The 126174-nt window shown below is 37.4% G+C and overlaps 2 protein-coding genes and 1 long non-coding RNA gene across 4 annotated transcripts; 2 read left to right on the top strand and 1 right to left on the bottom strand.

Moving 5' to 3' along the window:
- Nucleotides 1–23686: 23686 nt before the first annotated feature.
- On the top strand, nucleotides 23687–39594 carry LOC129268951 (folliculin-like). 2 transcript variants are annotated; one of them, XR_010294737.1, is made up of 11 exons: nucleotides 23708–23793; nucleotides 27765–28010; nucleotides 30196–30342; nucleotides 31672–31893; nucleotides 33255–33513; nucleotides 33702–33850; nucleotides 34314–34427; nucleotides 34984–35242; nucleotides 35607–35709; nucleotides 36392–37334; nucleotides 37649–39594. XR_010294737.1 is itself a non-coding variant. In XM_064105125.1 (10 exons), the coding sequence occupies exons 2-10, from the start codon at nucleotides 27768–27770 to the stop codon at nucleotides 36570–36572; spliced, it is 1677 nt and encodes a 558-aa protein (XP_063961195.1). In that variant the 5' UTR covers nucleotides 23687–23793; nucleotides 27765–27767; the 3' UTR covers nucleotides 36573–39594. The 2 variants fall into 2 exon arrangements, 1 of the variants encoding a protein (XP_063961195.1); XM_064105125.1 differs by having other exon boundaries at nucleotides 23687–23793; nucleotides 36392–39594.
- An 8541-nt stretch (nucleotides 39595–48135) lies between these two features.
- On the bottom strand, nucleotides 48136–107492 carry LOC129269596 (metallophosphoesterase 1 homolog). The gene is made up of 6 exons (XM_064105774.1): nucleotides 107079–107492; nucleotides 95658–95795; nucleotides 82963–83124; nucleotides 56577–56627; nucleotides 54771–54945; nucleotides 48136–50582 (listed from the first exon to the last, which is right to left on the bottom strand). The coding sequence occupies exons 1-6, from the start codon at nucleotides 107490–107492 to the stop codon at nucleotides 50404–50406; spliced, it is 1119 nt and encodes a 372-aa protein (XP_063961844.1). The 3' UTR covers nucleotides 48136–50403.
- On the top strand, nucleotides 57439–65874 carry LOC129268855 (uncharacterized). Its single transcript, XR_010294736.1, has 6 exons — nucleotides 57439–57544; nucleotides 60048–60215; nucleotides 61007–61174; nucleotides 63087–63241; nucleotides 64559–64680; nucleotides 65529–65874. It is a non-coding gene; the product is annotated as an uncharacterized LOC129268855 (long non-coding RNA).
- Nucleotides 107493–126174: the final 18682 nt, after the last annotated feature.

The raw sequence follows: 126174 nt of genomic DNA, 5'->3' as shown, positions 1-126174 counted from the left end.
GTAAGTGCATAATTTCAGTTTTCACAATTCATTTGGAGAAATATTTAGACCATAAATCACGCTAGTCCCGCCGGTAGTCCCGTGAGTATGGTCAAATACACGGTAAGCTCCTGGGCTCCGGCCCGCTGCGCGGGCGGGAGTTCCCTGGGTTAGCGTACATTATGAATAATGTACTTATAAAAGGGGGCCTTCACCCTACAAGCTCTGCTTTTTAGTTGGTCTCGTTCTCTTTCGATTTCATAGTATTACTGTATTATATAAATGATTTAAATGTTATATTTTGTAAATATGTATATTGAGCTATCATTGTAAATGTAAAAAGATTGAAAAAGAGAAAATAAATGAATTGAATTGAATTGAATTGAATAAATTAAAATCAAAGATATGATGACGTTATGGTCATGACGTCATGAACATGTTGTCATACCGATGACGTAGTGGCCCCAGATGACGTCATAGGATTTCGACAATATTGCGAAAGGCGGGGTCGACAAGTCATGGGAGAAGATGCGAAAGGTATGGAGTAAAAAAAAAGGAAAGGTGTAAAACGAGGGGGAAAATGAACAAGGCAACGTATCGTACCAAGCGAGGGACTGCAGCAATCGAGGGAGAAGCGGAACCATGGCAGGGTATTATACCAGCATCTAATCTACGACACATCTATACCGTCACCCCCGGAAAGGAAAGGAGGGGGAGGAGCAGAAGATACGGAAGCCACGAGTCGGATGTTGTATATAGTGAGAATCCACTGCATGTAGCCGATGAACTACCGTACGTGGATATGCAGCCTAACAAAAATCAGAAAGAATAGATGGAGTTAAAGATGAAACCATCCAACCATCGTCAATTTGGTAGAGACGGGGTAGAAACCTGTAAGTGGAGTGGGGAAACTGAAAGAAGCGACGGTGACGAAGGTTCGGAAAAAAATGTCCAATCAGCTGGAAGGAGGACAGACCCAAATACCTCGTCGCAAAGACATTTCGTAAGCAGGTGTACGTGGATGTCAGAGAATACTTTGAAAAAGGCAAAGAACACTTTACCTACCAGAAAAGGCGTTCAGAGTAGTGTGCACAGAAAGCCCAAACATCAAGATTTCTCAATCGATTTATAAAAAAAATGATCCAAGTGGCATCCATTCTTAGTTTCTGCACAAAAGAATAATTGTCAACGTGAGCGGGGAGGAGGGGGAAAACAACGTTAAGAGATCAAATACATTGTCAATTAAGGATAGGAGAGAGGAAAACAACCTTTAGAGATCAAATAGCCTGATCCAAGTGGCATCCATTCTTAGTTTCTGTAGAAAAGAATAACTATTAACGTGATGGGTGAGGAGGGAGATGAAAAAAGTATAAAATGTTTCAGAATCGATCCGTCTAGTCACTCATTCTCCAGCTTGCGAGCTGGTTGGAACTGGGGTGACTGAAACCATTGAAACCTGTAGCTGTAGTTTACAATCATGGTCACACCATCTTCGCAACGCAGCAGCAAACTTCGAGAAAATCTCGAAAATTTACTCACGAATCTTTTCAACTTTTTTCTTTTCCAAATCCAACCTGTAGTCGACGGGACAGTTGATAGGGTTCGAGAAATTGTCCAAGGCTTACCACAACATCCATCTCAAGATGAAACACCGGCGCCAACAACGACGGTAAGTGAACGTAGCGTAACGAATTCTAATAGGGTAGTAAGAGATGTTGAAAGTAGGGCCAACCCCGTTCGTTCCGAAGCTCATGCTCCCTTTTCTACCTTTTCTGATGATGATTTTGTAATTTCGAATCATAAGCCAGGCAAGGTCGAAAGCGACAATGCACCGCTGCGTGCGTTTCAAAATCTAAAAGTTCAAATTCAGCTGCCAAAAGTAAATGTAATTCCAATCATACTAAGCGTAGGCGTCATGTTGTCGATTCACCAAAGATCGCTAAGAAACTAAAAATTCAAATGTTCAGAATATGGAGATTTACGAGCAGGGTACCACCATGCACGTTTGGAATATACCAGCCCCTTCTCATCATGGGGGTCCTGGAAGTACTAACGTATCGGGAGATTCACCTCCATCCCGTGTCAATTACTATTTTTCATCTGACGATGAAGGATGGGATGAAATGGAAACGGTTGCTATAAATATGTAACAGGCTAGGAAGGAAATTAATTACAATTCAAATAATGTTTTAGAGGATGGTAGAGGAAAGTCAAAATCGAAGACTGGAAGAAAAACTAAATTAAATCGTCTAAGTAGAACTAAACTAGGCAATATGCCGCCAACTCTTCAAAGATCGTAGAAAATCAACCGGAAAAGTCTAACCTTGTAAATGTGGATGTAAAAGAACAGGGTACCCCCAACGATGGTTGGGATACCCCGCCCCTTCCAATCATGAAGGCCCCGGTAGTAGTATCGGGAGATTCACCTCCACCCCATGTCAAATTCTATTTTCCGTCGCCCGTCGGACGACGAAGTATGGGATGATATTCAAAGGGTTGATAAAAATATCCAAATGGGTGGGATGCGTGTAAATTGAAAAAGAAAAAAAATCAAAGGGAAATCTCGACAATGCAACGTCCATGTATGTGGAAGATAACAATGGCTGTGAAAATAATGTCTCGTGCAATCAAACAAATGGGGATCGTCCCATCCCTTCCTGTCCAGATAAGATTCAGACGAGTTAAGGTGGAAATTCGTCCATTCTAGGATTTCCAAAAGGTTTGGGATTTGGGAAAGATGGTACGACTTTGTAGGGATCTACAAAATTGTTCCTTGGTTCAGGATCTTCTCCGATATGTTGAAGCCTCTCTCAATCAGCGAAAAACTTTCTCTTAAGAGGTACTTCGGAGAGGGACTTTGTCCGTCGAGTTCTAGTTTCTAAATATCTTAATATTCCCATAGGTTTTCCGTATGCGATGGTGAGACATTTTTGACATCAGCACGATTCTTGATTCCTTTAGAGCGCGTGCTAAACAGCAATCAATAATTTATACCGAAACCTGGTTTTACAATCAGGTTTTACATGTAGTTAACTCCGAAGGTGGTTACCTCCGAAAAAATGGACAGGCTGTCTGATGCCAAGGCATCGATTCGGAAAGGCTGAATCATCACAGTACCCTGACCCAAAGAAGGAAATACATGCTTTGCCAATGCGATAGTGATAGCCAGACATTTTGTAAACGGCAATGATAACTGTTGTTTATGGTCGGGGACAGATCGAAAACCCACAGAGGGTTTACGAAAAAAAGCCCCGAAACTTCATGAGCTAGCGGGTGTTGAAGTAAGAGAAGATGATTCGTCCCAGTATGCCAAATTTCAGGAAGTACTCCACCCTGTTTATAGACTTGTGATTTACAGAGGTAGAAAAAAAAACATTGTTAGATATACGCAGGATCCTCTGGCACTATTATATAATGTAATAAAAAACCAAACATGTCTGCATTTTTATGTGCCAAGAATTATTGTAACAAATATTTAGAAATATTCAATGATCCTCGTCATCATGCCTGCTGCGCAAAGTGCCCGATTGTTATTCGGACAAGTGTGACAGTAACGATCAAACAAAGCGCTCCTCTTCTCGCGTATGTTCCAAATGCAATAGGACTTTGCTGACTGAGCTCTGTTTTCAGCTGCATAGCATTACCGTTTTCAGAGACTCTATAGCCTATAATACAAGAAAAATATAACAAAATGCGAGCGTGTTTTTTTTATGAAGATAGTTGTCACGGTCGTTTGGAAAGACACGATTGCTCACAAATATATTGTCGAACGTGTAAAGCCTATGTAGATGGTCTAACTCACGATTGTTACATAAAAGTTTCTAAAGAGAGCCCATATTATGTCCCAACAGAAGAACAACAACGAATGGAGAAGCAAAAGAAAGAGGAAAAAGATAAGAAAAAGAAAAATTAATCGAAAGAACGGAAGAAAGATTTACCCGATAGTAAATTCTATATCTTTTTTTATTTTGAATGTACCCAAACACTGGTTCCAACGTTCCCAATTTAGTCCATGCAACTTGGGACTGCACCAGCTGCATGGACGGGCTAACCTTCCCTGAACCCAGGTTGGGAACTAGTGTCTGGATGGTAGGACCGGTATTACCTTTGAAGGAAAAGACACTCTTCGTGACTTTCAGAATGGCTATTTTCCCCAGCTCACGATGGGGATATAGCCATTGCCCTTTCGTATGAATTTGTTAGTTACCATTCTTTTGGTAATTGTTATCGTAAGTTTTTTTTATGTCTTTTAGTGCTGCTTCGGGAGCGGCCTGGTGGCCCAAATGCAATACAATGGCCGTATGTAACTTGGACTAGTCTTGAAGAGAGTTTTATTAGTTCGTCTTCCATTGACTGAACGTGACCGTAGTTTAACGTTCTGCTATTGTCATGTAAAAAGTTTTATTAAGTCGCATTGTATTGTAATATACAGTTATGAAACAAGCATGTACTCACATCTCTTATTACCTGAAATTAAGTTACGCTGCATTCACTTACGACTGTATCGGTGTTGAGGTTTTTTATGTTTTAACATTATTTGTAATTGTTTACTTGATTATCATAGAATGGATGCATGGACCTATCCACGGAGGATTATTATATTGTCACAGCACCCCAGTAACAATAGATAATCCTCCGTGGATAGGTCCATGAATGGATGCTCGATTGAGACATCCTTTCCCCATGTGTGTGATTGGTCCGACCTTTTCGGGTAAAACTCTATTCATAAAGAGGTTGTTGAAACATATACCAATTAATGTTTGATAAAACACCGGAGAAAATAATATGATTTTATGGTGAATCTCAAAAAAAAATATTCCGTTATGATGAATACTAACCCAAACATCGAATTTCACGAAAATTTACCCACGGACTTTTACGAATTTACCAAAACCGGAAAACCGGCACTCTTTATCATTGATGATCTGATGGCTGCTGCGGGGGATAGTAAAAAAGTTGCTGCGTTGTTTACGAAGGGGTGTCATCATAGAAACGTCAGTGTAATTTATATTAGTCAGAATTTATTCCATGAAGGAAAGGAATCTAGGACAATTTCCCTTAATACCCATTATTGTTGTTTGTTCAATAATTGTCGGGACAAAATGCAAATCAGCTGTTTAGCCAAATAAATGTATCCAGGTGGGTGCTTCATAAAGCTGTTCGTAAGATAAGAGCGACTTTAAGAACGACTGGTGATCCTTTCTTAAGCGCTAAACCGTCGCCAATGAATATACCATTTACCACAAGGGAGGCGCGATAGCTCAGTCGGTAGAGCGGGGGTTTCGGATTCCGGTGACCCGGGTTCGATTCCCAAGTGGTGCGCTAGTGCCCTTTGGTAAGGCATTTATCCTCATTACCAGGTCCCTCGGAGAGGACCTTAAGCCGTAGGTCCCCTGGTCTCTTACTCACAGGCATTCGTTCTTTCTTAGCAGTCAGGTAAAAAACCTCGGTATAACAAGAAAGGATCACCAGTCGTTCTTAAAGTCGCTCTTAACTTACGAACAGCTTTATAAAACACCCATCAGGGCGAACGAGATTTTTCCAGAGGCATACGCAGATGCTACCAAAGATAAATACGGCTACCTTTTCTTCGACCTAAAACCTGACACTCCAGATGAATTCCGCTTGAGGACAAATATATTTCCGGGGGGAAACTCAATATAGTTACCTCCCAAAGGAATAAAGGAGCACTTCTCAACCGACCGACATTATTTCAAAAAATGTCCCGCCGCGGATCAACACACGTTGTTATTCTAAAGACCTTGCTTCACTGCAGCCCCAAGCAGAGAAAGGCATTGCTACAAACAGCCGACAAAGGATTCGCCGATGCTATACTAGTATGTGAATGTATCGTTATTTTGTGAATAGAAACATCAGACTTTCTCTCCCTCTCACAAACGTTCACTCATAAAAGACAAACAGACACTGAGAAAGCTATCAGATCGCCGGACCTCGCTCAAGGAGAGAAAAAGCTCCTCAAACAACTCGGTGGATTTCTCCAACCCCTACTGATAATCGTCGTCCCCGATGTGAGTGCAATTACTAACGCCTTTTCCCGTAAGAAGTGCTCGTCATTAAGAAACATGCTCGTAAAATGGTTCTTATATACCCCCTAGCATATACTACAGTCCTTTCATCCGAACCCGTCTTCACCTAACCAACACAGGCTAGATGAACTCGACGAGAAGATGCGTAGTATTCTGGAAAGAAAGGACTTAAACGTTCAAGACAAGGCAAAACTATTCACAATATTTGCAAACATTCCTAAAGGCAACGGAGAATGCAAAGAAACTCGTTCCCATCGAAATCATGAAGTCAATCCCATCAGGCTCACGGTAGCGGACACAAAAAGTCCATTCCACCAGTGAAGGAAATTGAGGTGTCGGATATCCTGTGGAACAACACATCAAAAAAAAAAATCGCAAAAAATAATCGTGCTCATCAACTTATTGAGAAATTAAAGATGAATCAAAGTTTTGGATGGACTTCGACAGGACAAGTCGTTATCGACGGCAGACCTATCCGCGGGAGCAATCTCTGTGATTTAATGTATGACATTTTTCGTGAACGGAAAGGCTGTGTGCCCCGGGGGTAACGAGCATTGTATGTGTCTTCCCGCTTAAATGAATATTCCCGAAACTTTTTGTACGAATCAAAAAAGAAGAATTGAAAAGAATTGAAAAGAAGTGATCTACAACGCTGGAAACGACGAGATGGGATAGAGAACAAAGAACAGCAACAAGAGTTTTTAGATTTAACAGAAAAGGTAACCAAACGGGTTGATTTATTTGCAAATATTTCTAAACCTGAAAGTGGAAAAAGGAGAAGAAAAATCGATCCTATATCGAAAAAATAATGCATTCTTAAGGGAATGTAATGGTTTCAGTCACCCTGAAATTTGTATAAGAATGTATAACTCTGTATATATTTGACTTATTTGAGATTTCTATGAGTTGTTTTCATCACTCTTTATTATCGTTTGTATAATTTAGTATATAAATGAAAAACTTTATATGATCAAAGTGGTACCTTTTTTTAATCTTGAGGTATATGGTCACTAATTATTTCTCTCATTTCATTCTACCAATTACTAAATGTTATTTTTCGAAATTCGGACAATGCAAGATTTCCTGATATTATTTTTGAAGTGGAAGCACCGATCAGTTTAAATCTTAATAACGTGTATATATTATAATTCTCGATTTGTCTTTTGAACATTTAATATAGAAATAGATTGTATAGTGGTACGAACAAATTGTACAAGGAAGGAAATATCCACCCATGATGATGTAAATTTATACATGCCGTTATGAATAAACTTGGACGGTATTGATTCGCTAAATAATTGACGATATAAACTTAATCTGGTTCTATATTATTTAGTGACATTGTACACGAGATTTATAGTAATTAAACAAATGGTATAGACTGACTGTGAGAAAAAAGAAATTAAGACAATTGATATCGATTGAATGTAAAATTTCATTTTCATTGATCATTAAAGTATACAATTACATTACAATTTATCAGATGTCATTGTTCCTTATAATTCTACGCGAGTCACGTTAAAGTAAAAATTGTATAATATATTAATGATTCCAAATGAGATATATACAGTATATATATATATATATATATATATATATATATATATATATATATATATCAATATATATATATATATATATATATATATTGTTCTCTTCATCCATTTCTTTCACACAATATTTAAATATAAAAGAGTTGCCAAAGCTGTAGTACATGTATAACTTCACACATTTATATATATATATATATATATATATATATATATATATATATATATATATATATATATATATATATATATTGTGACGGAATCGCTGGGCGGGGTTGTTGGGTGGTCCGCCGGCAGCTCGCTCTTGTCAGGATGCCTGCCGCCGGTGGGTGTCTTTGCCACGTCGATTTCCAAACTTTTAGTCGCGGATCCGTTTGGCAGAGATATACTGCCGCAGTTGACACTTGCACACGCCTCGATCCTGTCAGTACCACCACCAGGCAACCTCCAGACGGCTACACTCTTTGTTGTCAGCTCCAACAGCTCACCCGACCATATGCATCTAGCTTGTGTAGTTAAGCTCTCTCGACCATATGCATCTGATTCCTGTAGTTAAGCTCTTAAGCAGCGACCACGTCTGCTCCGTACTGCAACCACGTCTGATTCCGTATTGCAACCACGTCTGTTCAGTACCGTAAACCACGTCTGATACCGTACTGCAACACCGTCTGTTCAGCACTGCAACCACGTCTGTTCAGTACCGGAAACTACGTCTGGTTCTTCGACCATATGTATGGGTCCTTCTGCAGTCAGGCTCTCTCTCACGACCACACCCATTGGCTCTGCTATACTTGTAGTTTTCCTGTTGTCTGCTCCAGACCTCCGACCGTCTGATTCAGACCAGCAACCATCCGCTTCAGAGACTAGACCAACCCGTCTGCTCCGGACCACCAGCCGTCTACTCCAGACTCCGAACCGTCCGCCTCCAGACCAACCAGACTACCAAAAGAGCAAGCCCTGGTATAGTCTCTTGCTGGCGTGCAAAAGACCCAACACACAAGGAAATCTAACCACAGTCGTCGCCTAGGACTAGAAAATCCATCCTCGGTTTCCCCGTGGAAAGACATGCGAACGATCATATAAATCATTTCGATCGCATCCACCAACTTTATTTATTGGATAGCGAATCCAAATCAATCTGCATACTTCACGTGCAATGCACCCCGTGGGCGCCGTATTTTAACAGATTATCGGCAAAACCTCACGAGTTTACAAACTTAACGTACTTTTGCATTAACTATACAATATCTGTTACAGTTAACCTCTGTTACAATCTTAGAACAGCTATTACTTTGCTCTCCGAAATCGGATATGCATGAATGACATATCAAATTAAAGCATTTATTTAGATCAAGCTAGTGATAACCAAATGAACCAGTGAAACATCTTCAGGAAATTGTTATTCCACAAAAACCGTTCAAAACATGCATAACTTTCATGTTGTTATCTACGTCATTATTAGTGTAGAAACATGCATATAATATCGCCAGCTACGACAATTATTAATCAACCAAAAATAATTTTCTACACACGAAATAAAACCCATTTCGTGACACAAATCCCTTATTTTTCAAAGCTCGGCCCCCGAGCGTCATTTAACAACATCAAAAACTGTAGCACGTTAACAAAACGTATCCATGTGTATCAAACTATCCATAGAGTCCTAAAAAACAATGTTCAGGTTCAACAAAACACAATAGCTTTAGTCCAAAGATAACTCCTAAGCAATGCGGCATGAAAAATAATGTCCAAGGTACATGGTGACATGCCTTCTTATAGTGTCATTGTATTAACAACATAACTCTAAAGAACACGAGAGATACTGTTCAAGACGACTCTTTCTTCTTGAGTTCCTCCGTCACTACTTCTAACAGTTCTCCTTCCTTAGTGATGTAACGCTCCGTGGTACGAACAAAGCTAGGTGACATCTGGTGGAATCTGGAATGTGTCGGTTGACTTGTTCAGGGTCACCTTCTCTTCTGATCCGCCGGTTCTTATTTCTTGTAAGATTGCCTGAATTCTCTGGCGGGGGTTGTCAGTCTGCGTCTCAGCATCCCTACCAGTGCATTCTATCCAGTCACTGGTAGACGGCATCTCCGACACCACTTTCCCAGAAGTGTATCTCAAATCAAGGGGTGAAGGCGACCTCTGATCATAGTCCAGCTCCTCCTCTGGTTCAGGGGTAGAATTCCGACCATGTCGTGGAGATACTTCTGATCGGTCAGGTTCAGGAGACTTTGGACAGTCTGGAACAGATGATTTAGGCATGTCCTTTTGTGTTGTCCTGGACCTCCGTCTTGGTGATCGGGAACGGGAATGACGAGCCGAACTAGCACGTTCTGACCGACGCACAGTGGGCCAGGAGAGAGCAAAAGTGCGCCAAAACTGGTTTTTGGTCATGAAACAAATTTTGTTTTTTTCATGTTCTAAGCAAAGATAAGAACCTGTAGAATGCCTCCATACAATATTTCTCCATTAAATTGATTATTAGTTGCTCATTTTTATTCAATATTACCGGAAAATGACTCTTTACGGCTACCGCATGTGTAAATGACACGTTTTAGATATTTCACTGCTTTAACAAAACGGATTGCTTAATTTATTTCTTATTCACGGTGCTCATTGATGAATGATTGCTTTAAGTGATCAGAGATTTTCAAGATAAAATAATGATCCCATCAGAGGCAATTTTGGACGAAACCATTTGACAATGGGGGGTTTTAGCATTTTTTTTTTTCATGAGCATTTCTTTTACAAATTGCTGCCGATTGCTGCGCTGTAAATACCATGACGGTCTTTGTTATAGTTCATGCTTTACACTGATACCAAATTTAGCTGCATATACGTGCATTTTCTGGAGATATAACCAATTTTCCAACCACATGTTCGCCGTATTTATCACAAAAATCGTTCCAAGTTAGTGTCCCATTATGCGCGTGCCGAACGTTGCGGGTGACATTAAACAAACTCCCCGTCGCGTGCTGGGAGAGAGAGAGAGAGAGAGAGGGGGGGTGTCTGGCTCAAGTGTCTGGCTCTTGTGACTGGTGTCTGCCTTTAAAATATTTTCGTTAAACATACGTAAAGGCAAGCTTTCATTTCCAATTCCACTAACTATATAATAATACATGTAACACAACTTCATTTTGATGCCAAACTGTTCCATCCCGTTGTTCCATATATCTGACATCCTGAGAAGATTAATTCTTAAGGTAAGATTCCCGGGTAAGATTATATTAGTTTTGTTCATAAACCAAGTTAGGGACTACTGTATATCAATATAACACACATGACTAGGGATGTGATAGGTCTCACGCAGTTTTCTGACAAAATATGAAAATGTGTATAGGACAGAGATGGGATATACGTGGGCTCTATTACATGTATAGGTTGCATTATCATTAATACTAAATAGGTTCATTATTGCGGAATGAAATAATCGCTAGAGGGTATTCATTTGTCTCGCAATCATTATTATTATTAGTATTTATCCCCCCAAAAGGGTTTGTAACTTCACATACACGTATGAATTCGTTTATCTATTGGCTCATTCTAAATTTGCTATAATTGTTACTATCGATCAAGAAGGAAGTGTATATTATCATTTCAAGGATTGTTTGGTTTATGACTCTCATTGACTTTATATGTATTCCACAGACTAATGGTAACAGGTGACATTGTGATTAGAAGCAAGTTTTTAAGAGTACAACAATCACAGCCTCTTCCCCCTGATGTTCAAAGTATGCTAATAGATCCTCTCACCAAAGACATAATAGTTGGTGAGATAGAAGAGAGAGAGACTCTGATTCGGAATAACTTTGTATACGCCGTTCTTGGTGAAATAGATAGGCCTTGTAGGGCCTTGTACTGATTAACCTGCAGAGGACCCGGCCTATATTATTTATCACTGGAATCATTATTTTAAAGATTTCACTGTCCACTTCTGGTATCAATCCATTTTAATTCATGTAGGTGTGGTTAATCATTGTACCCAGGGAATGAAAATACTTTTTTTACAATTTCACTCTGAATTTTACAATTCCGGATTCATGGTAGGGCGCCCTCTTTAAGCGATACTCAAGTCACCAATTGAATTATTGTACCCCGAGCACAGACCCATCTTGTTTGTTTGCCTGTTTGTGTGTTTGCTGTTTGCTAATATGCTTAATTATTGCTGAAATTTCTCTAAAACTAGTTTCTGAAAATTTGAAACTTATTGTACAATTAGAAACATGTAATTTCTTCTCAAATGTTAACAGCCAATCAGAAAACAGTATTTTAACGACGTCATCAATATTTGAAAATACTTTTATTGAATTCTACGGGTGAAATTACCCCTATCTACCAAATTTAATCGTACAAATGTGTGAATAATGGGTTTTGGCGCACTTTGGGTTCATTCTGGCCCACTGTGCGACGTGGTGAGCGAGAGTCAGAGCGACGTGGTGACCTCATAAGAGATCGACTCATTCGCGGTTCCCTATATTCCCGGTCTGGCAGCACAGGGTATATTCGAACAAGACGTCTAGAAGCCATGGAACACGTGCATGCTTCATCTTGATTAGTTCTGTTGGATTTGCAGGTGGTTCTACTAATCCATCACCTAGTGACACTTTTCTGCCTGTAACTCTACCTGCTAATACCACCTCGTGTCCTGGGGGAATCGAATAATCTTCTCCCGCTACTATCCTCCTGCAGAATGATTCTCCGTTACTATCTAGGCATGGAATTATGCCATAGTTGGTCCTCAATTCCATCTTTTGGCAGTCTAATACAGCATTGATTTTGACTAGGAAATCTAGCCCTAAAATGCCCTCATTCTTTAGACTAGCCACTGTAGCCATTGTAGTGACGACTATGTCTCCAATCTGCACTTCCAGCATTGACTTTCTTCTGATTCTCAATTGAGATCCATCTGCTTGTAGTACAACACTTGTCACTGGTAGTAATTCTGGTCTTCTGATTTCCTCTATTTGGTCAAACACTTTCTCTCCAATAAGAGTGTTGGTAGCTCCAGTGTCGACCAATAATTTTAATTCTTGTCCATTTACTCTGCCTTGAAGGTAAAGCCCTTTTCTCTTGATATCTAGAGTCGCTCCGACTCTGGTTTGTTCCTCTTTTTCTTGTTCTTTTATTCCTCTTTTCTCTTGTTCATCTAGAGTCACTCCGACTGTTGTTTGTTCCTCTGTTCCTCTTTTCTCTTGTCCATCTAGAGTCGTTCCGACTCTGATTTGTTCCTCTTTCTCTTTTATTTCGCTCATCATTTCCCTTTCGGATACTTGAAAAGCTGCTGTTCCTCCTTTCATTTTCTTTGGATATGGGCAGTTTTTCCTCCAATGCCCCAATCCATTGCAGTTGAAACATCTTTGTTCCTCTTGTTCATCAATCTTTGATTTATTTGGTTCCTCTCTTTTTCTTTGTGGCTCTACGCCATCTTTTCTTGATTCCTGATACTTGGTCCTGATTTGTGTTTCCTTTGTCCTGTCTCTTTCATCCAAGGCGTCTATGACAGCCTTTACTATCTTGTCGATAGTTGGATTCCTTGGTTGATGTTCCCGCACTGCTACAACCTCACACTCTTGCTCTTCCAGAGCTCGGCTGTACCTTGTAGCCCGCTTTACTTCGTTCCTCTGACCCTCCATTCTCAGAAAGGCCTCTGTGTTTAAAGCAGCTTCCACAGCATCATCCAATGTGCGAGGTTGAGCACGGAATAATCCTTCTCTTATTTCTGGTGTTACTACGGCATCTAGGAAATGCCCTCGGGCAAGCCGATCCTGCCCCTTTTCGTCGAATTCGGGATACGCCAATCCACACAGCTCCCGTATTCTTTGTCCTAACTCCTGGAGACTTTCCTTTGGTCGGCGACGACGTTGCCTCAACTCCGCCAGGTATACCTCAGCTTTGCCTCCTAGGCCAAACCTGTTTCTGAGCCTGTATACCAACTCGTCGTATGTCAACACCACTCCAGGTTGTTGGGTCAACAACTTCACAGCAGGGCCCCTCAGACTTGCAGCAAGGAACTGAACTGCTTCCCTTCTTGTCCATCCGTTTACTCCAGCACAGGCCTCAAAGTGATGCAGATAATCTTCGACAGGTGTGCGTCCATCAAATCTGTCCGGTACCAGATGTGGTCGTCTGGCTCTTCCGATTCCATTTCGAGAAGGTCTTGAATGAGTCTTTTCATTCTTACTTTCCAGTAGGGTTTTCCAGTACGGAATGAATTCCGTCGCAATCTCGGGTTACAGCAGGGCTGTACCTGGCTAACTGGAATTTCCACCTTTCATCCTCCATCCTTGAGAACGCCTCCGCATTCAGAGCAGCTTCTATTGCCTCCTCCAGTGATCTTGGTCGCGAGCGGAAAAGCCCTTCTCGGATTTTGAAATCTACAATCGCATCTAGAAAGTGCCCCCTCGCCAACCGGCCTTGTCGGTCTTCATCAAATTCAGGATAGGCGAGAGCCGTCATATCTCTTATGCTCTGTCCTAATTCGTGAAGAATCTCCCCTTGTCCTCTCCGTCGCTGTCGTAACTCGGCAAGGTAGACCTCTGCCTTACCACCTGGACCATATCGTTTCCTCATTCTGTCCACTAGTTCATAGTAAGTGAGTCGCCTTCCTCTTTTCTGCGTTAGCAGTTTAACTGCAGAACATCTCAGACTGGCTGCCAGATATTCCATTGCCTAAGGTTCTCCCAGCGATTGATCTCAACGCACAACTGAAATGGTTCAGATAGTCTTGAACCGGAGTGCTGCCGTTGAATCGGTCTGGTACAATATGGTTCGTTTCGGCTGCAATATACAACCAGTTGGTGTAAAGTCCGTCTTTTCACATCTGACTCTTTGCTCCTTCTCAGTAACTTAGATTATATCACGTGGATTTCGACATCTCCGTTATTCCGTATCTCCATTATCTCAGTCATTCCAGTATTCAGTATCTCCGTAATCTCGGTATTTCAGTATCTCATTAATGTCAGTACTTTCAGTATCCTCACTCATCTCGGTATTTTCACTAATCTCAGTATCTCGGTAAATTCAGTATTTTCCGTATCTCACTAAAGTCAGTATTCTCACTCCTTCTCTAGTCAGTACTTCTGCTTTTCCGACCATGTATACTTGTAGCTCCATACAACAGAATAAGGAAAAGCAGGAAGCAATGCAGTCAGTTCTTAAAACTGTACTGAAGAAATCATGCTCAGCCTGTCGTCGCAGCAGGATCCAATAGAGATTTAACATAGTTTCGTTCAGAAACCTCTTGCTGCCAAACATATTGCATGGCTCATAATCGAGCATGGAGCTTGATCAAGCTCATCGGTGGAGGAGGGAAATTGTCAGGCCGTAAAATTTAATCTTCTTTTAAAAACAGTTAGGGCCATGAAATAAATCTTTCCAACAACATCAATGGTAACTGTAACTACTATTTATACCCGAACAGTGAAGAACAATTAAAGATAAATAGCTAACACAATCATACAGTTAAACATCGTTATTTCTCAACAAATAGTGCTTTCATACATTTTCAAGAAAATCCCTACATAATCGATTACAAACGATTACTGAATTTCCCTATGCAACTATAACATGGATTAAGAATTATTCTACGCTCCTCTCTATTACGAAACCATGCTGAACATTACATAAACAATTCATTTCGTTAAAATATATATAGAGAGAGACATGATAGAGAGAGAGAGAGAAAGAGAAAAATTGAAAGAAATCGATAAAAGTATATTAAATGGAATGAGGAGAGATATTAGGAAAGAGGGAGATATTATAAAAGTACTATTTGAGAATAAATAACGTACAAAATGTAAATAGTATTCCTGATGAAAGTAATTAAGGATCAACTTCTTTATTTTCAAAACTCCTAGCGATCTGTGAAAGAGTGAATCGGATGTTGTGAGTTATAGTTCCCATTAAACCATCTGTTTACTTCGTTATGATTTCCATTCAAATCAGTCCCAAAGACATTCAGAATATATCTTTCCTTGTGATCTTTTAATCAGATAGTAGATACAGTACTGCCCACCCCCAGTGTTTGATTGAATCATGCAGAAATTCTTCTATGTCGAAACGAGGGTTGATTTCCAAAAGAGAAAAAAAAAACTCTACCTTCCATCGTAGTAAAATGCGAGCCTATGGGAGCCTGGTTTATCACTCGTATCGCTATCAAAAACGTAACAGTATTTGTCTCCAGTAGAACACGCGGTATCCAATGAAAAGACACTTTTAAAGTGATCCTTGGTAGTGGGATGGGTCTTGAACACGTGATCAATCTGGAGGGTAGTCGACCGGGTAGGGTAACGGATATTCCTCCTTTTCAACCCTTAAAGTGGAATATGACTTTCGTACGTCTATCAATCTGGACGAGTCCTTGTGATTCAGAGTATACAATAAAATTCAGGGTATTGGGTAGAGCAACGTCAAATCCCGCTTCAAAGCGTACACTTCCTTCCTTGACCAGATTCAAATGACACCCATCGCTTAGATCCCCTTAGATCGGGAGTGAGATCGAAGGCATGAAGTGTGTATCCTTGTGCATACTCCTACCTATTCATAGCTATCCCGCGGTCTGAAAACAGACGGCTGGTCCCCAAGAATAGCGTATTAGGTGGTGACCAACTATTGCTCCTCCGACATCTGCTCCGCCGACAATTACTTAGCAAAATACGACAACTTCTCCGCCGATATTTTGCTCAGCCGGTATTTGCACTACCGACAATTTCTCCGCCGTCAATTGCTTCGCTGACTATTGATTCGCCGATTTTTACTCCGCCGACATTTGCTCCGCAAATTGCGACAATTGCTCCACCAAACTGCGACAATATTTTTATTGCTCTGCTGCGTTTGCTCCGCATAATGCAACAACTGCTCTGCCAACACTTGCTCTGCCGATAGTTGCTCCTCAAAATGCGACTATTGCTCCATCGACGTTTGCTCCGAGGACATTTTCTCCGCGGACATTTGCTCCTAGGACATTATTTTGCTCCGCATAATGCGACAATCGCTCCGCCGACAATTTGCTCCTCAAAATGCTACTGGAGAAACCAGAGTCGACGGTTGGTGATGGTTGTTAATCAGTCTTCCATAAACCATCAGCAACGGTCATATACTTTGACCAAATTAACGCAACTGACTGTCAGGCACGGTGTCATCCTGACAAGAAAACCGTGTCAGCTGGAAGTTGGATTTGAGGCCGTCACACGTGGTGCCAGAAGTGGGATTGCTGCTGGTTAGAGAAGGACTGGCTGGTAAGAACCGGTTTGACAAGGACTGGTTGGTGCAGAACTGGTTGGATAAGGACTGGTTGGTGCAGAACTGGTTGGCGAAGGACTGGTTGGAGCAGAACTGGTAGGAGAAGGACTGGTCTGTGCAGAACTGGTTGGAGAAAGACTAGTCGGTTTTCAACAGTTGACGAGCACCATTGTCTGAGTTAAGCTGTTGAACATGGAAGCAGTACAGGTGAATCCTGCTTATCATTTAACACCTGCGGAGCTGATCCAACAAGTGGAAGACCAGATTACAGAAATCAACGAACAACTTACTGATTTGCAACGAACATCTGGGTCTCCACTGCCACGTCGTCACTCGCAGCAGAGTACTCCGCTCTTTCAACATTATGGTGATACAGGAATTGCTAGCATGCCTTCCACTGGCGTTAGGACATCGGCTACGGATAACGGAGTGCAAGAAACAGAACCATCTCTTCAACCGAGTAGACTGATTAGGAGTACCGCATCTCAGGCAGATATTGCGGGTGACTCAACAACTTCTATCGGTTATCCGCGCATGCCGCCTATAGGAAATATCCATCAAGTGTTTGAAAACCTGCCTAGGACGTCTGACCACACAGTAGAGGGAATTCGGCAGAGCCCTCGATTCAATGCGCCCCTTCTACGGCCTTCCTTTCCTGAGTCATCTAGTCCTCAGAGTTACCAACAGTTTCCAGGAAGGGATGAAACTGTTTCAGCACACAATCAATTTCCTGGCCGATTGGGCGACCACCGATTTAATAATCGATCATCTTTGGACCAACAGGTCAAAATTAACGCAAAGCCATGCATGTTACCAGACCGCTTTGACGGGAAGGCTCCAATCCTTGATTACTTGGAGTTGGAGCATTTTGAGGCATGTGCCGTCATCAACAACTGGACAGATAGGCAGGCATCATATTTCCTGGCAGCTAGTTTGAGGGGTCCAGCGCTGAAACTTTTGGCGAAACATGGTGAGATGGAGCTGCCATATCAGGAACTAGTCAACATACTTCAACATCTCTTCGGTCCTTCAGGAAAGGCTGATGTCTGTTTAGCAGAGCTAAGAGCACGACGTAGGAAGCCACAGGAGACACTCCAAGAACTTAGGCAAAGCATCCGAGACCTGGCGGGGATGGCCTATCAAGAGTTTGGCCCAGATGGTCAAGAAAAACTTGATCGAAATCATTTCATGGAAGCAGTAGTGAACCCGGCAATTCGAAATCGAAGGGTTGTTTCGAGCTCAACCTCGTACCTTGGATGAGGCCATACAGGCGGCTCTGAACACAGAGGCATTCCTTAAGATGAAGTCAGAACGGAGCGAATTTAAACATTCTCACCATCACAGTCACAGTCGGGAACTGACAAGCAATGAGCAGATAAAGAGCCCTGCTGCCCCAACACAGCAGAAGTCGTCAGAAAGATGGAAAAGATGCTTGCTGATCTTACAGCTTGGTTGGATTTGCTGACCAAACATGTAACCGGTGCATTACTGGGAGGCAACACTGGACCACAGCTTCAGAAGAGATGACAGTCTGAAGGAGTTTGCTATAATTGTGGACAACAGGGACATTTTGCCCAAAATTGCCCTTATGAAGAGACACGCACCAACCGCTGTCATCTTTGTCATGGAACTGGACAGTTCAAGAAAGATTGCCCAAATAATGTACTAGATACTGAGAGGGTGGAACCCAATCATTCCAGTCAGGATGAAGGAAGTTTAGAGAGGAACAAAAAGCAAGCATCTAAACAGGATGACCAACCAGGAGCTGGACAAATTCGAGTTGGTACGACAGGAAACGTCAAGCGGCAAGGCATTTTCATTGAGTCTAAAGTCAATGGTCAGTCAGTTACATTTCTGATTGATACTGGATCGTCGCAATACTTTATTGCCGACAATGTCTTCAACATGATCGACAAGGAAAACCAGCTAATCTTGGAGAAAATGAGTAACACAGGCTGATGGATCGACTTTAACACCAGGGGAGAAGCTGCAATGGAATTGCACATTGGAGGATTGGTCTTCATGGTCCAACTGTCCGTGGCTACATTGAAGAATGAGGGTATCATCGGTCTTGACCTGTTAATTCAGATGCATGCTGAATTAGACTGTCGTAGGATGGAACTACGAACACCTTGGCAGTCTATCCCCTGTAAGGACCGAGAGCGCAGACAATTTTGCTGCAGATCCGTAGACTCCGAAACCAATATTGTCCCCGCCGGGCATTATGTTGTTCTCAAAGGAGAAGCGACTAGATGTGACTCCGAGACCATTAGCGGGGTCGCATTGTTGGAAGCCCCTGCATTTTTTTACAGAATTGAGCAAGAAGGGCCTGCTAGTAGCCGCGGCTGTGGTTCGAGCTGATGCAGAAGGTATAGAGGAAGCCCGTGCCCCTCAGTCTGACCAGATGTCGAACTCTGTACCTAAGCACCCAGAAGAACTCTATGAACGAAGTACAGAGCAACTCCCTGAGCACCAGCGTGGAAAAGTGGCGGCATTGCTATAGGATTTTGGAGATATCTTTTCACAAGTTGCAAATGACCTGGGGAAGACCGGTCTGGTACAGCATTCGATCAGCACAGGTGATGCAACCGGTGAAACACCCAATATGTTAATGTTAGGGCGAGAGACAATCCCATGCCTATGGGCTGGGATCTCCCTCCTCCCGAGACCGACGGAGATGACGACCAAACAGACTACAGTGCCAGGTTCCGGAATCATCTAGAAATAGCTCACAAGGTAGCGAGAGAAACCTTGAAGACAGCGAGCAGAAGTCGTTCTCCGACAGGAAGGTGCATACAGCTCCCTATGCCGTTGGGCGATTTGCATGGCTTCGAAAGAAGACCAGAGAAAAGGGTCGCTGCCCAAAACTGCAACCAAGATGGCTTGGCACTTACCTAGTGGTCACTCGCCTGTCAGATGTCACAGTTAGGATTCAACAGTCACGGAAGTCTAAACCATTGGAAGTACACATTGATAGGCTGAAACCCTATCAAGATATTGGGCTTCCGACTTGGGAATTCAGACCCCGTGGTGGAGACTTTGGAGCAGAGAGGTTCGCCAGGTGGTGTCAGCATGCATAATCACAACACATCCGACTCCCCAGCAGACATCCAGCCAGATGGCGAGGTGCCTGAAAACCCACCAGACCAGACGCCAGCAGGTGAAGAGGCATCTGAGAGACCAGAAGATGACACGTTGACAACTGACCATGATACTGAAAGTTCCCCAGAAGACGTCGTGCCCGATGAGGATGTGCCTGGAGATCCACCAGACTGAAGCCAGGCTGCAGGTGCACCCTTGCAGGTGAACCATATGAAGCTTCGGCAGACGACCACACTTTGGAAAGCTCCTCAGAAAACATTCCACCCAATGACGATGTACCTGGAGAGCCATCAGACAACAGTCCAGCTGACGATGCAACAGATGGTGCAACAGCACGGGGTACAACTAATGCACAATTACCCACTGCCATAGGAGAAACCGCACCTGAAAAAGAAACTTCAGCGAGACGGTATCCCTCCCGTGACAGAGGACCTGCTACATACCTGCGGGATTATTTTGAGACATGAGTTTCCTACAAACTATAACAGTCAGACCGCAGGTCCCTATGCTAATGAGCAAAAAGGCCAGATTCATCCAAATCATCTCGTGGCTGAATCCTCCTCCTTGCAAAATCTCGTGATTCGTGAGATTTTCTTTCTCTAAGAATTTACCTGTTTTAACCTCAAGTTAAATGAAATATTATTGCACCATCAGATAGAGTAAATGTTATTCTTTCATGTTGGTTATTTATTTTCTATACAATATTTTGTTAAATAAGTAAATTTCTGGCCTGAAAATGTGCCTCAAAACTGAATTTTCTTCCTCTGTTTTCTTTTGCAAATTGTGCAAAACTTTTTATTTTGAGCCTCAATGATATGTATATCATCATAAAGCTGAACTTCTGTACTTTCAATGCCACTCTTAATATGCGGCACCTTTTAATCGGGTCAAGATCACACTTTTCCCACCAAGGTACAAGACGAGATTTATGAAATTTTGTACTTGCATGAAATCCAAAGTTCTGATTGGTTGGATAAGGTTCACAGAACAACAGGCGCGGGTAATTTGAGGAGATTACCACATGGGAAGTGTGACCTTCCCATGAACCCAGGCACTGGAACCGTTGGAATTTGCCAGTGTGTGGTCTCTTTGACTAATCAGAGTGCATTATTCTTGTTTTCAAGCTGCTTTATGTACTTGGCCAATGAAAGGTGTGATCTTGACCCGATTAAACCAATTCTTATTTTGAAACCTTTACCATTTTAAAGCATACATGTTCAGCTTTATCATGACCAAAAAATCATTTGGGCTCAAACAAAAATAAAGTGTGAAAATAGCATCTTTTGTCAGGTGAAAATAAATATTTTGTAGCATATTTTAGATCAAAATTTTAACTTATATTACAAAATTTTTGAATAAATTCAAACACATGACCTAAAAGAATTATTCTTCTTCTTTACAATGATGCCAAAATCATGAAATTCGATGCGCAATTAGAGCAGCAATGACCGAACGAAAAGAGGTGTTTTGATCCGCATCAAACTCATTAAATATGCAAAACATCTCAAGTCATGAAGAAGCCACTTTCTTGGGACCTGCCGTCTGACTGATAACTAGGACTAAGTTTTCAGTTCAGATGGATACATGATAATGAACTCGATCCCAATCTTCAAGCTTTGTGCGGATACGTTACTTCGAAAATATTGACATTTGTGGACTCTAATTTATGTTTTAGAAAGTTGTACAGGACCTGAACAAGAATATATGACAATTTTTTTTATGGTGTTTCGAAACTTAAAAATGAAATTAGGTTGTTTTCGAGTTTTTGGTTACCCCCTGTTTAGAAGTGGACAGTTTGTTATTAATTACCTTGGGGACCAAGCTCGAGAGAGAAAGGAGTCGTGTAACGAACTATGTTTCCGTTTTAATGTCATAGAGAGCTTATAGGGTCTGTAAACGTAGACTATACGGAAATCCTGACAAGAAAACCGTGTCAGCTGGAAGTTGGATTCATATATAACTACTCTCCACAACCTACGGATCTTAGTGAACGCATTTTACATACAATTTGTTAAAGGTCAAGTCCACCTCTGAAAAATGTTAATTTGAATCAATAGAGAAAAATCAGACAAGCACAATGCTGAAAATTTCATCAAAATCGGATGTAAAATAAGAAAGTTATGACATTTCAAAGTTTCGCTTATTTTTAAAAAAATAGTTATATGAACGAGCCAGTTACATCCAAATGAGAGAGTCGGTGATGTCATTCACTCACTATTTCTTTTGTTTTTTATTGTTTGAATTATACAATATTTCAATTTTTACGAATTTGATGATTAGGACCTCCCTGCCTGAAGCACAAAATATTAACATAATGGAATTCCACGTGTTCAGGGAGGAATGAAACTTCATTTCACATGACAATGATGAGAAAATCAAAATATTTCATATTTCATATAATAAAATACAAAAGAAATAGTGAGTGAGTGATGTCATCAGTTCCCTCATTTGCATACCGACCGAGATGTGCATATAACTGTTTTGTGAAATGAAGCGAAACTTTAAAAGGTCATAACTTTCTTATTTTACATCCGATTTTGATGAAATTTTCAGTGTTATGCTTGTTGAATTTTTATCTTTTTATTCAAATCAAGTTTTTGTTGGGGTGGACTTGTCCTTTAAAATCAAATCTGTAGATTTACATAACACTAAAAGAATTTGAATGCATCAATAACCCATTGATTTTGTTTACCCAACTAAACAAAATCATATTTTCCAATCTAAACAATGAAAAATTAGAATTCGGTTTGGATTCAATGCAATTTTAAAAAAAAAAACACAAATAAATATGCTGTTTAAAATTGTTTACACTCCTACACTGTTAAAAACCCTGATTTTACAGGAAAAAAAAGATTTTGCAGAAAGCAATTTAGAATCATTCTGTAGATTCATAAAACAGGAATTTTTCTGCCCGTTAACAGAACAGGTCTGTTTAAAAAGGGGAAAAGGGTGTTTTCTTTAAGGAAATTTTTTAGGTTCCATACACCAAATACCAATTTCCTGTAAGATTACGCAATCTGGTAAGATTACAGGTGTTCTCGAGACTCTGCTGCAGGAACTTCTTTTATTTTAAGGATAAATTTTCTAACAGTGTATGCATTTTAGATGTTATACAATTCATCCTCATCTCGATTATTTCAGCACCAATCGGATAAAACACAATTATATAGTTTGCACTGATAATTTATCTTTAACTTCAAATTCCTTTTTTATTGGATTGAGTTAATGGCAGTATGGGCATGCAATTTAAGACAGTATTTCTTGGTTTTGTGAATGTGTATACGTGTTTCTCTTTTTTTAATGTAATAATAATTCCTTACTTTTGGTATTTTTAAGATACTTTTTGATATAATTTTTATTTCGTTTTAAATATAAATTATCAATCTTTGTACTATGAATTGTATAATTGTCAATCATTTTTATCTGTACATAATCCAACTCGTGTAAAATTTATACGGTTGCACTAAAAGAAGATTGAATTGAATCAATCTTCTTCTAGCTTCTTCTTAATTCTTCTTCTTCTTCTTCTTTACCTCCTCCTCCTTCTTCTTTTTAATTCTTATTCTTCTCCTCCTCCTTCTTCTTCTTCAAGCATTAGACTTACTGCTCTCAACTCGTCTCAACTGTAACTATTGACACCAAACTTAACACCGCATTGACACCGTGTATGACACATATGCACGTGATTATGATGATAGTCGTATTTACTGGCATGAATACGGTATCTGCGCGCTGCTGCTCTTTTTTAATAGCGCCACCACCATCAATAAACAACATACCGCATAATAATGTAGAAACCATCCATACCATATCTTCTTGTCCTTTTGATTTCCTGAAAAATAGACATTTGTTCAACAGCTCATGTGTGTGTAAGTTGATACTTTCGGAGAAACTAACATTTTTACTCGTAATAATTTTGGTTTTAAAAATTTGGTTGAGAGATCGCGGCGGAGCTCCCAGAAAGCGAAGTTCCCGGGCGAAGTTGCGCCTGGAGCGGCCTTGGTCGCTAGCTCCTGCCCTAAGTCTTCGGGCCCTTGGGGAGAGCCTCGCCTGACTCCACTGATCTGAGCTGCGGCTGCCTTGGCTTGGGGGGGGGGGGGGGGCTTGGAGTTGGAGCTGGGCGCGAAATTATTTTTCCCACTGCAGTTCTTGTGGATTCTTGTGGAAGCCAATATAAATATTCATGACTTGCGTCTTCGGAAGTTCAGAATAAGAGTACGCATGCGTGTGAACTTAATCTTTACAAAATTATGGTCGTACGCGTGTGTTGTCGTTGCTGTGTCTATGAATGAATCGGCACCTTCAAATTGCCGGTATACCCAGTCGTTGTGTGTCCGGACAGGTTGTGTGTCTGGACGATCAATTTTAGAAAGTCAATTGGAAAAAATTACAAGCGAAGTTTCATCAATTTTTACTTTTAGTACAAAATGTTAGAAAATATTATATAGGCCTAGAGAACAAAATAGAAAATGATTACAACAACTATTGAATTCATATTTTTAGTGTAATCTTAAGACAAAAAAGAAGGCTTCAAAAATATAAAGTGTCCGGACACCCAACCCCCCATCCTACCGGGTACCCACTATACTGGCTTAACGACATAACGTTAGAGTCTAAGTTAAAGTGAGATCAACTCATCCAGGATATGCGCCATCATGTACGTAGCTTGGCGAAGAACAACAGGAAACATCGGAGATTTTCCCCGTCTTTTCATAATATTTTTCTTGTTTTTTTAATGAATTGTTTTAAAATGAAATCAATGTCGGAAATTAAGTTGTATCCCCCACTGGGGATGAGGGTTTATACATGCGGTAGTATTTCATTAAATCTGACCAGAGATGATCCTAATCTTTTATTTGACATGTGACGATATCTGCAGTTATTTTATAATCATGGCTTTAAGTATAAAGATATAGGTGTCCACTTTCAAATACATCAAATTCGATGTCTGGATCTGGATTTATACGATGCAGGGCCCTCCTGGGCATAAACGCATCGGGTGAGAGAGGGCGGAGTGAGGATAAGAAGGTTCTGTCAATGGCCTTCTTGAATGAGCTTGTCGATGTTGAGTTGATGACCCGGGGGCCAGTTACATTGACGAGTGGATATCATGCGCGACCAAAAAAACGTAAAAAGGATGTCTTTTTCAAGATAGGGCATGTTACGTACATAACGTAATAAGCCAGGGTGTCAAAAACTAATTAACTGAAAATTACACTAGGAAAGTTACGTGTTTAGGGTCAAATTTGCGAGGGTGAAAAAATTGAGACTAAAATGTTTTATAAAGGATGTACTTTTTGCCCCAAGCCAGAGTCATCACTACGTGATTAGAGTACGATTTGCACGAGATGTGGGAGGTGGGGCTGTACTAAACCCAATGATGTAGGTAAAGGTAAACCGACGTCCGTGACATATATTGCTGTACTTGTTTAGGGCGTCAATTCAGGGAATACTTGGCAAGAGTATCGTTTTGTTTCCAATACTAGGGTATCACACGCCAATACTTGTTAAGGGGTGCATTTTCAGAATATGGAAAATACGTGTTTAGGGTGCTTTTCGGGTTCCACGACAATTGCTCCGCCGACAATTGCTCCGGACAGTTGCTCCGCCGACAGTTGCTCCGTCGACACTTGCTCCGCCGATATTTGCTCCATCGACATCTGCTCCGCCGATAATTGCTCCGCCGACATCTGCTCCGATTATCGACAATTGCTCCGCCGTTATGTTCTCCGATTATACGACATTTGCATGAACATCTTATTTCTCCAAGTTGGTCTATGTTAAATGATAAGAAATTCATCCTGATACAAATTGTTTTGTTGTTTCATTCTTGTTATTCGTTAATGTTTTATTTATTTTATTCTCCCCCTATCATCACAGCTTTCTTCTTAAAAAAAACAAAATTGTTCTCCCTGCCGCTGCCACTTGACAAATTGTAACGAAGAAGGGGAATGACACACTCCCCATTGAGATTTGATTTTTTTTTTCATATATTATTATCATTGGTTTCACTCCGGTCTTGAGCGGGGAGAGAATTTGGGGGGGGGTGCTGGACAAAATATCTCTTCTGCTTTCGAGCAACTTATACACCATACATTCAGGCGGGCTCTCTCTCTTTCTCTCCCTCATTCCCGTTTTGTTCTTTCACGCTGTTTATTTTCATTGGTGACCGCTTGATTTATTGTATTTATCAGCATTATAATTATGAATATTTTATCAATAATTTTCATTACGTCTTGGGCCTTATCTACCATTGCACCTTTTTTTCAATTTGTTTCGAATGAAAGTATGATCATCACTGGCGTACAGATGGGGGAGGGGCGTGCTAGGGGTCACGGATCCCCCCCCCCCATTCTCCCTACCAATGAAAAAAAAAGAATAAAGGAAAGGAAAATAAATGTCATCCTTGTCTGGCCCCCTCCATTTTTTTGTTGGCTCATTACGCTACTGGTGAGTTACTACATGTATAAAACTAGACTTCGGTTATATTTTTTTTCTATTCTGTGCATTAGCGACAATATAAATATATTTTAATAAATGAATATATGTATGTATCTCTCTCATAACGTCTAAACAAATAATGTTTTTTTTAAAAGACAATAATATATATACCAGTAATAATTTAGTTACAAATTCATGAAACCCAATACGCATCTCACTGAATTTATAATGCGAGCACGAAGCGCGAGCTGTTATTGACCTGGAAAGGGGACTCGTCTACCATCATTTGTTTTACCATCAGTTCGTCCACTATCCTCATGGTCTAATTGCCATTTCGTCCACTCACCATTTTGTCTAATAACCAGTTGGTCCAATAGCCATTTAGTCCATATATATACCATTTGGTCTAATTGGATTAAGTGTTCATTGTGCAAAATGAATGAAAATGAAATGGATATTAGACCAACTGGTAATGAGTGGAAATGGTGATTGGACGAAGTTATGATTGGACCAAATGGTTGTTTAGACAAAATGTTGATGGACGCAATGGCATTATTAGACTAAATGAAGTGAGACCATGTGGCGGTAGATGAATTGGCAATTTATTTTACCTATTATTGGGCCCTCACAGACTAAAAAATTTGGCAGGGCTTCTGAGGGCTTGAGAAATTTTTCGACATTGTACACCTGTGGGACATTGGGGGCTCCCTCCATGGATGAATGAATAATTGCCACGACTAAGAATGAAAACCAAAAAGGAGAAGAAATCACTGGCAATAGGCCTATATGTATACCTTGGGAGACTATCGGAGGAATGGGATACTGCATTATTCAATACATAGCATAGTGGGTCTACATTACGTTTCTTTCTTTTTTTCTTTGTGGTAAAAAAAATTTTGAGGAATTTTTGAGGGGGCTTCACTCCCAATGCCCCCTCCCCCGAAGTAAAACCGCACCTCCATCTGCATGCACATGTGCATATAAAGTACGAGACAAAATTTCACAATTATATTGCTTCAATTTTATTGGCCCATAACATAATAATCCTGATATATACATGTATGGGCCAATACAGCTAAAAAAAAATCAGAATTCCTGCTCAGTAATCTTATTTCTATAATCCTACTTGAAAGATAATGTCAAGGTGAAATTAAAATGAAACTTAAAGGAAATTTTATTTTTGGTCGATTGTTGAAGCCTTTGTTGCTGTGAATTTTCAATTTAAGCATGTATTTCTTTATTTCATTGGTCTCCCAGTCAAGAAGAAATTGCAACAGTGACCAGCAACATTGGTCTGGTACCAGTAGACCGATCGGTTCAAGTCAGCCATATTTGTTCATTTGATAAAGGAAACCATTGTAATGTTTCATGATAATGTATTCCTTCATTCTAATTGCAGAAAATGAATGCAGTTATAGCCCTGTGTCACTTTTGTGAGATTCATGGACCTCGAGTCCTCTTCTGTACACAAGCCCACCACGCTGCTGAACCACAGCATGTACTCGACGGAAAAGGAGAGGAGTACAACACTACGTTTGGACATCACTTCCACAAACGACCGCGGTCATCTACAAATGAGTCTTTAGGTTCGGTCAGTAGTGACCTCACAACGTGTTCCTCTGCTTCATCTACTGAACATTGTGAGGTGAGATTTATCTCTTGAAAGTTCCAGGTTTGTTGGATGGTGGGTTGATGGTGATCTTTTACCTAATGGCTAAGAAATATTGAATAATTGTAAGTAAGCAACCAGAAGGTTCTCCAAGGAGAAATCTAATAAGATAATCAGATCTACTCAAATTCTTGGTTGTGTAATAGATTATAATGTCAGATCAAGCAACTAGTGTGTCTAAAGGGACTTTCACAATTGCTTGTGCAATCGTTTGCGATCATTTGGTCATGTATGTTGCATGTAATCGCAACAGTTGTAAGCAGTCGCACTACCAGTTGTGAAAGGGGCTCAAGTCATTCAACTACCATCTTGGAATCAAATAGAATTAAAGATTTTATTGATAAGGATACTTGTCATGTTGCTGTTAGGTCCCAGGTGGCCGTGTCATAAAGTTGTTCGTTAGTTAAAAATGACTGGTGAACCTTTCTTATGCGCTGAAAAATCACCAACGATTATTAATGGTGAATATCATTTACCACAACAAAGGATCACCAGTCGTTCTTAAAGTCGCTCTTAACTTATGAACAGCTTTATGAAACGCCCCCTAGTTAAATCGAGATTAGATTGTTATTATTCTCTGTATAATGTCACCACCTCTAATAACCTAAATCGTCTACAGAAATTATCGAATGAAGCAGCAAGAGTCATTTACTGTCAACCATCATATACACACAATCCCTCTAAGAGAATTAACACTGGCTGAAAGTTGAAAATTGAATTGAGCATAAGTCCCTAACCATCGTATTTAAATGTCTCAATGAGCAAGCTTTTTCATTCATGTCAGACCTAACAGTTCGCCAATCCACGTACAACACTCTGTCATCATCACATATCGTTCTTCTCATCCCAAGAACATTCAAATTGATAGGTGATGGGTCATTTTTTGTGTTTGCCCAAAATATTGGAATGCATTACCTGATAAATTTAAACAGTGCCATTCCATTAGTGTGTTCAAGATGATACTCAAGTCTCATTTGTTTTGATATACTGCAAGTAGTGTTTCATTTTGTGTTGTTTAATTTTTTACCCATTATTGTATTTGTTTTTGCCCTTTCGTATAGTGCTTTGTAACTTTTAAAAAAGCACATTATAAGAAGTAATTATTATGTTATGGACCTCACAGTTCACATGGTATTATGTGGTGCCTAACTGCCAATGATGGACTTATTCAAGCTATTGCCAGATTTAGTCAATACTGTCAATATTATTGACAGGCACTCACATATTGGTGGTATGGGGATGTGCCATATTGATGACCCCCTTTTTCAGACCTAATTTTCAGTTCTTTAGATACTCTGAATGACAAAAGTTCCATTCAGAAGCCGCCCCGCCTCGCTCGCAAGATGCAAGACCCCTGTTACGAAACATCTCAGTTCCCTAGCCCTACCAAAATCGTCCAGCGCAAGCACCGCATGCGAGAGCTGCATGCACGCCTTCACAACTCCCTCCGCTAGCAGCTCCATGCACCGCTAGCGCCCACATATACATGCACAGCGCTAGCGTGCTCCGTACCTACTCCCGCGTTCTCGTTCCGTAGACCCACACTGCCCAGTATATATTTAGTTCCCAAGACCCCTTATTTTACCCTTGTGATCAGTTACTTAGACCCCCATTTCAGGGTTTCATGAGGCACACCCCATCAAAATATAAAGTTTGAAATATAATCAGCAATACCATACTGAAGATTTGGTACCTAAAGTAGCTTGCAGAAACCAAAATTCTTTATATTTGTTTTGCAGAGACGAATAAATAATAATAATAATGAGCAGTTCTTAGAGACGCATAATACCATATAAATAGTCTCTATGCGTGTAGAAGAATTGTTGTTTTCTATAGGGCTAATAAATGTGTTTCTTATTAGAGATATGTTTTTAACATTTGAATCTGTTGAAATCTGTTATTGATCTTATATTATGAGGCAGATTGTTCCACAATTTTGGTGCCATTTTCCCAAAAACTCTGTCACCAAAAGAATAGAGGGCTATATATGGAAACTTGTTTATCAAATCGTAATAATCATTCTTTTATGGTCTGGTGCACAGGTTCCCTATTGTTTTGTCCTCCAGGACCAATATGACTGCTTGGGACATCACGTGGGCACGCTTACTCTACAGTTTAGTCCATCTAAATATTATCCCCTCGTGGCTTTGTTTCCCTACAGGCATGTAGATCTTTTCAGCCGGGTCAGCCAGGTTTCATCAGTAATGACCATGAAGCCAAGATTAGCTACATCAGTTCTCAGAACCCTGAACATCCAGAGTTGTTTACCATCATAAGACAGGCATGCATTAGGAGTCTCAGCTGTGAGGCAAGTTTATTTGGGATTTTGGGACCCTTTTTATAGAACCATTATGACCTATATTCACAAAGGTGGCTTTGAATCTGTGGTTAGGGGGGGGCAGTAAAACTCGCTGGTAAAAAAAAAACTTGGTCAAAATAGGGTAAAATGGTGTTATATGTACATGTACATGCATTAGGCTGAAGTAGGGAGAATGATTTGTAAAACTTAAGTGTCAACTGGTATACATGTACATGTACTCTATTTTATTTTGTGTGTTCAATCAATTGATGCTTTGAGTAATATTGATTTATTGTCAAATATATCGGTCCTAATTCAGAGAGTCAGACATACTTGAAACTGTGTTTATTATCTTGTATAGCTTTCAGGGAAGGAAAGAATTAATATGGTATATTTTGGTGATGATTATTAAAATGGCTAGACTCTTTACAGAGTCTGACATATTTGAATCTGTCGTTTTTGTCTCGCCTGCACAGCAGAACGAGACTACAGTATAGGCGCCGCTGTTCTGACGGCGGCGGCATCAATTTTGGAAAAGTCATCATAATTTTTATCAAGTATTACTGAACATCCTGCCAGAGTTTCAGGTCACATGACCAAAGTCAAAGGTCATTTAGGGTCAATGAACTTTGGCCATGTTGGGGGTATTTGTTGATTTCCATCATAACTTTGAATGTTTATGGATCTGGTTCATGAAACTTGGACATAAGAGTAATCCAGTATCACTGAACACCCTTTGTGAGTTTCAGGTCACATTACCATGGTCAAAGGTCATTTGGGGTCAATGAACTTAGATTATGTTGGGGGAATCAAAGCAAAATCTTAATCAAGGTTAAGTTTTTTCAATCTCATAACTCTGAAAGTATATGGATCTAGTTTATGAAATTTGGAAATGAGAGTAATCAAGCATCAATGAACATCTTGCATCAGTTTCAGGTCAAATAACCAAGGTCAATGAACTTTGGCTGTGTTGGGGGTATTTGTTGAATAGATATCATCACTTTGAAAGTTTATGGATATTGTTCATGAAATGTGGACATAAGGGTAATCAAGTATCACTGATCATCTTGCACAAGTCTTCAGTCACAAGATCAAGGTCGAATATCATTTATTGACAATGAACATAGTTAGTATTTTATCATCATATGAATGGGGTTTTTTTTGTGAATGATTATTCTGTAGTCATTTTCCCAGTCAGCACTACTGCTATATTGAATAACATAATGCAGGCGAGACTGCCAGAAGCACTCCACTTGTTAAGTGGGAAGGGTCAAGAAAGACTGATGTTCTATGGTGCTTACTATCACTTTAAAGGTTCTGACAATTTTAATCTTGCAGAACTGTCAGGGACGGGAAGGACCGATCTTCTTTGGTGATGATTACTATGGTTATACTCTGAGCTACATGTTCTTCATCAAAGACACCCAAGCTAGAGGACTTCAGAGAGGCTACAGTATCATTGTAGTCATGATGGATAAGATTTACCTTCTAAATTCTTGGCCGTTCCTTGTCAAGCATATGAAATCACTCATTGATGAACTCCAGTCAAAGGCTATCAAGGTATTGAATCATTATCTTTGAAACTGTTTCACTGGCAGGATTAATTCCTTGAATGCACTAGAAACAGTAACAGGAGCTAAAGCGAGTGTACTATACAGTGCGTATCAAAAAAAATTTACACTTTGAAAAAGCCCTGGGAATTAAAAAATATACAACATGTGGGTAATTTTTTCACATATAATCTTGGGTTTGGGTCTCATCTATCCAATGAACGTAAAAGTTTTGACAGAATGTTACACTTGAGTGAGCACTGTCCATTTTTGTAAAGCTCGCAGAAATCTGTCTGCGCAGAAAAGCTCGTTTGTACGCTGTGTCAAGGGGAAAGGGCGAAATCAAACTTACCCCTCGAAACATTTCTCATATATTTCCCTTGCACTTTTAGTCAATTGAAATAAAACGGATACATTTAAGCATTTTCTAACAATTTTGTCACCAAAATTGACATTTCAACACTTAGTAAACACAACCTTTACCCTTTTTGTGGCAGCTGGATCTGAGGACATAATTGAATCTGAACAAAAGTTTATATCAGACATCTCTAGCATTTTTTCACTAAGTTTTATCATTTAAATTGGGTTTACATTTCATTTTTCATTTAATACTTGTTTCTCCACACTTTTCCCAAGCTTGACAATGATTAACAAAATGAAAATCAAGCCTAAGCCATTTTATGTAAATCACAGCTCAGTGTAAAGCAAATATCGTCACGATGGCCTCGGTGTGTGGGGGAGTGAGGTGGGGCGCAATGCACTCCTCGAAGTGGTTTGGGCAAAGAAACAAGTTTAAAAAGGTAAAAGTTATCTTCAAATCAATTTTACTAGCTAAATTCCACGTGTTATTCATGATTAAGGTCTACTTTTATATGCATAACTATTTCAAAGTTCTGCGCAAATCATTTTCACTAACTTTTCAAAAGTAAGTGGTGCACACTCAAGTGGAAATATTTTTCGACTGTTATATCGTCATTTGCTTAAATGGATCTGTCCCAATGTTAAAATGTGGAAAAATCTTCAGGATATTACAAATGTTTAAAGTTTCGTTGTCCGATTGTATTGGCTTTATCCCCTCTCAAGTATATGAATTCATTTTGTGTATCACAGGAACTACATGTTTGATTCAACAAATCAATGCACAGTGCTTGATTTTGAACAGGTACCTTTATTATCCGAATCGGATGCAAAAATTTCGGTATCTGATTAAAATAGAGAAAATTACTGCTTGTTTCCTGAAGTATACCCAGATCTCTGGCCAATATAGGGGGCACTGAGGCCAATCAACAGGTCATCCACAGTCACGGCCTTCGATGGGCTTAGAGTAAAGGTGAGCCCTGATTGATATTTCCGGTGTTGGTATCTTCATAGGTGTATGAGCAGGAGCAGACACAGCGGAATCAACGTGCTGAACGTCTTCACAGGGAGTTCCTCTCACCTGGAGACTTCTACCGTGGTGGGGTCAACAAGCCCTTCAGAGGACTGGTAGTCCTGACGGGAGATATCAACCTCTTTAGGTACCTTCATATGAGGTTTTCCTGGATCTTGAAGGCTGGAGGAAACAGGATGACTGAGAAGGTCCTGGAGGGACCTCCTTTAGAGGAAGCTGTAGATCTTGACGATGATGAAGGTTAGTATAGCCTTATGTGACCAATCAATATTACTTTCATACCGTGCAAATTGATTCCGGCAGGAAGGCATTTTTAAGAGCCAATTCAGCACCTAACAACACAGATATCTGCACAATCCATATACCAGGTCTCGTTTCTATTTTGTCATCATTTTATTAATTTAGATATTTTTCCACTTTGTGAATAGTGACGGAGGAAGGATTCATTAAGGTATCTACTAAGCCAGCTGTACCATCATCCCCTGAAGACCACACCCAACAAGAGGAACACCAATCAGAGGATGAGTTAGAGGGAGACGATGGACCGGTCTTTTCATCACTACAACATCTCAGAGCTGTGAGTCTTACTCAGTCTCTGTACGCTGAACTTTGGCTTAGGTTGATTTAATGCCAGTTGTGTTAACGATCTCAAAATCATTCACAACTGTCTAGGAATGATAAATATCCAAGAATTTGGTTAACAAAAGGAACATGGAATGTAAACAACATTTTGACATTTTCAGCTTTCCTTAATTTTATCACAGAGTTAGATAATGGTCTTGTTTAAACTGGACTTAGATTACAAGCCAGTTGATTATATCCCTGGGAGATGCTGACCTAAAAACTATTGCTTTAATCACTTGATGTCTCTGTTGTAGTTACGTGTTAATTCCGTTTGTTGAACTTGGTATTTGGTCTTCTGCTTCTTGCCTTAGGGAAACTATTGTGCTTATCATTATTTTCAAATATGATTTTTCAATTTTTTGTGGGTCACATTATTTGGTTGCTTTATGTCAACACCTCACAATTATTTTTTGCAGGTTCTTGGTAGTCTCAACTTCCATGATGTTGCTTACAATGTTTTAATTGGAAATCAACTGATTGCCAGAGCTGATTGCAAGAGCACTCTCAAATCTCTCTTCAAAGTCCTCAAGGTAAATTTACTTATCAGAGACTTTCTGATTTTTATTGTCTCGCCTGCATAGCAGAGTGACATTATAGGCCCCGCTTTTCCGACGACGGTGGCGGCTTCAACATTGAAATCCTGCTGGAGTTTCAGGTCACATGACAAAGGTCATTTAGGGTCAATGAACATTGGCCATGTTGGGGCTATTTGTTGAATCACCATCGTAACTTTGAAAGTTTATGAATCTAGCTCATAAAACTTGAACAAATGAGTTCAACAACCCAGTCAATTCTTTCTGCAATTCAAACCTGTATATTACATTACTTAGATCTTGTTTCATATAACATAATATCAGAATGAGTGTAAGAAATTAATTAACAATGCAATAGATATGAGACAAACCTGTTCTTAGCCAATCAAATGTGACTATTTCACCAGCTTATGCTTAATATGGCCAACAAGCCTTGTATGACAGAAATACAGATAATTATGTGACTATTTCACTAGCATTTTGCTTGCTATGGACAAAAAGCTCTGTAAAATCGATGACGGATTTTAAACTCAGATAATGTTCTATTCCCTAGGTGATCCTTCCAGCTGGATGTTGCCGCATCATCAGCCACAGTTCCTCCTATCAGGCTTCCTACAAGTGCAATTTCCTGGGTCTAAGCTCCGATACTGAGCTTCCAGAACACGTGATCACCTCAGAGGTCTACCTCCTCTTAGATGTGACCAATCCGATGAACCTGAGACAGGATTCTAACATAGTGGTGTCTAAGATGGCAGGACCCTTCAAGGGATATGGCATCTCTATCACAAGCAGCTCAGTTGTACCTGATAAAGGTGAGTAGTTGCTTTTTAATAGATGAAACATTTTTGTCTCGCCTGCATAACAGAAGTGAAACAAAGACTGTGGTTCGCTAATGATTATGTATTTACCTCTGTCATATGTCTAGAAAATCAAGACAGTGTCAGATGGATCATGCAGACATATGTGACAAATAATTGCTATCATACAAAAAAGGCAGTTCGATTGTATAGCTTGCTCTCTGGATTTTCAACTGAATGGAACTGCATCTTAAACGCCTTTGACACAGCTGGCTCCATAATCTCACTGCATGTATTTCCATTTATATCAATGGCCAACCTCCATTTTCTGTGTTCATTTTTATCAATCTGCTTTTTTTTTTCTTGTAATGAAATGCAGTGCCTACGATCCTGTCAAGAATAGTGACAACACTGAACAACAATGACCTTACTCCAGAGATTGTCGTGACTGTTCTAACTACACTCAAAGAAGAATGGATGAAGTAAGATTTTCATTTTTTATTTATTGAAAAACTTAATTATCTAGTAGAGAATTTATATAATTGAAAGTATATTTTACTTGAGTAAGCCATTTTGGAATCCCAGAATCCTTCCTGAAGCAGTTGGAATCTAGTAACATTTTCCCAATTTTGTGTTCTGACAAAAAATAGTGACAACAGAACATTAATGTTAATAACTTTTGAGAGTTTTAGATTCCTTTATTTTAGCTTCCTCACAATATGGGGATTCAAATACACAGTACATACATTGTATTAATGAAACAAATTGATGGACGTGGGATTGGCACATTTCATTCCTCATTTTCTTTTCCAACTACATCAATGACTTCATCAAAGGCACGAGGCCTTTCACCCTTAAATAGAGGTCACCAATTAATAGCAATCACTGAGCAGTTGATCATAGTGTCTCCCATGTTCTTCTGCATCAAATGGTTCATAATATACATGTAGCAGCCTCCTTTATAGAAGACTTAACTGTGCTTTAACAAGAAACAGTTCAGAAATGTGACATGCTCATCCTATTCTCAACTTTCGATTTCATTTTTATTAAGGTTCAGATATCAATATTTTCAATATAGTTAAAGAATTTTAGTTAAAGATAAATCGACTGCTTTCATGATGAATTTCTAATGATTCGATATTCGTCTCTCTTCTTCTGTTGCAGTAAAGTCAAGTTGCTTTTCAAGTTTACAAGAGCAGGGTCACACTCAGAGGAAGATACAGAGAAGCTTCTCAAGATTCTTCAAGCAAAGGAAGAGGATAAACCCCTCTTAAAATTCTGGATCACTGGACTTAGCTCACAGTACAGGTCCCATCTACTCACTTCAACGATGGGAACAACATGAATGTGCATACGTGGGACTGTGGATTATGCTGATGCTTGCCTTCTATGATGTGTATATACAATGAAGTTATGATATATAATGATGATATTCTGCTTTATTGATGTTAATACATGAGGAGGATGTCACTTTGCAATTTCAAATGTATTTTTACCCCAGTCCTGGGATTCTGACTTGCCCGCATTTGATGTTTCCTTAAAACATATTTTTCGCTTCTACAGTACACAACAGATTCAAGGACACAGAAAATGTATTGTCAAATGCCCTTCATAACAAAGAACAACCCAAAAGTCTTTGTCGAAAATTGGTGAATCTAAACAGCACTTTCGCCCTTGACTCTGGACAAATGACATGTTGGCAATAGGGTGGATGCAATTTTGGAATTGGACAATTTGATTGGCTGTTGAGCAAAATTGACATGGTACAACAGAACTTGGGATTCAAGCATCATTTAACCTGATTATTTAGAAAGTAATGTTTGCTTTGTAAGTAACCAACTGATATAGCTGCCAACTATTCCTGTCATGGAATAACGATTCCCACTTTTTGATCTTCAAGCTTATGTTACTCACCCTAGATTCCTCTCTTTTTGTGAAAACTTTTGTGTATCAATATACATGATATCCATTGTTCCTATATTTCCTAAGTCGACTTAGGAAATTCCTACTTCTTATGAAAGGTTAGCAGGTATGGTCACTGATGGCATTCAGTCCTATCCAATGGACTTTGATGTGAGGATTAAAGCCTAATCAAAGAACATTATCACTTTGGCCCATATTCTGAAGTCAGGTTTAACTTAGACCATGGTCTAACTCTGTGCTAAAATTATGGGAAGCCAAAAGTGTCAAAATTTTTATTAAGTTGTATGTTTCTTATGTTTACTGTGCTCTTTCCTGATTCATCGATGGTGAAGACAATCATCTATTTATACTTCCTAGAAAATTATGAATGATTTGAGAGCCAAATGAGCTGAAATATGATATCTCTACAGTTCGTGAATTATATAACATTTGGCTATCCATACTTAAACCACAACTTTAAACCTGAGTTTAAGTTAAACCCGACTTCAGAATACGGGCCTTTGAGTTTGTTTTGGTAACAGCTACAAGACTCAAATCCATATCATTGAATCATATCACTGTGATCATCATAAAAAGCACCAAAGTGTAATGTCTGTGCTCTGTGGGAATAATTTATTGAGAAGAAAACAGTGCAGTCCAGATGTTTGAAAAGAAGTTCATTTATTAATGAGCGTCAAAGAGATGTGAACACTTAATCATGATGGAAATTTAGACATGTTATAAAGTATACTCTACCATACAACTTCATTTCATGTTAGCAACTTTTGGTCCTATGTATTTTTTGGGGGGGTTAAATTTCGTTAAATCTGCTGTTGAATTAGGATGAACAACTTTAAATTACATTGTTGTGAATTTTCATATTGAAAGTCAAGTTATTATATCAGGAATGCCAGTGGCAAATGGTCCCAGGGCCTGAGAATTTTTTGGAAGATAAATTATGTGGGCGCGAAGTGCATATCACGAGCGCAAAGTCCATTTCAGCCAGGGTCAAGTTTTAGGGTTCTAAATGGTCTCTGATTCACAATCTGAGCCTATTTCAGGGATCATTTTTCCAAAAAAATTAGCTCAAGCTTTGGGGTCATTTTATGTTGTAGAGCCTCACTTTACATGACATAATTCATTAGAAATAATGATGTCTTGATGAAGTTTACAAGAACATAGTCATAGAGTATTCGAGATGGCAAACTTATTTCATAAGTGCAGCACAGTTAATCACCACAACACATGGTTATATTCATTATCACCCACCCTGAAGGTCCCAATTTCAACTCCAAAATCCTTTTAAAAAACTCAAACTTTGCTTTTAAAAATGCGGAATCTGTGCCATATTTCCAGAGCACGCTGCAGCTTAGCTCAAATTTAAGAAGCGGGGTCGCCAAAAAATGAACAAATCTGCGGTTTTGTTCCGAGTTCGCAAACGTTTTTGCATATTTAGTAGGATCTTATCTTCAAAATGACCAATCAAAGAAAAAACGGAGAAAGTCTACCGCATTAAATTTGCACAGAAATCAAGTTGCCGGCATGCTAACTGGCAGGCCTACATTCGACATGGGGTCCGAGTATCTTGCAGGAGCAAATGGCTGCTGCAACTTCCGGGTTGCACATCGCATGCGGTGCTCTCTGAACAGCCACGAGAAAACTCGACCAGCCGGAACTTACGGTTTAAAAAAAATGAAAAACTGGAACTCTCTGGCATCCCTGTTATATAAATTGTTTTCCATATTTATTCACTCCACTTTATGTTGACATATTTCTTTTCAGGCCTGCCAACTACAAGGAGTAACTCCTTTTTTTTTTGGAAATTTTTAATATACATTATATCATATAGGGAAAGAAAACTCCTTTTTTGTCCAGATATTATGTACAGTCATCCATGGGAAGTATGCTGTGACTCCTATTATTTAATAAATAACTCCTATTCTATATGTTTACAGGTTGATAGGCCTGTTCTTTCAATTTGCGAAATGCCGAGATTTGATTCGGGACAAACAATATACTGTGTGTCTTACAAATTGAGCATTACATTTAAAATGCCTCTGAGCGGGTGTCAAGCTCACGATAGTTTAGAAAAGAGTTTAACAGTAATACATTCATATATGCTATTCTATTTTTGGTTTTAAAAGCACATAGGGCAATAGACATATCAGTATGTTTGGGGGGTTTTCAGTAATTATGTTGCACTGTTTCATTTAAAAATGTTTTAATTTGGAAAGTAAGATTTTCCTTTTTTTTTCAATAAATAGGTTTAGTAACATATTTCTGGAAAATAGTATTTTCTTTGAAAACCTGCCATATTTCTGGACGTAAAGTTCAAGATAATGCAAAAAATGGCATCTCTGTATAAAGTTTATCCACATAATCCTTGGCTTGTACCTATTACTTTTATGTGCTGATAATTTTTTTCCCCAACATTCACACAAGTGGGCACTCATTAACCTCATTTTTGTAATAAAAGAAACTAAATACAATAATGTTATCAGTTGAAGTACGTACACTTTGTTTTTATGAAAGATTTTATGAAATTGTTATTTTCAGCATGCCTGCTGGTCAGGATTGATATATAAAATGCATGTTTGAAGTTAGATATAGAAGACGCAGAGAAAACTGTGCAATATCATTTATTATAGTACTTTATATTTGTTATATTTAAAGGGAGATAAACATGTACATACTGTAGATCCAAACTAATCACAGAAGATAATATCCTGAAGTTGCACCTTCTCTTTGAAGAGCAAATGCACCCAACAAAACGTTGATTTGAATGAATATAGAAAAATCAAACAAGCTTAACAATGCAATTTCATCTACCGGTAAATCAGATTTAAAATAAGAAAGTTATGACAATTTAATGCTTTGCTTGATTCCAGAAAATGTTATATCACATTGTTGGTTGCAAATAAAGGAACTGATGACATCTCCCACTCACTATTTCTTTTGATTTTAAAATATAAATATCTTTTTGGTTCTTTGATATGACAAGATACGAGGCTTAATTCCTCTATGTATGTGTGAGATTATACTTGTTGCAACCTATTTCTAGACTCTTTTGGGTTTATATCAAACTGAGTTTAATTTTATTACACTAGCGCTAGTATTTTAAGAAAATTAAGACTCTTTTGGACTTCTCGTTTTGAGCTTGTGTTTGCCTTTACGCGTTGCTCGCATAAACAGAACTTTTAAAAAGTCATAACTCTCATATTTTTTATCAAATTTTTATGAAATTTTCAGTGTTAAGCTTGTTTGATTTTCCTCTATATTCATGTCAACTTAAATGTGTAGAGTGCATCGTGTGGGTGTTTCTTCAGTGAGTTTACTGATATTGCTTTTATTATATCTTGTTTGTACAGGTAACCCTGCAGAAGGTCTAATCACTTGGGACATCAGAATTTGGGGAGAAATTTAATTTCATGTGTTTTGCTTTAAATCTGGTCCGAAAAATTACCTCAACTTGCGCTATTATCTGACATACATGTACTGAATGTCGACTTATGCAGAGTTAATTGTACTACTGCAGAATATAGAAATTTGTATTTTAGTGTTAAAAAACACTTTATATTATCATGTGAATAAAATTTGTTATACATCTCAGAGAAATGGAACGTTTTGAAAAGACGTTATGTTATTTTGCCTTTTCGGGTTATCCATATAAGTTGGAAAAAATTATTTTGATGTTTGACAATGCAGCTAACAGGATAATGATATATGATACATAAATTAAACATATTAGGTTTACAAAAAAAAAATATTGGTCAATGAGTTTTTCTTCTTTTTCATGTAGATTGGAATTAGATTAATTAAATTTCAATGTATTAGTCCGTATGATATAGAATATACAGTATGTCCCATGAAAAGGGAGACCCGTCTTGAGAATAAGATATCCCAATAATTGAATGTGTATTGATCATAAAATCACATCATCTTAACATTAAACGTAAGAATTGAATCCTTCTTCGAATAAAGACCAAATTCTTTTTTTAATTGTTCATGCATTGCAGGGTAAAAAAAAAATCCAAGGAGTGTTGCATCAACATTTTTGTCCGACAGTTGTTAGATCTGACAACTTTCCTTGAATCTGACTGGCCAAGAAGCACTGTTAATCTGTAACTGTCGGATAAAATGAGACTTGACAAGTCCATTCATGAAATGCTCCCCTCAGGCATACCAGAAACAATTTGTGCAGAAACTCGGGTTCCCAGCCCATCAGGAAAAATTATTTTACTTTTTCCAGTCAGGAAAATATCAGGGAATTCGATAAAAAATACCTCAAATCAAGGGAAAAAGCCTCAAATGAGGGAAAAAATCGGAACTTTGATCAGCCCAAAAGTCGAAAGCACAGTATTCAGTCAGACTATGTTATTTTGTTGCATATCAAAACAACATCCATTGAATGACTGGTTATGGTGGTAGTATTACATTATTGTTTTTATACTAAAAATACATCTAATTCACTGTAACAACTTAGAAAACATCCGAAACTGGGAATGGGTTTAAATAATTATCAGGGAATTTTTAAACTTCATCAGGGAAAAATCAGGGAAATTTGTTTTCTTGGAAAGCTGGGAACCCTGGTTTAAAGATCATTGCAACAAACTTAAAGAGAACAACAGATATGCCATCCCTTTCTTAATTGGGTCGTAGCATCCTGAACAAATCTTGACCCCTTTTTCTGTGCAACTTGATTTTTACCTTAAATTTTTAAACTCTTGTTGCTCATTTATGCGTAAACTATTCATATCATATTTGGTATCAAAATAAAGAGGAAATGTTGAATGTTGTGATGGATATCATAATTTGGGGGTAACTTCTGAAGGTTTCCATGGCGAAGAAGAATAGTGTAGTAGGTTTCACGGTACAACATGTATCTTTCTTGGGCAAGTGTTGGTCCTGAAAAGGATCACCCAATCTCGACGTTTCGACAAGTGTGTTCTTGTCTTCAGGAGAAAGATAATTTGGGGGGTTATGTTGAAAAATCTAGGAATTTCCAGTTGTGTTTTTGTGGTATGCACTGTATACATAGACATGTTGCTTATACATATAAGAAATTAAACATAAGATGCACTCGGTGACACGACAGGCATTATGTTCATAAGAACAAAACACAAATAATTTTTTTTTAAAGTGTATGGTTCACCATGGGGCAAGTTACAAAATGGATGACGGATTGAAGAGAAGGAAACCAAAGGTGAGAAAAAGAATGAGAGTGGTGAGCATCTGGGCAAAATTATGCTTGAAAAGGCTTCTGTGGTGAAATTTGTAAAAAAAAAAATCAAATGAGAGAAACAAAAGGCAAAAAACAAAAAGATTAAAACATGCCTCGGGTAAAGTACATGTATGTGCCAGTTATCATGACGATTGTACATTGAGGGAGGTCAAGCATTTTGACTGTTCTATGGCTGGAGGGGATGCACTCCCACAACCAGCACTACCACAATAGAACAATCACAGAAGCCTAACCTGCTTTGAGTTAATACCAGTACCCAGTAAAGAAAGAGAGAGAACATTAAATTTTCTTCAAACACATCAAGGTGATCATAAATTGATCACTTATTTTATTGATTATTGGTTACAGCAAAGATGTCCGATACATAGTCAACAAACAATATATTATATTCATAGCAAGCTAACTCAATGCTTGAAATCTTGTATCAGAATTATCGATTCCAATGAAAATTAGAAGTACAAAACACAATGGCCTGTATTCTGAAGCCAGGTTTAACTTAGACCATGGTCTGACTCTGTGCTAAAATTATGGGAAGCCAAATGTGTCAAAATTTTGTTTACATTGAATGCTTCTTATGTTTACTGTTCTCTTTCCAAATTCTTTAATTGTGGAGACGATCTTATTTATCCTTTCCAGGCAGATAAGAATTATTTGAGAGTAAAATAAGCTGATACATTCTACCTCTACATTTACAGATTTATGTCACAACTGGCTTTCCATAGTTAAACCCCAACTTGAAACCAGAGTTTAACTTAAACCCGACTTGAGAATACGAGCCAATGAATGAGTCACACTCTCAGATGCATGTACACTGTACATGTGGCATAGTAGTGTGGGCTTACATGGCAGTTTGTATGTTTACAAAACTTTGATTGAGATGTGATTTATTGCATATATCTGGATCATGAAATTTGTTATCAAAGATATTGTTTTATATGGACCTACAAAGTTTTTTTCCAGTAGTGGGGGCTATAGTTACATGTAGGCTCTTTTCACTACATAAAACTAACAGCAACATCAAAAGCAACAAATTTTCCTTACAACATGTATTCATGTATTCCTAGAATATCATAACTTGTCAGAAAAGATGTAAAATCCTGCCGTTTATCATTTGAATCTTCAGAAGCAAGTAAAAAAATATTAACATGACATAGTAAGTCAACAAGTTCTGATATTTTCCATATGCCATAGGGAATAACAACAAAGCGAGTCACTGCTTAAGTTATAGAAAAATCTCTTTCCTCCTTTTTTATAAGATGTAGTCCACGGATCAATTGAATTGGATTAAAGGAGAGGGGTTGAAATAAGAAAGAGAAGAGTTGCATGACCTACATAGATTAATCACACATTACATAACAAACACTATGGGAGTCATTATGAATGCTATTAAAACATAACCTGGAATGGACCTCTATAACTTGTAGCAACAATTTGCCTAAGTGTTTAAAGATGTGAATGTAGCAATAGGTGGTTTCAGACCGCCTCGAAGTTCGTCAGTTCCAGGTATTCTCTGATCGGGAAATTTACCCCGATCAGAAAATACCAGGTATTTTGGTAATGTGAAAGCAAACTACGCGTAATTTCCCCGAAAGAAAATACCCGCTAAATAGTAGGTACTTGGCGAAATTACGAGAACTTTCGCGGGGATTTTTCCAAGGTCGCAGGTATTTTGGCAATGTGAAAGCAATTTACGGGAACTTTTAGCCCAGCGTGTCGTTGGGCGCGGGCGCCGTGGGTGGCTGCTGGGCTAGTGGTTTTGAATCTCGCGCCTTGCCTGCTTATTAGACCATACTGCGCATGCTCCTAACTTCAGGAATTTATCCCGAAGGGTATGTTTCGGGGCGGTGTGAATGCAGGAATAATTAAAGGGTATTTTTTAGCCTAAAAATGTTCTCGTAATTTAACGGGGATTCTTGTGATCGAGGCGGTTTGAAACCGCCTATAGAGTGTTAACATTTTTCTAAAACAAGTCATTAATAACCTTGACTTGTGTTGATTTCAGAAGGGATAAATAATATCCTGGTACCTTTCTAAAAGCTGGCCAATCTCATCAAATTACATTGCATTATTGTTATCATAGCCAAGTATACTGAGCACGCAAAGGGATGTTTTCAATGAAGTCCTCTCATGATTTATATTCTTACTTACTGATAGTTAACAAAGTTATGTTTAAGTAGCCCTTTATTTCATAATAAATATCACATTTAAAGAAAATTATAGTAGATTTAACAAAATAAATTCATAAACAAAAGTAAACCAAAACAGCATCTGTATACAAACAGCAAAAGCATATTAACACAAAAGTAGAATAAGTGGCACACTTACACATGAAATATGATCAATATGTTAAAAAATACAACATAAAAAAAAGATAAACATGACACCATATAAAACACACTCACTAAGCATAACTTACACAAGAAGCAATATCAAGGATAAAAAAACAGCAGCTGTCTCTAATACACAATCCAAATGGAGTTAAAAAATGAAGGAGTGTTTTAATGTGTGTAAGAAAAATAAGATAAAAACTTGGGTTTCACTACACAAAGCTTCGCGAATAATCATACCCCTGTTTTTCACAATTGATTGTACATTGTGGTAATATAATTGATTTAAAAATTGTTTTTATGTTCAATGCTAAGCTTTGTGATACTGGGCCCTGGGCATGGATTCAATATGAAAGAACAATTCTGATTGGTTGGTGGCACTGGCAGATCCACGGGGGGGGGGGGGGGGGGGGGTGGCAAAGCCAGCCCATGCCCCCCTCCCCCCATTTGAGAGGCACAATTATGTTTTAAAAAAGCTGTTAAAATAGAAGTGTGCCCCCCCCCCCCTCCTTGAAAGTGAAGAACTTTTTTTTCATCTTTTTTTTCTGCTTGTCAAATTTTTCCTCGGGAAAATGTGCCCCCCCCCCTTGGAAAATCCTGCATCCCCCTGGTTGGTGGGGAGTATTTTTAATAGAAAGAGCAAATGATAAGTTCTAAGAAGGAATATCTTACATAGAGGTGACCAATTCCAAATTTTTTTTTCTTTTAATAAGCATACATTAAATTCTATTCAATCAATTACAATAAATAACTTATTCTGAAATAAAGACTAATCTGCTGGCAGTACAATATATACACATAGCAAAATCCTGAGCGAAGGTGAACTTTTTCCAATCTTCAAGTATAAATACATTTCAAATTTACATTCCTATTTAAGTTTGTACATAAATAATTGTATACATCCTCATATAAAAGAGTATCAACATTCAGGTGCAGATATAACATATAGCAAGGTTAAACAAAACTTCAAAGGGGATATCAGGCTAAACAAGAAGATGATAGGAATCAAAGAAGTCTTATCAAACTGAAATTGCAATAAAAATTCAGAAACTTACATTCAATTGCAAATCAAGCACACGTTCCAAAATCAAGTGTAAGTCTTCAGATTTAATACAAATCAGTTGATTTGCTGTCTTTTGCAAATCGTCATTTTTGCGATGCAACTTGTCATCAAAGAGTGAAAGAAAAAATATAAAGTTGTGAAGTTTTGAAATTTCTTAAGTGATTTTTCTCTGTGGAACAGTTTAATGCATGTCATAACGAATACGCAATAAATAAACTGACATTGATGCACTCCCTATGTCTTGCTTGTTAAATTTCAAGTTAGATATCAAAATCACTTCAATTGTTTATACACAAAACTATATCCCTTAATACAATCAGTAGCCAATCTTATTTTTTAATTCCTAAAGCAGAAAAGAGGAACAACAATAATTCATACAATCAAATACAAAGAGTGGGGTAATGACATCATCCGCTCACTCATTGCATGTTCATGAGGACATACGTAAATATTGTTAATCAACAAAAATAATGCAACACTTAGAAATGCCTGAACTTCACAATTTTTCATCAGAGTTTGTTAATCCCATTATATCTATTCAAGTGATATCATTTTTAGCCTGGAATCACCCTTTAAGACCAACATTAAGAACCATTTTACATAAAGAAAGTTACATGAATTTCTAAAAGTGCTTTAAAGGTAAATAATAAAAATATGACATTTGACAGAGAACAGGTTTGATTATCATGATTCTGACACAAGACAGATCGAATTCAAGTAAAGAAATGTTTTGTAGACAATAAAATAGCATGAACCATGATATGATTATTTGAATTTTATCTTATTCATTTTCCAAATGTCTAATCTCTTTTTAAAAGCTGGATAAAGAAATAAGATTAACACCCTGCAACAAAATCCACCCAAAAACCTCTAAATTGCACATACAACAGCAAATATCTTTTTCGTAGAGTACTTTATCCATACTTCCATAACATCTTTTGATATAGCAGTACTAATTAAATCTTAAAATATGAATAATTTTTTTTCTCAATATCATAAATCTTATAGTTCCATTAAAGAAACCTATACATTATTATCATTTCAAGCATAAAAATGAACATATAGAAAAACTTAAATAAAATCTTTAAAAAAAAGTAGATTCTATTTATTTTTTTTTAACTCTAAACACCAATAATGAATGAGAGAATCGATAATCCATGGTAATTTTGATTTTCAATTAACAGTTTTAGATGTCACTCATTTTCAAGCATAAGAAGATTCTTATACTATAAACTCAAACATTAGAATTTGAACAAAAAACTTATCATAATCCAACTATGATTGAAGAAATGCAAGGTCTAACATCCAATGAAAATAGGCATACACATAAAAATCAAACTAAGGTGAACTTGAGCTAATCAACATTAAGGTTAAGATTAATAGCGGTACAAATAATTGCCTTTGTTCAGCAAGAACGAGCATAATTAATGAATATTATCAAATAATATGATAAGCCCCCAAAACAATGAAATATAATGATCTGTAGGAGCAAGTCCAATGTTTCTACATGACAATAACAATAGTATTATAACTCTTCTACTCTTACGTGTTCAACCCTTTGATTGCATTTTTGTCTGAAAAAGTTGTTGCAAGGTTTTCAATTCTTTTAATAACAGAGTCCGTAAAAAGCTTTACATCCCATTTTGATGAAATTTCCAGCATCATGCTCTCTTTTAGTTTTATCTTTATACTCAAATCAACCTGTTGTTTGGGTGAACTTACCCCCCCCCCCCCATCAATGCTGACTATTAAACTCCAAGGAACTTGACCTACCAAAAAACTTCAGATTTGTGCTTTATACTATTAACATACATGTATACCAGTACCCAAAACCCTGAACTAACATTGAGTGTTCATCATACAAAACTTCTAGAATGTATTCTTTTTGCCTTTGTTATGTATCGCCTTTTCACCCTGTAAAATTTGGAAGTTTCAGTCCAAGAAAACATGATAGATTTTAAATAAATCTTTCTCATCTTGGAAAATGGTTCATTATACTTTTTGTTCAACTTCTCAGGTAAAAAGTTTTATGCAACAGGCCCCAGGGGAGGGGACCTCCTAGGCCCCCCCCCCCTCTTGAGATCTCGGCCATCGATCACGCCCAAAATTGGCACAAAGGTTGCCTAGGACATAATCTACAAAATTCTATATTATGCAAATCACTATTAAGTGATTATGCTAATTTATGCGTACCCGTAATTAGTATGCAAAATCAAACTGTTTCCTCTAATTCCCTAAATAAAGCTCCAAATGTTCTATTTTATGGTGTAGAAACTATTTGTGGTGTTCTTAGCCAATAAACATGAAAAAATTGCGATATCAGATCAATTTCTTTTGTATCATATTGTTATGTGCAATTTCTTATGTACTGTACATGTATTTATTTGTTTTTCGAGCTTTTGTTTTCCATTGTTTTCCGATGAACTTTGTCGCGGACTCTTTTGAGATCATAAACAGCATAAAATAAATCCATTTAGACCAGCAAAAATAAAAATAATCATACATTTATGATTTTTGGTTGAAAACACAGTTTGCATTGGCTTTGGACACGAAATAATGTGTTTGAGCAAATTTTGGTCTGACATGCACTTACAAAATGTTGCATAATTTCGAAACGGCATACCCGGGCATCTCAAATTTGATCTCAAAATGGGCAAGACTTTGAAGTAAAAAGTCAGCGAGCGGCGCAGTAAACAAAATTTGCACGGCGAAAATATTGTGCGAATCGTTGAGGGGGGCTTCCGAGGGCCCCCCCCCCCCCGGCCAAGATAGGGTTAAGAAGCTACAGCATTTTATTATATCTCAATAAGTTGTGAATTATACTTGATGAAAGAGGTTCTCGCATTGATACATGATGCTATGATCACCTTGAATTTTGATATTTTGCTTTCCTTGAGAAAATTGATACTTGGTAATGTAGTGAGGATTATTTAATACCCCATAGATTATTTGACAACCATATCTATCACTCCTTTTTAAAGTTTATTTTCTATTGAAATGTACACCATATTGGCAATACTTTTGCCATTTACCAATACGAGTGTAAACTTGAATTATCATTACATGTAGTTCGTCCATCTTAATAAATTCCAATGTCATAAAATACTTGCACATTGCAGAAGCAATTCATATCCTTCAATATCAGCCTGATACAATAATACACCCTGTGTATAGACTCAACAAAAAAAATATATCTACCAGTATTCACACAATGCACATGCATAGCATACATAAATATCTAATAAAAGAGCTGTTTGCCAGCACAGCTGAATAGAATTTGTACAAAAGTTGTGCTATACAAATTCATCCTATCAATAGTATTATCATTATTATAATAGTAATTTCCAGCATAACACATATGAAGATTTAAGATAACACATTCTGATACTTGGCAATGTGTGGTAAAAACAAGACTCATCGTCTTCAGTTCTCATTGGGAGGAAATAATACTATATTCTAGACAGAAATGACTGTTTTTTGGTATTCTAGTAAAAAAAAAATAATAAACTAGACAAAAGTTCATAAACTGCTCTATATTACAGCCAGCTGACTGTTTATCCAGTCATGTTTACCTAGATTACTATAGAGTGTAATGTTTATTCTCAATTTGTGAATATAAATTTTTGAGAACATATTAAAATGTGTATAAAAAAGTCTACAAAATGAATATAGACTAACATAAATAAATTAAATATCATGTATTTAAAAGTTTCATACCCAACAAGTAATGCCAAAGTCTGACAAGTTTCTCAATCAATTACCAAAATGACCATAATGTTTGTTGTTTTAAACCTTATGGTTGTACTGCCTATCATGATTTCCTTTTGAAATAACAAAGACATTTTTAAAATTAATAATATGAACTTTCAAAAAGACATCCATGATTCACAAATAAATCATTGTATAGTCAACAATGCATAAATTGACCTTACAAAACTAATTCAAAACTTGACCATGGTAAAAGTTCCTCTCTCATTGATTATCTATTGCTTTTATGATCCAGACTACGTGTAGGTTGTGATTGCTGCAGCTCTGTATTTCTTTGACAAATTATACATCTAGGCCCAAATTCACAAAGGTGGTTTTGAAAACCATCAGTTGAATATATAGTTCAACAGTGTCCAAAACAGTGGACTCATGGAATAAATAGCGTATTTAACCATGGCAACAGGCGTCAATTTGGTGCACTGCGACAAAAGCGTGCATTTTGCATTGGAATTTTTAATCATATGCGGTATTTTAGCATAATTTAGGCAGGAAATCTGCATAAACCATGGGTTCAACCGATGGTTTTCAAAACTACCTTTTTTAATTTGGGCCATAGAGATGACAGTGATTAAGAGGCATTCAGTAAGGGATATAATACCTAATATTCCCACAGGAGTCACCTGAATGCCTCTTATTCACTGTAAATGTGATTTTATTCAAAGCTATTTGAACAGTCTTAGCAAATTCCACTCAGAAAGTTAGTGGTATTCACTAGCACAATCAATATTCCTTTCACCAACAAGATTCTCTCTATTTCACTTACAAAAATCCCCCATTTTGTACAAAAATCTTCCTTTGCACAGCAAAGACAGCACACAGACTACAGTACTATTTGAAGAAATATCACAAAATAAATATACAAAACCCATCATGATCATGAGCCAATATGAGAATTGTAAGAGTAATAGTCATGTCTCCTCCTTGCTCGAGGTCTACACATGAAGCGGTAGAAGATAATCATTGCTATGAAGATGGCAAATGCTGCATATCTATAGAGCTGTCTATAACGTGAGGGAAGCCATAGGAGTGTGTAGTGAAGGGTGCCATCTGCATCTAAGAGAATAAAACAGATGCAAAAAAGGTATTACTACAAATATTAAGCTAAGAATAAAATTCTGCAGCTGTACAACCAGTCTTTGTCATGGTGAAAAAGAGATATTCATCCACAATCAATACTGCTTTATGATAAGAACTTATGAAACTGCAATTAACAGAATATTTTAATGACGAAGGGGAGGTAAAAAGGGCATAACAACATTTTCACCTTTCAGGGAAAAATTACTGGGGAAGGATTAAGATCTTTCTCGATTACACACAATCTAATGAAAGAAATCAATGTATGAATCAGGAAAATGTTGAAATCTGTGGTTTTTCTCTGTCGAAAATCAGTCAATTTTCACAGAGCTTCCATGACAACCAGGGACACTAGGCAACCCTGACAATTTTTCTCCACTGATTCACTGAAACGTAAAAGAGAATACTGATTGTAGCCATCCATTGTTTCCATAATGTATAAACTACTGTAGTATGTTCTGTAACTATAATTAATAGCAAATTGAAAAGGGATCAATCGATCATATCATTGCACAAATATCCATATTTTGCAACTTTTAGGAAATTAATAATGAACAGTTAAACTACCAATTTGACAGATGGCTTTTAGATGAAAGTTGGCATTTCAATGAATTGATTTTATTAATAAGATGTATCATCTATCATTAAATGAACTTGAGAAATGTAATCCCATACTCTCCAACAAGATTCTACTTAAAGGGGAACTCAATCCTGGTTAAATGGGTTTCAATAAAAGCAGAAAATAAAACATAAGTAACATTTAAAAGATTTGTGGATTGTTTAAATTTTGTTTTTGTGAGGTCATATACGAGTAGCCCCCCCCCCCCCCCATTTTTTATGTAACATGAATTCAATAAAAAATAATTTTCTAACAAAAAGTGAGAACAATTTTATTTTAGTAGTTATTATATCATCAGAAATATCATTTCCTACTTGCTTGTTTAATAAAAATATTTTCAGTTATCATGAACCATTAAAAAATGAGAATTTACATCATATGACATATAGGGCAGTTGCTCGCATATGTGACTTCAGTGATTCATTTTTTTTTTCATTACTCTCAAATTCACTGATGGATTTTTGACAAATCTTTACCAATATTTTTTCTCCTTTTCTTACAACACCTTTATCGTCAGGGTAAACTTCACCTTTAATCAAATTGAACATTAACCATGTTTCAATCAAACTGACATGTTCCATCTGAACAAAATGCTGGAATTAACCCAAGACTGCAAATCATTTTATCGTCATGACAACATTTACATAATCAACGAACAACTGCCTAGCTTTGAAGTGCAGCTGACATACTTGTATATGAATCATTCACAATCCATTTATTTTTTGGGGGGGTCTGCAAACCTCCCTCTGTCCTCATCCACTACCCATCCCCTTCACTAATCCACCCCTTCACATTCCCCTGAATCTATCACACTTCTACATGAGGCACCTATTTTTCAATTCTATCTCTCACACTGGTAACCAATGCTGCCATTTCTTCATTACCATCAATCATCTATTTAACAGCCACCTGCATCCATCACCACCGTCATTATCCAGTCCAATCCCTCATTCTATTCCATCCTCAGTAGTACACATCAAAGCCAATCACACCTCCCATACATTAATTTGTCATCACAAATGAATTGTTTGTTGGGGGATGATTCCACGAAAACATAGCAGCTACATTGCCTCCTGTGCATGTAAACACTTTGGAAGTTGAAGCTACATGCTATGCATTATGTCAGCAACGTCAGATTCCGATTGAAAAAGGACCAAATGTACCCAAACATCTAGTTAAGCAATCAAGCCTGAAAAGCATGATATTTCTTAGCCCCAGCTTAGCAAATTAGTACAATACTGAATAAAAGACTAATAATGGAGTAAAAATCAGAGTGAAAAGCCTGAGAGATATTTCTATTCTCACTCACAAGCAGAAAGCATAAATATGTACTTACATGTAGATCACAAACATACTTAAAAACATTTTTTGTACAGATAAAGGCTAGATATAAACTTCCCTCTTTACCAATTACAGGATTAGAAGTATCATCGCATCCTTTAAATTTCAGAGTGAAAAATACCATCGTCACCACCTACAAGACTAAACCACGCTTGCCACAAATACCAATTAACATCAGCTCCTGATCTGTCATATTTCATGTTAACTGATATGGGTGATATACATGTAATCATCATTCTCTCCACCCCTCCCCTCACTCTCCCTCCCATTCCCTCTCTATCTCTCTCCACTTCCCTCAACTCTATCTCTCCTTCCTCATTCAGCTTAATTCATATATCAACTCCTACTCAACACACGTCTACTTTGTCTTTACCCCATCATCCATCTAGACAGACAGCCCCCAAGGGTTTATGTAGAAGTGGGACACTATACTATCCTGTGGTATCATTGAGTGGTATCATTGACCTACATTAAACACTCTCATTCCTAAAGTATGAAGTCTGCATCACATCAAAGATGGATGATACTACAGTCACATTTCCCCTATGGCAGCCATACCGCAAGTCAAAAACAGCTGTTTATTCATTTTTATCCAAACCACCTATATGTAGCTGGTACATGTACAAAAAAATGCTAAAACGGCTGTTTCGACTTGCTGTACAGCCGCCGTAGGGTAAATGTGACTGCACAATAAATAGCCCTTTTTTCACCATGACGGAAAAGGGAATGTCGTTCCATCTTTAAGTCCTCTATGTTAGATTTCCAGTACATTTTATTTCTTTCAAATTAATTCCATTTTAATTTCTGTCTCCTCACACCAGGTGCTAACCAAGGGGGTACAGGGGGTAGTAAGTGTCCCTTCTTTTACTCAAATTATGTACACAAAGAATACCCTGTGGTATGATGCCCTCTTGTACCCCTTCCCTTTCACAAGAAGGATGAAATATGTCTCTTTTCAAAGTGATGACCTTTTCTATCTTGCTTGACAAATTTGCCCCCCCCCCCCTCATAAAATCCTGGATCCACATTTGCCTGACACCATATCAGTCCATTACCTCTCACTGCGATAGCTACAAGTAGGTATGGCTACTCACCTATTACAGCTGCTGCATACGCCATATTGGGTACCCCAAGTGATAGCTACAATTAGGTATGGCTACTCACCTATTACAGCTGCTGCATACGCCATATTGGGTACATTGTACCCCTATGTGATAGCTACAAGTAGGTATGGCTACTCACCCATTACAGCTGCTGCATACGCCATATTGGGTACATTGTACCCCCATGCGATAGCTACAATTAGGTATGGCTACTCACCTATTATAGCTGCTGCATACGCCATATTGGGTACATTGAACCCCCATGCGATAGCAACAAGTAGGTATGGCTACTCACCTATTACAGCTGCTGCATACGCCATATTGGGTACCCCAAGCGATAGCTACAATTAGGTATGGCTACTAACCCATTACAGCTGCTGCATACGCCATATTGGGTACATTGTACCCCCATGCGATAGCAACAAGTAGGTATGGCTACTCACCTATTACAGCTGCTGCATACGCCATATTGGGTACCCCAAGCGATAGCTACAATTAGGTATGGCTACTAACCTATTACAGCTGCTGCATACGCCATATTGGGTACATTGTACCCCCATGCGATAGCTACAATTAGGTATGGCTACTCACCCATTACAGCTGCTGCATACGCCATATTGGGTACCCCATGCGATAGCTACAATTAGGTATGGCTACTCACCCATTACAGCTGCTACATACGCCATATTGGGTACCCCAAGCGATAGCTACAATTAGGTATGGCTACTAACCCATTACAGCTGCTGCATACGCCATATTGGGTACATTGTACCCCCATGCGATAGCTACAATTAGGTATGGCTACTCACCTATTACAGCTGCTGCATACGCCATATTGGGTACCCCAAGCGATAGCTACAATTAGGTATGGCTACTAACCCATTACAGCTGCTGCATACGCCATATTGGGTACATTGTACCCCATGTGATAGCTACAAGTAGGTATGGCTACTCACCTATTACAGCTGCTGCATACGCCATATTGGGTACCCCAAGCGATAGCTACAATTAGGTATGGCTACTAACCCATTACAGCTGCTGCATACGCCATATTGGGTACATTGTACCCCCATGCGATAGCTACAAGTAGGTATGGCTACTCACCTATTACAGCTGCTGCATACGCCATATTGGGTACCCCCATGCGATAGCTACAAGTAGGTATCCTATATTCCTCCATGAAGATATCTTCCGTGATGCGATCCAATGTGCTATCTCTAGGATAAACCTTCTTGTAGAAGTCCACCAGCTGCAGTAGGTTGTGCTTCATGTAACTTGACTGTTAAAGGATAAAACAATAAAAGCACATCTTATTTTCTTTACAATGAAAAAGTAAATGACAGAGACAATGACCTCAAATGACCTTTGACCCTGCATTGTGTATGTTCCTAAACGAAGTTAGCTGTAAATGTGCATGAATTTCGAAATTCACTTAAGGTTAAAAAAAATCAAACACAGGCAATCTGAATTTCTTTGAAGAGGCTGTCACTCATGGACGTTTTAGCCAGCGTATGCCAATGTACTTTATATGTGGCCAGCCGTTTCCCCATTTAATACCATTTCTTGAAAATGAGATCAAGTATTCCATTCTTGAAATCAAAGATTGCACTTCGATTACACAAAATATCATGAATTCAAATTCTTTAGAGTAGAGGTGTTGTGGCTCAGTGGATAAGTCTCCGGACTTTGAACCACATGGTCTGGGGTTCAAATCCCACTGCAGCACTCACGTCCTTTGGCAAGGCGTTTATCTTCATTTGCCACTCTCCACCCAGGTGTAGTAAATGGGTATCCGTTAGGAAGGACTTCCTTGAATGCTCGAGCATCAGATCAGGGTAACCGTGGTAAAGCTGGGGTAATGGTATGCAGCGCTTGGAAACATCTGTATTAGGCACTATTTAAATGTTGCATATTATTATCATTATACGAAGAATCTTGTTTGATCAAAAGGCAATTCTTTATATCAAGAAATGTGACTATAAAGAAAACCACTTGCCATGAAGCCTAAGTACTTCGGCATATATGCTGGCTAAAACATTCAGCTGTAACAGCCCTTTTAAAAGATACATGAGCAAAATTTTGTACTAAATTATTAACTGCTTTCGGGCTATCTATCATCAATTTCATAGATCATATGGGCAATTCCATAGGTTGGTGGACATGAGCTCAATGTGTCTTTGTACATATAGCCCATCTGAACCATAACGTGAGTAACCACTTTATCTGCACCCCTAGTAAAAACCATGTATTCTTTATTTTTTTAATTATATACAAATTTGTCTCCCTAATATACTTCTTTGAAATGGATGTAATCAACTTTCATAAAAGCCTTGCATGAGGACACTTTTCACTTATGTCCACTTTTCATTTTATGCATGTCCAAATCATGTAACATGAGTAACCGACACATTTCAAAGATTTGCCAGGAGCATAATGAAATTTCCCAAGTTTTGTTTTTATACAAAGGATAGTCAGACTGCGTACTATGTTGTGATAAAGAGATGTTTAGTTCCTATCAATAATAATGGAGTTACAGCTCCAAGTATGAGTCAAATGTAATGTGAGTAACCGTGGAATAGCCCATATAACCTTACATATTATGTATCAAGGTCATTTACCTTTAATCACTGTGTGTGTCATGAATTCTCATCAACACTCTTCATTACATATACATGTATTTGTAAACAACTGTCGAATATTTTATTCCTTCAAAAATATATCACACAATACTATCTCAGTTGTACAGTCAAGATGCCATTCAAATCGAAAAAATAATCCACTGTTAAACTATTGCTACAGGTCCATTGTTCTTAAATCTTACAAAAGTCAAATTTCAATATGAAAGCTAATATCATCCATACTGATCCGACCAGGCAAAGTTGAAAAACACTATCAAGAAGATATACTTACATAATGGGAATGGGCACTAAAGGCATACTTGGGTTTCAGCACTCGCATAATCTAGAAGAATGTGGAAAAATTATTAGGAACATATTTTGATACATGATATGTAACAAGAACAGTTCCATTGGAACATTCTGAACAGAAAAGAGCCAAGAAAGGGCCAAGCTACTTGAAATGGTTGGACACAAAGCTAGTGATAACGTTCATTTGCCACTCCAAAAGTTGTTTTAGAAGCAAATGTTTTGAATTTTCTTTCTTTTTTGACATGACTTCCTTTCTTTGTTGCCCCCAGCAAAAGAAAAAAACTTATGAAGCTTATCTACATCCAATTGTGATCAGTAGCTCTTCCTACCCTGCAGCCCTTAACAAGTCCACCCCAACAAAAACCTGATTTAAATGAAAGGAGAAAAATCCAATAAGCATATCACAGAAAATTTCATCGAAATCGGATGTAAAATAAGAAAGTTATTATATTTAAAGTTTTGCTAATAATTTCACAAAACAGTTATATGCACATCCTGCTTGGTATGCAAATAAGGAGGCTGATGACATCATCCATTCACTATTTCTTTTGTATTTCATGACATGAAATATTCTAGTAATTTTCTCCTCTCTCTTAATTCGCGCGATTACAAATAGTACTCTAGTTAGCGATTACAAAATATTGTAAACTATTTCGGTTATATTTTGCCGTTGTCAATCCGAAATGGATTAAAAATCGACGAATTCGCGCGCATTTAAAGTTAATCCAAACAAAATTACAAAATACTCAAACTATCTACCAATGAAAAGGCTTACAGTTTGTCACATGACCACGCCGCGGCGCGCGCTCATCAAGAAATCCTGTCGACTTTTTGTACCGCACAACATACTGTGCAAGTGAGCTGTTGAATCTAGGCATACCAGGATCAGGATGGCCGAACTGGAGTACATTTTACAAGATTTCGGGGAGGAAATCATTCAGATTTTGAAAGGTATGTGTTTATTGAATTGTACAGATCAAAGCTGAGGAAGAATGGGCTAATGATTGCAATTTGCAACTGTGATTGATTGAGATTGAAAGTACGTTTCAATTGACGCTGTAACTTTCGCGAACGAGATCTACGTGTACGTGTGAGTTGAACGTGAGATTAACACAACTGTCCGTCGCATGATGACGAGATCTAGTGGTCTAGTGTGTGTGAAGGGTTGGACCAAAAGTCAAGCACATCATAAAATTCAATATTTTGCAGTACTATGTTTACCTACCATCTGTTGCTATATACTCTGAATATTATTTTGTTGCAAAAACACGGCATAAAGTTAACAGTAATAACGAAAATCGCAGCGAGATCGAGACCCTACTAGCTCTCCTCAACCTCGGCTTTGTTGCCTCCAATCCAGTTCCAAACACAGGTTGTGGACTGAAGAGGTCTATACGCGGCCCGAACGCTGCAGACGTTCGAGCGTTCGGGCTGTCGCAGTTAATTCTGGGCAAGAATTTCGCATGCAATTAAGTTACAGTAGGCCTGAGACCAATTAGGTGCCAGTGTGAGTGTACCTCGACATTTCGTGCAGGCTCCACTTCACTACCTCTACATTACGCTCCACCTACCCGAACTTCGAGACCGTGAACTCTATCAGATATTCCAAATTACAAAGGTGGGATTTTATGGGGGAAAAATATAAAATTCATGCAACATCACGATGTTTAAAAACAAAAATAATATTCTTACTTTACACCAAGTTTCACTTCTTTTCCATGCTTCTATCAGTCTCAAAATTGGTGATTTAGAGCCAACATGATGTTCCTCACACATATAAATAATTCGCTGCCGTATCGCATGAGATGAGCTACCGGGTCCGGTCCGAGCTCGGACCCTCGCGCGCGCATGCGATGTTTTGAAATCGGCAGCGGATTATTTATACGTGTGAGGAACTTCATGTTGGCTCTAAATCACCAATTTTGAGACTGATAGAAGCATGGAAAAGAAGTGAAACTTGGTGTAAAGTAAGAATATTAGTTTTAATTGTTTTTAAAGATCGTGATGTTGCATGAATTTTATATTTTCCCCCCATAAAATCCCACCTTTGTCACTCGGAATATCAGATAGAGTTTACGGTCTCGAAGTTTGGGTAGGTGGAGCGTAGTGTAGCGGTAGTGAAGTCGAGTGGAGCCTGCACAAACTTCGCTCGAGGTAGTGTGATACACTATACTGCCTTGGCCTTAATTGGGCCTTACGGCTGTGAATATTGTTATTGTTAGTGACCGGCCAAGTAGTCTAGATCTAGACTTAACTTAAAATCTAGGAGATGGGTCTAGATCTAAATGTAAAAGATCTAAAACTAAAAGCTAATGTAAGTACAGGAACCATAGCCTTTACACAGAATGTGGAAATTGATTAATTGCTAATTAATGCAAATTAAAATCACCAAACAATGCTTTTTTTTTACTGTAGGTCTAAGTCCAACTTGACTCTAAATCTGGTAGAGCTAAGTACAGGGATCATAATTTGTGCATAGAATTTGGAAATTCATTAATTTGGCTAATTTATGCATAAGTAGGCCTGCACAGTTTTCCTTTATTGTGCCTTGAACTTTTAGCAGGTGACACGTGTGTTCTGTTAACACTCCATTAAGCGTTTAACCGCCGACCGTGCCTGCAGGCGCGCTTCCGTGAAATGGAAGCATGTCTTCATGTGACACATTATAAACAGAGTAAAAAACACCTACGATCTTAGAAATTGGTATCAATAGAAAGTATCTAGAGTAAATTCCTGTTATTTTGATATTTAATTTGATGATTTTTATAAAGTATTTGTTTATCTTTTATGTTAACTAAAAACCAGTAAAATTTTGGATCAAAATGACGTAATAATGTACACAAAACGCATACAGATAGGCAGGTCCAGTATAAATGCAATTTAGTATTTATGTTGAGTGTGTTACCATAGCAACGATTATTGATATAATAAAAACAAGAATTCCAATGATAAGAGTAATTCGTATTATTACTTATTTGTTGATTTACAGGATGTCTAATTAAAAAGGAAAAAAAAAGCAACTGGCCGACCCCGCCCACCGCCCCTAAAATAGGATTTTTCCAATTTTGGGGCCCTTTTTTTGCGTGCCGATATTATCTTCATAACTCCAGTTAGAATCAATGGTATTTGTGATTTTGGTTTACATAAAGCTGACAATAAGGCCAATCTTATTAGTAGAATCACAAGCTCACAAATTTACATCTTTATCACTAAATTGCATATTCTTTTAAAAATACAAAAATTTTAAAAATTATTATCTGTTTATTTGGTTACCATAGCAATACACTGAATGAGTTTTCCTTCCAAGAAGATTATGCTAGGATCGAAGGCTCAGGCCCCTTTTTGACTCAGGTTATTTATTTATTTTTACGAAGAATGCATGATTTTGCCTTTTGAAGTACTGGATCTCATGATATCATGTGACTACTTATGTTTTATACTTTCGACATGACAGGAGCATTTCTTCTCAGAAAATGAAGGATTCATTGAATACAGATTCAAGAATATGAGGCCGAATGGCAAACAGGGTAAGAAGAGGAAGCATGCCAAATCAGATGATCACAAACAAGAAGATGTGATAGTGGATGAGGAATTACTTCAAGATGAAGAATTACAAGAAAAGGTGTGAGAAATGTCAATCTTGTTACAGTGTTGATTCCTGCAAAATAATATGTGAAATAAGATGGGTGGCTGACTGAAAGACTTGTCTGAGTTTAAATAAACAAAAGATAATTCAAGATATTCTTAAAGCACAAATATAGTTTTGGTAAGGAAAAAGTAGAAAAATAAAACTTGCTCTATATTTGAAAAGACATCAAAAGTATTTTCGAACAGCTTTCACGCTTTGAACCGAAGTCAGATTAATGATTTTACAATAATTACACCTTGCAAACTGTACATGTAGTTATTATATGTATATATTTGTTCGAAAGCCCTCCGAACAATTAAAAAATAAGTCAAATAAATTATTAAAAAGTAAAAAAAGAGATTCAAAGCAAATTATTATTGGTCAATGATATGCCTTGATAATCATCATTCTTTCATTCTCAAGTTTGTTTCATCAATCTGAGTGACAATGCACATTTGGAAAGCTCTAATAGGTGATTTCATGCAGTTAACATTTAACGAAATTATATTGACAAATGTTGTGAAATCTATTTCTCATGTCGATATTGGCATGGTTTCTGTCATTTTGATGATGTAATTGCCATGTCGATGGCATCCCTAGTACGCATGCACATCTGTGTAATGTATGAAATGCAGAATAGCTCAAAATACGAGATCAAGGGGGCACCAAATTAAAGGCACGTTTAGAAGTAATACAAAGAGTATGTCCAAGGCAATAAAAGTGCCTTACATGTACATGCAGGTTATTTTGATGGTTGAAATAATACAGTAACTTCTGTCTTTCAGGTTAACTGAAAGAAGCACACAGTTCCCACTGCAGCAAATAAGGGGGAAATTATCCAATTTTTCAAAGACACTGCTGCTTATTGTCAAATGATGCTAAAGAAGAGGACAGACATGACCATTACAGACTTCATCACCACCTTTCCAAGGATACAAGAGATGCCAGAACTTGTAAGTTAACCAAAACTTTCATGACGACTTATTTAGAGGCCTATTTGATCACCTTTTCTTCTGCTAATTGGCAACACTTGTATTTTTACTTTAATGCTTAACGTGTTAAACAAAACATTTGCTTATAATATATCCACTAAGACTTAAATATGTTTAAAATTGTTATGATTGCCAATTTGTACTGAAAGAACACAGATTCTCACTATGTCTGATTGTTGTCAGTTTAAGGATTTTGATGCTCAGTTCCCTTATTTTTGGCCCATCTAAGTGAGCTATTGTGACCGCTTTTTGTCCGTTGTGCCTACACTGTTTACATTTTAATCTTCTCAAGAACCCCTGGGCGGATGTCGATCAAACTTGGTGACGATCATCTTTAGGGGGTTTATTCATATGGAGCATGTGCCCCCCCCCCCCCCCCAATTGGAGAAAGTGGGTAAACTTTAAAAATCTTCTCCAGACCCAAAGCAGTACAGTCATGATCTGTTGAATGTAGATACCTTTATAAATGGAGAATATAAGTTGTTTATGTCAAGACCTAGGATGGTCACCTTGGGCTCCTAAAGGGGATGAAAGATTGGAAAAAGGGTCAATTTGGGAAATCATATTTTCATATTGAATTTCTTTAGAACCAGATATCAGATTTCAACCAAACATGTAGATCGTCCTTACGTGGTAAGGACCTGAAGTTGTTCGTATATGGCATGTGGCAACGTGCCAGGGGTGGTGGGGGGGGGGGTCAATTAATTCTTCAGGTACCCAAAAGCCCTACAAACAAGATATGTTGTATAAATACCTTTATGGAAGAATAAGTTTTTCATGACAATATCTAGGCAAGCTACTTGGGCCCCTGTAGGTGTAAAAGAAAATAAATGGGGCCGGGGGGGGGGGTCTGGTAAATCAGATTGCTATCATCTTCAAAACCAAACGTGATGAGGATCATCCATAGGGGTAGGGACTTAAAGTTATTCATGTGGAGCAGGGTAATATTTACTTGATAGCGTTAAAGATAAAGAATATATGTTGTAATTTTAATGTAAATGACAAAATGCATGCACTTTTCTCACCAAGAGAGGAAATTGTACTAGGCTTTCCCGTTAATGTTATAGAGTTTTTCCCATTTTCTCCAGGTGTAAATAGGGCTTTTATTCCAATCATATTTAGGGTAGATCCAAAGTTTCTCAAATCATGCATGTTAAAGGAGAATTAAACCCTTGTAGCAAGTTAGCTTGTGTGAAAGTAGAAAAATCAAAGAATGAAATCAACGAAAGTTTGAGTAAGATTTGGCAAGTAATAAGAAAGTTATGAGCATTTGAATGTCAAGATCACTAATGCTATGGAGACATTGCCATTGGCAATGCGACCAATATCTGTGATGTCACAGACGTACAACTCTCCCCTTTGGACACTGAAAATATACCCCAAAATATCTTATTTTGCTCATTCTTATGATATGACAAACAAATAATCCATGATATAATGCTGTGAAACCTCTGTACTTGTCCTCTCATAAAAGAACACCTCATCTTGCAATAGACTCTATAAAAGAGAGAATTTAAGTGAAATAAGTATTAAAGTAATGGGGGAGTTCTAAGTCTGTGACATCACAGATCTCGGTCGCATTGCCAATGGGAGGATCTACATGGCATTAGTGATCTCAATATTCAGATACTCATAACTTTCTAATTATTCATTCAATCTGGCTCAAACTTTCAAGAATACGTTTCTTTGATTTTTCACTTTGATATGAATTCAACTGGTTTCTAGGGTTTCTTTCTCCTTTAATTATCCTTATGTGGGTTATGTCCATGTTTCATGAACTAGGCAAAATGTATGCATTGAATCATGGACCCAATGTTCTACTATTACAATCATGAATGTTAGGTTTACAAAAATATACTGTTTGGTTTTACAGATCAACATGGACTTTGAAACAGAACATGGGCACCTTTCTGACAATTTTATTTCAAAGTGGGAGTCGTTCTACCGAGACCGTATCATAAAATTAGGTTTGAGCGGGTATCCAGCGGTAAAAGAATCAATTCAACAGTTTTGAGGAAGGAGACAACAGTGAGTAAAGTTTTTATTTTTAAGGACTCCAGGCTGAAATTCAAATGATTTGAAAAAGTAGAGTAAAATATAAATCCATTCGGATGGTATTTGCGGTACAACAATGTAAGAGTTGGAAACGCCACATTCCGAGCTGAACTGCGCAGCTCGTCGTCAGGAGAACGAATGAAGATAAGAGGAAGATACAACAACTTATGTACATGTATGATGCTAGGTTTAGGCTGAAAAAAAAAGAAATTGACAACAATAGTAAGAATAGAGTTGAGGTGAAAGAAGGAGGATGTGGCAGTGGAAGTAAGTAGGTTCGTGCATAGGAAAGAGGGGGAAACATCAAAGGGATTACTTCCATGAATATAAGAACAATGGGAACTGAAGGGGATATAAAAGGTGCATAGAGCATAGAGGAGATCAAAGAAAGCGCCTTGGCATATATTGTTATATAAAAGAGTTTAGTACATCAAAGATATACCTTCAAGTCTTATAGAGTAAAATATAACAAGCGCAACACTAAAGATGTCATCAAAATCGGATGAAAAAGTAACAAAGTCACTTTTTTTTTTGGTGGGGGGGCATTTTTTTTCTTCAATAAAATGGTTTCATGCATATTCAATGAGCAAGCTGATGATATCACACCTCAACTTTTTATTTTGTATTTTAGTATGTGAAATAATTATTCAAATTTTCTGCTCCAGACATAATAAACTAGGATGACTGACTCCTGATGGAATGTTTATGATCATTGTTGTTACTGAGTTATGTCCATATAAGGGATAGATTTTTTATACACATATGATGTGTTGTACTTGTTAAATTTTACTCTACTTTCCAAATTATCAGATTTTCAGCCTAGATTCCCCCTTTATTTCTGATTTATATTTATTGTCAGTTTGGTTGTGCAAAGAAAATTTGTTTGCTGCTTTATCTAGGTGACAGCAGACAAAACATATTAAAAGTTATCCGTTTTCAAATACTTAAGTGGCACTCTCCATGATTATTAAAAAGATGTTCAGAGATCTAATGATCCAAACAACAGTTGTCTCCACACTTTTTTTGTCTTGCCTGAACAAAGTTTGGCCGAGACCTTGTAATCTCTCTCTCTCTCTCTCTATCACACATGAAATTGTGATGAAAGGATGGTACAATATATGCATTGCATTACAATGAGGAGATGATGCAATGTACATGTATGTACATCATTGCATCAAAGTGAGCAGATAAGATATAATCTTACCTACTATCATTACATGACAATAAGGGAGTGTGCCAAAGTTAATTAAACATATTAAATTATAATATCATAATATTTATCTTTTACAGGAGACCTGTGTGGTTTAACTGCACTGTTGCTGATGTTACATAAGCCACTGACAAAGACCAAGAACCCCACCTCGAGTTCAAGAGCATCGCCGAGTTTGGAGCACTTCATCCAGTACAGACCTGTAAGTAGTCAATTAGTGAATATGCGAATTTTGGATTCCCTACCAGACATCAATTTATCCTTAACTTCCTGTCCCACAATGCTTCTCTTTTGGTGTGTGTTTCTTGCTATTTTCACAAATTTTTTTCCCTATCTTTTTTTTTCTGTCTGTCCCTCTTCATTGGGTTTTTCTCCACCCGGCCCAATTAGTCTATGTTAGTTTTTTTTTCTTTTGTTCCCGGGCTTTGTGCCACCTCTTTATGAATCTTCCTCTACATTGGTTAATGCCTCTCCCCTTGACTTTTCACTATGAAAACTTTTCTATTTTTCTGTGTATCCTATGTATTAAGAATTGTGTGATCGTTAAAAAGAAATTAATTGTAGTATTTATTTATCCAACAACAATATCAACTTCATGTATAATAACAAATGCAAAAATATGAACAAAGAAAAATTATAATATGATTACAAATTGCAGAGCCAGAACTTGAAAGAGGCCATAGAAATATAATGCAGTGGTGTATGTTATCCTGAAGATGCATTCCAATATCTTATGTAATGCAAATTCCAGCTGTGCAGGCATGTTTACATGCAGTCATTAATCTCTCCTTCACTGGCAAAACCTCATTGTTGGCTTATAAATATTGTTGGCTGTTTATGGATCATGGCAGCCTCCCAATGCTTCATTCATGGGGTTGTTTCAAATATACTACAGGTTTACATCATGTAATTTTTTTCCTCCCTGTTTGAATACGAGAGTAATTAGGTTCTACATTTGTTTGAATATGATATTGTTGGGGCCTATGCTTTTAAAATTTGTAGCTTATGTTGTCAATGCTCAACTATCACTTCTTTCTGCTTCTTTGCCAGATTGGGACAGATGTTCAAGCGACAGCAGCTGGGAAGTCTGCTGAGTTTCGGCAGCCCTATATTCTAGCCCTTGGACACAGACGCAAGCCACTACAATCTTGCGGATCGAACTACTTCTTCAGTTTTCAGCCAATATTCATGAAATTTGGCACATACATTGGTCTGCTTGTGAGGATGTGCAGACACATTTTTCACAAAAGTAACTAGAAAACAAGGTGATATCTAGTTTGATATTACATTGCTGAGAGTGATTTATTATTCATGAGTCATAAGCTAAAGAATCAAGCAGAATTTACAGGGTCTTGCATTAAGACATAGAGACAAATTTAACCCTAAATAGACTGGGGAAGGGGAGGGTGAAAGGGCCCCCCCCCCCCCCTTGAATTTTTTTTTGCCATAAATCTGTCGATAAATCTCATGCAACTTTTGAGACCAAATTTGGGACGCCTGGGTATGCAGTCCGAAATTATGCATAATTATGTAGGTGCATGTCAGTCCCAAAATTGCTCAAAATGCAAATTCTGTTTGTAGCCAAAATTCATACTGTTCTCTTTACTTTTACTGATTAAAATCAATTAATTTCATGTTGTTTAAGATCATAAAATTATTGTCGACAATTTCCATCCAAAAAAAGTTGAAAACAAAGAAATACATATGAAATTTCAAAAACAATTAAATACTTAAAACACTTTGATACTGATTATTTTTTGATGTGCATTTGGTCAGAATCTCACGGGGAGTCTCTAAAAAGATTAGCGGTACAAGGGCCTTATAATTTAAAACAGTCAAATTCTAATTTCATGCATAAATTAGGATAATTAATAACAAATTAATTTGAATAATTTTGGAACAATCAAATAGTATACAGTTTTGTAGATTAAGTCATGGGTGACGTGCATGACTAATTTCGATTGCGTGATCAACAAAGCCGAGATTGGGGGGGGCTTAAGGGCATTTAACCCCCCCCCCCCCAAAGTCTTTCCATCCTCCAAAATACTCCAGTCTGATTAAGGTTAAACTTTCATTTTCATATTTATTTTGCTCTTTTTGTCTCACCTGGACAAAGTTCAGCAGAGACTTAATCACGGTCCCTGTTGGTCTGTTATTCTGTTACGACAATCTGAAAGTTTTTGTTCAACTTGCTCTCATTTCTTTATTTCTGCAATTTATGAATTTGAGTACACATGACTATAATTAATTATGCCATGAAATTATTTACTATGACACTGATTAGCGCTGAAACAAAACTTGCATTGTAAACTCTTTCAATATTATACATTGCCTGGTCACTTATCCCTTCCTTATTATATATGATATAACTTATTCTGTGTATTTTTATTAATTCATATCAAATCACAGCACTTAATATCATAATTATACCCCCGCCAAATGAAGTTTGAAGGGGGTATATAGTAATCAGCGTATGGTCGGGCGGGCGATCCGTTGCAAACCTTGTGGATCAAACTACTTCCTTATTTTTCAACCAATACTTATGAAATTTGGCACATACATTGTTCTTGGTGTGAGGATGTGCAAGACACATTTTTCACATGTGTCGAAAACTGCGTTGTCATGGTAACGTCATGTAATGTCATAAAATTTGGTTAAAAATCTTGTGGATCGAACTTCTTCCTCAGTTTTCAACCAATACTCATGAAATTTGGCACATACATTGGTCTTGATGTGAGGATGTTCAGGACACATTTTCATCATGTTTCGGAAACTGTGTTGCCACGGTAACGGCATGTTATGTCAGAAAATTTGGTAAAAATCTTGCGGATCGAACTACTTCCTCAGTTTTCAACCAATACTCATGAAATTTGGCACATACATTGGTCTTGGTGTGAGGATGTGCAAGACACATTTTTCACATGTGTCGAAAACTGTGTTGCCATGGTAACGGCATGTTATGTCATAAAATTTGGTAAAAAATCTTGTGGATCGAACTCCATCCTTAGATTTGAACAAATACTCGTGAAATTTGGCACATATATTGGTCTTGGTGTGAGGATGTTCAGGACACATTTTCCACATGTTTCGGAAACTGTATTGCCATGGTAACGGCATGTTATGTCAGAAAATTTGGTAAAAATCTTGCGGATCGAACTATACTTCCTCAGTTTTCAACCAATACTCATGAAATTTGGCACATACATTGGTCTTGGTGTGAGGATGTGCAAGACACTTTTTTCACATGTTTCGAAAACTGTTGCCATGGTAACGGCACATATAATGTCAGAAAATTTGGTAAAAATCTTGCGGATCGAACTACTTCCTCAGTTTTCAACCAATTTGGCACAAACATTTGTCTTGATGTGAGGATGTGCAAGACACATTTTTCACGAGTCGAAAATCGTGTTGTCATGGTAACAGCATGTTATTGATGGGGCGGGGGTATTAACTCTTAACATGCCATACACACTACTAACCCAACGCCACAGTGCTAATCCGATGCTAATCCCCTGTGCCAGCCACAAAATCCCCCTGTGCCACATTGATTTTGGGATCGCGAGTCGTATTCAATCCTTTCAATAGTCATGATTACAATTGCTTGTAACTCTCTAACGATTAGTTTATCCACAAAATATTGTGTAGTAAAGTTGTAGGAAATTTCATACTTCTTATAATGGTGTCCTCATTATATGGATTGGTTATTATCTTTACCGCTAAAATATGAGTTGTATCAAGTAGTTCCATTTTGTGGAGTGTTTTGTATGGATCAAAAAACCTAGGTCTCTTCCCTCTCGGAGGCGGAGCCATATCTTGTAAAAAATGTAGAAATACTCGAAAAAGTCGAATGTAAACCGCATGATTAAGTTGATCTGTCAGAAAGCAGAGTTCGCACTGCACACAATAGTGCTAATTACGGCGTGCATGCGATGCGCAATACAATGCAAAACGGCGTAACAATGATTGTAATTCCGAATGTGCGCAGTCATGCACGAAGCAGGCGAGGGTAGGAAACAATGCAAGCACAAAGCAATCAATAGTAGGCGTGCGAGCACGAGTGTGGCATGTTATAGTAGGATACGTAGCGTGCACGAAGCACTCAATGAGTTAATCACCTTCGGTGATATTTCTAGTTCACCTTATACAGAATATTTAATGTTTCTACTTTCATTATATTGATTGTACAATGGTCTTCATAATCATATTACACTCTGATGTGTATTGTTGCAATGTAAATAATTCTTTGAAAGCATTGAATTTTGAATGTTAACTGAAATGTGTATTGTTGCAATGTAAATAATGCTTTGAAAGCATTGAATTTTGAATGTTAACTGATGAAATGTTATGAAAATAAAGCTGTAAAAGCACCCATTTCTTAATTTCATATTGTGTACTGTTTTTTAGATTGTGAAAGTGTTAATCTAGAAAGGGATTTATAGTTAATTCATAACTGATTAGTTTTTAATCTAATTTGATTATGATTGATGTAATCTTCCTGAAGATTAAAAATGAGTAATCCAAGAAAAGTTTACTTTTTAATCTGAAGGGATTTGTCCCTCAGGACAATCTGAGCTGGATTAAAAAGTTAATCTATTTGATTACAATTATAATCGCTCGAATTTAGAGAGCTCATTGTCGAGTGAAACTACATGTGTGATTAATCCCTCCCTGAACATGTGGAATTAGCATTGTTTAATACCATATGGTTCACTCAAGTTGGTCCTTATTGTCAAATCTGTAATGAAATATTGTATAATTCAAACAATAAAAAACAAAAGAAATAGTGAGTGAGGGACATCATCGTCTGTCTCATTTGCATGTTACTGAGTTGTGCATAAGTATCACTGTTTTGTGAAAAATAAGTGAAACTTTTGAAATGTCATAACTTTCTTATTTTATAATTATATCAGATTTTGATGAAATTTTCAGTGTTGTGCTAGTTTAATCTTTCTCTATTTATTCAAATAAACATTTTTCTGGAATGAAATTGACCTTTAAAAAGGGAAATTCACACACATGTAGAGTTGTTTGTAATCAAAGCAACAAAGATGTAACATATTAATGAAACTTGGTTAAAGAATAAGTTACAATACAAAAATAATTTTGTGAGTTGGGTCACATGTGAGCAGATTCACTATGATGTCATGTGAAAAATTGAAAATGATTTTCTCCTACATGTACATTCATCTTTAAAAACATCATTAAAATTAGTCACCATGGACCATCAAGAAATAAGAAATCCATGAAAATTATATTACACAACATATTGAAGAGCTTATTATTATTAAATGACTAAGGAGCTTTCTAAGCTCCTTGATATGACATCACAAAATCAAAATATCAGAAACTAAACTAGGTTTCAAAAGAAACTTATCAAACTTCACAAGAGCACTACACAAATTCCACTCAGTCAAAATGAACAAACTTTTGACACAGGCTAGCTTCAATAATAATCTTTATTAAAGGTCAAGTCCATCCCAGAAAAATGTTGGTTTGGATAAACAGAGAAAAATCAAACGAGCATAACGCTGAAAACCTCAGAATCAAAATCAGATGTAAAATATTAAAGAAAGTTATGACATTTTAAAGTTTCACTTATTTTTCACAAAGCAGTGATATGCACAACTCAGAGACATGCAAATGAGAGAGTCAATGATATCCCTCACTCATCCCTCACTTACAGATTTGACAACAAGGACCAACTTGACTGACACATATAGTATTAAACAATTGTGATTCCACGTGTTCAGGGAGGAATCAGTCATTATTTCATTTGACAATGAGTAGAAAATTAGAATATTTCATATTTCATATAATAAAATACAAAAGAAATAGTGAGTGGAAGATGACATCAGTCTCCTCATTTGCATACAGACCAGGATGTGCATATAACTGTTTTGTGAAATTAAGCAAAGCTTCAAAATGTCATAAAAGTTCTTTCTTATTTTACATCAGATTTTGATGAAATTTTCAGTGTTATGCTAGTTGGATTTTTCTCTTTTTATTCAAATCAACTTTTTGTTGGGGTGGACTTTTCCTTTAAGCACATGTCAATAATTAAGAGATTTGTTTAATCACAAAGAGGCTGTCCTCAAATCAATTGGTTCTAAACAGTCAGACCGCAGCTCGCGCGATAATGAGCATATTGACGGATATTTATTCAGCGGCCCTCTAGCGGTCTCCGAAGAAAAACGTGCGATCAATTTGGCTTGATTTTCCCACTGAATTGGAGGGGCTGAAGTTATAGCTCTGTACTGGTCGCTAACTTCAGTTTACGTCGAAACGAATTGTGGTAAGTTATTCTCAATACCTACATCTACATTTTGGTATATAATTTTCCATATTTCGACATTTTCAACCTACCATTTTTACCTCTTTAATTGATGCTTATTTTAGTAATATTTTAACTGCGATTTTGTAGTCGGAATTTCACTTTTGGTTCCTGACTTTGCTACATAACCAAATTGTTTTGATCGGGGTTTTTAGAAAGAAGAAAAGTCACTGTTCAAAATATGTCAGAACCAACTTGACGCAAACTCACCTTATATTTTTATTTTAGAGAAAATGATACCCTAAAAATCAAGAAATTTACGTTTTACCCGGAAGTAACCTTCTCGTTCACTCCACGATGGCGCGAAATAATGCCAAAATTACGTTCGTCGCGGGTTGGTAGAATTTCGCCTTTGGTCCCATACATTGAAACTTCTGTAATGATGGCAGATGGCTCGCATTGACTGTGGACGGTGGACTTGTTTTTTTTTTAATTAAGACTTAATATAAAGAAGCTTGATAAGTAGATCCCTTCTAAAGTTTTATTCAATGATTATCAGGCTTCCGAATTCCATCAAGTTTTTATAGATTGAGATATTTCTTGATTTATGTTGAAAATTGTTAACCTTTTTTTCTTAATTAGTCGAAGTTGAGCCCCATGATGATTTTTGCCCCAGGCTGCGGTTAAGAATTAAATGATGATTAGCTCAGACAGTCTACTCTAGAGACTATAAACAGTTTAAAGTCAAAGTAAAAAGTCTGGTACTACCGTACTCAGTAGTATTTATAAAACATTTTGTTCAAATAAAAAAAATTGTGGCTGTCACAGACAGTACTTAGTCTCTTAATTGACTTAGGCCTACATGTAACATAATTCATACTTTGAATAATTTAGACTATTTCTCTCTTTTTGTCTCTTCTACACACAGATCTGCATACTTGCTGACTCTGGTCTCTGCTTGCTACTTCATTCTGGGAGATTCCATCATGTACTATAATGGTCAGACCATGATTTGGACAAAGCCCTTTTTTCGTTTGCAAATTTGGACTGATAATGATACAACAGAAAATTGATCTTTATCGATATTGGAAACAAAAAATTAGAGCACAGTTTTAGGGAGGACTAAGAATACTGACTTGGACAGGAATACAGCTTGACAAAAATAAAAATTCACAATTCAAAACCAAAGAACATTTTTAATGCATTGCAAGAAACTTTCTACTCAATCACACATTCCAAAATTAAGGGTAAGTCCTTTGATAAAACACAAACATGCAGTTGATTTGCAATTGAACATAAGTTTCTTGCAATGCCCCATAATTATATTTTGTTCTCAAGCAACTCTGTTATATGTTATCTAATGTGCTGAAGGTTAAGTGCCATGTATGTTCACAATTTTTTTTTTCGAAAGGTATAATATATTTGTCCTTTTAAACGGTATTTGAATGTGGTTACGCCTTGTTTTTGTTTTCCACAGTAATTATTGCATATATGAACAGAAGTGAAATATTTGTTGTGAAGCACTGTATGAATGTTGTGTGATCATGGAGCTATGGTGTGATGGTATTATAATTAATTCATAATTTTTGTTATAAGACTAAACCTGGTGGATGTGAGGGAGTGGCCTGGATGAAAGGAAAGTGAGCATGTGTCCAATTACTGATTTGCATATGTTTAGACAATTTTGTTCGTGGATAAATATTAATGTGTATTCCCTATTCCAAGCAAAGAGTAAAGGAGAAGTCCACACCACCAAAAAATTAATTTGAATTTAAAGAAAAATAAAGTATTGCAGAAAATTTCATAAAAACTATGATTCAAAATTCAAAAAATTACTATTTTGACATTGAGAAATTTGCCTAATTTTATAAAACAATTATATGCTCATCTTGGTCAATGTGCAAATTACAGAACCGATTATGTCACACGCACTCTAATTTCTTGTGTATTTTTTTGTTTGATACATGTACATGACATGTATATTTTATTTTAATTTTCATTAACAAATTTCAAGAGGGATTTTAATTCCTCCATTAACATTCATAGTTTCCATAAATGTAACCTATTGTGATTCGAGAAAGATTTTTTAGATAAAATTTGCTAAAATTTATATAATAAAAATGCAACAAAAATTTAAAAAGTAATGTGATGTGAGTGACATAATCAACTCTATTTGCATACCATTGTTTTGTGTATATAACTGTTTTGTGTTAAAACAAGGAAATTTCTGTATTTATTCAAATACTTTTTTGTTGATGTGCACTTGACCTTTAACTCACTTCCCTTCCCACCCCTGCCCAAATAAGTGTAATCAAGAACTTGAAAATCAAAAGCAGTTATTAAGAAGAAGTAAGAATTAATCATAGAGCTATTAATAGGTCCATGATTTAATAAATACAGGCCTAAATAGAACTTCATATGAAAGTAAAAAGAGCATAAAGCTGGGTAGGAACGATGAAGGAATATGATATAAAGAAAAAGCATAAACATATCCCCATCAACCCCCCCCCCCCCAAAAAAAAAAAAAAACATAATCCGGCGGGTTCGAACCAGGTTCCTTGCACACGTCGAAACATAGCGCTTACGCAATTCGCCATCGATCTCTTTCATACTACTTCCGGGTTTTTTAAGCTATATAAAATGTTGTAAGTCTGTGCGCCGCTGTTGACCAATCAGAACGCGTCGGCAATTCTACTGCAATTCCAATCATTTCGCGATGGACATTGCCGTGGTTTTTTGTGGTTCCTGACTTTGCTACATCATGAAATTTCATAATTCTTTTTTAGTCGTAAAGAAGAATGTCTACGCTTTATATTGATTATAATATCAATTTGACGCAAGTGTGATTTCGATGCAAAAATGCGCTCTGTTTATTCACATATTTTTCTTGAAAAAAATCATTTTTTCTAAGCTAAATATCGGTCTTCAAAATACATTAAATGTGCATTTTATTTAGCTGATCAGAAATTTCAAAGTTTTATCTATAAAATAAGACCAATTTTGTGACGAATAAACGATTCTAAGAGCAAAAAACACCGATCGGAAAGTTCGTCTTCACAGCTCATTACGTATGCATAACCACGGACGGCTATGCATACCGCTGAATAAAATAGAGCACTTTCGGACGGGCTGCGGACTGACTGTAAAATCCAAAGTCACAAAATGGCAAATGAAAGACCAATGAAAATGAGATGGGATCAAACAAACTTACCAGTTTATAAAAGTTCACAGTATGACCATAGGCATGTTTAATTGATTTCCTCAGTAACTAAGAAGTTACAGGAAGTTGAATTTAACATTTTAAACACACCTATTGATGTTAAAAAGCATGATGCATGAATAGCAATAATGGACTCAATAGCAGTCAGGAAAAGAATGACCATTTGGTTTAATCCCATCTCATTTTAATTGGTCTTTCTTTGGCCATTTTGTGACTTTGGATTTCAGAACCAATTCATTTGAGGGGCTACAGCCTCTTTGTTATTAAACAAAGATGTTTATTTTCGACATGTGCTTAGTAAGGAATATTAAAGCCATTAAATTTTGTTAATTTGTGTAGTGCTCTTGTGAAGTTTCTTTTGGAACCCAGTTTACATATTCTTTGATGGATTATTTTTTCTTCAAACCTTCAACAATATTTTTCTCTAATGTAACATTAGTATGAACTTCCCATTTAATGTATTCAGAGGAATAGACTTTACTAGGAATATACCTACAGGATATCCACAATGATTGGTAATTACTAAAGTTACTCCAATTCCTAATCACATATTATAAAACTAGTACAAAACATACACAGGATGTAGGATATATAATTCCATGAGTATTAGCCTTAATCCTCCATGTTTGATCCACAATCAATACACATGACATGGTATTTTGTAACAACAAGGAAAAGCAGATAATTATGATTATGATGAACATTCAACGTACATGTACATGTAGTAGGCATTACAATTTCTTAATCAGCTATACAGAGAGTCAAGTCTTATGAAAAAAAACAGAATCATCATGGTGAAAAATCGTAGACAGAAACAACAAATTTTCCTCCATTTCTGAATGACACAGAGTGTATGTAGTACATGGGTTAGAATGCACGCAAGATTGCAAAGAAAATTGATTTAATGTTAAGTCCCCTTCAACATAAAAATATTTGACTAATACAGACCAAAGAATACAAATTAAAAGAGCAAATTTAAAATTTCATCAAAACATAATTTAAAGTAAAGCTCCATTTTAATAGCTGTGCCCGTAAAATGTTCAAAGAAATGTCTGGGAGAAAAAATGAGCTGATAAACTTTCAGTATTGAAGATTTCACTGGCTTACATAATCAATACAACTTGAATTACTACATGCAAATGGCAAGGTCCATAATAGTCCAATCTACTAGTATTTCAATGTTGAATATGAGCACCGACATTGGGCCAGGTCAAGGCCCGGCAGGATCTTGAGAATTACTTGACATACACGTACATGTATAGGAGCAGCTCCACAGTCCCAGCCAATATTCCTTGAATGGTCAAAGGCAAATTGTTCCCCCTTCAGACTGTTTTTACTGAAAGAATCTTTGGATCAGAAATGAAAATCTGCTCTGAATTTAGGTGGTTTCAGACCGCCTCGAAGTTCGCCAGTTCCAGGTATTCTCTGATCGGGAAATTTACCCCGATCAGAAAATACCAGGTATTTTGGCGGTCTGAAAGCAAACTACGCGTAATATCCCCGAAAGAAAATACCCGATAAATAGTAGGTACTTGGCGAAATTACGAGAACTTTCGCGGGGATTTTTCCAAGGTCATGGGTATTTTGGCGGTCTGAAAGCAAATTACGGGAACTTTTAGCCCAGCGTGTCGTTGGGTGCGGCGCCGTGCATGGGTTGCTGCTGGGCTAGTGATTTTGAATTTCGCGCCATGCTGCTTATCAGACCATACTGCGCATGCTCGTAACTTCAGGAACTTATCCCGAAGGGTATGTTTCAGGGCGGTGTGAATGCAGGAATAATTAATGGGTATTTTTCAGCCTAAAAAAGTTCTCGTAATTTAACGGGGATTCTTGTGATCGAGGCGGTTTGAAACCACCTTTTGATAATGAAAGCAATGCGTACTCTCTGGCATGGATTAATGAAGTATGGACTAAAGCTGGAAGAATGAAATGAATTCTGCAGAGACAATGAAACCTTTAATATGATATACATACTGTAATGGGTGGTATTCAGATAATAAAACAGAGGCTTAACCCTAGTCTATAAGCTATAATTTTAAACCACACTTATATGGAATGATTGGCTTCATAATATTTCTTCCTTTTACTGTATCAATGAATTCATAATATTTTTTATTTTCCTTTTCTTCCCATGTCACATCTCGATTAATATATTTTGACAACTTTTTGCAGCAGGATGAGAATAATTTTAATTAGCTTACAACAGGTCCTTAATCAAAGATGAACATGAACATGATCAATGTCATGTATTTCAATTCACTTTAAACTTTTAAAATCTAAACCAATTGACCAACCACAATTTTTCTAATTGATGAACGATTAATAATTTGTATTATTTCTTGTCCTGATACGTAAACCAAGTTTTTATTTTGTTTTTCTTCTTCATATTACTTTATTCAGAAGTTTGATTATAATTACATGTTTATATATATTTTTATTTTACGTTACTCTGTGTAGGCACCAGCCAATGTGGAGAACCTCTCGACAGAATTTTTAAATTCTTTTAGGTGATCCCCAGGGATTGGCTATTGCTCAATTTTATATTTCTCTTGTAATGTTTATATCAAATCTGTCATGTCTGTTATAATCTTGCCTGGATATGAAATGAAATGAAATGTAATGAATAAATGAATGAATGAATGAATGAATAAATAAATAAATAAATAAATAAATAAATAAATAAATAAATAAATAAAAGATTGGTCGAAGTTAAGTCAGGTTTAACTAGACCATGGCTATCAGATTACAGCCCAATGTGGTGAGTACACAATACTGCCAAAGACAGCTCTAAAAAAAATTGGAAAACTGCTGAAACTTTATACAGTGTAGGTATCTTTTTGTTTTCATTTTCATTTACATGTAGGCCTACACATGATCTTGATGAAATTTAAACTTGTGCCGTCTTGATTTTACTCTATTTGTTCAAGATGACTTCATGTTGGGGTGGATCTGTCCTTTAAATAATTCTAAGATATTGTTAGATAACCTCAGACTTCCAAACAGCTGAATTAAACATTGAATAGTGTATATTGTTAAACTTAACGTTAAACATCAAACCACCACCACTATCACCACACAGTCCACACTGAAAATCAAACGGGAAAAGAAATACATGTAAGGTGGTTTCAAACCGCCTCGATCACAAGAATCCCCGTTAAATTACGAGAACTTTTTTAGGCTGAAAAATACCCATTAATTATTCCTGCATTCACACCGCCCTGAAACATACCCTTCGGGATAAGTTCCTGAAGTTACGAGCATGCGCAGTATGGTCTGATAAGCAGCAAGGCGCGAAATTCAAAATCACTAGCCCAGCAGCAACCCATGCACGGCGCCGCACCCAACGACACGCTGGGCTAAAAGTTCCCGTAATTTGCTTTCAGACCGCCAAAATACCCACGACCTTGGAAAAATCCCCGCGAAAGTTCTCGTAATTTCGCCAAGTACCTACTATTTATCGGGTATTTTCTTTCAGGGATATTACGCGTAGTTTGCTTTCACACCGCCAAAATACCTGGTATTTTCTGATCGGGGTAAATTTCCCGATCAGAGAATACCTGGAACTGGCGAACTTCGAGGCGGTCTGAAACCACCTGTAGACACCTTACATTGTAGATCGAGACAAGAAACACAGTTCCCCATTTGAATGCCAAAACCATGCAATTTGATTTGCAGGCGCAATTCTAGCCCGAGACGAAAATGTTATTGAATTATTCCTGCATTTTGGATAAGAAAACAGATTGGGAGATAGAAGAAAAGGGGAATACAGAGCAAGCTTCATTCTAGAAACATGAGTGAAAAGTTTGTTTGTAGTACATGGAAAAACTTGTTTTTATAGTCAAATAAGAAAACTTTTAATACATGTAAGTTTAACGTATAAATGTAGCTTGCACCTTGATTGCAGCATAAATGCACAACAGTGTAGCGTACTGTACATGTACGCAGGTGGACATTTGGTGATACTGATAGATATACATTGTGCATATAAAAAAAATATTATTATTTACATGTACATGTATGTTCTTAAATTCTAGTAACTTAGAAAAGAGTGTTTGGGCAGGAGAAAGAACATTTTAACCTGGAGAAAATACATCTAAAAGCATGAGGCACAAACTATCTAGAGCAAGAGAAATTACATCTCAATTGGAAGATATAAAATGGGTTATTTGGAGAAAAAAAATGCCTTTTGACAGGAGGACTCCTGCAAAAAGTTGGATTGGGGGATCCCTGGACATGCACATTTGTCTTTTACTTTTTATCCATCTACATTCCCTTTGAAATTGCAAAGTCCTTTGGGAATGTCAATTCAATAGTAGATGGTCCATAAATATCAATCAAATTTCATCCACCACTTTCCTGCTGAAAAAAATAATGTTCATTATAATTCACACTTCAGACATTGACTGATATGGACTTAAGGCAACTATAAATAGTTAATGAGATACCGCTATGTTTGTGACCTTCACATTGAGAATGCATGAATTTGTAAACAAAATTGTCTGCTTTATGAACTATTGAGTATTCAATAGCTAATTCTTTCTTTCTCTCTCTCTATAACTCTCTCTCCTTCTCCTACCTTTCCCGTTAGTTTTATTTTATTCTCTCTCTCTTTCTTACTCTTTCATTCTTTCCATCCCCTTCCTACTATTTATATTAATTTCTCTCCCCTCCTTCTCTCCCATTTTTCTCTCTTTCTGTCAATCTCTTGTTCCTTCTTTCTCTCCCTCTCTCTCACACACATTTTCTCCTTCTCTCACTCACCCTCTCTCTCTCTCTCTCTCTCTCTTTCCATTCCTTCCTATGTCTCTCTCCTTTATATATCCATCATGTTGATTATTAACCTACCTACATCCTACTGTCCTAGATGTATAATTATCCTACATACATGGTATCACTTTCCTATATCTCTGTTCCTCTTCCTCTACCCACCTCTCCCCCCCCCCCTCGTATGTCTAGCCCCCCCCCCCAACCAATCTCTATCTATCTGCATCCAAGCCTATATTATCTATAGTTTATAGTATCTTCATCAGATCAAAGTAGATGTATTTGCTCTAGCCTGCTACAAAAGGTGGTTCAGCTGGAGCAAGCTTCAGTTTGCCTCACCAGTCTTCATCCCCGGGGGGGCCACTTCCATTCACGAGTGGATACCATGCGCGACCATGGGGTCTCGAAAAGCACCCTAAACACGTAATTTCCATATTCTGAAAATGCACCCCTTAACAAGTATTGGCGTGCGAAACCCTACCCTTAACAAGTATTGGAAACAAAACGATACTCTTGGCAAATATTCCCTGAAATGAACCCCTAAACAAGTACAGGAATATTTTATTGTTACGGGTCCTTCTGTCGTCGGCTTTACCTTATTTGGTTTAGAACGACCCCACCTTCTACACCTCGCGCAAATTGGACTCTAAACACGAAGTGTTGGGGCAAAAAGGACATCCTTTATAAAACATTTTAATTTTGTTTTATCATCCCCGCAAATTTGACCCTAAACACGTGATTGTCCTAGCAAAATAGATACCCTTTTTTCATTATTTTTGTGTTTTTGACACCCTTATCACGTTACGTACGTAACGTGCCCTATCGTGAAAAAGACATCCTTTTTACGTGTTTTTTTGGTCGCGCATGGTATCCACTCGTCAATGTAAGTGGCCCCCCCGGGTCTTCATCAGAACCAAGTCAGACCAAGGTTTCAGCTCAAGAGAAAAAAACGGAACTCATCCACAATGGCTGATTGTATGTGTGTTAATGCTTCCATTGCGAGGACAGAATCAGCATTTTCAAACGTTTCAAAACGCTGATCGTAAACGTCGTTCTGGAAGTGCTGTTTATGCTTAACTTTTCAGAGGCAAAAGCACGAACTCCAGCTGGCTTCGCATCGTAATTTTCGTTGAGCAGGAAAGCGAGGTCAAATTGGGCGCGCCCTTTTCCGAAAGTTTTTTTTTCCCGAGTGTTGTTGTGGGGAAGGTACGTCGATTGTTGGAGCTACTTGACATAGCCATATAATTTCCACCATGGTGAGGATAATAGTGAGAAAAAATAAAGTATACATAATAAAAATAATAAAACATCTATTTGTTTATACTACTGGGGCATCTGGCGATGTCTCGTCATTATAACTCATGTTCCAGGTGTTTTTTTTTGTAAATCCCTCAACATTCATCGTGATGACAAATTAGAAGAGTAATACTAGTGATTATCACACATGTATGCAAATGTAACAAGGGAGGTGAGAGGTAATTCCATGGAGGTAACATGTGACCATGGAGTAGTGCCACTGTATTTTCCCGTGGATTTTCATCTCACCGGAAGCATGCACCAAATGACGTCATTTGAACACGTTTACGATCGAGGTTCTGTTTATACTTCCCCAGAGAGCCTGATTCTGGTCAAACGACGTTTACAAACGCACCTTTTTGTGAGTTTACGATCGGCGTTTTGAAACGTCGTTTAAATGAAAGTAAGCATGGACGCAACTGTGTTTTGGACTAATCACGTATGGCCTGAAAAGTGGAAGCATAAACACGGCCTATGCAACTCAGTGTTGCATGCTTCGTATTAAAAGGCATTAACCCTAAATAGACTGGGCTATTTCCATGCCTAAGAAGACTGAGGGGGGGCTGAATCAGCCCCCCACTTATGATCTCGGCCATCAACCGTGCGATCGCAACGAAAATTGGCACGCGCGTTACCCATGGCATAATCAACACGACTACAAGATCAAATTCTGCGCAAAATATCATTGCTAATTAATTATGCTACATTGTAATTTATAGGTAAAATCTAAAGTTTGCTTTATTTAACTAAATAAAGCCCCTAAAATGCTAATATTTGGTACACAGACACTTTATATGAATCTGATCAAATGTATTTTCAACAAATTTCAAAATTTCAAAATCACATTGATTTTCTTATGCATTTTATTGTTTTCTAAATTTCTTATGTATTTCTCTGTTTTAACTTTGTGTTTTTTCAATGGAAATTGTCAGGGACTTTATTTTGACCATAAATAAGATGGAATTCATTTATTTTAATAAGTAAAAGGAAAAATAATGATACATTTATGAATTTTGGCTAAAAACACTATTTGCATTGGATTTGTACACAAATTCACGTTTTTGAGCAATTTTGGGTCTGCATAATTTCGGAACCGTGTACATGTACCTGAGGGTCGCAATTTTGGTCTAAAAAGTTGCGCGAGACTTGAATGTAAAAAGTCAGTGAGCGACGCGGTCAAAACATTTCGTGCAGCGGATTTATCACGAAAAATGTCGAGGTGAGGGGCTGAATCAGCCCCCCCCCCCCCCCCGTCTTCTTAGGGGCCAGGTTTAACTTTGATCTGGTTAAGATGGCATCAACACATCAGGCTAATTAGCGATTTGCTGGTATTCTGGAAGTAGATCCATGGTGTTTCAGACTAACTATTTGATCAACAATACTAGATCCAGATTAGGCAAATTAAAAGTAGAAATAAAAGGCCAATATTCTCTAAATAGCGGGCTAGAGCATCAAAATTGTTCTGATGAAGATGCACATCCAATTCCCAGAGCCAATAATAACAGACGACCTTGTACTGTATGTAATTCCTAAGCCGACAATACAATGCAAAAGTGCTATAAAATGTGGTAATTGACGAGGCACAAGTCAAGATACTTTACGACCAATCCTATCTAATTACATTCTTCTTTGTCTGAAAATCTTCTAACGCCATTCATCATCTCGACCACACAGCCCAATTTCCAAGAAAACACTTCCTACATGTAGATGATGGAGTAATGAAGATATTTTTGATCAATACTGCAAAGGGAAAGAGCATTGTACATGTATGTTATATCAATTATCTTCCTCCTATGATATCCTCCACTGGTAATGGCAGTCATTGCTCTGATAGCGGTCATCGCTCACATTATGCCTTCCTATTCCCTTGATGTCAATCAACACTTTTTCATTGTTCACATTGAGTACTGTCACCTACAAATTTCAATATCTGCTAGACACTTCACAATATATCTGTCTATATATTAAGAAACCCTGTGAATTACACTTTAAGTACATGATAGAATGATATCAAAAGCAATAATAATTTCAAATTATTGTGTAGTGTATGTATATCAAGAGCTATTTTTCTTTCAAATTCAATTACAGTGCGCTAAACTACATGTACATGTAATTATGACAGCATTAATGAGCTGTTTCTGTTTCTGTAATAATTAGTTTACAGAAATCATTGGCATGCTATTGAGGTAACTTTGGTAATGAGTGGGAATTTTAGTGGCCCATGAAAAAAGGGCATATTCTCCTTGGAGACTCTTTCTCAACGGACATATTACAATAAATGTATTTACTGCATAAAATCTGCATAAATTATGGTTCAGACCATGGACTACAAAACCATCTTTATGAATTTGGAAAAATGCAGACGGATTTTTCTGAAGGTAAATTAATGTTACAGAGTTGAACTGAATCACACCACCTTCTCATTCAGATCAATAGATTGGGAGCCAGACTCAGAACCAAGGCACCACAATGCAACATGCAAAAAGCTGAACGAGGCACACAGCTCTCATCACGTCAAACTTAATCTACTTCTGATCCTTAAATCAGCAATAATTGTTAATTTTCTTTTTTTTCATATTTCAAATTTGAAAAAAAAATGGAATATAACACAGGTCAAAATGATTGATAAAAAGCAAAGTTTTAATGAAGTTGCCAATTTGAAGTTTCGTTGTTTTCATTGGATATCAAAGCACAAGTCAAACTTATAGTCAGGAAGGGCACAACATACATGGCATGCACAGGAAATAACAAATTTGTCAGTATATTTTCTCTTTGTAATCATATTCCATAAATACTCGAATTCAGGACAAAGAGAAAGTCTAGCAATAGTACCTCCCAAAACAGGAACTGTCCATGTACCTTCATGGGTTTAAACAACACTGATCAAGAAGTATTATCAATCTAAGTTCAACATTCATTTCATGACTACTTACTTGTATATGCCGATGCAACATGGCTTCTGAGATTCCTGTATGCGAGAGGACTATGTGAATACTTGCACTCTGTGTAGCCTTCCCCATCTCCTGTAACTGAGTCCTGAAGGAGCTATCTTGTCTTTCACTAGGAGGACGGTGGATGTATGGTAGCACATTGATCTGATCAAAATACAAGAATGTACTATGTTTCTATCTTGTCTTTCATTAGGACGGTGGATGTATGGTAGCACATTGATCTGATCAAAACACAAGAATGTACTATGTTTATAGGATCTATCTTGTCTTTCATTAGGAGGATGGTGGATGTATGGTAGCACATTGATCTGATCAAAACACAAGAATGTACTATGTTAGGATCTATCTTGTCTTTCACTAGGAGGACGGTGGATGAATGGTAGCACATTGATCTGATCAAAACACAAGAATGTACTATGTTTATAGGATCTATCTTGTCTTTCATTAGGAGGATGGTGGATGTATGGTAGCACATTGATCTGATCAAAACACAAGAAGGTACTATGTTAGGATCTATCTTGTCTTTCACTAGGAGGACGGTGGATGTATGGGAGTACATTGATCTGATCAAAACAAAAGAAGGTACTATGCTAGGATCTATCTTGTCTTTTATTAGGAGGACATTGGATGTATGGTAGCACATTGATCTGATCAAAACACAAGAATGTACTATGTTAGGATCTATCTTGTCTTTCACTAGGAGGACGGTGGATGTATGGTAGCACATTGATCTGATCAAAACACAAGAATGTACTATGTTAGGATCTATCTTGTCTTTCACTAGGAGGACGGTGGATGTATGGTAGCACATTGATCTGATCAAATCACAAGAATGTACTATGTTAAGATCTATCTTGTCTTTCAGTAGGAGGATGGTGGATGTATGGTAGCACATTGATCTGATAGACGGGTCAATATATGGTTTGACCCGGAACAAATTGCAACAAATGATTTTTCAACTGTTTCTTGCAGTATTTGACCTCAGGAATAACATACTAACAATCTACCAAAATCCGCATCCGGGAAAGTGGTTATTTTCAAGATGGCGTCCAAGATGGCCGCCATTCACTAAAAATGGATATAACTCACTCATTATCCACCCTAGAATCCTATTTGGGTTCATATTCCATGGTCCAATGGGTAAACGAATTTATTTATACAAGTTAGAGTGAATTTTAGCACTCCAGGGTACCAGGAAAATCCAAGATGGCGCCCAAAATGGCTGCCGTAGTCTAAAAAATCCACAATTCATCTATTACTTACTTAAGTGGCTTTAATTTGGTTTCCATTCGATTGTTTTGATGATGAAGTAGTACATCGGGACAAGTTACAAGGACAGCCAGTGGTCTGGTGTGTCCAAAAATACAGGACGGCTTCCAAAAATTGAGTTTAAAATGGCTGTTTATCCTTAAAATGGGCATAGCTCATGGTTTCAATGGTCAAATAATACATTGTGACAAGTTACAAGGACAGTCAGTGGTCCGGTATGTTAAAAAATCCAAGATGGCTTCCAAAAATGGAGTAAAAAATGCTGTTACTACTTAAATAAAACCCAACACAGTTTGTTCAATATCCGGGAATATGATTTTTGTGCCTATACCATGGTTAAATGGGTCAAATAATAAATTGGGATAAGTTACAAGGACGATGGGTGGTCAAGTATGTCCAAAAGTCCACGGTGGCTTAAAAAATAGTATAAATTAGCCGCGATGGTATTTAAAAATGGACATTGTTCATGTTATATTCGTCAAGGGCATATGATTTTGTTGCCTATATCATGGTTTTAAAAGGAAGAAAATTAGTTACAAGGACAGTCAGTGGTCCAGTATGTCGAAAATCTAAGAAAGCTTCCAAAAATCGGAGTCTAAAATGACTGCTGTTACTTGTAAAATGGACATAGTTCATTATCCACCAAGGAGATATGATTTCAGTGTCCACACTATGGTTTCATGGTTAAAACAATACGTTTGGACTGGTTACATTGATATGCAGTTGTCCAGTTTGCCTAAAACACAAGAGGGTTTCTAAAAAGGGAATCTAAAACGACTCATATTCAATAGTGGTCAGAGTTCTACAATATTCACCTGTAAGAAATAATGTTGGTGTCCAAATTGTGGTATGAAGGGTCAAATAATACAATCGGACAAGTAACAAGGATGGTTAGTACTCAATGTTGTCAAAGAATCTATGATGGATTCTAAAATTTCGTCAAAATGGGTGCTGTTACCAACTCATGAAACAATAATAACTTGTCCCCATGCATTTAAGTGTAGGAACCTAGATTATTTCTAACAGGTAGATATTTTACGTAACAGTAGTCACTTTAGAACCCATTTTTTAAGCCAACTTGGATTTTGAGGCAAAATGGATAGCTGCATATCATGGTAACCAGTCCCAAAGTATTGTTTGACCCTTGAAACCCTTGTGTAGACACCAAAATAATATCCCCAAGCTGTATTTATAATGTTCTGCATCCACTTTTAAGTAACAGCAGCCATTTAAGACCCCGTTTTTAAAGCCATCTTCGATTTTTGGACATACCTGACACCTGACTGTCCTTTCAACTTAACCCAATGTATTGCTTGACCCTGTAAACTCTAGCATAGACAGCAAAATCATACCTCCAAGGTGTATTTATAATAAACTATGCATACTTTTAAGTAGCAACAGTCAATTTACACCCCATTTTTTAAAAGTAATCGTTGATTTTTAACATACAGACAACTGACTGGTCTTGCAACTGACCCTAGTGTATAACTTGACCTTTTTAAACCATGGTTTTACACCAAACTCATATTCCCCAGACAGATATTAAACAAACTATGTCCTTTTATAAGTAACATCAGACATTTTTTTTACTCCATTTTTGGAAGCCATCTTGTAATTTTGGACATACTAGACCACTGACTGCCATTGTCTTGTCCTAATATATAATTTGACCCTTGAAACCATAGTTTAGACACCGAAATCATATCTCACAGGCGGATTTAAAATGATATATGCCACTTTAAAGTATCAACAGCCATTTTAAAATAAGGTTTTGGAAGCCATAATGGATTTTTGGTCATACCAAACCACTGACTGGCCTTAAAATTTGTCCTAATGTATTATTTTGGCCCTCAAACCAGTGGTTTAGACACCAAAATCACATTTCCCAGGCCTATATGAAATGAGCTTTGTCCGCTTTAAGTATCAGCAGCATATTTTTAAGATCAATTTTTGGACGCCATCTTCGATTTTTGGACATACCAGACCATTGACTTTCTTTGAAACTTATCCTAATATATTATTTGACCCTTGAAACCAGTGGTTCAGACATGAAAATCACATATCCCAGGTCAAAATGAAATGAGCTTTGTCCGCTTTAAGTATTAGCAGCCATTTCAGAATCAATTTTTGGAATCCATCGGGGATTTTTGCACATACCAGACCACTGACTTTCCTTGTAACTTGTCCCAATGTATTATTTGACCCATTTAACCATGGTATAGACACAAAAATCATATTTCTGGACATTGAGCAAACTATGTAGGGTTTTTTTTAAGTAGCAACAGCAATTTTCGACTCCATTTTTGGAAGCCATCTTGGATTTTTAACATACTGCACCACTGACTGTCCTTGTAACTTGTCCCAATGTCTTATTTGACCATTGAAATCATGGTCTAGACACCAAAATCATTATGTCCCAGGCGGATATGAAATGAACTATGTCCATTTTAATTATCAACAGCCATTTTAAACTCCATTCTTGGAAGCCATCTTGGATTCTTGGACACACCAGACCACTGGCTGTCCTTGTAACTTGTTTCAATGTACCATTTCACCCTTAAAACCATTGAATAAAATACAAATTTAAATGAATTGTGGATTTTCAGCCTATGGCAGCCATTTTGGGCGCCATCTTGGATTTGCCTGGTACACTGGAGGGCTTATAATTCATTCTAGCCTAAATCATTTTTTGTTACCCCTAGACCATGGAATATGAACCGAATTAGGATTCTAGGGTGGATAATGTGTCATTTGTATCCATTTTTAGTGAATGGCGGCCATCTTGGACGCCATCTTGAAAATAACCACTTTCCCGTATGCGGATTTTGGTAGATATTTAGTATGTTATTCCTGAGGTCAAATAGTACAAAATACCATTGAAAACTCGTTTGTTGCAATTTGTTCCGGGTAAGGCTATTTTTGGTCGTATATTGACCCGTCTATGATCAAAACACAAGAATGTACTATGTTAGGATCTATCTTGTCTTTCACTAGGAGGACGATGGTTGTATGGTAGCACATTGATCTGATCAAACACAAGAATGTACTATGTTAGGATCTATCTTGTCTTTCAGTAGGAGCATGGTGGATGTATGGTAGCACATTGATCTGATCAAAACACAAGAATGTACTATGTTAGGATCTATCTTGTCTTTCACTAGGAGGACGGTGGATGTATGGTAGCACATTGATCTGATCAAAACACAAGAATGTACTATATTAGGATCTATCTTGTCTTTTATTCGGAGGACATTGGATGTATGGTAGCACATTGATCTGATCAAAACACAAGAATGTACTATGTTAGGATCTATCTTGTCTTTCACTAGGAGGACGGTGGATGTATGGTAGCACATTGATCTGATCAAAACACAAGAATGTACTATGTTAGGATCTATCTTGTCTTTCACTAGGAGGACTGTGGATGTATGGTAGCACATTGATCTGATCAAAACACAAGAATGTACCATGTTAGGATCTTTCTTGTCTTTCACTAGGAGGACGGTGGATGTATGGTTGCACATTGATCTGATCAAACACAAGAATGTACTATGTTAGGATCTATCTTGTCTTTCATTAGAAGGACGGTGGATGTATGGTAGCACATTGATCTGATCAAAACACAAGAATGTACTATGTTAGGATCTATCTTGTCTTTCACTAGGAGGACGATGGTTGTATGGTTGCACATTGATCTGATCAAACACAAGAATGTACCATGTTAGGATCTTTCTTGTCTTTCACTAGGAGGACGGTGGATGTATGGTAGCACATTGATCTGATCAAAACACAAGAATGTACTATGTTAGGATCTATCTTGTCTTTCACTAGGAGGATGGTGGATGTATGGTTGCACATTGATCTGATCAAACACAAGAATGTACCATGTTAGGATCTATCTTGTCTTTTATTAGGAGGACGGTGGATGTATGGTATCACCTTGATATGATCAAAACACAAGAATGTACTATGTTAGGATCTATCTTGTCTTTCACTAGGAGGACGGTGGATGTATGGTTGCACATTGATCTGATCAAACACAAGAATGTACTATGTTAGGATCTATCTTGTCTTTCACTAGGAGGACGGTGGATGTATGGTAGCACATTGATCTGATCAAAGAACAAGAATGTACTATGTTAAGATCTATCTTGTCTTTCAGTAGGAGGATGGTTGGATGTATGGTAGCACATTGATCTGATCAAAACACAAGAATGTACTATGTTAGGATCTATCTTGTCTTTCACTAGGAGGACGATGGTTGTATGGTAGCACATTGATCTGATCAAACACAAGAATGTACTATGTTAGGATCTATCTTGTCTTTCAGTAGGAGCATGGTGGATGTATGGTAGCACATTGATCTGATCAAAACACAAGAATGTACTATGTTAGGATCTATCTTGTCTTTCACTAGGAGGACGGTGGATGTATGGTAGCACATTGATCTGATCAAAACACAAGAATGTACTATGTTAGGATCTATCTTGTCTTTCACTAGGAGGACGATGGTTGTATGGTTGCACATTGATCTGATCAAACACAAGAATGTACCATGTTAGGATCTTTCTTGTCTTTCACTAGGAGGACGGTGGATGTATGGTAGCACATTGATCTGATCAAAACACAAGAATGTACTATGTTATGATCTATCTTGTCTTTCACTAGGAGGATGGTGGATGTATGGTTGCACATTGATCTGATCAAACACAAGAATGTACCATGTTAGGATCTATCTTGTCTTTTATTAGGAGGACGGTGGATGTATGGTATCACCTTGATATGATCAAAACACAAGAATGTACTATGTTAGGATCTATCTTGTCTTTCACTAGGAGGACGGTGGATGTATGGTTGCACATTGATCTGATCAAACACAAGAATGTACTATGTTAGGATCTATCTTGTCTTTCACTAGGAGGACGGTGGATGTATGGTAGCACATTGATCTGATCAAAGAACAAGAATGTACTATGTTAAGATCTATCTTGTCTTTCAGTAGGAGGATGGTTGGATGTATGGTAGCACATTGATCTGATCAAAACACAAGAATGTACTATGTTAGGATCTATCTTGTCTTTCACTAGGAGGACGATGGTTGTATGGTAGCACATTGATCTGATCAAACACAAGAATGTACTATGTTAGGATCTATCTTGTCTTTCAGTAGGAGCATGGTGGATGTATGGTAGCACATTGATCTGATCAAAACACAAGAATGTACTATGTTAGGATCTATCTTGTCTTTCACTAGGAGGACGGTGGATGTATGGTAGCACATTGATCTGATCAAAACACAAGAATGTACTATGTTAGGATCTATCTTGTCTTTCACTAGGAGGACGATGGTTGTATGGTTGCACATTGATCTGATCAAACACAAGAATGTACCATGTTAGGATCTTTCTTGTCTTTCACTAGGAGGACGGTGGATGTATGGTAGCACATTGATCTGATCAAAACACAAGAATGTACTATGTTAGGATCTATCTTGTCTTTCACTAGGAGGATGGTGGATGTATGGTTGCACATTGATCTGATCAAACACAAGAATGTACCATGTTAGGATCTATCTTGTCTTTTATTAGGAGGACGGTGGATGTATGGTATCACCTTGATATGATCAAAACACAAGAATGTACTATGTTAGGATCTATCTTGTCTTTCACTAGGAGGACGGTGGATGTATGGTTGCACATTGATCTGATCAAACACAAGAATGTACTATGTTAGGATCTATCTTGTCTTTCATTAGAAGGACGGTGGATGTATGGTAGCACATTGATCTGATCAAAACACAAGAATGTACTATGTTAGGATCTATCTTGTCTTTCACTAGGAGGACGTTGGATGTATGGTATCACCTTGATCTGATCAAAACACAAGAATGTACTATGTTAGGATCTATCTTGTCTTTCACTAGGAGGACGGTGGATGTATGGTTGCACATTGATCTGATCAAACACAAGAATGTACTATGTTAGGATCTATCTTGTCTTTCATTAGGAGGACGTTGGATGTATGGTAGCACATTGATCTGATCAAAACACAAGAATGTACTATATTAGGATCTATCTTGTCTTTCACTAGGAGGACGGTGGATGTATGGTAGCAAATTGATCTGATCAAAACACAAGAATGTACTATGTTAGGATCTATCTTGTCTTTCATTAGGACGATGGTTGTATGGTAGCACATTGATCTGATCAAAACACAAGAATGTACCATGTTAGGATCTATCTTGTCTTTCACTAGGAGGACGGTGGATGTATGGTAGCACATTGATCTGATCAAAACACAAGAATGTACCATGTTAGGATCTATCTTGTCTTTCACTAGGAGGACGGTGGATGTATGGTAGCACATTGATCTGATCAAAACACAAGAATGTACTATGTTAGAATCTATCTTGTCTTTCATTAGGAGGACGGTGGTTGTATGGTAGCACATTGATCTGATCAAAACACAAGGATGTACTATGTTAAGATCTATCTTGTCTTTCATTAGGAGGACGGTGGATGTATGGTAGCACATTGATCTGATCAAAACACAAGAATGTATTATGTTAGGATCTATCTTGTCTTTCATTAGGAGGACGATGGTTGTATGGTAGCACATTGATCTGATCAAAACACAAGAATGTACTATGTTAGGATTAAGTTAGGATCTATCTTGTCTTATATTAGGAGGACGGTGGATGTATGGTAGCACATTGATCTGATCAAAACACAAGAATGTACTATGTTAGGATCTATCTTGTCTTTCATTAGGAGGACGGTGGATGTATGGTAGCACATTGATCTGATCAAAACACAAGAATGTACTATGTTAAGATCTATCTTGTCTTTCATTAGGAGGACGGTGGATGTATGGTAGCACATTGATCTGATCAAAACACAAGAATGTACTATGTTAGAATCTATCTTGTCTTTCACTAGGAGGACGGTGGATGTATGGTAGCACATTGATCTGATCAAACACAAGAATGTACTATGTTAGGATCTATCTTGTCTTTAATTAGGACGATGGTTGTATGGTAGCACATTGATCTGATCAAACACAAGAATGTACCATGTTAGGATCTATCTTGTCTTTTATTAGGAGGACATTGGATGTATGGTAGCACATTGATCTGATCAAAACACAAGAATGTACTATGTTAGGATTAAGTTAGGATCTATCTTGTCTTTAATTAGGACGATGGTTGTATGGTAGCACATTGATCTGATCAAACACAAGAATGTACCATGTTAGGATCTATCTTGTCTTTTATTAGGAGGACATTGGATGTATGGTAGCACATTGATCTGATCAAAACACAAGAATGTACTATGTTAGGATTAAGTTAGGATCTATCTTGTCTTTCATTAGGAGGACGGTGGATGTATGGTAGCACATTGATCTGATCAAAACACAAGAATGTACTATGTTAGGATCTATCTTGTCTTTCATTAGGAGGACGATGGTTGTATGGTAGCACATTGATCTGATCAAAACACAAGAATGTACTATGTTAGGATCTATCTTGTCTTTCATTAGAAGGACGATGGTTGTATGGTAGTACATTGATCTGATCAAAACACAAGAATGTTCTATGTTAAGATTAAGTTAGGATCTATCTTGTCTTTCATTAGGAGGACGGTGGATGTATGGTAGCACATTGATCTGATCAAAACACAAGAATGTACTATATTAGGATCTATCTTGTCTTTCATTAGGACGATGGTTGTATGGTAGCACATTGATCTGATCAAACACAAGAATGTACTATATTAGGATCTATCTTGTCTTTCACTAGGAGGACGGTGGATGTATGGTAGCACATTGATCTGATCAAAACACAAGAATGTACTATATTAGGATCTATCTTGTCTTTCATTAGAAGGACGATGGTTGTATGGTAGCACATTGATCTGATCAAAATACAAGAATGTATTATGTTAGGATCTATCTTTTCATTCATTAGGGGGACAATAGTTGTATGGTAGCACATTGATCTGATCAAAACACAAGAATGTTCTATGTTAAGATTAAGTTAGGATCTATCTTGTCTTTCATTAGGAGGACGGTGGATGAATGGTAGCACATTGATCTGATCAAAACACAAGAATGTACTATGTTTATAGGATCTATCTTGTCTTTCATTAGGAGGATGGTGGATGTATGGTAGCACATTGATCTGATCAAAACATAAGAATGTACTATGTTAGGATCTATCTTGTCTTTCACTAGGAGGACGGTGGATGTATGGTAGCACATTGATCTGATCAAAATACAAGAATGTACTATGTTTCTATCTTGTCTTTCGTTAGGACGGTGGATGTATGGTAGCACATTGATCTGATCAAAACACAAGAATGTACTATGTTTATAGGATCTATCTTGTCTTTCATTAGGAGGATGGTGGATGTATGGTAGCACATTGATCTGATCAAAACACAAGAATGTACTATGTTAGGATCTATCTTGTCTTTCACTAGGAGGACGGTGGATGAATGGTAGCACATTGATCTGATCAAAACACAAGAATGTACTATGTTTATAGGATCTATCTTGTCTTTCATTAGGAGGATGGTGGATGTATGGTAGCACATTGATCTGATCAAAACACAAGAATGTACTATGTTTATAGGATCTATCTTGTCTTTCACTAGGAGGACGGTGGATGTATGGTAGCACATTGATCTGATCAAAATACAAGAATGTACTATGTTTCTATCTTGTCTTTCATTAGGAGGACGGTGGATGTATGGTAGCACATTGATCTGATCAAAACACAAGAATGTACTATGTTTATAGGATCTATCTTGTCTTTCATTAGGAGGACGGTGGATGTATGGTAGCACATTGATCTGATCAAAACACAAGAATGTACTATGTTAGGATCTATCTTGTCTTTCATTAGGAGGACGTTGGATGTATGGTAGCACATTGATCTGATCAAAACACAAGAATGTACTATGTCAGGATCCATCTTGTCTTTCACTAGGAGGACGATGTTGAAATGTTTCATAACGGTGGTCTTGTGAGTGGGGCGGCTTATGAATGGAACTTTTGTCATTCGGAGTATCTACAGAACTAAAAAATTAGTTCTGAAATAGGGGGTCATCAAGCGGCACGTCCCCATACCACCAACATGTGTGAGTGCCCCCCTCCTCGGGGTTGTTCCTTTGCAATCAACAAGAAGCCCAATGATTGGTCACAGTGCTGATGCATGCATGGGGGTACATTATATTCTGAAAACAATTTGTACAAAAGACATACTTTGGCTTGGCTGATAAATCCTTGTATTTCAAAATTTTAAACATTTTAAAGGCAACTTTAAAAGACTGTATTTCATAGCAATGGTGACAGTCTCATCTGTGACCAGCACCACGAAACCCACAAAAAGTCACCAGAAATGATAAAAATAGTCCTACCGAAAATGATATACTAAGCTTTATAATGATACATAACTCATGATTGATCCTAACCCACACAAGAGAATGTTCACTACCATGGAACACTTCTTTTTGAGAAATTAGACAAAAGGAAGATTAAAAATCAATAGAATTTCCATTGAAATACATGTAATTATCAGCTTGCCCCCAAAGTTCACACACTTATTAGGTACATCCTGTCCATTAGTTTGAAAAAAGTATCAATGTTAGAAGTTATCCTGTTTTAAATTTATAGGAGTTCAAAGAGAGATGATTTTTCAGGTTTTCATGAAAACAAAACATATACATTGACTCAAAAAGACAAAAATAGGTATATAGTAAAACACTCAAAAATTGTACTTTAGATTTGATTGGTACATACAAATGTTTACTTTAAATAGGGGAGAGTACAGTATACTTTTTCCGAAAACATAAAAATCTGAAATTTGAACATTCTGACCAAAATACTCTTAATTAGCTCCAATTGAAAGCCACACCGTGTGACTTTTTGTGGGTTTTGTGGTGCTGGGTCACATATTGTCTGAAAACAGTCTCCTGATACCTGTGGTAAAAAAATATTTTGCCCAGGGGGCCAGTCAAATATATTGCTGTACACACGCATGACCAAAAAAATGCGCTGAAAGGGGTATTCTTTCAGTTTTGGGCGCAGGCCGCACGGGCACTTGTAAAGGGTATCGAAAACACTGATTTAAAAAAAGGGATGTTTTCAAATACTGGTCAAATTGTCAATTGCGGGGTCAAACGTATTTAGGGTATTTTTTCCAAATCTTTTTTTTTTAGACTAGCCAAAAGTGTTTAGGGTATGTTTTTTTCCCCAGTGTCATATTCTGACGAAAACTGGTTTAGGGGCCAAAATGTAAAGCCTGCGAAAACTTGTTTAGGGGGTTATTTTGCACACAGTGAAAAACTCATTTAGGGGGTGTTCGGAAATTACTTGGTCTCGTGTGTGTACAGCAATATATTTGACTCCCCCCCCCCCCTCAGGCAATTTTGAGGCAAAATAAGGTTGCTACCCATGTTATAACTCTAAAATCAAACTTATTCTGAGCTGTCATCAAAATATTTAAATTTTGAGATACAAGGTTTTATCAGCCCAGCCAACAATACGACTCTAGATGCTGGCAATGCAGGCTTTCCATACAGTATCTGAGATTGATTAGATAAATTGCAACTCTTTGTAGGATCTGTAGACGTTTCTTTCATGGCAATTATGATTATTGTATTTCAGATTAAAATAACAGAAATATGGTGCTACTATCGATAGAACTATTAAAAGAATTCAAAACTGTTGATATTTCTTTACTTGGGACCTTTGAGAATAAAATCAATGATACCGTTATAATAGATAAATACATCTTTTTATTACAAAACTAACTCCTGAATAAATGTCAATATATTTTCAAATTACTTGTTCAAAATAACACTCAACTTTTCCATTTTAATACAAAATCATCAGAATAAACCACAAGTATGGCCAGAAAAACCAAAATTGAACAGAAGTTCTTGTCAAACAAATTACATGAAAAGAAGAACATTGACTGTCTGAAGATTACAGTAGGTCAGGTGTGGAAAGATGCACTAAAATTGATATTTACACTTGACTTGGTCTGAACTTCTTTTTTTTTCAATTTGGGTATCCTGATATGGCGGTTGTCTCTGTATGTCAAAAACACCTTCACTATGATCTTTTTTCAATTCTATTCAAAGGTAGTAACAAACTTCATTTACATCATAAAAGCTTCATGTAACATGTATGTACATCAATTTCTTTATCTGCAATTTATAGACATGAGCCAAAATATCTGGCTGAATTGCTATGAATCCATAAAATATTTCCTTTTGGCTATAGAGAGTGTAATCTTGAAGTGGCTCAACCAATTTAAACGTTGCATTTCTTTCATTTGGGCCTAACTCTTACGTCTGGAAACTAAATTAAAATCTACGTTGTTGTTATCGTATCTGACATACCTTGTGGAAGGCTACGTGTTTATATTGCACTGCTTCGGTGACAGACGAGAAATGCTTCTCAAATCTCGAGATCTTCTGTGAGGTAATAGGATCGTTGCCTTCTCCTCCTATGTCATTGTCCCCTGCCAGATAGATTATCTACAGGATAAAGAGATATGATATGCATGTAATTAATATAACACTGATTTAATGGCTCTAAACCTCTAACCAAATTTAGAATTAGTGTCTTCATAATGAACTTCACTATACTTGAGGGGAAGAAATAAAATACTCTGAGAAAAGGATCAATAATCTAATAATTATTCAACAAATCACTGAAAATCCCTATTGCTATTAAATCGCTATGTAATTTTCAAACAAAGCCTACATGTATTTACTGACGGTAATTTTGAGCAGGAAGGCCATAGAAGTGAATTAAAATTAGAAGAAATTGAATCTTTATTCTGTATTTTATTGCCCTTTGCCATGCAAATCTGTTTATTCACAAAGAGATGAGTGTCTGAAACCAGGGAGCTTGCTGAAACACATTAAAGGGGAAGTTTGTTGCAAAAATACAAAAAAATGAAATAAAATGGTGAAGCTTTGAGGAAAATCCATCAAAGATCAAGAAAGTTACCAGAATTTTAATTATTTTATATTTTGATGTCATATACGTGCAGCTGCCCCCTTATGTTATGTAATATAAAAAAATATAAATTTCAATTTAAATGGGCTGTGATAACTCAAATTTAATTTCTTTCAGTAGCAGATTATCATGTGAAATGATTCGTCTATTGATATACTGAAGGTAACAATAAACCTCTTTTTCAAGTTTTTGAGAAAATGACAGTTTATTGAATTTTTTGTACAATACGATATATGGGGAGGCTGCATGCTTCCAGATGACGTCATAAATTAAAAAAAATTAAAATTCTAATATCTTTTTTTAATTAAGTCATTGAATTTTCGATGGATTTTCCTAAAATGCCTTGACAAATATTTCTTATTATGTTTTTTTCTCAGTTATTTTCAACATAAACTTTTTGTAAGGGCGAACTACCCTTCAAGTTGCACATCAATGCATAGGTTATTTTGATTTTTGAATTACAGGTAGGCTACTACATATTGACTACATTTTGGCCTGAAAATACCTGTATACTTCTGATGTCCTACAAATCAGTGGATCCACAACAAAGCGCGCCATCTATTGATTGCAGCAGACGGGTCAATTTCTAACTTCGGGGGTCAACATCAAACGCAGGCGCAGGCAGCGCACATTGCTAGTGTAGTGTAATGTGACTGTCATGCTTCAAAAATGAAAACCATATGGAAAATGTGGAGGAAGAATTCACCAAAACGGTCTAAATTTCGCAAATGAATATGTGGCATATTTCTCTCCCACCTCATGGACCCTGATAATCAGCATACTTTAAGCAAGTCGGCCCAACCACGTCGGCCAGCGAAGCATAATCGCATGCATGTACTAGTGCGCACAGCAGATGTCAACCTTTTTCCCATGAGGCATTGCGAATTTTCACCTGTCTGCCTCCACCCAATAGATGGCGCACGGTATTGTGAATCCACTGAATTCTGCTCGAAACCTTTCCCATACAAACTTTAATATACCCCTGCAGATATAGCCAGACAAGCTCTCTCATAAAAGATGTTACTTTTAAATACAAACCTTTGAATAGACCTTAGACACCATTCTCATTACACTAGTTAGTTTACTGGAAACCGGTTCAGGAAACCAGTTTGGAAGATCACTTTGCTAGCGTTCCCATTTGATCACCTAAAAGTGGTTTTCAAAACCACTTCACGGGAAGCGATCTTGTTGCTATGGGAATGCTCTCGGTTTCACATGAAATTTGAAACCACAGCGTAGGCATTCTCCACACATCATGTGCAAAGATCGCTTCCCGAAGAATGGTTGTGTCCTCTTACGCTAAAACCAGTTTAACAAGGCAAAGCGATCTTGAAAACTACATTGCGAGATGGTTTTCTGAACCGGTTTGGAAGATCGCTTCAACCATTCTCATTACACATTAAACCAGTTTCCACTACTTTTCTAGTTTCCAGTAAACTAGTTTTAGGATGGTTATGAGAACGGGGTCTTATTTTAATCTACAATGCATATCCTCTAAGTCTTTTCTATACAATAAACTAACTAGTATAAACATATTTAATATTGGATCCCTGCACTGGCCACTCAGGCACTAACTACAAATTTTATTGACCTTCAAAAGCATGATCTTATTCTCAAAATGAACTTTTAATAGTATTAAAGCTGACCCTACCATCAAGAATTTTTTTTATTGATTTGGACATGAAAGCAGGTACAGTACAAGTACATGTACATGTACATGTATGGGGCAAAAGCCGGCAATGGTAATATTACATTTTAAATGAGAAACTATTCTACATATATGGTAGCATGAAAGAGGCACCTACACAAAGTGGATTTATAGAAAGCATGAAAGACATAATAACCTTTCCTTACACTTATAATGTAAAACATGTACTGGCTCACCAGGTACATGTACTCAATAATTATTAAGCTAGCTTGTCAGTTTTATTATTAAACTTGTAACTTACCATAAATAAATCTTCAAAAAATAAAAAAAATCATAATTTAAAAAATGCATGCGAAAATTAAGAAGCAGGGTACAGAATGGCATGAATATAACTCAATGTTTGAAGTGAACAATTGTCAGGATTTACACAATGTACTGGACTGGGCCCTGACGGGAATGATTTTAGAAAAACTAGTATGTGTACACACAAGACTTTTTAAAGAAGTCTATGAAATGTATGTGGAGCAAATTGAGATGGATACCAGAAAATTATTCCCTGTCCTGTATTAAACATACATATTAATGATTAATATTGGGGCTGGATTGATTGCAGTATAAACTAGCCCTATGATCAATCGATATAGCTTTTTATGTTCTGGTCATGAGAAGAACTTCTGGATGAAACTTTTTCAAAGTGACTAGGTGGTTTCAGACCTCCTCGAAGTTCGCCAGTTCCAGGTATTCTCTGATCGGGAAATTTACCCCGATCAGAAAAATACCAGGTATTTTGGCGGTGTGAAAGCAAACTACGCGTAATATCCCCGAAAGAAAATACCCGATAAATAGTAGGTACTTGGCGAAATTACGAGAACTTTCGCGGGGATTTTTCCAAGGTCGTGGGTATTTTGGCGGTCTGAAAGCAAATTACGGGAACTTTTAGCCCAGCGTGTCGTTGGGTGCGGCGCCGTGCATGGGTTGCTGCTGGGCTAGTGATTTTGAATTTCGCGCCTTGCTGCTTATCAGACCATACTGCGCATGCTCGTAACTTCAGGAACTTATCCCGAAGGGTATGTTTCAGGGCGGTGTGAATGCAGGAATAATTAATGGGTATTTTTCAGCCTAAAAAAGTTCTCGTAATTTAACGGGGATTCTTGTGATCGAGGCGGTTTGAAACCACCTACTGTGAAAGATCCTAATAAAACCACTTTGGTTTCAGTAAAGCCAAGGTTACACCAGAACAAATTTATCCCCCATAAATTCGGACTAATTCTACCCGAATATGGCCAGATTTGGATTATATTTTCAGTGGATTTGATTAAGGCATTTGAGATTCAGTCTCGTATCAGAACAGAATTGCAAAGAATTGACACAAATCAATTATGGCCATTCCACATAAAGCGATATGCAAACCTAAATAGTGGCAAGAAACGAGCCAAAGGTGGCCAGAAAAATGCTGAATGAAAAAACATATGTTGACCCGAATCTGAACTTATATGTAAATGGCAGAATTAGCAAAATATGCCACCGAATTTCCTAAACAAGCCCCCAGAATCGACCGAATTGGGCCCAAATTGGACGATTTGATTATATAATAGGGTCCAAATCACCTTTTTGGCTATATTTGCAAGACTATTGGGGTCATCAAGGCCATTCCTTTGATCTATTCTGCAGCAATTCAGCTGCGATTCTGCCATATTTCGGCTCATTCGCCTTTATTCTGCTTTGTATTCGGGTGATGGATGGTATGGATCTGGAGCAGTATGGGCATTCTGGGCAGATTCATCTCTTTTTGTGATATTAGGTTCAATTTGGCTAAATTAGATCTGAATGATAAAAATAGGTCAAAATCTGCCCAGAATGACCCGAATCCAACCAAATTCAATCTGAATACATCCAGAATGTGGCCAGAATAAAGTCATATTCAGGAGTAATACATGTTTTGGAGGGTACATGTAGCTTTATATATTCGGCTGGTTTTGAACATTTCAGAAGGACCCAAATCCCTCCACGAATGTTCGAGAATAATACCCAATATTCAAAACGTGCTTTTCCCTAATGATGGCCCAAAGCGCTCACGATTTCAATTTACCTAATTCACAAAAACTAATACAGAATGACATACATTATACATGCAAATGTACCTCCCAAATATTCTCGCATTTAGAGAGAGGGAAGAGAAATGCACTCCCAAATCCACCCAAATGAAATATGTGTACTCAGATGGATTCGCATTTCGCAGCTGATTCGGTCCCAGTGTATAAAGTTAACCAAGGCTTAAATAGGGCAATGGAATAATCCAAATGACAACAAATTGACCCAATTTTACCGAAGGTCACTTGCACAACACATACATAAAAACATTTACAGGACAAATCAAATTGTCTGCCTGACTGTTTAGCCAGAATACTCTCAACTCCCTAGTTTTCTTCATTTCAAGCAGTGGACCATTCTTTTATAGAAAGGATTCAATAGCCCACAAAGATTTCCATCTTTCATACAACTCATCTCGTTCATTACTAGTGTAGGGACAGTGATTTTCCGTTTTACCGGTAAATAAAACAGAAATTCAGTTTGGTTCTTATGATATTCATGTAAAAATTCACCTTTGCAAAACGGAATTCAGGTTTATGCTGTGTACATTTTCAGTGACAAAACGGAATTTCCAATTTTAGATCAAGTTGAAACGGATTAACAGATTTTCAGAAACGGAAAAGACCATTTTTTTTCTAAACAGAATATAACTGTCTCTACTAGTGAATGTACATGAATGTGCATGAATGACTTTTTTTCATGAATGACATTTTTTCATCCCTGTACTAATAGTCCAATGTATTGTAACATTCATCTTTTTCATGTTATTTTTCCTATACGAAATGATGGGGGTGAGATTTTGTTGATATCCTTTATATTTAAAACAAAGACAAACACACATGTTTAGCCCTTCGGAAACATGTGACTATGGGTATACAAACAAAAATGTACATACATGTACATTTCAGTCACTGCATCTATACATAATTGTATACAGTGTAAAAACAATGCCCTTGTTTTCAAAAAAGTTTGAACAACAAATCGATTAAAATCTCATTTGATCAAAATAACTTCAGCTGCACAAAATAAATTTCCTCTCTATTCCCATGTAAAAACAATGCCCAGGTTTTCAAGAAAGTTTAACAACTATGTGATTATACTAAATTTAAAATCTCTGTTTAGCTTCTAGATATTGTACAAATGAACTGTATATCCAGCTGCATAAAATAAATTTCCTCTCTATTCCTGTGTAAAACAATGCCTACACTGTGGTTTTCAAGAAAGTTTAACAACTATGTGATTATACATGTATATTTAAAATCTCTATTTAGCTTCTAGATATTGTACAAATGAACTGTACCCAGCTGCATAAAATAAGCTTTCTATTAAAGTGCAAAAAGGTATTCATGTATCCCTAATCAGACTCCTCTTGGGTTGATATTACACATGAGTGAATGTGAAATGTACATGTACATCGAATATACTGTAGAGTGCATTTCACATGTAGCTACTTTTTGGAGTGCATCTTTTTTATACACAAGTATATACCGTGTTTACATGTGATCGGCTTTTAAATTCAGAACCGCGAGCCGATGCAGAATCGGCTTTTTAGTTTATTTTGCACCGCGTTTACACGCTGCATCGGCTCGCGGTTCAGAATCAGCTTTTGGGGCAAAAACCTGAAATGATCCGTGCACCAACAGTATACGTCATAATATAGCCAACGCTGGATCCGTGCGCTTACAAGTACGTCATAATGGTAAAGTAAATGAAATGCGTGCCAATTGCCCATGCAGAATCGGTTTTCTGTTTACACGTAGTAAGAAAGCCAATTCTGCATCGGCTCGCGGTTCAGAACCTACTACTTTGGTGGTGCAAAATTGCTGATTCTGAACCGAGAGCCGATGCAAGTTAATCGCGTTTACACGCTATGAAAAAGCCGATGCTGCATCGGCTCGTGGTTCAGAACCGCGAGCCGATGCAAAAGCCGATCACATGTAAACACGGTAATATTTTCACTTCAAAAAGAGGTAAAAACCACTCTCAATAGATGCTGATCTCACTCACTCCAAAGTAAGTGAGATTTTCTCACTTTGAGTGGAGTCTTTGAGAGGAGTGTAAATAGGGACCAGATTATTCAATACTAAATACCACATGTAATAGAATACCTGTACATGTAGGTAGATACCTCAGTCTACAGGGTCTTTTATAAATGGTTTTTTTTTTCATACTTGTAGATGGATTCTTGAAAATTGAATTCAGTTTTCAGCTTGTCAATATGATATAAATTGCAGTATAAATCTGAAAAGAGATGAAGTTATCCTAGTCCAGCCCCCCCCCCCCCCCCATCAAAGCAAGACCAAGCATTCATGAGCTTGCTATACAATGGTAGATGTTTATCCCCAATCTGGAATTTGTGTGAGAATATACATGTACATGTACTTTACAAGCTGTGCTGACCAGGAAATTTGTTTCATACCTTTTCAATTTATAATTCCACAAATCTCATTTAGAGTGCAAGCAACTTGCACTTTATTTATTTAATAGCAAAGACACTAAATCTCAAAAGGCACGTTCATGTACCTACAGTACATTTACTTCTCTCTGTGGGAATATTTGCGTTGAGAAAAATGTTGCTCTGGGGCAAATTTTCAAGAGCTGTTTTGAGAGCTTTTATTAAACCAATACATGTACTGCTTTCAAGAACTTTCCTGTATAATTCATTTTCTGCTTCTAAGTTCTCGTTGACATCATTATTGTTCAACAATGTATGTATACCCTCTGCAGATGGTATCCTTGAACAAGTTCAGAAAATAGTTTACAATTGTACATGTACATTTACAATATTTACTGTACATAGGCTAATGGGATAGGGCATTAATTAGAAATTATTTTATTGCCATTTCTTTGTGAACCAAATCTAAATGACACTTTAGTCAAATGAAACATAAGAGGACAAGTAAACAAAGAGGAAAATAGACCAACTGGACATTGAAAGGGGGTATCAGACAAAGTATAACTGCAGCATTGTAGATCCAATTAAAATTAAACCAAATTTATACTAGCAGACCAAATGGTTTTTGTGGTATATCAGGTGGGTGTTTCATAAAGCTGTTCGTAAGTTAAGAGCGACTTTAAGAACCACTGGTGATCCTTTCTTGTGGTAAATGGTATATTCATTGGAGATGGTTTAGCGCGTAATTAGGATCACCAGTCGTTCTTAAAGTCGCTCTTAACTTACGAACAGCTTTATGAAACGGCCCCCAGAAGTACGTAGACCAAGTGAATATCGACCACTGAACAGTGTACAGCATCCAGATTGAAGTTTGAAGCTCTAAACCCGGTTTATTGTTACGTCTGATCTGGGTTAGATATGAACCCATTAGAGAGTAGACTGTATTACTTTCTGTCTTACTCTTTTAATACACTTGAAATGACAGGGTTTTATAAATAAAACCATACAACCCATTAAGGTAAATCTTTCTAAAATACTTCATAAATGGACCGAAAAATGAAAAGCACTTTAATAGCTGGCTTCAGCTGAACTCCGCTTTAATTGAGCAAGTACAGTTATACCACTTTACAGTATCCACTATTTAGAAAAGTGCAGTAATCTTGAAATCCATACTTGAAACTTAAACAAAAGATGTTATACGGGGATCTACATGAACTTTTGCGGGATTGTGTGGAAATTTACGATGAGCAATTTGTCTGACTTCTCACTCTCTCTCTACATGTTCCTACTTGTATTTGAAAATGCTTCCTCTTTTTAATTAAAATAGGATATATTGGCACTTGATGTATGTAAGGAAAACACTGGCGACTCATCGATATCCAATATTTATTTGACATCTTGTCTAATATTTCCAGGTATCCCACATGAAGCCATGGTTCAATATCACCTACATGTAAAGATGCATCAGAGTGAAAGCAGAATAAATTGTCTATTTAAAATAATGCAATATCTTTGATGTTTATCAAATGAAAGCAGAATGCATAAAAAGGTAACATCTTTTGATGTCTAAAATCAAAGGAAAGCAGACAGTACTTTGGTAATAGCAAAATGACATATTTTGAGTGACGGACAATATAATACGGGACATTTTAACAATAATTTGTAGTCTCTATAAAGCTGATTTCTTGAGCAATAAATATTTATTTTTTATCGATGATAAAGTTATAGTGGGTAGTCATGTGAAAAACTGATAACCAACAAAAAATGTTTGATTATGGGTGAATTAAAGGTTAAAATGTTGTGTGTCGTACGGGACTCAGAAATGCCCCGAACAACACGCAACATTTTCACCTCTAATTCACCCATGGACAACATGTATATTTTTGTTGGTTGTCAATTTTTTTTATGACTACCCAGTAGTCCTTAATATTATTACCACAAAACAAATTGAAGATCCTCGCTTGTTTTTCTAGCATGGAATCGCCCTTGAGTGGAAGCAGAAAGCATCTCAATGTACATGTAATGTAGGTAGATGATGCACTTTCATGGTGGTGATGATGTTTAACCCGATTGCTATCAAAGCATGAATACTTGTTAGCAAGCAACCAAAGGACTGACTGCTTTGGTCCTCTGCGAGGGAACTGGTAATGAACCAAGCGGGTATCGAACCCGGGTCACCGGAATCCGAAACCCCCTGCTCTACCGACTGAGCTACCGCGCCTCCACCATGTAATCTCACAACGACATCTTCTGAATGAGAGCAGATAAGTAACTACATGTACATGTATGTGATCAAAATGTGTTTGTCTGAATGAAAGCAAAGCAAAACAATTTAAAGTAGTGATATGTAATTTATGTAAACTGGGTCCTAACAGTGTTGCTCTGATCAGATTCCATTGCATCAATGAAAATAAAAGAAAAATCTCAGATGGTAATGTACACTTCACCCTCTATAATGAAATTTTATTAAATTTGAATTTATTGAAACCTTTAAGGAAATCAAACTACGTGTGTATGGAAAGATGATTTGGGCACGGCAACTCTCAAGTTTCTTGCTCAAACTTAATATCAGCCTTAGAAGTTAAAGATACCATTATTACATGTATGTGCTGGTACAGGAAAGGTGAAATTGTGACAAATAATACAGCGGTCAACACTGAATGGGATAATATTGTAGCATAAGAGGCCAATGAATTCAAGCAGAAAACATTTTATAAGATAATTGTGTTTCCATATTTTTTTTTTCATTTTATGTTTGAAATCTAATATCACGTGAAAATTTTGACATGAATACTGAATGTTACTGGGACATGTTTAAGTTGCAATAACATGTATTCATTCATTAATTTTTTCTTGGGTTCACAAATCAAACCAGATCCAAAGAGAATAGTGTACATTGTAAGTCAGAACAAGCACTTTTGACAGCATCAACTCAACACAACATATATACAGGATATCAAAAGTCAAAACGATATCTTCAAATGAAAGCGGAATGTAGGTTATGTTTTTTAATGAAAGCAGAATATGTTTGGGCAATACCTCAAAATCATTATAGAATGATAGAAATGACTAGCATGTTTTCATGTAATCCTGCAATTTGGATTCATGTCAAAGAGCCTTTTCACTTATAAAATGTCACAAATGAGATGCAAATCTATTGATACATTTTCTGATATACCTGCTGGATATGTTTAAAAGACTTACCACTGAATTGTTAGACACTGCTCATCATTTTGATTCTGAATGCAAAAGTGATTTTGTTTCAAAATAGAAGTGATATAACAATCATGAAAGCATGATTATCAATTGCAAAGCTGTTCTTTATATAAATTAAAAAAAACGTGTGTTCAGTTTTAAATAGGCAAAATATAGGTTTTTTTTTTTTTCATTTTCAGTGGCTACTTTTCACAAACTATTGGCCAAATCTGCAAAATTGGGGAAGCTTCACCATAGCAACAAATGTGATTTTCCAGGGCTCTCTTTTTATTTTCAGGGCTCTTTTGAACATTTCAGGGGCTTAATCGCCCCCAGCCCCCATGGATTTTTTTCCTGATTTGGTTTTAACGGGTAGGCTAATTTTTGGTCAGTCCTCTTTTAAGACTATATATTCATTCTGAGAAGCACCATTTTCACTACTAACTTATGTTAAGCCAGCGCACGACACTGGCGCCAGTCCAATGGTCCTGGACCAGTAAGAATTGCTGTTGGGCCAGTATCTTTTCAGAACTAGCCATATTTACTAGTCCGATGTGACCAGTAAAAACGATAAACTATTTTCTCATCTCTTGTAAATTATAAGAATGGCTGTGCCAACTTTAAAAATGGCTCTCCAAAATTGAGAAATGGCTCTCATTAATTATGTTGTGTGTTGGTGGGTGTGTGTGGGTGGGTGAGTGAGAGGGAGGGTGTGTGCGTGTGTGTGTGTGTACTGTTTGTTTGTATCTTTTGTTGTTGGGGCAATAAAAGCAATAAAAGACAGCAAAATAAACTCAAGTCTTTTTTATGCTTTTCTTTGTTTTGGGGGACCAATCGATTTTAGGTTTGGACCAGTTTAAAAATTGAAAAAATCTACTGGTCCAACATGAACAGGTTGGACAAGTAGAAAAGTAGGGTTAGTGTGGAACCCTGCTTTATTATTAAAGCTGCTACTTTCAGCCCTTTAATGCATTCAAGAAATTAATACTGCCTGGTACCTATTCACTTAGACCTGGATTGAGTGCAGCACAATGTGGATAAATTTCTTGCTAAAGAAAAACATTCAATAACATTGCCCTGTAAACACAATGAATATGTAGAGTCTATCATTTTGATTGATTGCAAGTGTAAATTTATGAAAAACTATTGTCAAAGAAATTTAAACAGTACATTCAAGTGCCTAAAACTGATAATTACTCTTGACCCAAGGTGACTGCAATGATCAGTGTTACCCTCATGAGTAAAAAAAAATGTGAATTTACAGATGTACATATTGTGCCATACAAAGTCTACTGCCATATAGTGGTATTGTCAAGTTTGAAATTTCAACATTTTACCCAGAATACACCATACTTTGGATTGGCCTTTTCTTCACATTTTTGTTCAAAGTTTAGAAATCTATTTTTATCACTTTAGAAACGTATTACAGCCCGAAATGTCTCAAATGATAAAAGATAATGTGATTACCTGTACTCCTTCTGGTACCTGATAGATATTCTTCAGCCTTGTTGCATATCTCTCAAACTCCCAATCAGAAGATATACTGCCTTCATCCAATAAATCTCCCATTATAATCACAACATCAGGATTAACAAAGCTGAGTGCATGATGGTAGTAAGTCTTCAAGTAGCGATCGGCATCCCATCGAGTTATGTAACCTAGTAAGGCTGGCTCATCTTGGTATCCTTGTATTTGAGGATCACCAACAAAGAGAATCCGCACAGTATCACGTCCATCTGATCTGGTCAGTGGAGGAAGAGTAGCCTCAGATGCAGTCCATTGGCTGTGCTTGACCGTTAGGAATTCATAGTACTCATTGTAGATAACAAGAAAAATAGCAGATAAAATCAGGATAGTATTGAATGGAGAAGTGAAGACCATCATATCCTGCTTTTCTTTGTCACGATAGTTTTTTAAGATATTTGTGATTGGTTCTTCTACTACAATATTTTAAGATCGATGCATGGTTGAATAGCTCTTTGATTTTCCTGTTAAACTGTTCATCGGGTCATCTGCAAATTAACAAAGAAAGTTTTTAAAAATATAAAATATTAACCTCAAAGTAGTCAGTAGTTTCAGGTGGTAACATGATATGACTGATTAACCTAGACGTAAAATGTTTCCTAGGTAATTGGTTATATACCAGCTTGGCGTTAACCAGCAAAACGCTGTCCTGCCGAGTTCCTACGGGAGTTACCATAAACAGAAACAGATTTTTTTATCATTTATGTTTGGAAATGTTGTCTTTATATCAGTAGAACTGCTGGTATTATGGAGATCATCCTTGTAAATTCTGGGACCATCTCCATCTGTAACAATGATCTCTCCACACAAATAATCTTGGAAAGTTCATTCACCTGTCAAGTGCTGACCCCAATCAAATGCACAAGTCAATATATCAACATGAGGATTTACATTTTATAGTCTGTGGAAAAACGTAAAAGAGGGTGAGCTTTGCCAATAGGTGTTTGGAAAGTAAAAATCTTTTGTTAAAAGGTTAAATTGACATACTCCTAGATCAGTAGGAGGGTCTCTCTGATTTGTCCTAGATTGTCCTAGCAATCAAGGCTATACACATAAACCATCGAAGACAAATCATGCTTTGATAACCTGAGATGGATTTAATAATGAGGACAGTTTCTTTTTTTACTTCCCTTTGCAGGATATAGATGGTTTCTAACCTGCAACTAAATGTATTTTCTACCGCTTTCATTCCCTTTCTTTATATATCTATCGTTTTTCTATATCCCCTCCCTTCTACACCCTTTTTTCTCTGAGTTCTTCTCATTTAAATTATATCTGTATCGTCTTCCTTCTCCCCGATTTGGATTACGAGGTATATACCCGCCCCATCCCCCTCAATCCTTTCTCTCTATTTTTTTTCTTCTCAGTACCAGTAATTTTATACATTACATCTTACGTCTCCCCCTCTCTTCTCTTCATCGGAGAGCTGCCGCAGCCGAGATTGACAACACAGAACACCGTAATTACAAGGAACTTAAGAAAACTATGCAAAGGGAATGCCGTAAAACCTACCAGACCTACATCTCAGATCTGATATGTGGAGAAGGTCCCAGTGGAGGCAAGAGATTTTGGACATTCATTAAGAATAAGCGGTGTGACAACTCTGGAGTATCCCCACTCTTGAGAGATGGCGTCCTTCGATGTGACAGCAAAACAAAGGCTGCTGTCCTGAATGATCAGTTCTCTTCAGTCTTTACAAAAGAAGACATAGACAACATTCCTGACATGGGAGCTAGTCCACACCCGAAGATCTGCAACATTGAAATTGGTTCTGAAGGAGTCTGGAAACTGTTGTCCAAGATCAACCCATACAAGGCACCAGGACCTGACGGCCTTCCTGCACGTATCCTGAGCTTGCACCTGTCCTTTCTTTACTGTTCCAGTCCACCCTACATCAAGGTGCAATTCCATTAGACTGGAAGGCTGCATTCATCACACCAATCTTCAAGAAAGGTAACCGGCACGAAGCCTGCAATTATAGACCAATTTCATTGACCTCACTTGTGTGCAAAACCCTTGAACATATCATATTCTCAGAAATTATCAATCACCTGGAATCTAACAGTATCTTGTCTGAAAAGCAACATGGTTTCAGAAAATTCCACTCCTGTGAGTCCCAACTGCTACTGACCATACACGACCTTGCCAAAGGGATTGACAACAAACAGCAGATAGATGCAGTACTGTTAGACTTTTCAAAGGCATTTGATAAAGTACCACATGAAAGACTCTTGAGAAAACTAGCCTTCTATGGCATCCAAGGAAATCTTCTTGGTTGGATCAGAGCCTTCCTTAAAGATCGTGTCCAACAGGTGGTGCTTGAAGGAACTACCTCTCTCCCAGCTGATGTCAACTCAGGCGTACCTCAAGGGACTGTACTTGGCCCGCTTCTCTTCCTGGCCTACATCAACGACCTGCCTAACTGTGTCCAGTCGGAGGTGCGGATGTTTGCCGACGATTGTCTTCTCTACCGACACATCAGTTCGCAATCTGACGCAGACGCACTCCAAGAAGATCTCACTAACCTGCAAGATTGGGAAGCCAAGTGGCAGATGTCTTTCAATCCATCGAAGTGTGAAGTTCTGAGAGTGACCAATAAGGTGAAAAATGTCATCAAATCGCCTTATTCTCTTCATGGAGTTGAACTTCCAGCTGTTGACAATGCCAAGTACCTCGGAGTACACATCAACTCCAAGCTCAGCTGGAAGACGCATATTGACAGTACATGTAAAAAAGCAAATAGTACACGTGGATTCCTCCAAAGAAACCTGTATGGCTGCCCCAAGAAAATCAAGGACCAGGCATACAGGACATATGTACGACCTATCCTTGAGTATGCAGCAACAGCCTGGGATCCTCACTACCAAGACTACATCTGGAAACTTGAAATGGTTCAGAGGCGTGCTGCTCGGTTTACACTTGGAGACTACCACCCAAGACACAGTGTCACTGAAATGCTTTACTCATTGAAATGGCAGTCTCTCGCTGAAAGGAGAGCTCATCTGAAAGTGATCATGCTCTACCGTATTCTTCATGGACTGATTGCCATCCCACCTGAACCACCTTACCTCTACCCAGCACTACGATCATCTGGACGACGACATACTCAATATCGACAACAATTGTGTAGGACCTCTGGGTTTCAGAACTCCTTCTTTCCTAGTGTTGTACGCCTTTGGAACCAGTTCCCTGCCAGTGTAACATCTGCTTCTTCTCTGGAACAGTTTAAGAGGCAGCTGGACGGGATAATGCTGCGCCAGGCTTAGATTGAAAAGGAGTTAGTTTTTACTTGCACAAGGAGCACTTTTACCTTATATGTACATACACCTTTAACCTCATAAGCATATTACTGAGGTTTGGCAATGCAGCATGGCACACTAGTTTTTAAGCACTGCACAAAGTACGAAAATACTCTACCCAGAGGTCTGTACTACACCCGGAAGAAGAAGAAGAAGAAGAAACGGTTCCGAGAGTATGCCTCGATTTTGCCAACTTGTATTGATCGGAGATGGTTGCATTTGTGGGCCTCTCGTCCAATTGCATCGTGGGCATCATGTCAAAAATTTAGGGCCCCCCCCCCCTGTTTCTCAAATTAATATCCAAAAAAAACTTTTAAAATCACTATTGTAACTGTCACTTCACAATAAATTTTATATCATCTTCCATTTCTATATTAATAACGTAGGTAGATATCTTTCGCAAAAGACAAAATGATGATGAGGATCATCGTATAAAAAAGCACGACTAAACTATTTTTTGTGAACTTGGGGCTTAGGGTTATGGCAAGACAGAGGCCTCAATCTTTCACTAAAATAAATTTTGAGATTTTTTCATAAATTATATGTCTCATTTAATTAGATTTTCCACGCAGCTATGATAATAAAATAATTTTGTTCCTGAAGTTTGCGCATCGGTATTCAATTTGTAATATCCTGAAATTATTTCAAAAAGTTAAGTGAGTAATAGTGACTAAAATTGTAAGTCTGAAATCATACCTCCCAACTCTCTTCTTGTCACTTTCTACATTTCTTTCTTTATCTTACTTTTCACTAAAAAAGAGCCATGCTAGCAATTACTGAAAGTAAGAGAAAGTATTTTTTCTTGAATAAATTATAGCATCCGCAATCAAAAGTGTTTTTTTTTATTTGTTCTTTCGTTTTGTTCTATTTTTAATTTGTCTCCTTGATTTCACAACCGAAAAAAAAGTAATAAATAAATTATAAAAAAACATTCCTAATAGTTAGAATTCATTTTTGTCTCTATCGTTTTAATCGTTCTATCTAATAGTCAGAGGCTGCGGAGTTGGTAGGAAGTTTCAGTCCTCACCCCTTTCAGCAAACATGTACAAAATATCCGAAGTCTATATAAATTTGTGATTTTTTTTGGGCCAGTCCACTTCCTCCCACATTCAGCTCAACCCCTTTATTATCAAAACGCTCAGCGGCTCCTGTTTTTATTTTAAAAATCAGATATTTTGGTTTTGATGCTCACCAGGGTAAGCGCCCCAAATGTTTGCAGTAACGGAAACAATTTTTTTTTCTATATGAATCTTTTCTACCACGCTATTTGCCGGTTAAAAAAAAAAAAGAAATTCGCGAAAAAGTAGGAAAATCAATAAAATTTGGGTCAATATCAACCCTTTTTTTGGGGGGGGTGTAGGTCAAACATGAATAAAAGTTTGTAGGATTGAGAGGGTTCTGTCGGGTGACACGCCAGACAAACGTGTTTTCTTTATAGTGGGTGCCTTAACGTAATTTCTCATCATATATCATTTTACATGTATTTCTTCAATTTCTGGCGAGGAAACTTTTAGTTCATTATTGGTTTTATCATTTATCATGAAGTGATTATGTTTCCGTCAACTTTTTAATGCAAAAATTCTCATCTGGGCGAAATAGGAGAATAAGATAAAGAGCTTCTTAAACCTAACCTAATATAAATTCATTCTGTAAAATGACATGAATTAAAAAAATTAGATTTTTTTTTGCCGATCCACCCCCGTCCCACAGCTCAAACCCTGCACCATAAAAAAAACATTGCTGTCCCGGTTTAACATAAATCTTTTTCCAAATATTTTGGTTTGGATGCTAACCGTCCATGGTAAGCGCCCCAAACGCGATTTTTTTTTTTTTTTTTTTTTTGGGGGGGGGGGTCGTAAAGGGGAAAAGAACTGGCCAGGACGGTCTTTATTCTTATCTTTTCTACCGCGTTACTTGCAATTAAAAACAGAAACTAGGAGTAGGAGAGAGGAGACAAACAAGCAATATTACTTACTACTACTAGAGTGTACATGTAGGCCCCTAGGACCTAGGTCAGAACATTTCCATCGGGGGGGGGCTATAGCCTTATAGGTCAAACAAGATCCCAGGCGTCAGTGGAGTAACCATACGTAGAGTATATGACTTTTAGTTTTACTCCCCAGACGCCTCCAGGCTAGGATATGGAGTCCTCAAGGCTCAAGACCACTCTAGGCGACACCGCAATACTGGTTACAGCCCGATAGACCGCGGGTCCGATAGCCCGCGGGTCCGATAGACCGCGGGTCCGATAGTCCGCGGGTCCGATAGACCGCGGGTCCGATAGACCGCGGGTCCGATAGTCCGCGGGTCCGATAGACCGCGGGTCCGATAGCCCGCGGTGTGTGTAAAATTATGGTCAGGATATAGTGAGATCCAATGCCATCAAGAGGTCAAAAGGCCAATGATACGAGTCCATTGGGGTTCTATAACAATGACCCAAAGGACAATCGCCCCCTGACATCTACTTCAAGGAAAATATTATCCCCATATTTTATCGTCAGGGACTGTTACCCCCCCCCCCCCCCCCGGAAATTTACCCTCTATATTATGATGGTGCACAAGAACCCCCATTTTCGACTCGACTGCAATAATGCAGTCATACATGGTATATGTTTGTGGTTGAAAACTAGGCTGAAAACGTAGCCTATAGACTGCCCAGTGGGCAATCAATCTTTGCTGAGATCATTTATTTAATAGCAGAGACATAATGAAGATGAAAATATGCTGTTTGATATGATATAATATCATGCAAAATGCAGGAAACATCGATAAAGTGGGCATATCGTTCGCACACCTCAGCTATATGGTGAAAATAGGCCCAAAACGTACGCTTTCTATGTGCGCACGATATTGAAAAGGGGGCTGAAATCACAGTCTATAATGTCTTTTCCAATTACTGAATATATTTTCTAAAAGTAGAGATATTGATGAAGATAATGGTATTATGCTCGACAGGAAATATATCAAAGAAAGTACACTAAAAAAGAAAATAAAATTCTAAATCTATTTTCGACAATTTTTTATGCAAGAAATCTCTCAAACTAATGAGATGCAAATTTCATGACGTAATTTGCATATGTAAACAATAATTTCTGTTCATGAAATTTTGCATGTCTTTTTTACACTACTTAAACAATATATTCTGAAAGTTTCATACAAAACAAGCATGGTTGGGCTGAGATATTTTCCCTTGACTTTATGCTATGTGTAGAAGGTCAAAAAAATGGTGAAATAGGGCCATTTTGTAGTGACGTCATGGATTGCGTCATTTCGGCGGGAAGACCACGGATAAAACCCGGCAGCAATGCATTTTTGTAAACTTCAGGGTCCATGCCATCCAGCTATGGGGTCATTTGCTTGTCCGGCTTTCGGTTGAATAAATCTCCTGGGCTGCCGGACTACTACTAGAATATTCTGTGAACGGGAGCTGTAGTTTCTGTACTGTTGTGTTAGAATACCCTTCAATAATATTAATGATAACCTCTTGGGAATAATGCAATATCGAAGCAATCGACTATAAATTCTCCTCTTCAGTGGCGTATTTATTCAGCATGGGTGCACGGGGGGGGGGGGGTGGGTGGCGAGGGCACCAAGTTAAAAAAAAAAAGGAAATGGGGGGGGTAGACGTCAAAGAAAATCTGATATTTCATATCTCACAAGGCCTAAATAAATAATGAGAACGCGAAGCGCGATCTGATTTTTTTAAATAGATTTATCATGTATTATATCCTGAAAGCCTAAGTCAGGGGCGGACCCAGCTTCCGCCATTAGGGTGAGGGGCCATTTCTTCACCCATATTTTCCCCGATCGGCCGCTCAAAGTTGATTTTTTTTTTTTTCTTTGAAGGGGTTGTCCCAGTGCCGTAATGAGCCAACAATTTCGAGGGGGCTCGATATGGTGTATCGCATAAAATTAATAAGAAGTTGCCAGTGAGCGAAGCGAGCAAGCAAATATGCTGACATTTTTATTACAAAAATACAAGGTTGTGATAGATTTTGACATAATATTTGGAAAATAATATTATATTTCATCCTAATCCCTTTTCTTTTCTCTCTATTTTTTCTTAGTCTTGAATCTCTCTTTTTTTTTGGGGGGGGGGGCAAAACACCCATGTCCTAACAGTCATTTCCTAGCTTTACTTTATAAGCAACATAAATGTGTAATAATCTCTTAAGCCCTATGCAATCTAAAAATGAAATTTCATGTATTTTGTCCTGAAAATTGAACATTTTGGGCAATGTTTGTGAACCTGAACAGCGTATGTAACTAGATAATTACCACGAGCGCGAAGCCGATCAGAAATGTTAAATATTCGTTCTGGCCTGGTCGAAAAAGGACACGTTAAGGATGTTTTGCAGTTAGCCATTAAGAGGCAGAAACAACGCAACAACAGAACAACAGAGCATCTTTTTACAGAATGTCAGCATGCATGTACCTTTTGGGAAGAGTTTTTGAAATGGTGGTACACAAAATTTGATATTAATTTACAACTAAATGATGAAGATACTTTGTTTGGTATATCAGATGGAAGACCACATAAATTACTTTTGAATCAATGCTTAGTTGTAGCTAAACAAATGATGTATACATGCAGACATTTGAATATTTCACCGTCTTTTGATTTGTTCCTTGTAAAGCTGAAACGAATATACAAAATAGAAAAACAAATTGGCATTCAAAATAAACAATTATCTAAGTTTGAAAAGAAATGGAAAATTCTACATCCCTCTTTCATATAATAGTTTGGGCAGCTTGATGGAAAACGAAATCATATGTGATGTCATTACCATTCAATCCTGAAATGTTTTCTATTTTATTTTTTAATTTCCCCCCCTTTTTTATATATGCTTTGTTTTGTATTTTATTTCAATTTGTATATAATATGTACAATGTATAATGATTATGTTTGTTATATGTATATGAAGTTATGAAAATAAAAAAATCATTGAAAGAAAAAAAAAGGTAGCCATTAAGACGATACATATTTCAACGATTAATTAATGCGAGCGCGAAGCGCGAGCTGAACATTTTTGATATTCCAACCTAAAAAGGTGAGATTTCAAATCCCCCAATGGGACATTCGATTCATGTTTGTCAATCATGAAAAAAATGGGTAATTTTTGATATTTTCCTACAATAATAATGCGAGCGCAAAGCGTTTTGAATAAGATCAAGCTTTGTATCCTAAAAACATGCGTGCGCGTGTTTTAGAGTTAGACAGAATCCTGGCAATCTGAATACATTTCATTTTTCATCATAAAAATCAATAATGCGAGCGCAGAGCCCGAGCTGAAAATAATATTTGAAATTCCGATATGAAAAGGGTCAATTTAAGCACTGTTTACAGCACTGTGTATATATGGAAATTTGATAGCACTATATAAATAATGCGAGCGCGAAGCGCGAGCTGATATTTTATTATTTATTTGACCTAGGATCGAGACATTTTAGGCCTAAGGACATTTTGTCATCATATAAGAATGATGACTATCTTCTCTTTCTTTTCCTAAAACTTGTTGATATTTATTTCTGAAAAAGGGACAATTTAGTTATAATAAATTCATACAAATTTTATTTCATATTTATTAATCTGTTATGCCTAATGAGTGTGTAAAATTTGTTGACAGTGCATGAGGCCTGAAAACTGGATATTTTAAGTATTTTTGTAATCATGAATATGATTCATTGGTTGATATATTTTTAGCAAATAATGCGAGCGCAAATCGCGATCCGGAATTTTTTAATGGAGGGATTTAAGTAGTTTGTTATAAAATTAATATATAGGTATACATAACTCACCAATCAAAATGCGAGCGCACAGCGCTAGCTCATAGGCCTTTATTATTTTTTTTTTTACAATCGAGACACCTGAAAAGGTATATTTAGAGAATCTTATATGAAATATAAAAAGACAATACGTAGGCCTACTTGGCAAATAGTGCGAGCGCACAAAATGTTGCAAATGTTGATTCAAACCATAAAACGGACATTTTCCAGAGCACTTAAAACATAAATTGGTAAATAAAACAAAATAATGAAAGATCGATGTCCGAGCTGAATTATGTTTTGTATATTGATATCAAAACTTGATATTTTAAACTACATATATGTATCTCATCGAACAGGCAATGTGAGCGCGATGCGGAGCGAAACTTTAATTTAGTGACATTAAATATTTTTTTAAATTGTTTTCCAAGTCTTCTTCTGACCTTATTTTATTCACTCGTCTTCCTCCTTTTATGTTTCGTCTTCTTTTTTCTCCTTTCTTTCCCCTTTTTTTTTCTTTCCCCGTTTTTCACAATTTATTTGCTCTGTCAACAGGGGGTAGGTTGCCCTCGGGCCGCCTCGATCCGCCTATGTTAGTAGTTGTTATGATGAACACGATGCATATCTAATAAGAAATGAATGCGACCGCGAAGCGCTAGCTGAAAACTTTTATAATGATGAAATGAAAAATACATTTTCACTTGTCAGGTTAGAATATCAAATATTTTCAGCTTGTGCTTCTCGTTCGCATAAAAAACTGTAAGGTCGGGATGCGTATAATTATAAGTAACAATTTATTGATGCCAGCGCGAAGCGCGAGCTCAATTTTTTTATATACTGACTTAAGAAGGACTAAGGTATAATTCCTATTCTAATTGCTTGTCCTTTTCTCTTCCTTTTTTCTGTTTCTTACCCCTTTTTGCGCCACCATGGGGGGGGGGGCAAAATATGTGCCCCCTGGATCGACCTATGTATGTTGACTTGAAAAACACTAACACTTACATGTGGGATTGAAGCAGAGGATGCATACCTCATTAATCAAATATTGCGAGCGCGTAGCGCGAGCTGAATTTGATAATAACCCTTTTTTGTGACCCTGAACACGGTATCTATCTCGCTAAACAGACTTAAAACTCGAAAACATTTTTTTTCTGTTATCGTAAAAACGGGATATTTTAATTCAGCCGCATTAATTGAAGTTTTTTGGCAGGACATATATTTCACTATAAACAGGCAATGTTGCGTCCCCGGTCGAAAATGAATTTGCATGAAGCCCTCTAAGTTCAAGGTCAATTTGGCACCCTCGGTTGAACATAAACTTGGCGCCCCCATGTGAAATATAACTTTGCCCTCCCTCCCCTCTCTGAAACATGTATTTGTCGTATTATGGTCAAAATTCAAATTAGCGCTCCCCTAGTTCGAACATCAATTTGGTGCCCCGCTAGATCGAACATCAATTCGGCGCCCCATAGTTCGAACGTCATTTTGGCGCCATCAAATCGACGTCCAGGTCAACATCTCCTTTTCTTTCTTTTTTCTTTCTTTTATCCTCATTCCCCTTCCTTCCTTTTTCTTTCTTTCTCTCTTTCTTTCCCCCTCTTCTTTTCCCCCCTTTCTTCTCTTTCCCCCCGTCTTTTCTTTCCCCCTTTTCTTCTCTTTTTGCTGTCTTTTCTTTCCCTCTTTTCCTCTCTCTTTTCTCGTTTTTCCTCTCTTCCCACTTACTCTCTCTCTTTTTTCTTCTTCTTTTCCCCCTTTTCCTTACTCCGTTCTTTTCTTTTCTTTCTTTTCCCTCTTCCACTTTTTTTCTCTTTTCCCCTTTACTTCTCCCTTTTTCTTTTTCTTTCCTTCTCCCTTTTTTCTCTTTTAATCTTTTTTTCTTCTCTCCCTCCCCTTCCTCCCTCTCTCTCTTTCTTCTCTTCTTTTCCCCTCTTCCTCTCTCTCTTTTTTCTTATCTTTCTTCCCATCTTCCTCTCTATTTAAATATTCTTCTCTTCCTTCCTCTTTTTTTCTTTTTTTCCTCCTTTTCCTTTCTCCTTTCTTTTCTTCTCTTCCTTTTCCCTCCTCTTTTTTCCCTCTTCTTTCCCCTTTTCTTCTCCCTTTTTTTCTTTGTCTTTCCTTTCCCCTTTTTCTTCTCTTCCTTTCTCCTTCTTACTCTATTTCTATTCTCTTCTTTTCCCATCTTCCTCTTTCTTTTTTTATTCTCTCCCTTTTCCCCTCTTCCCCCCTCTTTTTTTGAGCTGGGGGTGGGGGGGGGGGTGAGGCAGTTCCCCCTCGGCCCTCCATGGATCCGCACCTGATAGAACCCCATGGCCTCGTATCATTTGACCTTTGGACCTCTCGATGACATTTGATATATCTGATCATAATTTTACACACACTGCGGACTATCGGACCCGCGGTCTATCGGACCCGCGGACTATTGGACCCGCGGTCTATCGGACCCGCGGTCTATCGGACCCGCGGTCTAACGGACCCGCGGTCTATCGGACCCGCGGTCTATCGGGATGTCCCCGCAATACTTACCCGTGTTAATAAAGTGGGACTCCGCTCACGCGCGTTTGGGCCTCCCTAGCTTAGAACTAAGCACTAATATCACCTTAAAAACTAAATCTACAAGGTATGTATAATCTATTTAGTAATTTGATAATGTTTAAACGGTACTCACCAGTTCTTTTGATGTATTTTCTCCAGAATTCCCACGGATTTGTCCCAAATCTTGCGACAAACCACGTCGCGGTAGACAGCTGTACATTTTTTTTTATTTATAAATAAAGCGCCCCTTACGATAGTTGTTAACAACGCGGCCAAATCGTTAGGTTTTTTGCACTGTGTCCAAGGCTTTTTTATTTTGTTTGATTTTTTATTTTTTATTAAATATTTTGTTCAATAGCGATTTTTACGTCAAATATTAAATTTATATCACAAAATATTTTTTAATTGTAGAAATATACATAATATTATGCAATAATTTATTCTATATATATTTTATAATAAAATTTATAATTGTTGCGGTCTTTAAAAAAGGATAGTCGATTGATCAGGTGATGACCACACGTATCACGTGATCTGAAAATCAGCTTCATACCGCTTTGATCGCACTCGACGGTGACCGGACTGACTGCCAAAAAAAGATCGAAAAATGACTCAAATGTAAGTTTCCCTTTATTTTATTAAATTCAAATTAGGAATAGGAATATATTTAATGGAATGGGCAATCTTTTTTTAATAAATGATAAACAAACGAGGACAAAACTCATATTTTTGGGAGTAATATCATACTTGGGTGCAGGAAACAGTACGGTTAGAAGTTCTAACCTGTTTTTAACGCATTGTCGCCTATGAGGTCCATACATGCTAATGTTTGGACCTCATTGGTACTAGGAGTGCTCAAGACTAACAGTTAGGTCCATTGATTTACAATTACAATGGTTTCAATAGAACACCAGCACGTAAATTCACACATGGGACTGAACTAAAAACAAATTCAAGTCTGCGGTATTTTTTATGTTGAACAGCAACAATAGGTCCAACATTTCTTTTAAAGAATACTTAACTCACCTCATCTGTAACTTAATCGGCAACTCGATCATGTTCACATGAATGACTGCTGGCTATGTTGTTTGAAGTCAAACTGAACAATAATTATCTATCCGCATTAAACCGAAGTGAGCAGAAAAAATAATCTGGTACCAACTTCATTCAATTCACAGTCTTCGCTTCGCTTCGATGAATATGAGTCAAAAGGTGGCGCTCTTCCAGAATCTGTCTGAGAACACAGATCAAGCCCTTTTTTCAACGCGGTGCTGGTACGGACATAAAAAGGAATCGAAAGAATATTGTGAAAAAGGGATTGTGAAATAAAGTGCCGAATAGAAGTGACTTGGAATACAGAACAGAAAGTAGATATAATTGATAGATTGAGAAAAAAGGGAAAGAGAGGGAGAAGGAGAGTATTCAAGTAAGGAAATAATAGGATGCAAAGCCTTCAAACTTAATAAAAAATAATTATTATTACAAAATACCTTGTAACATACCTTGTTGTGGGCGTAAAGTTTTACCTATAAAACTTGTTTGCCCCTCTCCTCCTTCCAATTTCTTGAAGTCAGTAAAGTGGAAGATAGACTGGTACTGGTAATATGGCGATGTGTGGTTTCAGCAGGTAAAGGTATTAATGAGAGCATGGGCAAGTAAAAGATTGGTCAGAGTTAAACTTTTCCTTTTTGAGCTCCCAAGTTTTTTCTAGATTTGACTTGAAAGAGTGTATGGAAGTGCTCTTCACTACTTGATTTGGCAAGTTATTCCACTCAGATACTACTCGATGTGAGAAAGAATTTTGTCTTTTTCGAGTATTTGCTCTCGGTTTGTCTATCTTATATATATATGTCCTCTAGTTCTGGAGTCTTCATTGAACTTGAAGAATTTTGAAGTCTCAAGATCGTCGGTCTCTTGAATTATTCGGAACACTTGGATAAGATCTGCTCTGTGATAATGAAGGTAACTTTAACTGAGCCAACCTTTCCGGGCAACTCTTGACCTGTAAACTCAGAACTGCTTTTGTAGCTCTTCTTTGGACTCTCTCGAGTTTCGTCTGATCCTTCTTTAAACAGGGATGCCAAATCTGGGAACAATACTCCAAAGCAGGTTGAACTATGGACTTATAAAGTAGCTTGAAGCTCAGTAGGTTCAAGGAATGAGAAAGATCTCTTGATGATCCCCATCTTCTTATTTCCTGCCTTTGCTATCTGATCTATGTGCTGAGAAAAACTTAGCTGATCGTCGAAAATGACTCCCAAGGATTGACAAGCAAAAAAAAAAAAAAGGTCATCAACGAAAAATTTAGGGGGGATCGTCCCCCCCCCCCCACCTCAAATTTAGGGGGGACACGTCCCCCCATCCCCCCCCCCCCCCGCTTCCGCCGCCTATGCTCCCAAGTCCTTTTCACTGTGGCTCACTTCGATGGTCGGGCCATCCAAACTTAACTTATAGTCATAGTGCAGGTTCTTTCTGCCATCTTGAAGAACTTTACACTTTCTGTATTGAAGGGAAGTTGCCATAAGATTGCCCAACTTTGAATCCTCAGTAAATATGCTTGAAGGATTTCCCAGTCTTGATTGTTGTTATCTTCAGCAAATAATTTTGTATCGTCAGCAAATAACTTAATAACACTTGCTTGAGAAGCTAGGACATCTGGCAAATCATTTATGAAAATCAGAAATAGCTCCAACCACCCGTTGTTCTCTGTTCTTTCCCGGGGGGGGGGGGCCGGGGCACTCAGTATATAATGCATAGTGGGTATGTGCCGCGGAGGGGACCCCCATTTTTACACTCAAATTTCCGTTCCGAGGCATAGCATTTTTGTCTTATTGAGAAAAAGAACATAGAAAGCCGCTCCAGAGCATAGCATTTTCTTCTTCTCGAGATAAAAAGAAGGAAAAAAATCCGCTCCAGGGCTTCGCATATTTTCCGTTACGCCGTTCCGGTCGCAATTTTGGTGAAAAGCGGCCGCAGTTCGCTGTCCGACCATCGCCTCTCCGCTAGCGCGCCCGTCAGTCGTGTCGCCGGGCTAGCTGCACATGTACGTTCCATAGGGATGCATACGCACTCGCACACAGGCGACCCGTTCCAAGGACCCCCGTTTTCACAAACATTTGTAGTTCCGAAGCTCGTTCCGAGGACCCTCCTTTTTACAATGAGCCCGCTCCAAGGCCCCCGTTTTTGTCTCGCCCGCGGCACACCCCTACCACTTTTTTGGTCGAGTGCCCCCCCCCCCCCCGGGTGTTCTTTAAGAAGGATCTGATCCAGTTCAATACACTACCTCTGATTCCATATGAATGAAGCTTAAGCAGAAGTCTTCGATGGGGGACGCTATCAAACGCTTTTTTGTAGTCCAAATAGATACAGTCAGTTGATTTTCCTTTATCCAAATCCTTTGTCCATTCCTCAATAACTTCCAGAAGTTCAGTAGCACATGATGCCTTGTGCCTTTTCTGAATCCATTTTGATGTGAGCTGTATACAGCTGATTTGTAACCATGTGATTAATTAATCTTTTCACGAATAATCTGTTCCATAACTTTGCCAATTGTACTTGTTAAACTCATCGGTCTATAATTGTTGGTATTACGTTTATCTCCTCTTTTGAATAATGGAGTTACATTCGCCATCTTCCATGTTACAGGAACAGAACCACTCCTCAAGGATTCATTGAAGAGATCGGCAAGAGGTTGGGCTAATTCATCTGCAAGTTCTTTCAATATCCGATTTGGGATCTTATCCGGCCCTGGAGACTTAGTTTTGTCCAGCATCAATAATCTTTCCAGAACCATATATCTTATGAATATGTATATACTGTATATACGTATATATATATATATATATTTATCACATCATGCATGGGTACTGACAAAGAGTGTGACTTTACCTTTCATTTTTTAGAGCTATGCTCCTTTTAAAATCTACGATTTTATTTCTACAGCATTTACTAAACTATTGTGATTATTATTATTATTATATATACATATATATATATATATATATATATATATATAATATATATATCCTATAGGCCTACTGAAATTTTATAAAAATACCTATTTCATATGACCGCTTGACATGCTTGAAGTCTATTAGAGGGTTGAAATATTGGTTACAGCCCGATAGACCGCGGGTCCGATAGTCCGCGGGTCCGATAGACCGCGGGTCCGATAGACCGCGGGTCCGATAGACCGCGGGTCCGATAGTCCGCGGGTCCGATAGTCCGCGGTGTGTGTAAAATTATGATAAGGATATAGTGAGATCCAATGTCATCAAGAGGTCAAAAGGTCAGTGATACGAGTCCATGGGGTTCTATAACGATGACCCAAAGGACAATCGCCCCCTGACAACTTCTTCAAGGAAAATATTATCCCCATATTTTTATCGTCGGGGACTGTTACCCCCCCCCCCCGGAAATTACCCTCTAGACGCCAATTACCCCTATATAGTACGGAGCCTTTCAAATGCCATTGACTTGACGACATGGCGAGATACTTTATCTTGCCATGTCGACTAAATAAGCTTATTAAGTCCGCATGGCGAAATACGTTATCAAGTCCACATATTATAAAAAGTTATACGTCAACATGGTGAGATATTTTATCTTGCCAAGTCGACTTGTAACAAGTAATAAATTATGTTAACATGGCGATATATCGGGATTTTCGCCGGGACTTGTACACTTCATATCTCGCCATGTCGACATATCGACTTGACAAGATAGAATCTATCGCCATGTCGAAATAATAAGCTTATTAATAATACATGGCAAGATAAAGTATCACGCCATGTCGTCACGTCGATGGCATTTTAAAGGCTCCGTACTAAGGGTAATTGTCTGGAGAGTAAATTTCCGGGGGTAACAGTCCCCGCCGTAAAAATATGGGGATCATATTTTCCTTGAAGTAGTTGTCAGGGGATGATTGCCCTAATTGGGTTATTGTTATAGAACCCAGGCGCGGATCCAGGATTTCGTGAGAAGGGGGGCCCAAATTTGACCTGATTCTTGGCGCCCATGTGTACTTTTCGAAAAATGGCGCCCACTCCCTCCCAGCCAGGCTAACTTAAGTGCCTCAAATGGATTTTGAATTATCTTATAATCACATTTAAAAAAGCCAATTAAAGACCACTCTTTTAATGTGTTCTTGAAAAAAATCCATGAATATATAATTAAATATCAATGGGAGCGCGAAGCGCGAGCGATTTTCGGGGTTTCATTTTGGTTTAACTTCTCTCCAGAGTAGGCCCTACTAGAATATTGTGTGAACGGAAGCTGTTGTTTCTTTACTAGTTGTTTTAGAATAGCCTTCAATAATATTAATGATAACTTCTTGGGAATAATGCAATCTCGAAGCAATCGACTCATTCTCCTCATTAGTGGCGTATTTATTCAGCATGGATGCACGGGGGTTGGGGGGGAGGGGGTTCGTGTTGTAGAGGGCACCAAGATAAAAAAAAAATAAATGAAATGGGGGGGGGAGAAGATAAAGAATATCTGAGATTTCATTTTTTAAAACACATTGAGGTATTTCACAAGGCCTAAATAATTAATGAGAACGCGAAGCGCGATCTGATTTTTTTTTTAATTTTTCATGTTTTTTATCCTGAAAGCCTAATTCCGGGGGCGGACCCAGCTTCCGCAAATAAGGAGGGGGGCGAATTTTTTCACCCATATTTTCCCCGATCAGCCACTCAATGTTGATTTTTTTTTTGTTGGTTTATTTGAAGGGGTTGTTCCAGTGGTGTAATGAGCCAACAATTTTGAGGGGGCTCGATATGGCGTATCGCATAAAATTAATAAGAAGTTTCCAGTGAGCGAAGCGAGCAAGCATATATGCTGACATTTTTATTACAAAAATACAAGGTTGTGATAGATTTTGACATAATATTTGGAAAATAATATCATATTTCATCCTAATCCCTTTCCTTTTCTCTCTCTCTCTCTTTCTTGGTCGTGATTCTTTTTTTTTTTTTCTTTTTTTTTTTTGGGGGGGGGGGGGCAAAACGCCCATGTCCTAATAGTCATTTCCAAGCTTTACTTTATAAACACCATAAATGTGTAATAATCTCATAAGCCCTATGCAAGCTAAAAAAATGAAATTTCATGTATTTTGTCCTGAAAATTGAAAATTCTGGGCAATGTTTGTGAACCTGAACAGAACGCGTTATGTAACTACGTGTAGATAATTACCATGAGCGCGAAGCGCGATCAGAAGTGTTAAATATGCATTCTGGTCTAGTCGAAAAGGGACCTGTTAAGGACGTTTTGCAGTTAGCCAGTAAGACGATACATATTTCAACGATTAAATAATGTGAGCGCGAAGCGCGAGCTGAACATTTTTGATATCCAACCTAAAAAGATGAGATTTCAAACCCCCAACGGGACACTCGAGTCATGTTTTGTCAATCATGAAAAAGGACGGGTAATTTTTGGTATCTTCATAATGCGAGCGCAAAGCGCGAGCAGAAAAATTTTGATATTCTGATCTGAAACTGGATAATTTTAGTACGTTTTGAATAAGATCAAGCTGCGTATCTCAAAAAACATGCGTGCGCGTGTTTTAGAGTTAGACAGAATCTGCATTCTGAATACATTTCATTTATCATCATAAAAATCAATAATGCGAGCTCAGAGCGCGAGTTGAAAATAATATTTGAAATTCCGATATGAAATGAGTCAATTTAAGCACTATTTACAGCATTGTGTTTATAGGGAAATTGTGACGTCGATGTGGATAGCACTAAATAAATGATGCGAGCGCGAAGCGTGAGCTGATATTTTATTATTATTTTAACCTAGGATCGAGACATTTTAGGCCTAAGGATATTTTGTCATCATATAAGAATGATAACTACATGTAGTTTTATTTTCTTTTCCTAAAACGTGTCGATATTTATTTATGAAAAAGGGACAATTTAGTTATTATGAATTCATAAGAATTTTATTTCATATTTATTAATCTAATAAGCCTAATGAGTGTGTGAAATTGGTTGACAGTGTATGATGCCTGAAAACTGCAAATTTTAAGTATTTTTGTAATCATGAATAGGATTCATTGTTTGATATATTTTTAGCAAATAACGCGAGCGCAAATCGCGATCCGAAATTTTTAAATGGAGGGAATTTAAGTAGTTTGTTATAGCATTAATATATAGTTGTATATAACTCACCAAAATGCGAGAGCACAGCGTTAGCATAGGCCTTAATTTTTTTAGAATCGAGACACCTGAAAATGAATATTTAGATAATCTTATATGAAATACAAAACGACAATAGGTAGACCTACTTAGCAAATAATGCGAGCGCACAAAATGTTGCAAATGTTGATTCACACCATAAAACGGACATTTTCCAGAGCACTTAAAAAAATAAATTGGTAAAAAAAAAAAAATGAAAGATCGATGTCCGAGCTGAATTATGTTTTGTATATTGACTTCAAA

The sequence above is a fragment of the Lytechinus pictus genome, chromosome 10 (genome assembly GCF_037042905.1).
Source record: "Lytechinus pictus isolate F3 Inbred chromosome 10, Lp3.0, whole genome shotgun sequence".
Classification (NCBI taxonomy): domain Eukaryota; kingdom Metazoa; phylum Echinodermata; class Echinoidea; order Temnopleuroida; family Toxopneustidae; genus Lytechinus; species Lytechinus pictus.
The sequence above is the reverse complement of the archived record's forward strand: the minus strand, read 5'-3'. Positions and strand labels throughout refer to the sequence as shown.

Bases quoted from the DNA above. Each gene is read 5' to 3' on its own strand.
- LOC129268951 (XM_064105125.1), top strand. From the start codon at position 27,768: ATGAATGCAGTTATAGCCCTGTGTCACTTTTGTGAGATTCATGGACCT. The intron at 30,343-31,671 runs GCAAGTTTATTT...TTAATCTTGCAG, and splicing joins TTAGGAGTCTCAGCTGTGAG to AACTGTCAGGGACGGGAAGG. The intron at 35,710-36,391 runs GTAAGATTTTCA...CTTCTGTTGCAG, and splicing joins CTCAAAGAAGAATGGATGAA to TAAAGTCAAGTTGCTTTTCA.
- LOC129269596 (XM_064105774.1), bottom strand. From the start codon at position 107,492: ATGGTCTTCACTTCTCCATTCAATACTATCCTGATTTTATCTGCTATT. The intron at 95,796-107,078 runs GTAATCACATTA...TTTATCCTGTAG, and splicing joins AGGTACCAGAAGGAGTACAG to ATAATCTATCTGGCAGGGGA. The intron at 83,125-95,657 runs GTATGTCAGATA...TATTTTGATCAG, and splicing joins AACACGTAGCCTTCCACAAG to ATCAATGTGCTACCATACAT.